This window comes from Mus musculus, chromosome 9 (assembly GCF_000001635.26).
Source record: "Mus musculus strain C57BL/6J chromosome 9, GRCm38.p6 C57BL/6J".
In the NCBI taxonomy this organism is placed as follows: domain Eukaryota; kingdom Metazoa; phylum Chordata; class Mammalia; order Rodentia; family Muridae; genus Mus; species Mus musculus.
The window spans coordinates 110,789,078-110,927,063 of record NC_000075.6 but is presented as its reverse complement, the minus strand read 5'-3'; the positions used below and the strand labels follow the sequence as shown (position 1 = coordinate 110,927,063).

Below are 137,986 nucleotides of genomic sequence, written 5' to 3'. Positions count from 1 at the left end.
CAATTCCCAGCACTCACGGGGCAGCTCCCAACTGCCTGTAACTCCAGTTCCAGGGGATCCAACAGACACACATGTAGGCAAAACACTAATGTATGTGAAATAAAAATTGCTTATTTTTTAAAAAAGAGTTTGAGACTAGCCTGGTCTACATGGTGATTCCGAGCCAGCCATGACAGCATATGTGGTCACACACTGACAGAGAGACGCCGAAATTCCAGACAACAAACGTCTCTTCACACTCACTTAGAGATACGTCTCAGTGGCTTCTCATAGACTGGTGTCAGAGCTGGCCCTCACTGTCCATCACGCTGAAGTAAGCTTCTCAGAAGGCAGAATGTGACAGAATGTGGCAGAATGTGACAGAATGTGACAGAATGTGACAGCGCCATCTGGGATGGGGTTAAGGCAGATTGTCATTCAGATTTGGGTCTTGAAACATCAGTGCAGGTGTACCAACTCCTGAGTGGCAGGAATGCCACCAGCCCAAGGGACAAAGGGCAGAGGCACAAGGTGGGTTCCATAGCAGTAAATGGTCTTCCATACTACAATGAGCAAACCTGGCACAATGAACAAAAGTGAAAATTTTAACTTAAAACATTTCCTGTTGTTTATTTTCTTTCATTCCACCTATTTTATTATTTTACTTTATTTTAGAGAGACAGGGTCTCTCCGTGTGTAGCTCTGCCTACCCTAGAACCTGCTGCAAGTCTCCTGCCTCAGCCTTTCTGGTACTGGGATTGCTCTATTTTGTTTGTTTGTTTGTTTGGTTGGTTTGGTTTGGTTTTTGTTTTTTTCGAGACAGGGTTTCTCTGTATAGCCCTGGCTGTCCTGGAACTCACTTTGTAGACCAGGCTGGCCTCGAACTCAGAAATCTGCCTGCCTCTGCCTCCCGAGTGCTGGGATTAAAGGCATGCGCCACCACAGCCTGGCTTTTGTTGTTGTTTTTATATTAGCACACAGTAAGACACTTGGTTGTGTATGCTCATTTCTATGAATTTTACTCTACATATGTGTAGTGTATCTCAACGCCCCCCCCCCCACTCCCAATCAGGATACTGTTGTAGCTTGTCAAAAGACCCTCACTCACACAAAGACCACAGAGACTGTCATCGTTGCAAAATGTATAAGTATTTTACTCATCCAACATGTTGGGGAACCCTCTCTCAGCACGCAGGACGGGGGGGGGGGGGAGATCCAGAACAAAGAAAGAACACACTTTTTATACCTTTATAAGGGTCGGATATAGGCACCAGGGTAGTTTGGCTTATTTTAATTGGTGTAGCCAATAACCTTTTTAGACATTGGTTGATTTGTATAGGGTGACTCTCATTTTGTCTGTCCTTGAGGTTTTTAGTGAGAGGCAGGGCAGGGGAATTGCTAATCTTGTTTTGGAAGCTTAGTAATTTTGACCGTTAAAACTATGTTTTTATATTTGTTTAGTCAGCCAGCTTTTTAAAAATCTGACTCTATAATTGGCCTGCTAGTACAGTTTGGAAAGTCCTTTTGAAGGGGGAAGGTACTGGGTTGTCTTGAATTTATTTTGGATATTACAATACAAGATAACATTGTTCCTCCATACCTCTAACCCCAGCACTCAGGAGACAGAGGCAGGCAGAGCTCTGTGAGTTTGAGGCCAGCTTGGTCTACATAGTGAGACCCGGAAGCCAGGGCTACATAAACCCTGTCTCAAAAAAAAAAAAATTCTTTATATAGATGAAAGGTTTTTGTCGGGTGTTCAATTTGCAAATATTTTCTCCATTTCTAGCACGCCCTTTCCTTCTCTTAGTGTCCGTTACACAGCGAAAGGTTTTCACTTTGGTGAGCAGTTTTTTTTTTTTTTTTTCTTTTGTGGGTGGTATTTTTGGTGTTATGTCTCAGATCCCTGTCAAAACCCAAACTATGAGGGGGGGAAAAAAAGAGAGAAAAAAACCCTTCCCTATATTTTTGTCTTAAAAGTTATATTTCAATAGATAATCTGCTTCAGGTTAATTTGGGGGCAGGATAGGATTTATATTGAGGTCTATTTTTCTTCTTATATTGATGTTTGATTTTTTTTAAAGATTTATTTTATTAGTTATATGAGTACACTGTCACTGTCTTCAGACACTCCAGAAGAGAGCATCAGATCCCATTACAGATGGTTGTGAACCACCATGTGGTTGCTGGGATTTGAACTCAGGACCTCTGGAAGAGCAGTTGGTACTCTTAACCACTGAGCTATCTCTCCAGCCTGATGTTTGATTTTTTGTTTGCTTGTTTTTGTTTTTGTTTTTGTTTTTGTTTTTGTTTTTCAAGACAGGGTTTCTCTGTGTAGTCCTGGCTGTCCTGGAACTCACTTTGTAGACCAGGTTGGCCTTGAACTCAGAAATCCAAGTGCTGGAATTAGAGACATGCACCACCACTGCCATGCCCGATGTTTGATTTTTTTTTAAAAGATTCATTTATTTTATTTATATGAGTACCTTGTCACTGTCTTCAGACCCAGCATGATGTCAGATCCCATTACAGATGGTTGTGAGCCACCATGTGGTTGCTGGGAATCAAACTCAGGACCTCTGGAAGAGCAGTCGGTACTCTTAACCGCTGAGCCATCTCTCTAGCTCCAATGTTTGATTATTCTAATACTACTTATTGAGACATAATCCTTTCCCTGTTGGGTGGCTGGCTGCTGTCGGGCGGCTGCAGGCCCACTTTGTGCCCTGTCTTAGAACATTAGTTATCAGTGCCACCTGTCCCCACCATGTAGCTTGAGAGTAAGTCAGGTGTTCCTCCAACTTCATTCTTCCTTCCCAAAAGTTCTCTGGTTGCCCTGGCTCCTTTACCTTTGGCAGATAAATTCAGTATCAGCTCATCTCTATCTGTTTTTAAAATCTACCCTGGATCTTTATTTGACGTCATAGTACGTGTATACATTTGTTTGGGAAGACTGACATATTTACTATATTGAGTCACAAACCTTGTATAGCTCTCATTCTGAAGAAGGTTTCTAGTATCCCACTCATCAGCCTTTAGCAAACATACATGTGTTCTATTGGATATCTCAGTGTTTTATGCGGGGAGGGGGGATATATTGCTAATGCTATTGAGATTTGAACTTTAGTTTCAGATTGTTCATTGTTAGCATGGGTTGGTTTGGAATCATTTATATGCCCTACATCCTTGCTAAATTCATTGACTAGTTCTGGGAATTTATAAATTACGTTTAATTAATTAATTTACTGGGGAAGACGGTCATGTCATAGTGTACATTGTAACAACTTCCGGAAGTCAGTTCTGTTCTCCCACCACGTGGAACCCCTGCACTCAGCTCTTTAGGCTTGAAAGAGCCACCTGCCCCCCTGCCACTACCCCCTCTGTTAAAGGCAAAGTGTCTTGTAGCTTAGGCTAGCTCTGAGCTTGTTATGTAGTTGAAGATGGCCTTGAACTTCTGATCTCCTGAGTGCTGGAATTACAGCATGGACCAAGGTACCCAGCCTTATTCCTTGCTGAGAATTGAGCCTAGAGGTCCCAGAACGCTAGGCAGGCATCCCACCCACTAGGCTACAATTCCTGGCCCCTCCAGGAAACATTTGAGTGGTTTAATCTATATATACTTGAAAAGCTTCGATCTAGCCAGGTGACACTCACATTTTTTTATATCCATGATTTCCTCTGGACGCTCGCTACGGGTTTCTTTTTTATCCAGAGAGGAGAAAAGTCATTATCACACCCAGGTGTGTCTGTTTTCTTGCCCAGCTCTGCCAGGGTTTGTCCATGTGTACTGAAGAGTCAGCTGCTTTCAGCACTCTGGCCTTTTCCACGCTGAGCACCGGGTCTGGATATGGGTTCCTTTGGATTCAATTTCTTGAAGCTAAAGATTGAGGATTTATGGAGGGTTTTTGTTTTGTTTTTGTTTGTCCAACTTGGGAGAGTTTAGCTTTTATTTGTTCAAATATATTTTCCTGGGCTTCACTCTTTAACCCCTCTAATTCTTTAGCTCTAATTCTCAGAATTCCCCCTTTCCAGTCCCTTAGTCTAAAATCTGAGCCTGACATGAGTTTTACTGGGACCATCAGGAGAAAAAACTGGCCAGAAGAGTCAGCTCCGCCCTGCTAGGCTGCAGCGCCCCCTACTGGAGATCAGGTGTTTCGATGTCAAAGCCTCGGAAGCCTTGAGCTCAGTTTCTAGGTTTCAGAGTCTTGAGTCTAAACCAAGGACTGCAGAAAACAAAGAGTTTAACAGTGTTAGTAATCTTGCAATTCTAGTCTTTACCCGAAAGCCTCATCCGGCTATGTGCAGTTCAGACTGTCACACGGCAGTTCATGGTTTGTGTCCACTTTTTATCAGCATGCTTCTTTGGAGAAGAGTGGGGTTTCTGTCCTCCGTTTTTGTCAGAGACAGGAACCTGTCTACTCAGTACAAGCCACGACTATAAAGAAAAATCCGAGGGATGAAAAGATGGTGCAGACATCTTGTTGCTCAAGTATGAGAATTGGATTTCCACTTCCAACACTGATATATAAAGACCAGTGTGATTCCATGCACTGTAACGGAAACTGGAGCTTGCTGACTGACAGCGTAGTCAAAACATGAGCTCCTGGTACAGGGAGGGAACCTGCTCCAAACCAACAAGTTGGACTCTACACTTTCTGGCCTTTGTAAGTATGGATGCATCACATATACACAGACACACACACCACACACACACAGACACACACCACACACACAGACACACCACACATAGACACAGACAAAAACACACCACACACTTACACACAGACACACACCACACATATACACACACACAGACACACACCACACATATACACACACACAGACACCATACATATACACACACATACCACACATACATGCACACACACACCACACAGACACACCATACGTAGACACAGACACATACTTACACCAAACATATACACACAGACACCACACACAGCACACACATATACACACAGCATACACTTATATACACACACAAGAACACCACACACACACACCACACACACCCACATACATAGACACAGACACACACACAGACAGACACACACCCACACATATATGCACAGATATCACACATAGCATACACACAGACACAGGCACACACACATCACACACATACATAGACATACACAAACACACAGATACCACACACACATACATACATACACAGACACCACACACATACCTGTATACACCACACACACACAGACAGACACAATACATACAGAGACACACATACATACCTGTACACACCACACACACATATACAGACACAATACACACAAATACACCACACATGCACACACTGATACACAGTGCAAGAAGGAAGATGAGGAGGTTAAGAGCACTTTCTGCAGGACCTGGGTTCAATCCCCAGCACCTGCACTGGGTGACTTACAACTGCCTGAAACTCCAATTCCAGGATATCTACCCTCTCTTCTGGCCTCCTTGAGCTTTATGTGGTGTACATACAAATATGCAGGTAAACACTCACACACACAAAATAAAATAAATCTTTACAAAATAATAATAGTAATAACAATGAGAATCTGGAGAGTGGCTAAACATTTTTAGAAAATTGAAAAGTAATCTTGTTAAAAAGTTGCTCTTAGGAGAAACTGGCCATGCAGGAAGCTCGCTCTTGGTACACATGGTCCACTGTGTTAACAATGAGGCACTCCAGCCAAGAGTCATAAGAATGACCAGTACAAGCCAAAACTCTTAAAAAACAAAAAAACAAAAAAACCCTCTCAGATTCCTACATTTGGTCTTAATGCTCTAGGTAATATGAGACTTGAGGGACTGAGCTGTTGGCATGGCATCGGACTCACAGGGGACAAACGTTCTCTTCTTTCATTTGACTCCCAGAGCATGTGTCGGCTCCTCATTCAGAATGGATGCCTCACAGATGTGATCGGTTCAAGTTTTGTGTAACTGAATTCATGCTATGGTTTAAGCATTGATTAATCCGGGGGAGTGGCGCCATGGTGACTGGGAGCCAGCCGGAGAGTGAGCAGAATTGATGGCGGGCACAGTCTGGCCCGTGGTGTCCTCGGCGAACAGACACAGGGGGATCATTTATTTCTCTAGAACAGTCCCTGGTGCTCCCAAAGAGCCTTCCGATTAATTCAAGACTCCACCTCACCCTTCTGCAAAGAGAAACGGTTGGTCTCTTTGTAAAATCGAGGAAACTAAAACACAAACACAGGAAACACATGCCTGTGTGACAGAATGCACTGAGATGCTAACCCCGGAGCACCCCTCCCATCCCTGTGGGTGAAGGCAGTGGGGCAGGAGTGAGTCTCTACACCAAAGACATAAGAAACATTTCTCCACCTTTATAGAGCCTTAACTTGAGTGTAATAAAATCCATCCACTTTAGTATACAGGTTGATAAATCTTAACAATTACATTCGGCTACCCCACCAAAATTATAAACAAGGACACAGCACATTCTCACAACACTACAAAGCAGCCAAGACCAACCAGCAAACTCCATCCCGCTTCTGTAGATGCGGCTGTGGCTCAGCAGAGACTCTGAGGAGACCACTTCCCTTCCAGGTTATTTCTGCCTGTCAGCCAATACACATGCCCCACTCCCAGAAGCACCTACAAGCCCTCGGACCAGATGAGGACCCACTTTGTCTAAACTCCCATCCCAACAGCTGACACAAGAGGTGTCTATGTCTGTGATAAGAATCCCCTGCCCACTCCGCTAGAGCCCAAGTCAGTGCAGGATGGGGACCCTGTGTCATCCCAGCACAGCTGTTGGGATGAGGCAGATGGGAGTATTAGATATTTTCACTTGTCTTTGCTCTCGTTTTCATATTGTGCTGAAAGTGTGTTTCTAAAGTTGTAATTGATTCTTTTTCTTTTCTTAAAAAATGTATTTATTTTACTTATTATGAATGTTTTGCTGGCATGTTTGTTCGCCACATGTGTGCCCGGTGCCTCTGAGGTCAGAAGAGAGCATCAGACCCTCTGGAACTGGAGTTCCCAATGGTTGTGAGCCACCCTGTTGGTGCTGGGAACTGAGCTCAGGTCCTCTGCAAGAGCAGCCACTGCTCTGAGAGGTGGAGCCATCTCTCCCACCCACCCCTGGTTTTCTTGAAGCTTCAAAGTTACCGACAGCAACTGCTCTAGTTGTGGGCCTAGTGACACTGACAACGAAAACAGATTAAGGAGTTGAGGGAGATGAAAATAGAGTGCACTAGTAAAAATGATTTTCAGGGGTGTGGCACACACCCCAGCATGACCCTGAAAGCAGAAGACAACAGGCAGGAGGGAGTCAGTTCTCCCTTTCTGCCATGCTGGGCTAAGGAATCCAACTCAGGACTGGTGGCAAGTGCTTTATACTCTGAGCCATCCCACTGCCTGGGGTTTTTCTATTTCTTCATACACATATGGAATACCTCTGGGTATGTGACAGCCTTTCAAGGACAGAGGGACGAAAGGGCTTCCCTGATGCTCCTCTGGGTGTAGGCTGTTGGGTGACATTGCTTAACCTAGAAACAGTGGTTGCCCTGCCACCAAAGCATTACATGGCGGTGAGCAGACCAGGCATAATGAGAGTCAGTCACAGACCCAGGAAACCAGACAGCACTGTGTACAAACAAAGAAAATGGACTCTATCCTGAGATGTCAGTTATATTCCCCCAGCTTTGATGATCCCCCACCAGAGAACAGTCAGAAAGTCTGAGGTCTGAGGCTATCTCTCGTCCTAACCCTAGGAATGCTGAGTGGGTCCAGAAGTTCGAGACTAGCCAAGGCAATATAGTAAGATGTTTATCACAAAACAAAACAAAACAAAACAAAACAAAACAAAACAAACCCAAGTCAGGATTGCAGTGCATATCTGTAATCCTAATACCCAAGAGGTAGGAAGGAGAGAATCAGAAGTTCAAGGTTACTCTCAGCTATGTAGGGAGTTCCAGCTTAGCCTGGGCCATAGACTCTGTCTTTTAAAATAATTTTTTTTCAGCTCTTACTCCTGCTTCTTCCCCTTGCCTCTTGCCCCCTTGCTCCCTCCCTCTCTCTCCATTCCTCCACTCCCACCCCACGTAGTCACAGCCAGCCTCTACTTCTCTATTCTCTCCTTTTCTCTGCCTTTCTCTGCCCCTGCTACTCCCCTCCCCACCCTAAATAAACTGTATTCTATACTAAAAAAAATAAATAAATAAAAATCAAACTTTGGATCTTTTTGAGTGCTGACACACTGCCACAGTGGAAGATCCCACATCGTGAAGCTGTTTCATGCATGAAATTCTCTAAAAACGATGTCTAAAACTGCATCCCTGCCATGTGTGTGGGGCGTGCACCAAACACAAATGAGTTTCATGTTTAAAGTGGGGAAAACATTCTATTATGCGTATGTAAGTATTTAAAAAAATCTTTAACTATTTCTGGTCTCAAGCATGTTGGATAAGATATTCAGCTTGTAAATGTATTCAAAACTTTGTTTGTTTGTTTGTTTGTTTGTTTTCTGAGACAGGTTTTCTTTGTATAGCCCTGGCTATCCTGGAACTGACTTTGTAGACCAGGCTGGTCTCAAACTCAGAAATCCCCCTGCCTCTGCCTCCCAAGTGCTGGGATTAAAGGTGTGCAACAACCACCTGCTGGCAAGATTTTTTTAAAGTTTTTAATTGGTGTCTGTGGGAGGGAATGTTTGTGTGCACTTGAGTGCGGATGTATTTGGGGACCAGAAGAGGATGGAGCTGGAGTTACAGGCAGTTGTGAGCTGCCCAGCATGCGTGCTGGGAAATGGGATGGGATCCTCTGGAAGAACAGTTCTTGACAACTGAGCCATTTTTTCAGCCCTCAGAGAATTGTTCTAACAAGCCGGGGACATGGGCTCAGTGAAGACAGAGGTCTGGAAAGAACGTCTGTTTTCAAGCTCTCCTTAGACCCCACCCAACTCTCATGGCCACTGACCATGACAGAATTATGGGCCAGATTTTTAGGAGTCCTGGTGGCCCTTCAACACTCCCTGCTGTGACATCAGCACTCAGTTGTCACACCCTCATCTCCATCAGTACTGCTGGCCTTGCTCTCCAGGTTCTCCCCTCTGGCTTTCCCCAGGGGTACACAGGCCCAAGGCACAGCAGGGGGGTCTTCATTGATACCCCTGGGGCTGACCACTCTCTGGATCATTTGAGAATCAGTGCACACTGCAGCATCCGTCCGTCCATCCATCCATCCATCCGTCCATCCGTCCGTCTCTCCTACTCTGGCCACAGTAGATCCCAGGCTACCTTAGGCAGCTTGGTCGCCACTCCCCCAGACCCACTCTCACCTGTAGTCTACGCCCCAGCATGCCTTGCAGAGATGGTCTGGGCATCATTGATTTCATTCACACACATATGGGCAGACCTTCTTACGTCCCTTGAGCCACGACTTTCCCTCCAGATTGGCGTCTCCTGTGCACGCCTCTTTGGAGCAGGTGCTGACCTTTCTTAGTTCAGATAGGGTCTTTTCATGCAGCCCTAACTGGACTGGTACTCTTCATGTAACCCAGACTAGCTTTGAACACACTCCCCATTCTCTCTCTCTCTCTGTCTCTCTCTGTCTCTCTCTCATCTCTCTTTCTCTCCCCCCTAGCATTGCAGAGACAAAATTGAGTGGATCTTTATGAATTTGAGGACAGCATGAGCTACACAGTAAATTCCAGGCCACCCAGAGCCACACAGTGAGACCCTGTCTCTCTCTCTTTTTTTAATATTTATTTATTTACCATATGTAAGTATACTGTAGCTGTCTTAGACACACCAGAAGAGGGCGTCAGATCTCATTACAGATGGTTGTGAGCCACCATGTGGTTGCTGGGATTTGAACTCAGGACCTTTGGAAGAGCAGTCGGTGCTCTTAACCCCTGAGCCATCTCACCAGCCCAGAGACCCTGTCTCTTTCTCTCTTTTTTTTCCTTAAAGTGAAAATGAGGGCCATCTAGCATGAATGGGGTGCCCATGTGTGTGCATACAGACCGAAAACAGCTAGGTGTTTGTTGTATCAAACCCTGTGATCACTCCGTGTCACACATCCCTTGAGCAGAAGGCTCAAACCTTTCAGAAGTTCGGAGCTTGTCAGGTTATCATTTGAGATGATACAAGTGGTTTCTGTCACCGCTCAGTGAGTCACTGCCTAGTTCACGTGGGTGTCCCAAACCCACAGTGCACACACCTGAGCTTACTGCTAAGGAGTGGTTCCCCTTCCAGTAAAGGAGAATGACAGAATTTTCCTCCAGGCGGGTGTTCACGGCACTCCTGTCCAGGTTCACTCCACTCTCCATGCTTGAACCATCTGTCTTCAGTTCTTACCATGTGTTGACAAGGGATGTTCTCAGGAGGCCAGGTGCCTCCGGCTTTGTGGCTGGCCAGGGTCATAAGAAAACTGTATTCAAATGGATCCTGTATCCTGCAGAATCCAAGGCTCACGCTTGCAAGGGCTTCAATGTCTCCTTGTCTTTTCAGGGGATGAACAATCAGTATGTCCGTCGAGAGGTCTTCTGCAGGAACAGCTGCCATGAGCTCAAGCGGTTCTGGGAGAGGGAGATCGGGAAGCAGGCGTGCTACAGAGAGTCCGAGGAGCACCGCCTAGGAAGGAGCGCCCTGAGAAAGTACGCAGCACATGTCTGTCTTAACACATTTCAAAAAGGTTTATGTTTCTTGTGATGTCTTGCCTGTATGCCTGTATGCCTGTGCAGCATGTGCGTGCAGAGTCCTGGGGGCCAGGAGAAGGTATTGGAGCCTCTGAACTGGAATTACAGACTGTTGTTAGCTGCCATGTGGATGTTCACAACTGTAACTCTGGCTCCAGGGATCCAACACCTCTGGTGTCTTTGAGTATCTGCATTTACACACACACACACACACACACACACACGCGCGCGCGCGCGCGTCCTCGTGCACAGGAATGATGTACACAGATTATTTGAAATAATAAAAATAAGTCTTAAGCAGGGCATGCCTTTAATCCCAGCACTTGGGAGGCAGAGGCAGGGGGATTTCTGAGTTCAAGGCCAGCCTGGTCTACAGAGTGAGTTCCAGGACAGCCAGGGCTACACAGAGAAACCCTGTCTCGAAAAACAAAACAAAACAAAAAAAAAAAAAAAAAAAAAAAAAAAAGTCTTAAGCTGTACAATGGATGCACTGGAGATGGCTCAGAGGCAAGTCTGGGTAACATTAAACTGTTTAAAAAAAGGAAAGAGGGAAGGAAAGGAAGAAGGTGGGAGGGGAGGAGGGAGATAGGAAGGAAGGAAGAAGGAAAAAGGCGGCTACAAAACGGACGTAGGAGGAAATGGCTCACTTTTGGTAACTGGTGAAGTGGTAAACCATTTGCCACTCGGGCTGGAGGGGGTGGGGGGAGCGGAGCAAGAGGGAGAAAGGGAAGGAGGAAGAAAAAAAAATTCACGTACAGCAGTGCCGGCCCACAGCCCCTGTGCTGGGGAGGAAGGCAGGCAGGAAGATCACTAGAATCTTCTGGTTAGCCAGTCTCACTGAATTGGCCAACTCCAGTTTAGTGAAAGATCCTTGTATCAAGAAATAAAGTAGGGGCTGGAAAGCCGGCTCTGAAAGAGAGGGATCTTCTGGGGGGCTCAATTCCCAGCACCCACATGTGGCTCACAACTGTCTGTAGTTCTGGTTCCAGGGGATCCAATTCCCTCTTTTGGTCTCTGAGACACCAGGCATGCACGTGGGACACGGACATGCATGCAGACAAAATATTCATACATATTTTTTAAATTTAAAAATAAGGTAAGGTACTAGAAAGTAAGACACCCGACATTGATTTCTGGCCTCCGAGTGCACCTGCGCACGCAAGACCCCCGACCCCAAACACACATGCATACATATATATTTACACACGGAAAACCTCAGTCAGAAAGTGACTCTCTGGTAAATAAACATGCATATAACATTTGATTTGCAAGTCCTCCGTGTACCCTCCTAAAACCGGAACACTGAATGGTTTCAGGGAGGACGCTTCCCAGAGCCTCAGCTGTAGCGACGAGGGCCCCATCTGTGTGCGTTTCTATTTCCAGACTCAGAGAAGAATGGAAACAGAGGCTGGAGACAAAGCTGAGGCTGCGGAACAACCCAGACGAGGCTGAGAAGCGAGCAAATGTCAGCTCAGAGCTTCCCGCATCCGCAACCGACCGAGGCGCAGAGGTCACTCCATTAGAAGCCAGTTAAACCCCAAGTCCCTCTGCTTGCACATCCTTCCCCAGTGCCCCGCCCCGTGGCAGCTACTTCCTCTCTGCAAGGAAGCCAGGCTAAGATTCCCAACGCCTCTGAACCGTGAGCTTGTATCAAGGCCTCAGACACCGTGTTTGTTTTCATATCATTTCCCTCTCGTTTTAAAATCTTTTAAAGTCTGTGCATATCAGAAGGGATTCCCATCTTCTTGGTCTTACTTTAAGCACTGCATAGTATTTCTGCTCCACCATTTCAACCAAGAAAAGTAACTACGTGAAGTGAAATCTCTTCCTTTAATGAGAAGAGCAATGAGCCCGTCTACAGAAACAGCAGCACCAGTAGTCCATACATAAGGCTTGCAAAGAACCGGTCTCTCTGTGTATTATTATTAATTATTATTATTATCATTATTTATTGAATTGAATCGGCCTTCAGAAACCATGTCTATCAATAAAATATGGAGATAATTTTAATAAATTCAGTCGTTTGCTAGTCCATGAGCACTCTCTTTCTTGCACGGATTCAGCTGGATCTCCAGTTTGCACTGGTTAACTTCCAGTCTGTTAGCTCAACCAAGCTGATGTCAGGCCACACCAGCACACAGATGCTGGGCTTAGCAATGACACTGTCACTCTAACGCTTAGGTCTCTGTCATTGAGAATGCAATGGTAACAGGGTCTGGGAATTATTTTTGTTTTGTTTTTGCACAAAGGAAGAGAGCAGAGAGATTCATGATTGTTGTACATGACACCCATAAGTCTTTAAACACAAGGGTAATTCAGTTGGTGAACAGAAAAGCAATTCCCCTGGCCACATATGCATGCATGCATCATCATCATTATTATTATTTTTATTATCACTTACTACACTTTAAAATATATTTACTTTCATTTAAAAGTGTGTGTACCTGTGTGGGAGTGGTTGGTGTGTGTATGTTATCTGTAAGGGGTGTGCATGTCTATCTGGCAGGGGGTGTGACATGCATGTGTATCTGTTGGGGGGAGTGTGAGTGTGTATTTATGTGGGCTCTGCATGTGTGGCTGTGTAGGTTGTACATTTACGTCTGTGGGTGTGTGTATGCATGTGTACCTGTGGGATATGCATGTGTGTCTGCGGGGGTATGTGTATGTGGTATGTGTATCTGTGTGGGAGTGCATGTGGATCTGTGTGTGGGTGAAAGTGTGTCTGTAGGGTGTGTATATGTGTCTGTGTGTGGGAGTGTGCATGTGTGTCTGCATGGGGGTGTTCATGTGTGTCTGTGTGAGGGTGTGCATGTGTGTCTGTGGGGCTGTGCATGTGTGTCTGTGTGGGTTTATGCATGTGTGTCTGTGTGTGGGTGTGTGCATGTGTGTCTGTGTGTGGGGGTGTGCATGTGTGTCTTTGGGTGTGTGTGAATGTGTGTCTGTGTGGGGGTGTGCATGTGAATACAGGGGCCTTGATGGCTGTCAAATCTTTGGGAGCTGGAGTTACAGGTGGATGTGAGCATCCCTCTGTGGATGCTGGGAACTAAACGCAGGTCCTCAGCAAGAGCAGTATGTACTCTTAATCACTGAGCCATCTCTCCAGTCCCAACTATTACATCTTTTATTTATTTATTTATTTATTTATTTATTTATTTATTTATTTATTGAGTCAGGGTTTCTCTGAATAGCCCTGACTGGCCTGGAACTCACTCTGTAGACCAGGCTGGCCTTGAACTCAGAAATCCACCTGCCTCTGTCTCCCAAGTGCTGGGATTAAAGGCGTGTACCACCACTGCCCAGCCTATTACATTTTCTTATGAACAAGAAAACAGAAGCTCAGAAACATGACACAGGTGTAAAACTGACTTGTGAAAGAGTCAAGATTCAGTATCCGTTCTAACTTCGAAGCAAATCCTCACTTCAAAGCATGGTACTAGTTAATTAATGCCCAAGTGTTCCTATTTTCAATGATTTGTGCTCGGTGGTAATGTATTTTAATTAAACACTAAGATTCATGTATCAGGTGAGTGTGTAGATTCGAAAAATCCATTAATTAAAACATCTTCAGTGGAGTCTGAACTGAAGAGTTCCCGTGTGGGGGTTGCATGTGAACAGTTTCGCATGTCGGGAATCTGCGCCAGCTCCCTAGAAAATGCCGTTAGGTCTTGTTAGGGCCTGAAAGGGAAACTTCCCCGTGGGCTCGTGTTTGAAGCACCTGGTCCTCTGCTTCAAGGCCTCTTTGGGGAGGGTTTGGAACCTTGGGCTAGTGGCATAGCGGTCAAAGCGGGCTATTTGGGAATGGTGCTGGAAAGAGTTTATGCCTCATTCCAGCCTGAGGGTTGACCTCCCTCACAGCCCAGATGTGAACAGCCATGCCACAGGTTCCCCCCACTACAGACTAAGCCGCTCCCAACACCTTCTGTGAGAGACTTATCCTCTAGACCATGAGCCGAAAAGAACCTTCCCTCCCAGAAGCTGCATCTGTCAGGAGTTTTGCCTCAGCACACAGAAAAGAAAAAGTATGATGTTAGTTAGGAATGTCAGCAGGGGTTGGGGGTTGGGGGTCGAGGGTTGGGGGCCAGGTGCCAGGGGGCCGGGGGGTCTGGGGGGCCGGGGGGCCGGGGGGTCAGGCAACAGCGAGTTCAACTGCTGTTCCAAATCAAGGAATCCCATCTCCCTGTTTGATGCCATGTGTCCCTCTGACTCATTTTCCATGTTCTCGTTTACACTGGATTAATTTAAAAGAAAGGCACATCAGTGGTGTGCACAGTGTTGAACATAACTGAATAGGTTAACAAGCTTCCAATGACGGCAATTTGAGGACTTATAAGAGGATAGCAAACTTATTCCTACACTTGGAATAACCGTGGGATATCTTTGTGTTTGTCCCTCTCTTTCTCCAAAAAGGTTTTTCCAGAAGTCTTTCCACTCCCAGTCTCAACTCCCAGTGACCTGGTCACCATCTCCTTATCTCCATAAACAATGCTTTACTCACCCAGTTACTCAGGCTAAAATCTAGGTACCCCACTCTTTTCTCTCTTCCATATACTTATCCTGTCTAGGCCACTCAAGGTCCTGTGAGTCAGCTTTGGGCTAGCAACATGGCTGGGTGAGAGAAGGTACTAGCTGTGAGTTCCTGATGACCTGAGCTCAATCCTGGAACCCACAGAGGAAAGAAAGAACTAGCTCCTGAAACTTGTCCTCTGACAGCCACACATGTGCCATGGCAACACACCTGCCCTATACACATCACACACACACACACACACACACACACACACACACACACACACTACCCACATACATGAATGGGTTTCAGATGTCAGCTTTACTTCTTAAGACTGTAAGGTTTAGACTCTAAGCTACTATCCCTTGATTCAAATGCTTCCAAAAGTTTAACACATTTAAATTTATCGTCTTCAGCAAGGCTTCATGGTACATGCCTGTAATCCCAGAATGCAGGAGACGAGGACAACAGAGTCAGTCATTAAGGACATGCTGACTACATAAAAAGCTGGAGATCAGCCTGGGATACATGAATAATTCTGTTTCAATTTTTTATAAAATTGAAAATTTAATAAAAGTTCCTCATCTTTAGTCTAAATACTGCTAAAGTTATAAGAAAATTCAGTTGCCCATACTCATAGTCTTACTCATGGGAAGGCAGATTGGTCCACATGATTATGAAAATTCCTTTTTAAAAAACAACCCTAAAAAAACAGAATTACCATACAAACAACTCAATTATACTACTCCAGGGTATAGACCTGAAGGATTCTAAGTCATCACACCACAGAGATACCTGGACGTGCATTCATTACAAGACTATTCCCCATACCCAAGTCACGGAAGCAAACTAGTGTTCCATTAACCTATGCATGGATGAAGAACATATGTTATAGATACACAGTGGAATTTTATGTAGCCACAAAGACAAAATTATGCTGTTTGCAACAAACTGTTTGGGAAGCTGGAGAGATGGCTGAGCAGCTTGGAGCACTTGCTGTCCTTGCAGAGGACCCTGGTTCACAGACATGGTGACTCACAACCATTTGTAACTCTAGTTCCAGGGTACCCAAGACCCTCTTCTGACATCTGTGGGCACCAGGCATGCACAGGGTACACAGACATCCAGGCGAAAGACTCATACACATGAACTTAAGTAATAATTATTTTAAACTTATGTTGTTATTTGCAAGAAATATGGATACAACCAGAGACCGTTACATTACTGGAGGGGAGGGGGGGGTAGACAGACTGAAAAAGAGAAATATATATGCTTTCTCTCACATGTAGACTTTAGTTTGCAAATAAACTCCATCTTTGTAGCTCTCTTTGTCATTTCTGTCTCTGTGTCTCTACTTTTGTCTCTCACTATATCTCTCTGTGTCTCTGTGTCTCTCCCTGTCTTTGTGTCTCTCCCTGTATTTGTCTATTCTCTCTCTCTCTCTTTCTCTCCATCTCTCTCTCTCTGTGCCTCTCCTTCTGTGTGTGTCCCTCTCTATCTCTTTCTTTCTCTGTTTCTCTGCCTCTTTCTCTGTCTCTCTCTGTCTGTCTCTGCCTCTCTCTGACTCTCTGTTTCTCTGTCTCTTTGTCTTTCTCTGTCTCTCTGTCTCTGTCTCTGTCTCTCTCTCTTTCTCTCTGTTTGTGTACCTAACACATAAATGGTTCATTTAAGCTGTAAATAGAGCCCTGGTGGGTAAATTAGCCTCCATGTCAATCCTGGCCCATCAATGTGCTATCCTCACAGGGATCTCAACAGTCCTAGCTGTTGCTGCTGGAAAACTTGATACCCTGGAGACGAGCCGTAGATGCTTCCTTCTGTTTCCTGTGTGCAAAAGTAATTGAATTAATATGCCTAGTGGACGTGATAGCCAGCTTCTGGAGACATTGAGCAATACAATTCTGGAAGGGACATGAAGGGAAGGTTGCAGCTACCTGGTCTTTGTATGGAAAGAGACAAATTGAGAAGACCAGGGACATGAGAAGCCTATCACATAGGGTTTTGAGACTGAATGTGGGCCACACAGCATCTGGAACAGCCCCTAGGGATGGGAACAGCATTCACGTGATGAGACACAAGGCCGATCTGTTAGGCAAATGAGTGGAAGGTTTGCATACAGCACAGCACTATGTTTTATGAGAGCTGCCTCCATAATACCCTCATTCAGATCAGGCTGAGTTGCTGAATGACATACCACGTGTTTCCTCTCTCTTAGCAGAGAGCCAGCTTAGCACCGAGTTAGTCAACATGAAGCAGGCTGCAGTTCGTGGCTAAACTTTAGAAGGTCCTTTTGTAAGGTCCCTTCCTGACCAGGAAGCTTTCCTAATTCTCCAAACATTTCCATAGAATGGGGGAGGTCATAGGGTGTGGGGCTTCTAGAACTTTCCCACGGTGAGTCCATGCCAGCAGTGCCCACCTGAACCCAGAGTCACATGTGCCCATGCTCCAAGTTCTTGAAAACTGGCTCCATGCAGATTCTCCAGGAGCCCACAGGCTGCCTTGAGGGCAGCTGTCAAATTGAGGCTGATTTACCAAGTGGTTGGAGTAGCTGAGCTGCAAAATGGTAGGTGTGTTGTGGGGTAACCCACAGTATCAACAGCATGGTAAGCGCTAGCAGGAAGGATGAGGGGTGAGTTGTGGGGTAAGAACTGGAGTCGTAGAGAAAGAATTGTTCTAGTAAGATGCGGTGAGGAAGCAGTGTCCAGTGGGGCTGGAAATGGAAGAGATGCACTTCCCAAGATAATCTGCAACTTTTGAAGTTACTGATCATATCGGTCATAGTGATCACCTGGAATAAGGGCAGTCAGAGCCTCTACTCAAAATAGATACATAAACTGAAGGCCAATGGAAAACAGCCTCCCTACAGTTCCTACCCCTTGCTTCTTCACTGTTCTAGTTTGGGTTTCTATTGCTGTAGAGAGACACCATCACCACTGCAACTCTTATAAAAGAAAACAGGTATTTGAGACTGGCTTACAATCTCAGAAGTCAAGTCCATTATCATCACGGCGAGAAGCACAGTGACAGACAGGCAGACATGGTACTAGGGAAGGAGCTAAGAGTTTGACATCTTGATCTGCAGACAGCGTAAGCCACTGTGAGCCACACTGGGTTTAGCATGAGCATCTGAGAAGGGTATTAAAGATCTTTGACAGAATGAAACAGCAGCTCCTGACATCTAAGGCATCTCTTTCATCCCTTGGTAGCTCTCTTATCTCCTTCCCTCCAACCCTGTCCTTAGAAGATCACAGCAGTTTTGTAGTCAGGAAGACCTTGTCCTAGAAGGCAGGCCTGGGAGCAACAGGCCAAGGATCTGGGACAGAGACAGGACTGCTGTCTTCCCACCAGTGGTCCTTGCTCCCACAGAGACCTGAACTCAGGGCTACACACATCCAGCGCTTTCTCCAGACCAGGTATCCAACCCCAACTCTGCTGCCCTGTGGCCTCGGGGGATACAGGTGCAGAGAACAACCAGATCCTAGAGATAAAGGAAATGCCCCTTGCTCCTGTGAAGATGAGATCCTTTTGTGATGACAGAGCAAGGGAAAATGTCACCACCTCAGTGAATAGATAGGACAAGATCCGTCCATCCCCATCACCAGCAACTTCCCCCAGGATCACTACAGGCTTGACTATCTCTATCTCCATACCACCTGGGAGTGTCTATCCACACCACCTGTTGTTTCAAACCTGGGAGCTGAGGGAGGCAGCTGGCCTCACACAGCCTTGTCGCTCAGTTCCCCTTTGTTCAGACTTTGTGATTTCTCTTCTCTCTGGGAGAAGCTACACCTTGCACCTATGCCTGGCTTGCTTCTGCCCTGCTTCCTTCCATCTAACCCTGGGTTGAGGGATCTCTCTCTCAGAAAACCCAGGCATTAGTGTGAGGAAAGAAATGGCAGGCCAGACTCCTCCTGTCCTCTTGAACAGCAGGGCAAAACAAATCTGAATATTATTTCTAGTCTCCTCTGCTTTGCCCACCCCTCACCTCTCCTCAGTGTCATGGAAACCAGATCTGATTTCCAGTGAAATTCCACTGGGAGATGGTTTAGAATCCTTGTCATTCCCTGCCCTCTCTCGTTGACTGTGAACTGTTGGAAGCGACCTTGTTTGAATGTTAACAGCCTTGTCAGCCATAAGTGCTTACTGGTACAGAGTCTTGGCCTCAGTGGAAAAGTACTAGCCCAGTTGAGAACAAACAGCTATAGATCTTGTGGTTAGGCACCTAGCAACCCATTCTGCTCTGTTCTTCCTCTGAACATTTTACCCAACCAACATCCTTTTCTTGAGAACAGGTGCATTCCCCAGAAACAAAGCGACCCTACTCCATCCCCCATATCCTGCTTCTATGAGTATATAACCTGCATGGGGACAATAAAAATTTGTCAGCTTGATCAGACTTCCTGACTTGCTGTCTGTTCTTTGTGTCTCTTGCCCTCCCCCCATTCTCTTCCAGGTGGTTTCCCAGTCCCCGTTGACCATCCTATAGGTCAGGACAACTGGCGCCCAACGTAGGTCCCCCGGAGGCTCACAGAGGAGAGAATGCCACTCATCATTGGAGGGTAGGCCTACCCGCTCATCTCCAGAAGCGCCCAAGAGCAGTTTTGGTTTGGCATAATGCCATGGTCCAGCCGCCGTGAGACAGTCTGGGAGATCATAGCATGGCACAGATCTTAAGAAAAGACATGTGACAAACATTTTATAAACAGTCACTCTTTGTGTCAGGTCTTAAAGAGTTCCTCAAGACATGAGGTACTAGGGTTAAGAAAAAGGATTTGAAGAAATTTTTAGATTTTGTGGGAGATATTTGTTCATGGTTCCCCCAAGAGGGAACAATTGATGAAAAAAGGTGGCCTCAAGTTGGCGATTGTTTCAAAGATTATTATGAAGCATTTGGATCTACAAAAATACCTGTTATGGCCGTTAGCTACTGGTCCCTCATTAATGACATTCTTAGAACCACCCCTGAATGGCCAGATCCCCAACACTTGGTGTCAGAGGGAGAGCGGTCTTGTAAAGAATCCATCTCCCGTCCTCCTTCCGCTAACCTAGCGACTTATACACAATCTTTGTCCCCTTTGAGAGAGGGACCCTTGTCTGCTCCACCTTCTGTGGCTGATAGTGTCTCAGATCTCCCCCCTTTACCACCCATTATGGACCTTTCTTTGACCCCACCTAGGGAAGAAATCAAGACAGCAAAACCTTATCCTTCCCTCATTGATCTTGATAACAACCTGCCACCTGCTGATGAGGTGACCCTCGAGGAGGAGCCAACTCGATATGAATTGGAGTACTATTGTGGTCCGCCCAAAGCAGCCACAATTGCCCCTCCACTGAGAGGTGCTGCCACACTCCCATCTTTCTTTCCCCCACCACCCCATGGAACTTTAGATGCAGTTTTTGATCCATCTGTCATGTCCAGAGCCTACCACCAGTTAACTGCTGATGTGACATCCATGTACAACATGGTAGAGACCTGGAAGGAATAAGTACAACTGCTTAGAGCCCTCCAACAATTAGAGGCCAAATTGCTTGATCTAACACCTTAACCCCAGCAACTGCCTCAGGTCTTTGTTAAAACTAAAAAAGATCATAAAAAGAGGGTCCTAGTGTCCCCCCCCTCCCTAAGGAGTGGAACCACAGTCCCTAGAGATTCCCTGTCCCAAAACTGACTTGGAGGAAAGCCAGAGAGCAAGTGAAGAAGAGGGAGAAACAGATGATGAGCTTCAGCCCAACTCACAGGAGACCGAGGATGGCCCTGCGGCACCCCTGGTTGAGCCTGATGATGCCCCGCCCTGCTAGCATTATCAACCACTAGATTTTAAGATTCTAGAAAAACTCAAAGCAGCAATGTCTGATTATGGCTCTACTGCCCCCTTCACCTTGGCACTCCTCGAATCCTCTATGGAGGAATGGCTCATGCCTAAATAATTTTCGCAGCTCACTCGAGCTGCACTCACTGGAGGCGACTTTCTGTTATGGAAATCAGAAGTGGAAGACATGGCAAAAGAAATCGAAAGTAAAAACGGTGCATGACCAGACACTAAGTCGTGGACTGTGAGGAAGATTTTGGGTGAACCACTTTATAACACCTTGGAGGCCCAAATGCTCTTTTCCCCTGGCCTCCTGGCTCAGGGCCATCAGGTGTGCTTGGCTGCCTAGAAAAAACTGCCCCCTAAATTGGGCTCCTCTGCTGCCCTCACTAAAGTGCTACAGGGAGCAGATGAACCTTACAATTCTTTCATTAGCTGCCTCATGGAGACTGCTGAGCACTTGTTTGGGGTCCAAGAGCCTGAAAATCCCTTTGTTAAACAGCTTGCTTTTGAAAATGCCAACCCTACTTGCCAAGATATTCTTCAACACCACCGTTCTAAATCACTGGCAGAATATGTCCACCTTTGCGCAGGGGCCGGGTCAAGCCACGCCATGGGCTTGGCGATTGGCACCGCCCTTCAAAGAGCAGGCTTAAATAACTCTCAAAAGACTTGCATTAATTGCAAATATCCCTGCCATTTTCTGTGGGAGTGTCCCCATCCCCATCAGAGTCGGAGACCTCCCGTCGAGGGCCAGGGAGATGCCCCTCCTGCATGGGCACTACTGACTACCCTGTGTCCCCACTGCCATAGGGGCCGACATTGAGCCAATGAGTGTAGATCCAAAACAGACAGCCAGGGATGTCCCTTACTGCCACAGCATTCAGGAAACTTCCTGAGAGGCAGCCTCTGGCCCCCACCTCCAGGACAGCCCCGGGGCAATAGGGTTTGTCCCCCAACAGATTTCTCATCACACACCCAGTCAGTTGCCCAACTCTGGAGAGCTACAGAAAACAGCCCAGGATTGGACCTCTGTGTCACCTCCAGCACAATACTGACCCCTGAGGAGGGCATTCAGGCCATGCCTAGAGGCATACATGGCCCCCTACCCCCAAATACCTTTGGCATAGTCCTGGGAAGAGCCTCACTTTCCTTAAAGGAACTCCAGATCACTCCTGGGGTTATAGACCCAGACCACCAGGGAGAATTCCAGATTCTTGCAAATACTACAGGTGGTCCTGTGTTTATACCAGCACAACAGACCATTGCCTAACTATTGCTCTTTCACAGGGTCTCTACTACAAATCCCTACCATAAAGACACCAGGGCACCAGGCAAGAGGGGAATAGCAGAGGCCTTTTGGGCCCAAAATATTACTTCCACTTGTCCCATGCTTACCTTGAGTTTAAATGGAAAAACATTTCAAGGACTCTTAGATTAGGGCACTGACACCACTGTCATTTCTGACAGGTTTTGGCAGGCTACCTGGCCACTGACCGACTCGGCCACCCATTTACAGGGGATTGGGCATTCCAAAAACCCTCAAGTTAGCACTCAGACCCTTAGGTGGACTTACCAAGAAGGAAATTTGGGCACCGTAGTCCCCTATGTGATCCCTGATTTACCAGTCTATCTCTGGGGGAGAGATATTCTCTACCAAATGAATGTTTCCATGTGCAGTCCCAATGAAGTGGTGACAAAACAAATGCTGGCCCAGGGACTCCTGCCAGGACAAGGATTAGGAAAACAAGCACAAGGCATAAAAGAACTTTTGACTCTGACACAGAGATTTGACCGGCGAGATTTGGGATCCCAGCCTCAGCCTTTTCTCTAACGCCTGCTGTCATACTGCTTCCCAGACTCACGCAGACTTCCTGACTTGCTGTCCATTCTTTGCATCTCTTGTTCCCCCCATTCTCTTCCAGGTGATCCCCCAGCCCCCGGTGACCATTCCACGAGTCAGGACAGTAAACCACTCTAAGGTAGGAGCAAGGTTCTTGAAGACTCAGCCTGCCCTTTGCTGGGGAGGACAGGGGAGGATCTTGGCTGTCTTAGTCACTACCTCATCTCAGGAGATTTGATCCACATTTTGCACTAACTCCATCCAATGAAAACCTGAAGCCACAGCTCCCAGGCTCTCCCATGTCCCTCCTTCTGCCTCCTTCCTTCTTTAAGAAGATCCATAGCAACAATGTTCAAAGCACCAAGAACCGAGTAATGTGGTTCTTGTCTGGGACTAAAGGGAGGGATTCTGTGTGACTCCGGGAGGGCCTCAAACAGTCAAGGGCAGGAAATTGAGATGCATCAGTAAAGAGAAAACACACACACACTTGACAGGATGCAGTCAAGGGAAGGGACAGGGGCAGTGGAGTCTAGGGGAACAGGTTCTTGCAGGAAACACTGTGGAATCAGGAAAGCTGCAGGACACACAGGAGACTGTTCTGGGAAGAGCAAGGGTTGGGGGTAGAGAAAGGGCAACAGGGACTCTAGAACTACTAAATATAGGTGGCAAGTTGTCTTGGTTTGGGTTTCCATTACTGTGAAGAGGCACCATGACCAAGACAACACTTATAAAGGAAAACATTTAATTGAGGCTATTTACAGTTTTAGAGGTTTTAGTCCATTATCATGGTGGGAACACTGCAGCACGCAGGTGGATATGGTGCTGGAGAAGGAGTGGAGAGCTCTACATTCTTTTAATTCCAGCACTTGGCAGGGAGGCAGAGGCAGGTGGATTTCTGAGTTCGAGGCCAGCCTGGTCTACAGAGTGAGTTCCAGGACAGCCAGAGCTACACAGAGAAACCCTTTCTCAGGGGAAAAAATGAGAGAGAGAGACAGAGACAGAGACAGAGAAAGAGAGAGAGAGAGAGAGAGAGAGAGCTCTACGTCCTAATCTGCAGGTAGCAGAAGCACACTGTGTCTCACACTGGGCAGAGATTGAGCATCTATGTGACTTCAAAGCCCATCTCCACACTGACACACTTCATCCAAGAAGACCACACCTCCTAACAGTGCCACTCTCTCTGGCCAAGCTTTCAAACATGAGACTACGGAGGTCAAACCACCACATTCCACTCCCTGGCCCCCATAGGCTTATAGCCATAACAAAACACAAAAAATGTATTCAGTCCAACTCCAAAATTCCCCATAGTCTACAACAGTTTCAAACTTGTTTTTAAAAAATCCAGCCGGGCGTGGTGGCACACGTCTTTAATCCCAGCTCTCGGGAGGCAGAGGCAGGTGGATTTCTGAGTTCGAGGCCAGCCTGGTCTACAGAGTGAGTTCCAGGACAGCCAGGACTAGACAGAGAAACCCTGTCTCAAAAAAACCAAAAAAAAAAAAAATCCAAAATTCAAAGTCTCTGAGATTCAAGCAATCGCTTAACTATAATTCCCTATAAAATCAAAATAAATAAACAGGTCATGTACTTCCAACATATAATGGCACAGGATATATGTTACAGTTCCAAAATGGAGGGAAGTCAGGATAATGAGGAAATACTGGAGCAAAACAAGACAGAAAACCAGCTGGGTGAATTCCAAACCCTGCATCTCCATGTCTTATGTCAAAATGCTTTTCAAATCTCCAACTTCTTTCAGCTTTGTTGACAGCAGCACGCTTCTGTTGGACTAGTTCTGCTCCCTGTCAGCAGCTTTCCTTGGCAGAGATCCCATGGCTCTGCCATCTCTAATCTCTTGGGATCTTCAAGGCAATCCAGGCTTCACCTTCATAGCTTCACACAATGGCTTCTCTGGGCTTCCACGTAGGGATGCCCCTGCCACGTGCCTGGCCTCAGCGACTGTCCTTACTCACAGAGGGAGATTCCATAACCCCCTTCTTCTATCCTTGACTCTAAAGCCAGAACCACATGGCTGAAGCTGCCGAGTTCTGCTGCTAGCTGGGGCTGGAACATGGTCCCTTGTTCAATTACATCTTCGCCAGCTTTCTGTTTTCAATGGTTTCCTTCACTGCCTAAGCTTGGCTGCTCTGGAACTTGTTCTGTAGACCAGGTTGGCCTTGAGCACAGAGATCTGCATGTCTCTGTCTCCTTAGTGCTGGGATTAAAGGCATGTACCACCAAGCCTTGACCTAAGCTTTTCTTTGGTTCCTTTTCTTTTTTTTTTTTTTAAGATTTATTTCTTTATTATATGTAAGTACACTGTAGCTGTCTTCAGACATTCCAGAAGAGGGCGTCAGATCTTGTTACAGATGGTTTTGAGCCACCATGTGGTTGCTGGGATTTGAACTCCGGATCTTTGGAAGAGCAATCGGGTACTCTTACCCACTGAGCCATCTCACCAGCCCTGGTTCCTTTTCATTATAGATCCTTATAAACATGGCTACTATGCCTCAAGATCTGCATTAAAGGACACACACACACACACACACACACACACACACACACACACCTACATCATTGGTACAGTATCCCAGGCTAAGGTCTGGACAGCCCCTTAGGATCCTTGCAAAAACCTTCCCTGAGGAAGCCTGGGCCTGACCTGATTCACAGATACGCTAATTAAAAGGCCAATCAGGACTGTAGTCACAAACCAAAACTATACCAAGAAAACTCTGCCTTACGAGCAGAGGTGCAGACAGCAACGCTTGCCCTGGAAATGATCCTTCCCGACACAACACAGCATGTTCACTCCACTAAGGAACAGCCAGCTCCCAATGGGGTGGCAGTGTGGGCTGGCACCTGTCATTGGAAGCCAGATGATCCAGGCCTAAACCGCACAAAGACAAACACACTAGGGATGTGGATGGCAAAAGTCCATTCTCTGCTCATGACACACAGGGACACTGCAGAAAAGGGGCCTTTGGCAATGTGTATCAGCGGAAGCATCAAGATGCATGCCCAGGTGAGGACCATAGCACCCTAATACACTGTCACTGTCACATGGGCCCACAGACTGGCAAATGTGCCCAGAGACCAGATACACAGTTGAGTGATAAAGGGACACTAGATGCCCAGCTTAACCCTACCCAGTCCTGGCAAACAGCCTTTGCAGACCCTTCGACCTCTCTGGAGTGTCCCTGGGCATGGCACACAGCCCGTACCCTTTATAGGAATGGCAGAGTTCCCACTTACAGAGAGCAAGCTCCATATTCTCAATATGACTGCTTTTGAACAGGGGTCTGGCCCCTCTTGTAGCTGAGAGTTCCACCAGTGGGCAGCTATCCAGGCATGTATGACCATCACATGCTCCGAGTCACCCACAGGCAGATGCCACAGAGAGACAAAATGGGGTGCGGGGACTTCAAGATGGTTCAACAGTGAAGCACTTGTGTAAGCTCGAGGACCTGACTTCTACTCCCAGGACCCACTTTAAATAGCTAGGCATAGAGCTGCGCAGCTGCAGCCTCAGACCTGAGGAGGTAGAGAATCCCTTTGGCTTGCTGGGGAGCCAGTCGAGGCAAATCAGTGAGCTCCAAGTTCAAGGACAGACTCCTTCAAAAAAGTAAGGTAGAGAACGGTCGAGAACAACACCTGAGGTTGGCTATTGCCTTTGTATGTGCAAACACACACATGCCAACACACACATGAACACACATGCACACAAATAAAGATGAAAATGGGTTTATTAAAAATCCTGAATAAATAAGTAGACTGTAATTGTGGCCATCACCCAGAAAAGTAGGGAGGGGAAAAACATATTATGAGGCAGGAGGGGGAATGAAAAGGCCTGGCGATCGAGACTAGCTGCGTCTCATCTCTCACTCTTGCCTCCTGAGTCCAGGAGTTATATCCAGCCTGATCTGATGAATCATATTCTCATTCTCTCTCTCTCTCCCCCCCCTCTTTTCTAAAGATTTATTTATTATTATACATAGGTACACTGTAGGTTACTTCAGACACACCAGAAGAGGGCATCAGATCTCATTACTGGTAGTTGTGAGCCACCGTGTGGTTGCTGGGAATTGAACTCAGGACCATCTGGAAGGGCAGTCAGTGCTCTTATCCACTGAGCCATCTCTCCAGCCCCTGATGATTCTCTTATTTCTTGGCTATACCTGCTGGATCTAGGCAGTTAGGGTATTGATGGTAACAACCATGAACTCCTCAGACTGCCCTCTTGCATGTCTCTAGGTCATAAACCAGGAGATGTTCCAGGCTGTAGTTACCACCCACAGAAGAATCCATTCAGGAGAGGCCGTTGTCACTGAGATGGCCGTGCACTGACTGCAGGTGAACCCATCCCCACTGGTCTCCCGAAGCACCGAGTGCAGATGGCTGCCTGCCACTCACTTCCCTCCTGCATGCCCCTCACGTGTTAGATTTGCCTGTAGGCTGTGCTACAGCCCTGGCTGCTCCTGGAACCCACCAGGGCGTTGTGGGAACCCCAGGACTCACAAAGACCGGAGGCCCGAGTTCAGTTAATGCTGGGGGCAGGAGGGTGGGTGGCAGGTTTTTGTCACAGCTGAACTGTGTCACAGGCACTTAGGGCTGTCTTTGAGAGAGGAGCCTCCGTCAGTTTAACCCTTCCAAGGATCTTCCTAGGGACACAAGTTCCTGGTAGAACTCCAGCCCGGGTCCTCTGTTTGTGATGAGATATTTGGTGGACCCAGCCAGAGAAAGCCTCTTTGCATTCTCCTGGGTTTCACAGTGCAGGAGAACCACCAGCTCTCTTCACACAGGGCTCCACATTTTCTGAGAGGCTCTGAAGGTGTCCCTCTCTGAGGCTCCCAAGAGCTTCAGCCACGGCCTTAGGCATTACCTTTTTCAGCATCTCCTTCTGCCCTTCCCACACAGGCTGAATTGGTGGGAAGTATACCGGGGGCCAGGAACAGTGACCCAGAACTCAGCGCTGTGACCAGACTTATTCATGGTCCTGAGCCAGAGATGTTCGTCTGTCAGGGCACTAGTAAGCCTTGGATATCCCGGTTGTCTCTCCCACAGAGAGGTCAGAAAGTGTCTCAGGTACGTCTGCTGGCAAGCCAGGCCAGATAATGATTGCTGGTGTTTATATCACATGCCTTTGCAAAGGGCAGGGCCTGTCAGAGGCAACGAGGCAGCTGAGCATGGACCTGCGGTTTTCCTGTCCCAGGTGCTACTGAGAGGCCAGCTCAACACTGAATCCCAGCTGAGGAGGAGGAAACAGGTTCCCTCACGGGAAAGAGAACTGAGCAGACCGAGCCTTTTGCAGTTTGGGACCCTCTGGACAGGGGGAGAGAAAAATAAATGAGATGAACGCTGACATGAGAATGTCCATTTAGGTCCAAAGAACGGAACGGAGCCAGATCTTGGGAAGGGCTGCCGTGAACTGAACGGGAAGAATGATGGAGACCACCATGCAGCAGGCAGCCCTGAGACTGATGGTTCAGAGTAAGGGCTGAGGCCACGTGTAGCCAGGGCTCCTCACCCGAGATGGTGCTAATTTCTGAGGAAAGGGTTATCAGAGCCCAGACCAGAGGCCAAAGGATAGCCATGAGCTCTGGGGTCACACTGCAGCACTTGGTGTGGCCCTGTAGGAAGCAAAACACCGTCTCCTTTGAGAACCATCTCTACAGCCTGCCTCGATCCAGGCAGTGGGGAGCAGGTTGTCAGTGCTTGCTTCACAGAAGTCCACGGCAGGCACTTGGTCCAGAGTGGCCGTGTCACCAGAGTTCTCTAGCGTCCCAGTGCCCGGGCAGATGGTGCAGCCTCATGTCTTCCTTCTGGATGTGCTCATAACAGGACTGGGGAGAGAGACACAAGGTTGGCGCTAGCTGGTAGATCTGCTCCCAAAAGCATGCATGGCTCCAGGCTCTGAAAGCCACTGCATCACCTCCCTGTGTACACACGGCCCCGGTTAGGAACAGCTGTCAGCCATGTTCTGCAGGCAAACAGCCTTCCCTCTGCACACTGCTTGGAGCTGCAGCTTGGAGGGCTGTGAGGCTCACCTGCCCTGTGACAAGCGCCAGCCCTGTGAGGACCCTTCCCATGGGCTCGGAGCTCTGGTCCCTCACCTCTAAAGCTGTCAGCAGGAAGTCATGGAGGCCACCTGTGTGGACGGGATCCATCATGTCACGGATCAGGTGGATCTCAGCTCCCAGATGCTGAATTCTAGAAAAAATGCCATGGCAACAAAGGAGAGAAGAGGAGGGAGGTCAGGGACAGACACCCCACAGCTGGGGGAGCAGCCCCCGCCTAGAGAGCTAGACAGCTCTGAAATGGCCCCAGATCTCATGAGACTGGCTCCTTTCTGGGCTTCAACTCCCCCGTCCTGTGTTTTGGTGTAGACAGCGGGGGGGAGGGGATTCCTGGTCCTCACTCACCGAGCTCGGGACACCACATAGATAAGCAGTGGCAATAGGTCATCCATGGGCAGTTTGTATTTGCAGCCCAGCACCCGTGACACCGTGGCCTCAATTTCCCCATAGGTCTTCTCAAGTACCTCCAGCTTCTCCCGAGGGTGCACTGTGGTGCTGTAAGCAGGGTGCAACTCCTGGTCAGGCCTCAGGACTCAGTCTTGGGAGGAGGAAGAGGAGAGACAGCACCCCACCCCACCCCCATGCCCTTCCACGCGCTCCCACTAAGGCAGACACTCACATGATCTTCTGCAGACACTCAGTGGCCGTCAGGAAACACTTGTCCCGGACCAGAGAATATCTCTAAAGATGGGGAGCAAACAGGGGTCTAGCTTGATGTGCTCGGGTCCTAGGGTCCCTTGCCACCCACACCTACACCGCCCTGACTTAGTTACATCTCTGCCCTGGTGGCTAAGAGACCCAGGGCGGAAATCCCACAGCTCCACTGTGAGCTTCATGGAGGAACTAGGTTCCAAGGGGCTGAGAGGACCAAGATGGACAGATCATTTGATGACACTCAATTCCAAAGCTGACATCAATGGTCTCCAGACCCAAGAGCTTGTTGAAACCCAGGTTCCTGAGTTGGCTTCTTGCTATGATATGGTAAGACTGTGGATGGGTTAGGGTTAGGGCTAATGGGCTCAGTGGTGGAATTTTTTTGCCTAGCATTGCAAAAGCGGTGGAGGCCAAGAATCTGTCTCCCTAGGAGGATCCAGATGCTCCCGAGACAGTGGGTGGACTCATGTGCCCTTGATCATGGCTGTCTGGTATGGCTCTTTTTACACAGGAGAAAATTGAGACTCAGAGCTCAGGTACACAACCCACTGCCACAGCCAGGAGAAGAATAGAGCCTGCTGCGGGAGCCTGGTCACGTGGGAGTCACCTGTGACAGGAAGGAAGCCTGGGTCTCTCCTTCCTCTCTGGTCTCTCCCTAGGCAGTCAAGACTTCGATGCTCCAAGACCACACACCCCTCCTCCCAGTACCACAGGACCCTCCTCCTCCTAGGACCACAGGCCCCTCCTTCTAGGACCACAGGCCCCTCCTCCTTCCCGAACCACAGGCCCCTCCTCCTTCCAGGACCACAGGCCCCTCCTCCCAGGCAAGCGGAACACAGCCCTCTCACCTGATTGCTTGTCAGCTTGAGGTCCTTGAGGGGCCACAGATGCCTGAAATTGGAGACACGAGGTGGAATGCTTTGCTAGTCTGAGCTCAGAGGACCTGTTTTTGTGTCCCCCAGGAAGGGCTAAGCATAAGCAAGGGCAAGGGAATGGGGTCACTGTGGCATTCTCGGGGGTGTATACACACAGTCCGAGGCCAGGGAAGCCACTGGGTCCTGGAGGAAGAGATCTTCCGCTGCTGTGTGACAAAGGAATCCTAGGCTCCGGAGGAGAATGGGACCTCAGAATGCTGCGATCCCAGCAGGGACAATTAAGCACTTGGGACATGCATGCGTCAGAGGGGCTCTAAGGAAAACGGGTGTATTAGAGGCAGTGGGGGTGGGGAGGGGAGGGGTAAACACCTGTCTTAGCTGCTTCCAGAGCAGCCATCAGTTTCCTCTTCAAGACCCCTCCTCCCCCACTCTCAGTCCAAGTCCAATGGTGGATCTGGAGGCAGGCCCAGTCAGTGCTGGCCGACAGGGAGCACTATGGGAACTAAGGGATCACTGAGCACTGTGGGAACTAAGGGATAGGAAAGGCGGGCTCTCTCTGGGGGTCAGTGGAAGAACTGAGCCACAGGGCAATAAATCTGGAGTGGCTGGCACGGAGCTCTGGCAAAATCAGCGCAGGGGGGTGGGGGTGGGGGGACAAAGGTGTTTTCCGTTGTGGGATGGTTGAGCACCCAGCCACATCCCTAGGGCTCTGCGGTGTTTGTCGCCTCCCCCAGAGCCCCTGGCTGGGCTGCCAGAGGCAAGCTTACTTCTGCACATCCAGGAACTCCAGCAGCTTGGTGTCAGGGAAGAGGCTGAGGTTGGTGATGCCCCGGCTGTACAGTCCATCCTCTCTCTCATGGAGAAGCAGGTACAGTGTGAAGAGCTCTGAGTAGAAGCTGGGCAGGATGAGGGGCAAGAGCAACCCGTGCACCTGCAGGTCCCTGAGAGGCCACAAGGGGTGGGAGACGCTGATGTCAAGGGTCGGTGCTGCACCAGCAGAATTAACTCCTGCTCTGTGTGACTTAGGTTCATGCCCTCCACACCTCAGTCTCAAGGTGCACAGGAAGGAGGAGGCCTCTGGCAACTGCTTCCCCCTCTGCACAACTCAAGCAGAAAGATGTATCTAGTGCACGGTGCCCCACCTCCCGCTCCTGGGTGGCTCCCAGGACCAAGGTCATATGTCACCATGTTGCATACATGGTCAACACACCATGCTTGGTGGATAGTGTATGCAACCAGTGCTTTCCTAAGAAGCATTGTTACCCAGAGGGAGGCCCCAGGCACAAAGGCCTTGCCAGGTACCTGGTCTCCATGTTCTCCTCCTCCAGGGTCTGGCCCTGGCGCTGCAAGGCAACCTTCAGTAGACCCCTGCAAGACGATGAGAGGGGCGTGATGTGGCTGCTGCCCACTGAAACAGGACCCCATCCTCCCAGCTTCCAAAAGTGAGGGCAGGTGGTCCCATCTCCCAAAACTGGCTGGCTAGATCTGCATTGAATGCTTGCAGAGTCTAGCTTCTCCTGCCACTGGGGGGTCCAAGGCTGGAGCTATGGTTGAGTGTTGGGTGGTCCTGGCACTCTGGTGGCAGCTGAAGCTCCTATCTGTAATATTTATGGGATCTAACTTCTACCTGGGAAAGGATAGACGGAGCTTGAAATTGAGGGTCACACTCAGCCCAAAGCAAAGGTAGGGTTTCTATAGGGTCAGGAGTGTGCCAGGGACCAAACAGGGGTTGGCCCCTGGCCAGGAGCTATCGGAAGCTCTTGCTGTCATCTCTGATACCTCTGGCCACCGTTGGCACACTGACCAAGCTCTGATCCTGTACCAAACAAGACTTGAGTCAGAGGCATCGGACAGAGCCAAGCCTTGGAAAGGGCTATCCTGGGCCAGTCCCTAGGCTGTGGTCATCAGCCTGTGACATCACAGGCTCACCTGTAGGCAGCCCAAAGCTCCCGGGCATGCTGCTTCACCTCCTCCTGGGCCATCTCCTGCAGGTGTTTGTTGGCCCCGATGCCTGAATATGTGGCCTGGAAGGTCAGCATCAGGGTGCGGAGCAGCTGCCCCAGGGGGTGTCGGGAATTGCTCAGAGCCTGGACCCATGAGAGACAAACAGGGATGCTTAGAGCCAGGGTCTGGAGCACAAGAAGCCCAGACCAGCCTCCTCCCGGACAGGTACCGGGAGGCCCTCTGAGAACCAGGAGCTCCAAAGGGAGTTTGCACCATGCTGTGAGATGCAGGAGGCCTCCCAAGCCTGGGCCCTCACCTTCCTGAGGTACTGCTGCAGGGCCTTGGGCTTGCGGTGCTGCAGCAGCTCCTTCAGGGTATCTTCCATGCTGCCCACACAGTCCTCGGGGTGGCTCCTGGAGCACCATGCACAGTGTCCCTCGCCCACCCCTGAGTCAGTAGCCATCCCCCACGCCCCCACCCCTCAGCCCCCCAGGAGAGCTTCCCTAACCCTCTCTGACCAGCAGGGATATCTAGAGGGCCAGGCTCACCTCTCACAACACAGGCACTCCTGGGACTTGCGTAGCTCCCTGGAGCTCTGCGTGTGGAAGCCCAGGAGGGCTTCCTGCTGTTCCCCAGGACAGCCTAAACGCAAGAAGTCCCGGAAGGGGCTGTAGACTCCCTGCCAGCGGCTCTCCACAGGGAAGGTGCCCAGTCCCAGCTGTCTGTGATTGGGAACAGTGAGAGATGCGGAAGATGGAGCCAGAGCTGGCAAACCCTCACTCGCTCGGCGCAGCACTAAGAGGGTTGGTGCGACCAGCCCGGCCCCAGGAATGGGGCAGGATGGAGGATGCAGACAGCTGACCTCCAAGGCGAGTAGAGAAGAAGACAAGACAGAGAGAGGGGCATTATGTTCTGAGATGGAGAAGATGCAGGTACATAGTTCTGCAAAGGGCCTGGAACACTGGAGGCCAAATCCAGATGGTCGGTCTTGCAACAAGACAGACCAGGGCCCGGAAGTGTAGGGTTCCTGTTTTTCCCTGCCCTGCCCTCTCCCGTGGCCTCCCTGGGGTGGATCCTGCCTTGCGAACAGGCTGAGTGAGACCTGACGGTACGTCTCACAAAGAAAACCATATCCCGCTGTCACCGCACAGGGGTCCCACACCTGCACCCCGCCAGGCTGGAGCACACCCCTCCAGGACCACTCTCCTCTCCTAGCTCCTGCTGTCAGAGAGAAGCAGTATGCAGGGACAGCAGGCGGGTAAGTCCTCTGTACCCCTCTCCAACCTCTGAAATGCTACCGGGGACAATTTTCTGTAATCCCCCCTTAGGCACACCTAGAGTCTCAACACGTATGGCAAGAGTTATTCACCTGAGCTGAGTTTTCAAAAGGGGATGTTCTGTTCCTATAGCAAAATAATCTGTCCCATAAACTACTTCTTGAAGTCATGTGATTTTACTTACCAAGTTTCTTTTCTTCTTCTTGGCTACCAGGGAGCTCAGAGCCAGACCAAGGGGTGCTATAACTCTATCTATAACTATGTGCCTATCTTTCTCTTTTAAGATCAACTCACAATCTTTCTAGAAATAAAAGAAAACCTAAAACCAGGGTCAAAGTGAGACTCACAATTCTATTTTTCTTCCAGTGTACGTAAGGCAGCCTATTCACCTAGCCCTAGACTTCAATAGCCTCTGGCTGGAACTTTGGTAATAAGGCCTTCTCTGAGCCCCGAGGCCTTGGGTGGGAAGAGACACAACACACACTGCCAATTAGAATGGGCTCTCACCTCTTGCGTGTGCTGCTTGGGTCAGGTGGGAGGGCAGCCGTGTCCAGCACTCCCTGTGTGTACAGTCCTTTATCTGTCCCACTGCTGAAAGAACCATCCAAGGTAAAACCATTGGGGAAGGTGACCTTGCCCTGAGGACAGAGAGAGGGAGAGAAGAGATGTCTGTGTGCCCAAGCCAGCTGTCCAGGCAAGTGTGCCAATGCTGGGCCTGCTTGGGTGGGTCAGATGGGAACGTCTGACCTAGTGTTCCATCTGTCCATTCAAGGTGCTAGAATATTCTAGAAGTCTCACCCACCTCTGCTGTGAGGCTAAGTAGCTTGGTCCAGGGATCTAGAGGGGGCAATTCCTTGCTGTGGGGAGTTGCTAAATTCATAGCACTCTTAAGCACTCATAATGCACCAGACCCACCTGTCTTCCTTTTTTTTTTTTTTAAGATTTATATTTTAATGTATACGAGTACACTGTAGCTGTCTTCAGAAGCTACCAGAAGAGGGCATTGAATCCCATTCCAGATGGTTGCGAGCCACCGTGTGGTTGCTGGGATTTGAACTCAGGACCTCTGGAAGAGCAGTCAGTGCTCTTAACCGCTGAGCCATCTCTCCAGCCCCTGCCTGTCCTTCTGCATCCAAAATTATCCCCAGATTTCCAAAGGCCCAGCACAAACACAACTATATTTTGCTATGCCAACTCCAGCAGGGACACTGAAAGAATGGTGACCCTAGGGACAGCTAGCTGCCCAAGACTCGGGTGGGGACGGCTCTACCGGAGCACAGCGCAGACACAACCAGACAACCCTCTGGGCAGGAGTCAAATCCTCCAGTCCCTTGTCACCTGGCTCTGTCAAGTCAGTACTGCACGCTGCATGGCAAGGACATGGAGCCCCTGAGACACCACGGAGGTGGGAGGGGCATCCCCTCCAGCTGCCCATCCTCCACCGTCAGCCTTGGCTCTGAACCCTGGACTTAGGAGGTGGGGAGAGAAGTGGACACTCACCTTCCCTAGGAGCGTCAGGTCCCTGGTAAAAGTACCTTCGTACAGAGAGTCGTCCTCGCAGAGCAGGATGCCTGGGCCCTGGGAAGGAAGAGAACAGAGGAGAGGGAGGTGAGACTGGACAGAAAACCAAGGTGGGTGGACACTGACCCACAGGGCCAAGAACCCCCGAGTCCTGGCCCTGCCCTCCCTAGGGCAGAGTTAGATCCCGTGGACCCCACCCCTTGTTTTCTTTAGTTAGCCCTCAGACTTGGTCAGTCCTCCTCAGCAGCCTCTCCAGGAAGCCCCTGAATACTCAGGAAATGCTGGCTTCCTTCCAGCTGTCCCTGTCTCCCTGCTACTGCCCTGGGTCCTCAGGGCCAATCAAGTTCCCTTATGACCTCCGTACGGCACCTGCCAGGAAGCTCCCTCACAAGTTCACGGTCAACTTGTCCCTGAGTCTGTGCTGTGGGCCCAGCCTTGTCTTTCCTTCCCCTTTTCTTTCAGGTCTCCTTTGGTTCTTTCCAGAACAAGGTGGAATCTAAACAAACAAGCTGTAAAACCAGGTACAGCTGCTGCCCAGAGCCCCACTACACATCAAGGCCCTGTCTAGTGGAGAGGCGGGAGGCAAGAGGTGGAGGCCCAGGCTGGGGGGGGCAGGGGCTTGGGTTTGAGCTTAGCCTCAGCCGGATGTGACTGTGATGTTGGGCAGGTCCTCTGATGTGTGCCATCAATAAACGGGTGTCATTCATATGCTAAGGACAATGACATCAATCGCTGGAGTCACTCGAGGACTCCAGAAGATGGTGATGGTTCAGCCAGGGCCAGCGCAGGGTCCATGAGGCCACTGGCTGTCCTGTGGCACACTTGGCTCTTGCGAGCTCATGTGTGTCCCATCAGCATCATTGACTTGAGTTGCAAAAGGGGGAAGGGAGACTAGAAGAAGCCTGGCTTGCGCCAAAGTCAGAGTAGATGGTGGCAGAGCTGGACATCCCTTGTCACCCACCCAGCTTGGCTTTAATTCACCTACAGAGAGTGCCCAGGGCAGGGACTACCACTCACAGCCATCTTGTCCCCTTGGAATGTGCCCTGATAGCAGACGCCTGCCTGGGTGACCACGACCCCAGGGCCATGACGCTGGTCAGCCTGCCACATGCCAATGTAGCGCTCGCCCCTAAGAGAAGAGGGAGTGTGAGAGAGGAGGGTCAGAATGGTTCCCTTGCGCCTTCTGGATGCTCTGCTGGCAGGGGGGTGTGGGGGAGACAGATGGTGCTAGAAAACAAACCCCAAAGAAAACAGAAGATGGCAGAGAAGGGGCAGGCATGCTGGGTGGAGCCCCCTAGAGGTAGCAGGAAGCATTGACGGAGGGAGGTGCCATGGAGACAGGTGTCCAGGACAGAACAAGATAAAAAAGCTGAAGGGGCGCACAGAGGTCAGAGAGGGACTGCAGCTTGAGCCAGCTGGACTTCTGGCTTCTCTGTACCAGCACTCACCTGTCCCTGTCCTCCTCGATGCCGTAGCCACTCCTCTGGCCTCTCTCCCAGTGGCCCGTGTACCTGAAGGGCTGGGGAGCCTGTGGGGCACTCTCGAGGATGCCAAACCCGTGCCGCAGACCGGCCTGAAAATAGCCCTTGTACACCTCGTCAGTGCCATACCTGCAAAGACGCGCCTCCTGGAGCTAAGTCCAGAGGCCACTCCCCAGCCCCGCCCCCGGCCCCGGCCCCGCCCCCGGCCGCCACCCACCTTCCCCCTGCAGGCCAAAGGTCACTTACTCACAGATGCCGTACTCACACATCCTGCCTTCCCGCCAGTGGCACTTGTAACAGTCAAACTTGTCCTCAGAGGCCTGGGGCACCAGGCAGATGCCAAAGCTGACCATGTGGTTGGGTGGGGTTGGAAGTGAATATCCAGGCCACTTGCCTGATCAGGTGCCCCTGTCACGTCCCTCCATTCTACCCAGTTGTCCTTGTCTCCAAGGAGTCCCCCAGTAGATCTCAGAGTCCCCTGTTCCCTTACAAAGGTCCTCGGGACACCCCTCCCACCATGGGAAGGAAGGTTCCCCTTCTGCGTCTATGTGGTGAGAGGACTGGGCCATCTGACCACTCCTGTGCAAGGCTTGGGAATTTGGGGCAGCCACTGGCTGCCTCACATGCCCGTACCCACACCCGCCCAGGCAGCCTTACCCATGCTCCAAGCCCTGGTAAAAAGTCCCCACGTGGTTCCGCCCATCTGGCCACTTCAGGGTTCCCCTGGAACACAGGAGGCACACAGCATCAGGCCACTGGACCCCAGCCCCAGACAGCTACATGCCCAGAGCCCACAAAGTCCCTCCCTTCCTCTACTCTAACTTCTTCCAACTAGACTTTCTGTTCACCCAGTCCTCACATGCTGCTGAGATACCTCACAGAAAGTAGCCCCATCTCCTGGCACAGCTGTCCAAGCAGTCTTGTGGGGCGCTGGGGTACCCCTGACAACTTCCATGGGGAGAGCCCTGGCAGTACTGACATTCTCCTTTCCCCTCGAACCACGGGAGTTGCAGAAGGCAACACCAAGCTTTAGGAGACTGACTCCCAGTCAATGGGATTTCTAGCGAGCTCCTTCTTTCTGACGATGCACGTGCCGGAAGTGCTCAGCCCGCAGCAATGGTGACTCACTTGCCATGGGGCTTAGCTCGACACCACTCGCCATCATAGGTAGCCTGGCAGAGCCGCCCCTCTCGGCGGAAGGTATAGGCCACACAGCGACATTCAGGAGGCACAGACGTCTCCCGGCCTGATCCCAGCACAGGGAAGTCCTTCTTGCCACAGAGGGCCTGGCACACAGCCTGGGTCACCTTCCACTGCCAGACAACCTGGCGGGGACGGGAAGGCAGGGGACATGTCATCGCTGCTGCAGGTATGCCCTAAAGAGGCCTCCCAGGGCACCGAGTCCCATCTCCTCAATGCTGTCCTCAGGCACACTACCCTCCTAAGATACGGCAGCAGACCTGAGATCCTTTGAGCAGCCCAGGGACTACACTCCAGAGGCCTGTGCAAGGGTGGGAGCCGGCCTCCACTCCAATCTAATGATGGAAAAATTCCCACTCCTCCAACATTGGGCTGATACCCAAGCCAGGCACGCCCCCAATCCATTTCTGGGCCTGTAGGGTCGGCACTCTGCCCTCCCCTGGCTTCTGGCTTGGCCTCCATCATTCATACACTCACCTGGCCCTGGGGGTCTCTGGTGCAGAAGGAGATCTCTTCTTCAGGAGTGAGGATATGAAGCACACACCTAGGCAGACAGACGTGACAGATTCGTGAGCCCCATTTCTGTCCGGGGTTGGAAGTGGGGCTCCCGTGGGAGCCTGGCGATGTGGGCGGGTTTCATGGGGCCCAAGGAGAGAGATCCAGAGCACCTGCAGCTCCCGGAGTCACTCACTTGTCTTGGCCGGGTTTTACCCACACCAACTTCAGGTCAAACGTGTGGGTATTGTGGCCCTGGAAGAAGATGGAGACGGGTTGTCCAGAGCAGCATTTGCAGAGTCACTGATACCGATGCCCCTCAGGCCTGGAGCACGGTCCTTCCACGGCGGCCTGTTCCCCTTTAGCTGCAGCTCCTCCTTTTCTCACCCTAGGATTTGGACAAGCCTCCCCCACCCCGTGGGGGTTGCCAGTGTTTTCTAGAAACATAGTTGGCCCCCCCGACAGCCTCTGCTGCAAACCTCTAAGGCTCCTCTTGCCTGGGGACCGAGGCCCACCAACCACAGAGGCTGACACATGCAGTTCCTGCACCTGCCTCCACAGTCTCTGTGCTCTGAGCATCTGCTGCTCAGCCACGCCCTCCTGAGCTTGCCCTAAGCATCCTTCACCTTTGCTCATGTTTCTCCTTCTACCAGAGAAGCTACCCTGCTCTGAGCCTGATGGGAAGTTCCTTTCTCTGGAATGTCATCATTTCCCATGTGGCCCAAGCAGGCTGCTCACTTGACCCGGAAGTGGAAGGGGCTCAAGGCCAAGCCAGAGAATGGAGGAGCTTACAGGTCATAGCAGAGAATCAAGCAAGTCCCACAGAAACAAGGTAAAGCCCAGGCTAAAACAAACCCTTCCTCCCTTTCCCTCCCTCCCTCCCTCCCTCCCTCCCTCCCTCCCTCCCTCCCCCTTCTTCCCTCTCCCCCTCTCTCCTCCCTCCCTCTTCTCCCCCCTCCCCCCTCTCTCTCAAGTTGTTGTTTTGTCAGGCATTTTGTAGCAGCCACAAGAAAAGGAACTTAGACAAGCAGGGAAGGGCTAGAAACATCTCTAGTAGACAAACTGCAACCGAGGGAGAGGAAGTTACAGACACAATCAGAACAAACCCCAAGCCAGGCTGCCATGCTGAGGAAGGGGAGACAATGCTGTCACCACAGGTGAGTTTGGCCAAGGTTACTGGCTCTGGGACAAACCCTGAAGCCTCGTATGGCTTCCTCTTGACCCACAATCCCTGGCCTCAGCCTCAACTCTGTTCCTTTCCTGTTCAGTTTCCAATCTGACCCCAGAACCCCCACCTCACGCTCCCCCTCCCCGCCCCCCAACCTGCAACAGGACAAGCGAGTCATCAAAGAGCAGCACGCGCTCAGCCCGCAGTGGAGTGACCACCACGGGGATGTCCTGGCTGTCCTGCAAGAGTCGGTGAGCAGGGCTGCAGAGCACATCCTGGTGGGATAAAGAGGGAGACAAGAAGGTCAGGCGCTGGAGGCTGCAGGTCAACGCTGCACCTCTCTCCTGCACCCCAGACATCTCCTAGAGACCATCTCAGCCAGTATCACCCAGGTCTCTCTCTCTCTCTCTCTCTCTGTGTGTCTCTCAGAGACACACAGACACACAGACACACACACACACACACACACAGACACACATACACACACACACACAGACACACACACACACACACACACACACACACACACACACACAGAGATACACACATACACACACATACACTCAAGCGATGATGCTCCAAGGTGCAGGGAGCAGGGAGTGGGAGGGGTCGCCCCTGACCCAGCCCAGAACACCAGCTTGGTTTCTTTCTCTGTCCTTTCCTGGGTGGTCTCCATTCTGCCCCATCACAGCCAGCAGGTTCCTGATACCCTCACCCGGTATGCTATACCCTCTGTCACCCACGGTTATTCTGGCCTGCTCTACTCCTGGCCCAAGCCTGACAAGTCTTCTGTCCTTCCTGCAGGGCATTATATACTGTGCTAGACGGTGACAGGCACGTGTAATTGGTGGCACCACCAGAAAAGTCAGTTCTGCTGCCCGAGCCGATGGCTAAGTGTGACTGACAGCCATCAGGTTACCAGATGGGGAAACTGAGTCACAGAGCTGCTCAGACTACCCAGCACAGCCTCACATCCAATATGGGACAACCCCCTTTCCTTCCTTGACTGTCCCAAAGCCCCACACTCACCCTCAGCCGGCTGCTGAGGCTGTGCCACAGGGCCTGTGTGGCCACAGCTTGGTCCAAGGCCTGTCCCATGAAGGACTGCAGGTTTCCAAACAGGGTGATAGCATGCATCACCAGCTCCTGGGCCGGGTGGCTCTGTGGGAGGACAGGAAAGGAGGGGAGGATCTGATGGACTTGGAACCAGCCCCCACTCCGGTGATGGTCATGAGGGTCTCAGCCCAGCCTCATCCGGTCAGGCCTAAACATAAGCCGCAGCTCAGCTTGCTCTCTTCTCCCTGACAACCCTTCTGGGGACGGGAAGGGAGCATGAAGGTGCCTCCAGATGGATATTTCAATGACAGCATGGTGTGGCCCTGGGTCTTATGTCCTCCCACTGAGTAGAGAATTCTATGCCTATTCTTTGGGTGTCCCATCAAGGGAGGGCCATGCGCTCAAGATTCCCTAGTGCAGACTCATGCCTCCAGAGCCCTTCCCTAGGAGCGGGCTATGTTCTCTCGGGGCCCCTCCCTATGGCTTATCTCGGTCCCCTGAGCCTTCGCCCTGTTTTTCCTCTTCCCAACACTTCCATCCTTAGATTGCTTCTGGTACCCACCTCATCAAGGGTGTCCCTGAGGCTCAGCAGGAGAAGCAAGTATTTCTGCACGTGCTGGGAGAGTGGCTGGCGGAGGGCCTGGCACATCGTGGTGCCCACAGAGCCCTCAGAGTTCCCAGAGGACAGTAGCTGCCTCAGCGCCTTGCGCTGGCTCCTCCAGAACTCACTGCATTTAGGAAGGGCCACATACTGCCTCCACGTCCCCATTCCAAGCCCACATCCACCTGCACCTCCCCTCACCCACTGTGGTAACCACTTCCCCAGCTCCCAGACCCAGGGCACCAACCCTGTACCCCATTAGCCCAGCAAAACCCTGAGCTCTCTTCCTAGGGGCTTTGCACCCTCACCTCAGAGGAGATAGAGGCAGTAACTGCAGACACTCAAGTGGTGGGTGGGCAAAGTACCCACTCTGCTGCTTTGGGGTGGTCTTCCCCAACTCCCCCTCCTCAGACACTCACAGCCACATAGGGGCTACTGTGTCAGCCCCAAGCTCACCTCCTCTTCTTTGAGACCTTCTGAAAAGCTTGCGCCACCACGCAATCAGTGTAGGACTTGATGTATCTATGAGCAACCCAGGATCACCTTGAAAGCCCAGCTCCCAATGCACACTCAGACTCTGCCCTCTTGGGGGGTCCCAGATACCACCCACTGAGCAGCCAGAATCCTGATGGTCTAGGCAGTTGCCCTCAAGCCATGACCCAACAGTTGTATCTCATAGGTCTGGTCCAGGCCTGAGCCTATATGCCTGCTACCAAGCCAATACCCTAGACCATAGGAGACCCACCCCAGCTGACCCTTAGGATCAAATAGCAGAGATGGCACTCTGGCACTGTGGCCAAGCAACAAACTGTCCAAAGGCAGGGGTGAGAGCAGGGCGTCTTACTCCATGTGGGCTTGTAGGACATGGTCAGCATTGCTCAGTAACAGCACGGCCTCTAGACCCTTGGAAGGTGGGTGGTATAGCCTCTGCCGCAGCGAAAGCAGGCTTTGCTCTGTCACATACCACAACCGCTGGGCACTCTCATGCAGCTGCTGCAGAAGCCGAAGGCACTCTTTGCCACAGGGATCTGAGGGCTCCGGGTCTGTGGAAAGCAGAGCCACCCTGAGCTGGCGTTGATGGGTAGTCCTGTAGCTCTAGGAGGCTCAGGACTGTATTAGTACCCCATAGAGCTCCTCAGGGGCAGGGCATGCTAGGGTAAAGGGCTGAACCCTGAGTAATGAGGCTTGTATGTGTGCCTCCTGCTTAACAGGACAACCCTAATCATTTTGGGGAACCAAGATTTCTAGCTCCCCTGAGTCTCTGCCTCTTCTCTTTAGACCCAGATGCAGAACGTGGAGTCTTCAGGGTCACTCCCAACCACCTTAGAGATACACAGACAGGTTGTGAGAGAGGAAAACACCTGCCCAAGGTCAAATTCCAAGGGTGACCCCCAGGTGAAAGCCTTATGTGTCCTGCCTTCTAATCAAGGCTTTCCAAAGCATCCCGGGGAGCCCCGTGTGGGAACAGGGAGTGAGGCAAGCGGTACACATAGGCCTGTGGTCCTCAGAAGCCATTTGGGAAGGCAACAGCCAGGACCTGGTGGCCAAGGCCTCACTCAGTTCCATCAAAAGATACCAGCACTTCCACTTGAGTTTGAGAAGGCTATCTCAGAATGTCTAACAAGGGAGAAATCGTATCCCTGGGGGGCCCTCCTGTGCCCCCTTCCCCACTGAGGCCTACACTCGCCAGCTAAGAGCAGAGGCTGCATCTTACCGCTGGGAGCCCTCCTGTGCCCCCCTTCCCCACTGAGGCCTACACTCACCAGCTAAGAGCAGAGGCTGCAGGATGAGACTGATGGTTCGAGCAAGAGTCGTTGAGAAGACCTCCTCCAGCCGGAGCAGGTCTGCCTCCTCAGAGCTAGACATAGCCAGGGTGCGGCGAGGCACTCGGCCTACTGGGTAGGAAGGACACAGGTCAGAGAACATGGCAGGGGCGCAAATATCCTCCCCAGTTCCCAGAGGTAAGGCCCATAATCACCTACATCAGAGTCAATCAGTGAGTCCAGCTTCTCACAGAGAGGAGGTCTCTCCTGGCCACTGACCCTGCCCTGCTCCCTGCCCCAGAGGGAATAAAAGCTGAAAACTACCAAGGGAAGCATCGCTTCCCGCCCGAAAGCATGTGTTCTTTCAGCCTAGTTTCGGCCTGCTCAGACACTCCATGAACCCAGGCACCCAGGGGGATAACTACCTCATCGTTCTTTGTCCTGGATATCTTTCCACTGAAAGGCCCCACTCAGGGACTCTGTGATCTTTGGGGCAAGGGGCACAGATGCTATCAGCTATCAGATAGGTTGAGCTATATCTGATATGCTATCAGATATCAGCTCAACAATATGCTGATATCCAGACTCAGGGTCCTTGTCACTAAATAGAGCTCAGTAAGCCAGGGGAGATCTGATACAACAGCAGTCTGGAGGCCTCCTGATGAAGCCACCGGGGAGACAAGAGGACAGCAGAGTGTAGTGGGGCACACCCAGCACTGGGGAGGCAGAGGCAGCAGGATTTTGCTATGGACTCCAGGGCAGTAACCTAAGATATGACCTTATCAGAAAGGAAGGGGGAAAGAGAAGGACTGAGGAGAGGAAAGGAGGGAGAGAGGGAGGGAGGGAAGGAGGGAGGGAGAGAGAAAAAGGAACAGGAAGAAGACAGCTTAGTAGCAAGGAAAAGTAAAAGTTCGGGGCTGGAGAGATGGCTCAGCAGTTAAGAGCACTAACTGCTCTTCCAAAGGTCCTGAGTTCAAATCCCAGCAACTACATGATGGCTCACAATCATCCATAATGAAATCTGATGCCCTTTTCTGGGGTGTGCAGGGTTGGAGCGAGCAGGGTCAGAGCAAGCAGGGGCTGGAGCGAGAGCTAGAAAGTTGGCTCAGCGGTTAAGAACACTGACTGCTCTTCCAAAGGTCCTGAGTTCAAATCCCAGCAACCACATGGTGACTCACAACCCTCTGTAATGAGATGGTATGCCCTCTTCTGGTGTGTCTGAAAACAGCTACAGTGTACTTACATATAATAAATAAATACATCTTAAAAAGAAAGAAAGAAAGGTTCATTGAAATGTCTGCCCAGCCTGTGAGGATGGCCCACCTTCATTGGCCGGCAGACAAGCCTCACTTTGCCTCAGTCAACCCTGAAGATCATGCAGAGCTTCAGAACGAGGGAACAGGAGATCACACATCAGACTCAGCAAGACAAACCTGGTGACAGGTGACAGAAGGGCAATGAGAAAACTCAGCACGGACAGGAGCCCAGCCCCTGTAAGTCCACCTCCCCCAACCAGACTGAGCAGGATAAGTGGGTCCCACTCAGGAACAGGGTCACTGAGGTAGGCAGGCAGATCAGCTGCCCTAACTGAGCGATCTTAAGCAAGCTGCAATACAGCATCCTGACTCGAGGCACAGGTAGTGAGGAAGCATGTCTGAACCTAGTCCACAGCTGGGCTGTCTGTGGCCCTGCTCAGGCAAAGCCTCCCAAAGCCAGCCCTCACTGTCTTCACTTGGCAAGGATGTTCATCTGCCCAAGTGGCCTGACCCGGAGGGACGCCTCGGGGTGGGGTTAAAGCGTTTTCACTCTGCCTTGTCCTGACACTCTGAAAACGTTTGAAATGAGCAGACTGGGGTGAGTCAGATGTCATCGGGGTGGCCAATGATGGGCAGGTAGGCAGGCACCCCAAATGTCATGAGAGCATCACAGGTCCCTGGCAGAACCTAGGGCTCAGGAGAACTGGCTGCAGAACAGAGCAGGGCGGGGACCTCAGAACTCTGGCCCAGACATTCCTGCCCCACCTTTCCTGCTGCAGTTTGGCTGCATGGGGAGGAGGAGAGACAGGAAAAGGAAGCCGCTAGACACCCAACAGGAGCCATCTTTGCTGGCAGTAAACATAGTGCCTCCCCCCAAACACAGACAAGCAGAGGGTGAGGAGGACAGACTCGGGATCCTCTGGTTCGGCATCTGGTTTCCACTGGCCATGAGAGCCCAGCTGAGGGACTGAGGTGGGCCAAGTGACCTGGGCCTCCCTGACCCTCAACCATGTTTCCAGACATTGATAGACTGGAACGTCTATCCCTATAACCTTGAACTACCCTGGTACCCTGCCCACATTTAGCCGGCTGTCCACAAGAGATCCATCTCAGCCTGATATGTCATAGCTTACCCATCCCTGGTCCTCTCTGAAAAGGAGATCTAACTAGACCAGGACATTTCAGACTCCTGTGGTTGCCCCTCAAAAGAATAAACTGTAGAGAGACGCTTCTCTTGGCATGGATAGACTGGACCTGGGTAGATACGACAGACCCAGATTAGCAGCCACTAACTCTATAGTAGTACCTTTTAGGTCTGTGGTCCCAGAAGGATTTCCACCCCCAGGAAATCACATCACCAGAGGAAAGGGCAGACATTAAACATGGATGGTAAAGGTGGCCCAGGAAGGCTACATCTGGAGTCTGATATAGAAGTCTCCCAGCTAGGAGCTAGAAGCGGTGTCGTGAGTAAAAGGCCAGACACGAGTGTTTGAGAGTATGAGCCAGCAAGAATATTCTCTCTAGCCCTGGGCCCAGCACCCATCCCATAGCCCTCTGGTCAACAACACGGCTTCCTCATACTCTCCCTCCTGCCAACTCTGGGGTCCTGAGTGGCAGGCTGTGCAAACGGTGAATTTGAGGCATGGAAAGTCCAGGAGGGTGTAGAGATACTATCTGTAGATCAGGTGCAGAGCTCAGACCCAGGCCCCTCACTCCCAGCCCTAACAGGCTCACGAGAACTAAGTGGCTCAGAGGTGCTGGGTGACTCACTGAGGTACACCCAGCATTCCTAGTAGGGCCCAGCCTCCCTTCTCACCCCGGGTAGACTTGGTTCAAAAGCTGCAGGGTGAGGCCAAAAAAGTTAAGCTGGGTGCACAGGTGACTCAGCTATTGTCCTTGTGGCCATCTAAACAGTAGCTAGACCTTTCCCTTGCATTCTTGGCCTCTGTCCACACCAGATCGCTCCCAAGCAGGGTCACTGGGGCCTTCCCTGCCCTCACCCAGTTCTGGCCCCTCAGGCCCCTTAAGCCGCACCCTAGCATGGCACTCACTCTGGTATTTCCTGATCTGGAGTGGCATGGACCTTATTTCTGCTTTTCCTGGACTATGCTAGAGGCCCATTAATCAACCTACATGCCCGGTGGGCAGTGGAGAAAGTGCTCCAGGCAAGTGCACAAAACTGTCACACGGGCCCTCCAGTCTTCAGCCCCTTCTCTGCCTCTCTTGCCCTACATGCCTCCCAGTCTCCGCATTAGCTTTTCCCGACTGCATTAGTCAGTTCCAAACTACTCTGCTCCAACATTCGGACATCCGTCTAGGCTCCTCCCAGGCAGGCAACACCACCTTTTCGGCTTCTCTGTCAGCCCTTCCGCCCTGACCAGCCAGGTCACCTGCTCCTGGCAGCCTCTCTCCCTCTGGGTGATAAACTCGCACCTGGGTTCTGGCCTGGACGCAGGGCACGGTGCTCGCGCTCCGCACTGCTGCTAGGGGTTGGACCCCGCGCTGCGTTTAAACCGGAGCCGGGCGGCCACGGGACCGGGAGGAGGAAGCTGAGACCGAAGATGGAGGGCTCGTGACCATGGCAGCGGGAGGAGGAGAGAGCCCCCACCCGCAGCTGAGCTCGTGGGGCAGCGGACCCCGCCCACCGACGCGCGCTCTTACCTGCGCTTTGCGCCGCGGTGCCCCGAGTGGCCGCGCAGCTCCGCGCCGGGCCGCCCTTCCTCTCCGCGCCCCGCCCCGAGGTGTTGTTCGCGCGGGGGCGTCTCCGAGGAGGCGGGGCTCGGCCTCGGAATGTCCCCAAGCCAACAACTCTCTCCCAGAGCCTCTCCCGCCAGACTGCGAAAGCTCCCCTTCGGTCGGTCCGCGAGCTCCCCAGGATCGCACCCTGGCTGTCTTTCGCCTTTTACCTCCCTCTCCAGATCCGAGGACGGCAGGCAGTGCCTGGGGCCACCCCGATTTCCTTACCCACCAACTCTGCCCAGGCTGTAGCTCTGAAATCTTGCCGACCCCCTTTGGGTCACTGGGCACCCCCCCCCCCTCACCCTCACACACCCGCGAAGGAGCCCTGGGTAGATTCGGGAAACTTGTTGCTTAGAGCAGTTGGCCATGATGATCCGAAGACCCTGAACTGGGCATGCTTTGGTAGCAGCTACTGCTGTGTGTAACCTTGAAGGAGGCCCCCTGCATTCATTCCGGGTACAGCCTGAAGCTGGCCAGTTTCCTGTGCCAAAGCCTTCGACCTTGGAAAGAGCAGCGCAGTTCCAAACCAAAGTCTTGGAAGGAGGAGGGACCATGGTTCAAACCTGTAACAAAGAGGCCTGCTGTCCAGCTGCCGGGCTCCCTTTTGGCCAGCAAGCAAGTCACCCCTCCACCTGCAGTGGCACCCGGCCTCTAGGAGCTGCTGACTAGCCTGGCTGAGTTGCTTCTAAGCCTTCCAAGCCTGAGTACAGAGAGAAGCCTGGGGAGGAGACAGCTGTGAAAGAGCAAGGATAGTCCACCTGCCCCCTACCCAAGTTTTGGACAGCCTCCATGCATTCTGCCAGAGAGAAAAGAGACTTCTAAGAGTTTCTCAGAAGGGGCCTGCCAACTTCAGCATCCCTGGCTCCCTTGGGGTGCTTTCTGGTGAGCATTTAAGTTCTGCCAATCTGCCCTACAGTGGCAGGCTCCAAGTTTGTTGCCCAAGAACCCTACCGCGGTTGCTGCTCTTGTTCACTTCCCTGCTCCAATCTTGGTCTCTCCATCGTCAAGAACCCTCCCGAGCCTCTTCTTCCCTCTCCACTCGGCCAAAACATCTCCTTCCTTCCAGCCTTTTCTTTCTTTCTTGTAAATACTTTTTTAAAAGATAAATGTATTACAGGTTCTTTTTTTTTTTTTTCATGTATGATGTGTATGTATATCCATGCAGGAGTGTGTGAGTGTGTGAGTGTGTGTGTGTGTGTGTGTGTGTGTGATGTTTGGCTGTGTCTCCTCTGGTGCTTTTTTTTTTTTTTGAGACAGCCTCTCATAGGCCTTCACCTAACCACATAGACTAGACTGAGTGCCCAGTGAGTACCTGACTGTCCCTGCCTCCCTGTAATGGGATTACAATTGTCTGCCACCACACCTTGCTTTTTCACATGGGTTTTGGGGATCATGCCTACATGCAAGTACTGAACTGAGGTGACACCTCAACCCCAGCTTTGCTGCTTTCAATACTCTCCTGTGTACCCCGCTCCCACCTCCCCTACCCCCGAGGATGCACCATCCCCCAGATACCTACTTCTCTAACCCCTGCCCTCTGCCTGCCTGGGAGGAAGAAAGGGGCATCCCAGCTTCCTTCATGAGATGCGACGACTTTCTCATCCACTCAGCCTTCTCACATGCATCCCCACTCCTTGTTCTGTTATCTGCCTCGAGGCAAGGCCTACCTGGTATCTCTTCCAGTTAGTCCTTGACAGAGGGCCGGATTCTGCCCCACTCCCCCGGTAGTACCCAAAGTTTGAGATCTACTGAATCCCCTGCCCTTCCCCACCTCATCACAGGGCTCCTGTTTCAGCTCCTCACAGATTTGCACATGGCATGTGCATGTATACAGTTCCCCATGGGAGGCATGTGGCCACATATGTACTCAGCTGGGCCACACATCTCCATGGTAGCAGCCCCATTCGTGGGCACTTGTGCATCCGTGTCCAAGGACATAGACTGACACACAGACATAGAGCCACATGCAGAATGCAAGGCCCTTCCCTACGCACGCACCAGTGTCTTACCACATTAGCTCAGGTTCATGCACATACAGGCTGGGCTCAGCCCTGAGCTATTCTGGGTCGGGCTTAGGGCCAACAAGTTCAGGAACAGCCAGCTCCCAGCACTCCCAGCTGCTGTGTCACTGGCCCAGGCTATCTAACTCCCACCCCCACCTCAGGCTAAGTCCATGGTGGCCTGGATCCTAGCCTGGCTCTGTGACTGGGTTGTCCATTCACTACCCCTCAGCTTCTCCAAAGCTAGGCCTTGAGTTCCATTATATCAACTCCATGAAAGGAGTGTCCACGGGGTCTCCTGGCCATTGCCCAGTTCCCTACCCATGGCTTCCAATGCAGAAGCCCTGGAGGCTGACTTTGGTCCCCACAGGAAACCCATCAGACATAAAAATAGTACTACAGGGACAAGTAGTATTTGTCATGCCAGTACACATGCCACCACACAGGAAGGAATGCCCTCTTCCAGGGAGCCAGAACTCCCCCACCCCAGCTTTGATGTGCCCAGCTGGTGGGGGTGCAGGGGCATGTTGAGGGGACCTGGTAAGAAGCCATACAATACCAGAGGTTGTCAGAGGCCTGAATCAGAGGCAGGAGACTGAGTTGAGTGTTGCAATTTCTGAGGTCTAAGGCCAAACAGAGCTCCTCCCTGCGACTCCTCCCTCACTAGAGAACAGGGTAGATCTGGCAAGATGGCTCAGCCAGAAAGTGCAAGCAGGCAAGTACTGGACACCCTGGCAACCTGAGATCAGTCTAGAGAACCCATAGAAAACTACCAAGGGGAAAGCTACTCCACAAAGTTGGTCTCTGATCCCTACATGGCATGCACTCGGTACACACACACACACACACACACACACACACACTAATAAATTAAGGGCTGTAGGGCATGGTGGCACAGGGCTTTGACCTAGCACTCTGGAAGCCAAGGCCAGTAGACCTCTTTGAGTTCAAGACCAGCCTGGTCCACATAGCAAGCTCCAGGCCAGTCAGTGTCACATAGTTTTTCCTCAAAGGAAAAAAAGAAAAACAAAACAGAAAATGGAGGAGACATAGAGTCACTGCAAAGGCCAGCATCCTGACCACGGTGTATGCAAGTTTCATTTTCACTGGAAAACTGGAAACACCCTAAACGTCTAACAATAGAACACTGATGGCCTGAGATCTATGGATTTGCTTTCCTTCCATAGAGCCTTCCACAATGACAGTAAAGACTGGCATTTAGCATGGCTTCACATGGACCTGCTTAGCAGACAAGGACTGATGGTTAGGTAACCAGCTGTGGGCCAGAGTTCACAGCCATCCGCATCAGTAAGGTGCTTTGCTTTGTCGCTTCATTTGGTTTGGTTTGTTGTTTAGTTTGGTTTGGTGTGGTTTGGTTTGGTTTGGTTTTGAGACAGGTCTCATGGTGTCCAGGCTGGGTTTGAACTCCTGATCCTCTAGCCACTTCCCAAGTGCTGAGTTTAAGCTTTAATGACTACAGATGTTATATTTTTAAAAATGCAACAAATTTATAAGAGGTATAATTTGAAAACTTAATTATTTAAATTCTCTTACATTCACTATGTTTTGTGAATTTTGAATAACATCCCTGTTGGCCAACTTCTTCAACTTCAGAGGGGGAAAAACAAGAAATTTAAATAAGTAAGCGTTCAAATGCTATTTCTTCTGTCTTACTATGTAGCCCTGACTGGCCCAGAACTCACTATGTAGACCAGGCTGACCTCAAACCCACAGTGATCCTCCTGCCTCTGACTCCTAAGTGCTGGGGTTATAGATGTATGGCATTTACCTTCAATTATCAAATGGTATGTCTTATAAGTTCATAGCTTTTATACTTATTTGGTTATTAGCACTTAAAACTACTACACTAAGACTTTTCAGACACCCTGTTATTCTAAGTCAATTGAATTTTGAAGCCTATAAGATAGTATGACAGTATCATGTGCCTGTGTGTGTGTGTGTGTGTCACACACACACACACACACACACACACACAGAGAGAGAGAGAGAGAGAGAGAGAGAGAGAGAGAGAGAGAGAGAGAGAGACCTGGAAGAGATGTAGCATGCTTCTGTCTCTGTCTCTGTCTCTCTCTCTCCTCCCTCTCCTTCCATTTGTTTTTATTTATTTTTTCAGTGCTGGTGACTGAACACAGGCAAGTGCTCTGCCATGAAGCCACAAGTCCAGCTGGCCTTACTTTTTGGCAGACAAACAAGACAATGCACTTTAATTCTTAAGATGAACTTATTCTTTTTTTTTTTTTCTGTGTATGAATGTTTTGCCTGTATGTACACCATGTGCCTGCCGAGTTCAGGAGAAAATGTCAAATCCTTCTGGGACTGGAGTTACTGATAGTTGAGAGCCACCCCGAGGATGCTGGAAATCAAACTTGGGACCTCTGCAAGAGCAACAAATGCTCCTAACCACTGAGCCTCTTCCAAGAGAATGAACTTTGAACATCAGTACCTTCCTGGGCTGAGCAGCAAGGGAAGTCCTGTGAGCAGCAGACCAATGTGTCCTGCTAAGGTGAGCCGGCTTTCAAAGCCAACAGTCACTGCACCCTCCCCTTCCCCCACCATTAGCCCTCTGATAGCCTCTGGATCCTCATTTCTCCAGGCTAGAGCGCAGAAGCAGAGAGGACCTATGGTCTTCCCAGTGCCACAACCCAGTTGCCTGGTTCACTTGGACAAAGTTCAGCCCTGCCTCTCTAAGCACGCGCCCTGAGGGTGATTATCCCCCGCCCCCCTCCCCCCCCCCCGCCTCCCCCACCTGCTGCCACCCACAGTGATCAATGTGGCTGTCAGTAGCCTAGCCCAGGCCTAGCCTGTGGCTGAGGCAGAGACCTGCTGCTGCTGCTGCAGTTGAAGAAGCATTCCTGGGGGCAGCGGGGAAGGGTTTATCCTGTAGTGTTGTTTTAGGATTTTATTCTGTTTCTTGCTTGCTTTGGATGAAGCGACCCCTAGGTTTTGCCAGCTACTGTTGAGCCTGACTTTGATGGGCCCCCTGGGCCTACAGTCCTTTTCAGACAGCAGCCGTTTTCCTGGCTGCCTTGTCATCTGGGGTCCCTGAAGGGCAACTGGCCTTCTGCTCCCTGTTGAGGCCTCCATCCTTATCCATCAATGGCACATCTAGAATAGAGCCCTATGAGACCCAGTTGGAAAGGCCTTGCTGAGGAGTCCCCACCCCCACCCCACCCCACCCCCACCCCCCTCACACAGCCGGGCCTGGCCTCCACAGCTGTTCTTGGTGAGAGAGAGATGCTGGGCCTGCTTCTGCTAGCACTCAGCGAGCAGGTGATAGTGGGGAAGGAAAATGGGAGAGTGAGATGGACTGTGCATAGCTTAGTTCCATTTCCCAGCTCCTACTTGGCTCTAAGACCACAGCCCCTCCCTTGGGTCTCCACAGCTGCTCAGAAACTCCATCCCTGGGCAGTCAATGTTCCCACAGGGAACCAACTTTAAGGACTTGCTAGAGTCAAGACCCAGGCTATATTGCAGGATATTCAGCAGGGTCAGAAAATGATCCTCCAGGGATAGCTGACCTTGTTCTGTGGAGCAGAGGCGCCTTCCACAACACCAACATATGGCCAGCTCAAACTATAGTATTTCTGCTTCTCCACATCCTCCCCTCCCTCTGCTTTGGTGTCCAGGGTGACCAGAGCTGCCTCTGGGCAGGAAGCCAGCCTAGAAAGTCCAGGATATCCCTCAGTGCCTGTCAGTCACCATGGCAACATGCCCGCTCTGCCCCCTCCCAAGTCCAGTACCATTTTTTCCCCAAACTCAGGACGTCAGAATGGGAAGGGCCTCCTAGATCAGTCAATTCCAGCCCCTCCTCTGTCCCAAGTGGAGAAACTGAGGCCCAAGGGAGAAGGATCGGGGGTGGAGGTGGGGTGGAGGTGGGGGGTGGGAGGTATATGTTGGTCAAGGACCTACCCCTAATTGTTTCCCTTCCTCCCGCCCTGCTCCCTCTACCTCAGTGTTCTTGAGTGGAATGGGAGGTCTAAAGGTCTGATAGCTTAGGCGGGGTGCCACCCACACCTACCCTCACCCCAGCAGTGATGGCGCAGGTGGCGTCCCGGGAACCTGACACCCAAGATGAATAAATGATGCGGACTCAACCTCCCGCAGCCAGAACTCTCCGCGGCCGCTGCCACCACCACCGTCTCCGCCTGCTGGTGGCCAGGGACAGTCACCTGGTAGCTCTGTGCATCAGCCCCCTGGACTCTCAGGACCTGCACCGGAGCGCGCGGCAAACGAGAGAACATGGCCGGGAGGCAGCATGGCTCGGGGCGGCTCTGGGCGCTGGGCGGCGCCGCGCTGGGGGCTTGCCTGGCGGGTGTCGCCACGCAGCTGGTAGAGGTGAGGCACGGCGTCATGGAGGGCTCGGGATGCTGGCACCGTCGAGGCAGGGGCCGGCGGGTGCGTGGAGCTGTCTCTATCCCTTCATCTTGCTTGGTGGGGTGACATGGCCCCTTGCCCTTCACGCTTAGAGGCACTGGTCTGACGGCGGAGCACAGCCTCTGACTTCAGGGACACAAGGAGTTTGTGTCCATGTGTGGAGGAGGGATACAGCTTTGCCATCTGGGCTTTGTTTTCCTAGAGGATGGGGAAAGGGGACTTTTAGGTCTTAGTTTTCTTGAATTCTAGTCTCATAGAGGATATTCGGACCCTGGGTTTAGGGTATGCTAGGGGAACTGGCCTTTCTCTACACACGTCTCCCTACCTTAGGCCAGACCCGGGAAAATCCACCTAGGATCTAGTGATTACTGGAACTGTGGAAGGTTTCTCAACAATTCTTCTTTGGAAGAGAATGACGAGAAAAGGTCACAGAATGGATGGGCTGAGAGGATTCAGCCCAGAGAGGTGAAGAAGATGGGTGGGCGGAGGAAGTTGGTCAGTAGCCTGACTGGGGCCACCTGCAACCTTTCCAATAGGAGGTAGCAGAACTGACTTAGAAGTCAGGAGGCAAAAGGGCAGGAGGACAGAGTGGAGGCCTGGGAGGCAGCTGCTAAGGGACAGACAGGGTGGGATGGAAGACAGAGTCAGCCACACTCAGGGTTCTGAGGGGGCAGAGCTTTGAACTGGTGAGTCTGAGGGCAACACCCCGTGATACAGATACCTGTACCCCTGTGTAGTGTGTCCCTTCTGCAACTGACCAGTGCTGTGGAAGAGGCTGCTTGAGTCACGTATCGGTCCCCTGTAAGGGGAGCCAGGCTGGCTTGGGCCCCAAGGGGCAGGCTCGGGCCTCTCACCAACTGCCCTGAGGCCCCTGCACAGAGCAAAGGCTGCAGCCACAGGCTAGTCAGTTCTGAGGCAGGGAGTCTCCCCGCTCGGAGGAGTTCATCTTCTCCCCGGCATAGGAGAGGAAATCGCATTTGGAGGCCATCTGCCTACCACTCATGCAAGGCCTTTCTTCTAGGAAGCATGGAAGTACAGGCAGGGCTGGGATCCGTGTCTCCTCTCCGTCCTGCTCTGCAGGGTGGGTACCTCTCTACCAGGCTGTGCCTCTGAAGGACACAGGACCTCCAAGTTTCAGAATTTCTACCTTTATGAGGCCTACCTTAAGATGCCTGGTTGCCCGTCACCCTCCACCAAGAGCCTGGTCAGGATCTTCCAGTTAGTCAGTCAGTCAGTCAGTCAGGCCAAAACACCAGGCCTGTGAGACGGGGAGCAGCCACTGCCAGGCTCCCAACTCTGATGCTGCAATCAGGAACCTAACCACATATACATTGCTCCAACCACACATATGCCCTCTGCCCATATATGTGTGCCCACAGGGCCACACATGCCATGTATCCACCCACTTCTCTGCCCTCTCGGGGGTTTCCCAATCCACCAAGAGATAATGCTGATTTAGTCATACATTATCGCCAGTTTTGCTGTCAGATTGGAGGGTCCCCAGAAGCAGCTGGCACTACCCTACTCCAATTACAGGAAGAAAAACTGAGGTTCAAGCCGGGCGCGGTGGTACACGCCTTTAATCCCAGCACTCGGGAAGCAGAGGCAGGCAGATTTCTGAGTTCGAGGCCAGCCTGGTCTTACAGAGTGAGTTCCAGGACAGCCAGGGCTACACAGAGAAACCCTGTCTCGGGAAAAACAAAACAAAACAAAACAAAACAAAACAAAAAACCTGAGGTTCAGAGTAAAGAAGAGAGGTTCCCACACTAGTCCCTCTTAGTGAACAGAAAAGAGCTTAGACGTCACATACCGGTCTATGTCTCAGTGAGTCTGGGTTGCCTGGCATAGGTCGCCCTCCCTATGGGTGGTGGTTGTTAGATGAGGAGGTACCTGGCTTCTGGAAGGTGCCTATCTATGTATATAGACTGCAGTGGGGCTGTGGGAACGGGAGAGAGGTTGAGAAACAGGTGGCTTTGCTTTCTCAGATAGCCACAAGGGACGCTTCCAGCCCATCCTTACTGATCATTTAGGAGATGACATATTATTGCACAAATGCCCGGTCTCACCCTTTTTCTTGTCCCTTAGCCAAACTTTCTGACAGAGACAGGATTATATCTATTTCTAGTCAGAACTAGCCTCTCTCATATTCTCCCATAAGGCACGGCCACATTCCCATAGACACCCAGGACAGAGTCACATAACCTTGAAACACTCAGGACTGGCTGAGAATGAAACTAAGTTGGTAGAGTGTTTGCCCAGCACACACAAAACCCCAGGTTCAATCCCCAGCGCAGCATCTATAAAAAACAAACACACCCAGGGAAAAGCCACAGCTCAAAACCACCCAGGTCAGTGATGTATTTATTCCCTTTGCTTTCTAGAAACGCAAGGCAGGTTGCTATCTTTTAATACCCTGTCCCCTTAGACCTGATGCTTCGTTGTGCCTCCTAAAAGCACACAGAGCTTGTCTCTTTTAGCCGCAGTTACATGGTATAGCCACCTGGTGGCGCTACATTACTATTTTTCTCGGCTTATCCTGGCAGGCCTAGGTGGCATGATGAGTGAATGAGGCAGGAGCCAGTGTGTGGACACCTGCATGAGGAGAGTCTTACCCATGTAGTCCAGGCGTAGGGCTCTATTGGGAGACGAGAGCAAAACCAGTCTACCAGGCAGCACACCTGGCTCATGAAACAGGCCTTGCCTTGTCTCTGGCCTTGGTCCTGAGACCCCATCCGCGCTGACTAGGACAGACTGTCCACACTTGCTTCTTTGAGCCTTGTTTCCCCAAGCATCAACCACCCTTCGAGTCCAAGTCCCTGGTGACACGGTCTGGGACTCTGATCAGTGCTCTTATTCTGAATCTTGGATTTTTTTTTGAGGTCTAGGGTGTTGGTTGTGAATGTCTGAAACCTTTTGGGGATTCTAAAATGTGTGGGCTGAGTCTTTGCTGACCCCATCCCAGCCTGCTAGCCTGGGCCTGGCTCACTCTGTTCTCTCTTGACCCACAGCCCAGCACCGCACCGCCAAAGCCCAAGCCGCCCCCACTGACCAAGGAGACTGTGGTGTTCTGGGACATGCGCCTGTGGCACGTGGTGGGCATCTTTTCGCTCTTCGTGTTGTCCATCAGTGAGTAGCTGTGCCCTGCCCTCTCCACCCCACCACAGGAGGAACACAGCCCTTCTAGCATCCCTGGCCCCTACCGTATGCCTTGGGTTCAGAGCTGCAATTCTGGGCAGTTCAAATAGGCTAAGCACGCACAAGAGGCCCACCGTGGTCTCTGGCACCTCCTCAGTCACACAAAGTCCCTGTGGAGGGCTGACGGGCCAGCGGTGACCCAAAGATTTCTGCTGGGCCCAGGGAAGCAGCCACATGGCAATTATGTTAATTATAGGGGACTCCAACTGAATCCAGGACATGTCATCTTTCCTATGGCTGGCTTCCTGATGCTTTTCTTGCACTTTGGCCAATTCAGGGAGCCCACACCCAGGGGCCCCAGCAAGGCCAGCCTCCACCAGAGGCTCCCCAGACGCCGAGCAGAGGCGGCTTCCAGACCCTGAGCCCTACCTCTTCAACTGCCATTTTCCAGAAATGATTCATACCTACTTTTCAAAGCAGGGGTCCATTTCTCTCCTCCAGTCTGGACTCTTACTGATGTAATGGGATTGGTATGGATCCCTCGCCCCTCTCCCATTGTGGAGTTGGTCAGTGACGACAAATTGAATGAAAAGCAGACCAGGTGGGATACCAGGGCACAGAGCAAGAGCAAGGAGGGGGAGCAAAGAGAAAAGATAGCCATCCACTTACAACAGACCATAGAGGAGTGGTCTTCTGAGCTGTGGACCAGAGGGAGGCTGGCTGGGAAGTGTCTCCAGAGGGGACAGTTATGGGCAGAAGCTAGGCGGAAGTTGGCCTCTATGCCAGGTCTCAGATAAAACCTATGGGACATCACCAAAATGTACCCAAAATGGAGGCTAAAGTGACATTTGAGTTCTGGTGGCAGTTTTCCCAAGAGATGGCCTAGACTGCTGAATGGTCACAGAGAAGCCATCCAGATGTGAGAGGCTCTCAAGACGTCTGATTCGTACAGGCGTCTCCTGGCACCCGAAGTGTTCTCTAGAGAGAATACTCACTCCTCCCACATCTGGGGAACTAGCTGGTTGCATCCCCAGCTAAGACCTAGAGAGGAGGCAGCTCAGTGATTGCCCCCCAAAAAGGTGTGCCTGTAGCCAGAGCCATGGTATCCTGAGGGAGACCACTCTTGTTATCAAGAGGCAGAGTTGAGGGACAGTTGCCCTAAGGAGCCCCAGAGCAGTGAAGGGAACACGTCTGGGGTACCCCCACCCCCCAGAGTAACAGCTAGGAACCTGAAGCCTCTCCCAGGCCCTGCTCTCAGAGACTGGTGGAGGGGCCTGGGGCCACACCAGAAACTCGCAGAGTCAAACGTGGAGGTCATTCCTCCACCCCTAACTGCATTCCCTAGAGTGGGACAGGCCAGGGATGCAGGTCAGCCGTGGCACCTTCCATAGCATAGCTTCTGGGGGTGATGGCGGGGGAGCTATCTTCTCTGCTTCCCAGGCTGCCTGGACTCAGGCAGGTGTTAGTGGAGCATTGCCCCACCCCCAGTTCCCTCAGGGATGAGGACTAGGGGTGAGTCAAGTTCCCCTGGGGGTCGCCATAATTCCCAGCTCTGTCCTGGGCCTCAGAACTTGATCCCAAATATTTATTCATTTTCTTTGAAGAGAAGCAAGCAGGGCAGGTTTGGATGGGCAGGCAGTACGTGATCCTGGTTTTGGCCGCCAACAGCTGCCTGAACAGCTTCTTCTGAGCTCTGGGCTCCCAGGACCTGGCACCAGCTACATGGAGCCTTAGCAGGGTCCTCAGGGTAACATTGGAATAACTAACAAAGATGACCCAAGCCAGTAGGATTGGAGCATGAGAAAAACCTTGAGTCCAAAGCATCCACACAGGGGTCTGGGTAAGACTGAAGCAGAGCACTCTGGGTAATAAGAGACCATTGTGGGCTCAGGTCTAATCCCAGAGAGCCATACACCGGGGCCCTAGTGTAGCCAGCCTCTTCCTACCCCAGCATATTCCTGGATGCTTATGGTTCCCAAAGGAACCCAATTCAGTTCCCAGCAGTGGAGGCTTTTGGACAATATCTCATCCATCTGTCTGTCCGTCTGTCCATCCATCCATTCCCATTACGTCTCCCATTCTAAAGTCTGGGCAAGACAAATGGGAGCAAAATATTTGGCTCAAGGTCCACAGCGTTGGTTGAATAAGATGACCCTAGACTCCCTGGTCTGATCCATTTCCTCAAAATAGACCTGGCTTGTCATGCCTGGGCCCCTCTACACCTCAGTAGCCTGCCGGGAAGTTCTGTCTGGTCACATTATTTATAATAGGAACCAGCCCCACCCCCTCCCTAGGGGCTGGGGCCACAGTGGTCAGATTGTGGGAGCCTTAGAAAAATAAACTCTGCCCAGCCAGCCAGGTCCTGGCAGCCCTGCCCTGCCCATCACTAGACAGGCCAGCTCCATGTTCTACCCAGTTGACGTGGCATTGCTGCCTTTAACCAGAAAAACATCCCGGGGATAACTCCCTCAGAAGTAAATGCCTGGGACAGGGTCTGGGCGGCCTCACTGGTTTCTTCCCCAGCCAGCGTCCAGGCTTGTCCTTAGGGAAGCTGAAGAGGATGCAGTCACACCTTTGGGTGTTTAAGGCACCTCTGTCTGTGACAAGGAGGCTGGAGAAGGAAACCTGGGGTATCTTAGGAGCACCCAGAGTGCTCCAGGTCAGAGGCACAGGGTGATTCTAGGTAGCCTTAGCCATACCTAAGCCCTTCACTTTACTCTCCTCTAGTACCCGGTGTGATCAGAGACTATCACACCAAGACTGCCTATAGAATTTGTGGGCTACTACAAATGAAAATCTCAGGCTTCATGTCCAAGTTGTTAAAGAACTTGACAGTAAAGCATTACATTAAGTATGGGGCCACGTGCATCTGTGTAAAGTCAGATTTTGCCTGGGAGGTCACCTTAGGCTTTTGCAGAAATCTCCTGTGAGACAAGCTTAAGCAGATGGAGTCAGGACTAGTTGGGTACCACTCAACCTGGCCGAGACCTTATACCAGCCAAACCTGTTCTGACATCTATACAGTCATCACGCTATGCTGTGTCTTCAACTGCCGGGTGCCACGGACGCGGAAGGAGATCGAGGCTCGGTATCTACAGCGAAAGGCGGCCAAGATGTACACAGACAAGCTGGAGACTGTGCCTCCCCTTAATGAACTCACAGAAATCCCTGGAGGTAAGTAGGTTTCAGTCCAACTGCAGCCTGCCCTGGACCCTGCAGCCAGCCACTTCCTCACTCCCACTGTTCCAATTGAACCTGTGTCTGCCCTCTCGCTGCAGCTGGTTCAGAGAAGGGGCTGGGCAGGAGAGCAGAGTGCAGAAACTAGTCAGAGCCAGGCAATTAAAACAAGGAGCCTGTTTTCTAGCAGAAGAATTGTGGAGGGGCTGGGGAGGCGATTCATTCGGTAAGGTCTTTGCTGTACAAGCGTAAGGACCCGACTTTGGTGCTTCAACACCCACATTAAAGGCAGACAGCTATAGAAGACATCCAACATCAATCTCTGGTCTCTACACCCATGCTCATGCATGTTTGCACTCATAGGCATACACACACACACACACATCCCAAATAAAAAAGATCTGAGGAGCAAGGGCAGGAGAGGAGGGGTTCTGCGGCCGTTTCCTGTCTCACCACGGTGATTTGGCCTCTTCCCCGCTCCCCTCAGAGGACAAGAAGAAAAAGAAGAAGGACAGTGTGGACACAGTGGCTATCAAGGTAGAGGAGGACGAGAAGAATGAGGCCAAGAAGAAAGGAGAGAAATGAGGGCGGCTTCCTGAGGTGGCAGCCGGGGCTGGCAGGCCCTGAAGCACAAGTTCAGGCCGGATCCGGGCATCAGGACTTCGTGTTCATACATGGACTGCAGAGGCGGTGGTCCAAGGGGAAGCCAAGGCCATGGTCCGTTACCTCATGGCCCAAAAGATGTAGGGACAAGACTTCACTAGTGTCCATCCTGGGCTCTGTTCCTGTCACATCATCCATCTGGCACTTCTCATTGGCCACTGTCCTTCCATAGTTATAGAGTGGCCTCAAACTCCTCTCCCCGTCCAGACAAGCTTCCATCCCACCTTTCTTGCTAGGGGCAGAAGTGGCTGTGAAGGAGTCAGGGACTGGTCGTTTAGGATGGCAAGACTGAACAGGTTGTCCAAAAACAGGGAGGGAGGGCTGGAGGGGGGCTTGTGATGTGAGAGATTCTCTGACATAGCTAGATAGCCGCCTCAAATAGCAAGGAGATTGCCCCAAGTTGGCTGCTAGGGTGGCCCCATTAGCAGGAGAGTCCCTGACCTGGCAGATACAAAGCTTTGAAAACAAGGTAACAGTGTGACAGACCTGAGGCCACTGAGGGGCTGGCAGGAGGCCCAGGGCCTGGCTCAGGGGTGGGGTCTAAAACACAGAGGACTGAAGTGAGTGAGCCTGGACCTCCTCATGGGAATCAAGAAATACTTAAGTCGCAGGGCACCAGCGCGGACTACTACAGTTGCCTTTTCTATGGCCAGGACTCTCTGATGATGGCAGCAGTCAGCCATCTGCCTGCTGAACATAGTGGTGTGTGGGTCCACTTCTGCCATGTCCCTTACTAAAACAAAAAAAACAAAAAAAACAAAAAAAAAATCTCTGCCAAGAAGAAAATTGAAACGCTGGCTCTAGAGAGGAGAGATCTACAAGGCGCTTCCAGCATCAAAATGAGGAGCTCTGACCAGAGCTGGGGACTGAGACCCTGGGAAGACTTTCCAGGTGGAAAGCCTGCTAAAAAGGTATCCGGAGGAAATTTGTAAATAAAGCTGGGTGCCTTCTCAGGCCTAGACATAGAAAACTTCATCCTGAGATGGAATTCCACCCCGGCCCCATGCTTTGTCAGGCCCTTGGGGACTCCTGTAGAAGTGACACAACAATACATAATAAAAGGCGCCTCAGACAAGCCTGACGTTCTCTCCCTGACCCCTGTCCCAGACTAATAAAAAAAAAAAGCCCAGTGACAGGAGCAGTTACATCCGTCCCACCGCACCAAGAGAACAGGGAGGGAAACTGAGGTGCTAAGCAAGGCTCTCCTCTACGCTACCGTGCTCTCAACAGGCCTCTGTCGGTTTGAGCCTGGTGCTGGGGCTCACAGGAATCACCCCTCCTCATCCTACAAGGAGAAGCATGCCAGGCTAGCTTGAGGAAGGAGTATGGTGGGGTTGGAGGGAATCACAGAAGGCTCTATTATGGGAGTCCAGTACCCTGACTGGGTAGACACAGTTAGCTGACCTTTAACCTTCAGGGTCCAGTCTATGGACTTCTCTCAAGACACACCAGAACCGCTCTGTGTGGCAAGGCAGTGGAAACCCAGGGGCGGCTGAAGCCACTCGAGGGCACGCAAGAACCGCTCTGTGTGGCAAGGCAGTGGAAACCCAGGGGCGGCTGAAGCCACTCGAGGGCAGGCAAGAACCGCTCTGTGTGGCAAGGCAGTGGAAACCCAGAGGCGGCGGAAGCCACTCGAGGGCAGGCAAGAACCGCTCTGTGTGGCAAGGCAGTGGAAACCCAGGGGCGGCGGAAGCCACTCGAGGGCACGCAAGAACCGCTCTGTGTGGCAAGGCAGTGGAAACCCAGAGGCGGCGGAAGCCACTCGAGGGCACGCAGAGCAGCAGCTGGTGCAGCCTGTGAGGAGTCTATCTGTTCCACTGTGTCCTTTGTGTACCCGAACCTCCGGCCTGGAGGCAGGACATAGGACTCTATGGAGCTTTGGTAATAATACTATGGAGAGTTCTAGGTATTGGCCATAAGGCAGTCAAGACCAGGGAGAGTCCAATTCCCACTCAAGTCTCACAGAAGGGACATGTCACTCTCCATCTAGGGGTCTGGGAGGGAGGACCCACAGCCCCAGTGTCAGCCTGACACCCTGCTTTCTGCAGGAGCCACCCCAAACCTGTAGAGGCCCCCACCCTCTTCAGTATAAGTGCCCATCCCATTGTGTTTTCCTGCTTCCCACTGGAGCAGGCTCAGAAAGGAGGAGACATGGGGAAAAGAAGTGTTTAATCTCTGCTAGCTCCTCCCCGCCTCCGGCAGGCTGAGCGCCACCCCCACAGCAGCACTTAGGAGGAGGGGAAGGAAGGAGAGACATGGCAGTGTCACAGTGTGCCCAGAAGGATGAGGAGCAGAAGGAAAGCCAGGAGCAAGGTCCTGGATGGGGCTGGAAGGGCCAGGGGCTCCCCACTGAGCCGGTCCCAGATCCAGGGCCTGTAGTAGGAGACCTGCAGAAAGATGGGTGGGGCCTCGCTCTTCTTGCAGCCTGGGCCCCAGCTCATCATTCCCACCAGGTACCATGTGCCATCTGAAGAGCAGACCAGGGGCTCGCCAGTTATCTCCTGTAAGGAGGGAAGAAGTTAAAAAGATCAAGGAGGTGAAGCCACGTCTGAGGGGGGCGTGACCCGACACAGGGACCCCACCCAGGATGCTCCCAACCAGGTTCTTTCCATACCCCACCCTCCCAGTATGAACAAAGATGACAGTTCCTCCCCATCATCAATCGTAGCTCCACACCCAACTCCCTCCCAGGCTCATCCCCATCCTAACCAGCCCACCCCCTTTCTGGTCCCTACATCCCGCCCTCCCCTCCCCTCCATCCTCTCCCACCCCCACCCCTGCTTATGCTTCTCATCCTTCCTCCCTCCCCTCTCTATAGCCCTCAGCTCTGCCTCCTGGATCCGGCCACTGCTTGAGCTAAGTGAGCAAGGGACAGCGGTCCTTACATAGCAGAACTCCTCCCTGTTGTTGTCCGAGGCACAGATCATCTGAGGGTTGATGATCCGAACCAGAGAGGAGATTCTGGAGAACTTGTGGTAGAAATGATCACATTTCTTGCTGTTCAGGATAGAGACTTCCTTCTCCTGGAGGGACTGGAACTGGGGCCAGATGCCTGTGGGACAGGTCCCCAGTCAGGATTAGCCACTAACTGTGACCCACAGACACCGGCTCTGTCTCCTTTGCATAGCGGCCATATATCTGGACTATTTTCCCTCTGGCCAGCAGGTCCCAAGTAGGTGCTGGAACATAGTCCACACCTACTGGCCTCTTGGCTCTGCTAGTCCTCTTCCAATCGCCTGCCAGGATTCTCAGGGCCAAAACCCTGGGGCCTCTTTCTCACTAAGCTTCCCCAGACTGACCCCACAACCCTACCCGGATCCCCTATCTCACCCCCACATCACCACTATCTTCCATCCCACCCAAAAGGTGCCTGAACTCCTGGGAGTCAGGAAACTTCCGATTATTCCCAGATAGGCCACAGCATGGCTGTTTGGGGGGAGGGGGGGAATCGGATCCCTAAGGATACAGAGAAGGGCATGTCTCTTGTGCATTGACTCCATAAAGGGAGTGGATAGTCCCAGAACCCATCAGAAAAACAATCCTGTGGCCGGGTATGAGAGCCTGGCTCCTACAATGGAATGACAAGGGATGCGGGGCAGGGCATTGGAGGGAAGGAGGATGTGAGTGGACCTTGTGAGACTCTCAGCTCTTAACCCCTGAGCCATTTCTCCAGCCCTAAACAGAACTTTCTTGAGAGTAGGGAGGTCTCAGAATGAGAGCTTGTCACCCGCACACAACCATAGGGTATCGGTAGGTAGAGAGTACAAGAGACTGGTTCTCGGGATTGCTAGATGCTTCCCAGAAAAGATGTTTTTTGTGTCTGAAAAGCTGAGAGTCTCACAAGGTCCACTCACTGACTACTCTTCCAAAGGTCCTGAGTTCAAATCCCAGCAACCACACTGTGGCTCACAACTGATGCCCTCTTTGGGGTGTGTCTGAAATACAGTGTACTTAGATATAATAATAAAATTTTAAAAAATCTTTAAAGAAAAAAGAAAGTTCTGTTTACGTCAGCAGTCGTGACTCTGAGAGGCCTGACTGTTTTATGTTCACTGACAAGACACCCCAAGAGGCAGGAGACTTGAGAGATGAGACGCCAAAAAGAAAGTTCTTGGATAGGTCAGCTCCTTAAAAAAAGGCACCCCAGAAATGTTCGTCCATGGGGCACCCCAGCCACACCCAAGTCCTCTCTCCCACCCATGCACCCTAGGATGGGGGTTGGGGACTCTGACTCACCGTTAGCCCTGGGATATCCCCAGCCTGTCACAGTGCAGAGAGAACTGTCCTCCACCACGTAATCCAGGCCAGGCAGGCAGATGGGCCACACGTATTTACTGTACTTGAGCCCCCACTTGAGCTTGAGAAGGCCGATGTCATGGGCCCGGCCAACCCATGACCAGTACCGTCTGGGTTGGTAGCCATGGTTTATGATGACTCGATGGACCGGCACATCTGAGCTGGTTCCTGCCGTCTGATTAATCCACGGGCTCCCCGCCCTCACTATGTAGTTAACATGGTTCCTATGGGAATGGGGTGGGGGTGTATTCCATCAGCTCCAGGCTCCTGCCTCAGCAGCCCCCAATCCTGCCTTCCATACCACTGTGGCCCTTTAAGCAAATCCAGGCAGGCCACCTTCTGCTTCAAGCCCCCCATTCCTTATGATAGAGTCCTGCACACACGGTGCGGTACTCTTCATTGTGTGGAGGAGAAAAATGGAGATTCAGAGAAATGCCATGGCCCGCTCAGGGATGTACGTATAGGAAGTGGTCTTGGGATATGGTCTCTGTTTCCTCAAGTCAGAATCTGAGCTTTTCTCCTCCGTTTCACCTCGGTCGGTAACGGAGTCCCTATGTAATGGCCATGGCCTGAATCTCAAGCCACCTTCCATAGGAACATGCTTTCACTGGTCAGTCCTCATGGGAAATACAGATGCTGCTCTCAGGCACTCCCAGGCCCCAGAACATTGGCACACCCACCTCTTTTTCTCTACACAATGCATGCCTATCTTCTTGTCTCTAACTCACCTGAGAGGTTCTGAGTCGGGGGCCTCTCTCAGAAGAGAAGAGAGGGTTAATTGGAATGAAAGACCTAGGGCCTTCAGAGCCTCTGAGCCTCACCTACAGAGTGACTTCACAGGACTGAAGGGGGAGGCGAAAGGGCAAAGGGTGGGTACATGCCAAAACTGAACCCAAGGAAGGAACCTGTGAGATTCAACCCTCCCTCGCTCAGGGTGTGGGTGAGGCTGGCTCTGTGCGCTCCACACAGGACATAGTTGCTACTTGATGGGTCACCTGGTAGAGTGACCGTGACTCCGCCATTCCAAATGTCTTTCCACCCACCCACCTGGGCCCCAACTCACTGGCTCAAGCAATGGGCCACGGTCAGCACCCACTGGGAAGCGATAAGGATGCCAGCACAGATGTGTGAGCCATTAGCCTGCACGCTGACCATCCAGGGCCACCGCCGAGTCATGGCTTCTGGGTCCCTGAGAGTAGGGTCTGGCTCGTGGGAGGAGCCACAGACTAAAGAGGAAGAAGAGAGTCTGATGAGGAATGAGCTCATCTATCCACATCCTGAGGCTCTGTCCGCATTCTCCCTTCCCGCAGCCTCTCTAGCCTCTCCAGTCTCTCCAGCCACTCACCTGTAGCTACCCAACCTTTTCTATGTGTTGCTATGGAATGACAGCATCCACCTCTGGACAGCCTCAGCTTCAGAAAAGCCTGAGCAGTGTTCCTGAGCCTATTCCCTTGTTCCTACAGCTTGGGCCCCAGAGCACTCTAATAACAAACTTCAGCCAGACCCTTCACAAATGCACCTGTATTTCTATCTGGTTGCAGACTGCTCCCCCGACTTGACCCTGTGTGGATCCCTGCCCCTTCTCTGGGAATCCCCTCTTGTGATTCATGGAGATAAAGATAGATAACCCAACAATAAAACAGGCTGTATGAGGGAGCAGGCACACCCCATAGAGGAAACGTAGCAAAAGTCATGGAAGCTTGCCTGGCCTTGGGATATCCAGCCTTAAACTATATCACACACCTACCTGTCAAAAGCTTAGTGTTTGTGATATCAAATGCTGGTGCGGATTCTAGGTCATGATGTACTCGCCTGCAGAGGGGAGTGCCAACTGCTAAGGGTGCTACGGAAAAAGTTGTGAAGACTCAAGAAGGGGGCTAGAGAGATGGTTCAGTCTGGCTGCACTGGGTAAGGGGATCAGAGACCACCTTTCATCCCAGCACTTGGGAGACAGAGGTAGGTGGATCTCTTGAGTTTAAAGCCAGCTTGGTCTACAGAGTGAGTTCCAGGACAGCCAGGGCTAAGCAGAGAAACCCTGTTTCAAAAGAAAGAAAGAAAGAAAGAAAGAAAGAAAGAAAGAAAGAAAGAAAGGAAGGAAGGAAGGAAGGAAGGAAGGAAGGAAGGAAGAAAGAAAGAAAGAAAGAAAGAAAGAAAGAAAGAAAGAAAGAAAGAAAGAAAAGAAAAGAAAAGAAAAGAAAAGAGAGAGAAAAGAAAAGAGAAAAAAGAGAGAGGAGAGAAGAGAAGAGAAGAGAAGAGAAGAGAAGAGAAGAGAAGAGAAGGAAGAGAGGAGAGGAAAAGAGAGGAGAGGAGAGGAGAGGAGAGGAGAGGAGAGGAGAGGAGAGGAGAGGAGAGGAGAGGAGAGGAGCAGAGCAGAGCACTAGGTGCTCTCCCAAGCAGAAGCAGAGGAGTTGGGTTCCCAGCATGCACCTGGTGGCTCACAACCATACATAGCTCCATTTGAGGGAATATGGTATCCTCTTCTGGCTTGTAGAGGTACCAGTCACATAGGTAGTACAGATACATGCATGCAAAGTACTATATGCATAAAAATAAAAGAAATTGAAGATAACCATATCTAGCTGCCCAGTTATTTCCACTTAAGTATGTTCTAAACAAATCAGTGGATTGTGAAACCAAGTAAATGGGCCATGGCTGGCATGTTTATGTAATTTTTATGTATTTATCTGTTCATTTGTAGTGCTGGATGGGATTAGAGCCTGGTGCTATTCATGTGTGGATGGGTTTACACACACTCCTGTGTGCAAGTGGAGGCCAGAGGAGGATTTCCAGTGTCCTCGTTGTTCTGTTAGTCTCTTGATAAAGCATCTCTCACTGAACCAGAAGCTAGACAGGCAGCTTTCTCAGCAGGGTGCTGGGGTCCCTGCAATCTAATGTCTCTGCTCCCCATTCCCCTATGCCTGTTCCCAAAATGCTGAGTTACTGGAGCATGGGACCACACCCACTCATAGGCCTTAAACTCAGGCCCTCCTGTTTGCATGGTAAGAGCTCTCTTACCCACTGAGTGATTATCTCCCCCAGCCCACCACAGCATTTAAAAAGATACTCAGCCAAGGGACTATCAGCATGTGCCACACACAGTACCTTGATGCACCCTGCTATACTTTCTGAGGCAGTTAAAGCGGCTGCCTTGAATGCTAGGATAATAACTATCTCTTATGTGGGTCTCAACCACAGACAATTGTTTATGTGAAAGTATACTGGTTAAGTTTAATTGCCAGCTTGACACATGGGAAAGAAAAGCCTACACTGATAAATTGTCTAAATGAGATTGGCCTATGGGTAATTCGTTGGGGGCGGGGTGAGGGTTGTCTTGATTATTAATTATGCTGGATGGCACAGCCCTCTGTGGAGTGGCACTATCCCTAGGCAGGTGGGCCTGGGCTATATGAGAAATCAAGCTAAGCACGGTCCCGTGAGTGAGTGTGACAGCAAGCAGCCCTCCTCCATAGTTTCTGCTCCAGGTTCTCACCCTGGCTTTCCTCAGTGATGGACTGTGACCTGGAAACTTAAGGAAAATAAAGTCCCCACCCCCAAGTGGCTCTATCACACCAAACAGCAAGAAAATTAAAACACCAGGTGTGCTCTGCAGACCCCACAAGAAGTCTCACACAGGCCTCTTGGAGTTACACTGTGGGTTCCCGGATGGAAACCTGAGACAGGGGCAAGCTAGATCAAAGGAGGACCTGCAGTGGCCAGAGAGGCATCTGGCCAGCAGCCAGCTCTGAGTACCCCGACAGCACCCCCAAACTCAGCATTTCCAGCACGAGCTTTGACTTTCCTCAGCCTGCCCCCATCACCAGGATGGAAGGCCCATAAGCAAAGGACCCTGAAGGCAGGCCCAAGGCCTGGCCCACCCCACATGCTCAATAAACACTTGTACAGGGACGTTCCCTTCTGCTTTTCCTTCTATCTACTCTTCCTTTGGGTCCTTGATACCTCGACCCTTTGACCCTAGAGATCAAAAAATCCGTCAGAATTCCCTGACCTCCCCTGCCCAGTACTCACAGGGGAGGTTGCTGGAATGAACCGTCTTAAGAACGGACCCAGTAGTGTCCATCATGCCGAGAGTCCCCACCGTTTTCAGTGGAGCCATGGTCTGTGAGTTCGGTGGAGCCGTCGTGGTCTGGTTAGTCTGGGCTTGCCGAGGAAGGCGAAGCCTGCCTGAGGGACAGATGCCTCTGGAGCCACAGGAGACCCCGGGTCCGGTCGGGACGGTGGTGGACAGCGTCCCCGGGGATGCTCCTGCGGCCAAGTAGCCTGTGGAAGGTCTCCAGCGAGTCAGAGGTGGCCGCGGGTGGGCGTGCCGGGGAGGGCGTCGGGGGCGGATGCGCTCACCTGCCGGCCGCCGAGGCAGGAGCAGCAGCAGCAGCAGCAACAGCAGGAGAAGGGCGCGGGAGCGGGAGCGGGAAGCCCCAGGCACACGGGGACCCTGAGGGCCCTGCCCACGGACCTCTGCCCCGCACCAGGGCTCCATTGCGCCGCTAGGTTCCTCCACAATGGCGCCCTCCATCGGGCGCCTCATGGTGCGCTGGTGCCCAGCCTGCGTGGCGCCCCCTAGATGCCATTCGCTGGGGCGCTCCCGCTAAAGGCGCGCAAGGAGTGTCTGCCTTGTGTCTTTCCTCAGACTCCTGGGCCCTTTCTCTGGGTCCCTATGCCTCGCCTCAGCTAATTTCTAAGCTTCCGTGCTTTCTCCACCAGCAGCCGCAGCAGCGAGAGGAAGGCCATCCCCGACGTGTCGATACCCCTACCCTCCTCTGCCGGCATCCATGCCTTCCTCCTTGAATGCTAACAGCGCAGGCCGTTGTCTCAGGGCACTGATGAAGCAAAGTAATGTGTTCGTTAGGCTGGTCTCGAACTCACAGCAATTCTACCTTGGCCTCCCAAGTGCTGGGAAATAGGTATGAGTCGCCAAGCTTGGCTTCAATGACAATTTTTAAAGGCTGAAATATTTGAAGCAATGTGCTCTCTAGAGCCACTTACTCGCAGTGGGAGCCATAAGGGAGAAGTGCAGTGTCCATCGGTCAACGGTGAGAATAGGAGTTCACTATGTTTGGGCTTTTGAGGAACATGTTAATGACTCAGCAACATAGTTAATAACATTTAAAAAGTAATGTACTCAACTCCTGGGAGCCTTGGTGCAAGGAATTGTATATTTTTAGCTTAAGAGACAAAGTCTGTTCTTATCAAGGTCTTGGTTCTTGGGAGAGACACCTGAGCAGACGATTTCATGTTCCTATCTGGGAGAACAAAAGCAATCACTGCTGCCACATTTCTGCTTCCTGGTGGAGGAAGGGGAACTGTCGCTCTTAGCCAGCAGACCCGAGGTCACTGATGGAGTCACTGAAGCACACCAGGAGGCCCGGATACAGTCACTTCACAATCTCCAAGCAGGGACCTACATCACTCACCCCTGCCAGCAACAGAGGAGGAACTGGCTGGGATCAGGAACCCCCCCCCCCCTCAGGGGAAAGTTAGGGGTTGGCAGAGACATGAAGGCAGCAGAACACAGATGGTAGAGTCAAGTCTCTCATCTGACCTTAGGAAGTCTCCTAGAAGGAAGTTAGTTCTTACAGGAAGACACAGGGAGGGGGCCTTGGGAATATGGGAGCCACTGAACTGCTAGGTTCACAGAGCAGGGACTTCAAGTCCCAGTCAGCAAGAGTGAAAGCTACAGGCTGGATAGCTGTACCAGTGGTTAAAAGTGTGTGCTGCTCTTTCAGAAGACCTGAGTTTGATTCCCAGGAGCCACACCTGATGGCCCATAACCACTTGCTACTCCAGCTCTAGGGGAAATCTGCCACTCTTGCCCCCATGCACGCACATAAATGTAATTTTTAAAAAAAAAAAAAAAAAGAGGAAATTCTAAGGGAAACAAGGGAACAACCTCCAGGATCGCACAACGCACCTCTGACAGACGTGGAGTAAGAATATCAGAGAAGGCACAGCTTGAGAAACAGTCAAGTTTTATGAGGGAGGTGCTCTAAAGGGTTTTGGTCAAAGTCAAGAACATGGTAACTTCAGATGGCTCAAAAAGGTTCAAGAGCATCTTCATTGAACAACTGGGGAACAAAACCCACAGTGGGTCAAGGACCCTTCCCCAAGTCCCTCTGTCCTGAAGTCCTGTTCAGCCTCCGGTGTCCACGTCTTCTGAGGGCGGAGCAGAGAGGAGGGAAAAGTAGCCTCTGGGAGTGGCTGTTATAGAAACACAGCTCACAAGAGCCACAGGGAGCCCAAGGATACCAGCAGAATGTAGCCAGTGAGGATGAATGGGCTCAGGAAGGAGGGGACAGCCATGCTGGTAAACTTCAGGTCGCCAATCTGTCTCTTGATCCACTGGGTGAAGTGGGAGGTGCTGGTGTAGACGCTTGGGAATTGGCGACGGCCACAGTCAAAGTTCCAGCTCACCACGCCCATCTGGACCCAGGTCTTGTTCATCTGGCAAACCAGAGAGCTTCCGGAGGTGTCCTGCAGTGGGGGTGGGGTGGGGACAGGAGGCGTCAAGTAGCAGCAATATTTGCTAGATTAGGTCTTTGTTGTCCTCAAGGATGAGACCTGAGAATATACCTATTCTGTGACACAGAAATTCTGTACTAAGGTCAGGGCTTGGGACCACACCGGCCTCTTCATCGGTCAGCTAGTTCTCTGACCACTGAGCCATCCTGAAGCCCTGGAGGGTCTCCAAAGTACAATTGTTGCTCTTCCCACAGCCTTGCTTAGAGAGGGAGATCTTAGAAGCTCTGCCCATCTCCTCTGCTTGTTTGCACAGGCAGGCATATCCAGAAGAATAACCTGACAGTGTCATACATCAAAAGGTAACAGTAGGTCCCTTACTATTAGAGAAAATTCTTTTTATGGGCTTCTTGCTGCCCAGTGATAGGCATTCACCTAGGGTGCATGCGATTCTGAGTTCTATCTGCAGCATAAGAAAAAGGGGGTACAGGGAGCCTATATCATTTGAAACTTTTTTCCTTCTTTTTTATGAACCAGAAAAGAGTATGCACATATATAATATAATATAATATAATATAATATAATATAATATAATATAATACATATGTATATATATGCATGTGTGTGTGTGTGTCATTGAATGTTGGGCTCAAAATACTTGAAGTGAGATTTGTAAGGATAATTCAAGTATTTGAAAGGAAAGAAGTCGTTACCTTGTGGAATGAAGCTGGGGGCGGGGGTGAGGTGGAGGTACAAGTACCCTGTGGTTTGAATGAAAATAGAGAAGAGAACCTCTACCCAAAGAAGCCCAGAACCTTAAGAATGTTTACTTCTATTTTATTTTGTGGATTTAAATTCTGGTTGAGGCAAATGATTTCTATGGAAATGCAAATTATTTAAACTAATTCAAAAAGGGATAGAGGGCCAGTGGGGTAAAGGAACTTGCAACCAAGCCCGGTGACCTGAGTTCAATCCCACAAGTGGAGGAAGAGAACCAACTCTCTCAAGTTGCTCTCTGTGCATAGATAGCATCCATGCATACCCTGATGCCCCAACGTACACATACATAAATAAATAAATGTAATTAAAAACGCTAGTGTTAAAGACTGACAGGTAATCTGATTAACCCAATAACTATGTATAGAACAACCTAAATAGTGTCTCAGAACCTCTGTAGAAAACATATTTATGTCCTTGTGACACTTCAACCCAACCTTCAAAGAGGTAATTTCTGTTACTTCAAATGTTCCAAAAACATGAACAAATTATTTCCCATGTGTAGTTCTCATGGCAAAACTTAACAAAGGGAGTGACTTTCTCTAAACACCTTTAAAAAAATTAATTTATTTTCTTTTATGTGCATGAGTGTTTCGCTTGCACATTTATGTCTGTGCAGTGTGTGTGTGCCCAGAGTCCCCAGAGGTCCTAAGAGGGTGCCTGCCATATCCCTTAGAAGTGGAATTATGGATGGCTATCAGCCACCAGTGGGAGCTGGTGGTCAAACTGGGGTTGTCTGCAAGAACAACTGTGTCGAGGTTTGATCTTTTGATATGATATGTATTGTAATGATAAATACTGGCCCTCAAGGCCTGGTTGCTTGCAGGAATGAGAGAATTTGACTGTACAACGTGACCTTGCTCCCTAGTCTAAAACTAATGGTTAAATAAAGATGCTGACAGCTAATAGCTGGGCAGAAGAGGCATAGGTGGGGTTGGGGGTTTCCGGGCTTGGAGTCTGAGGAGACCATGAGGAAGGAGAGGAAGGTGGAGAGAGGAGAAGATGCTATGGGGTAAAAATCTTAAAATCATGGCCATGAAGGCTGGCCAATTGGAGTTAAGAGCGGCCCAGATGGAACAGTAATAACTTGGGGTTACAGTTAGAAAAGTAGATTCCAATAGCATAGAGGGTAGGTTTCAGATTTAGTGCTGATTAAGACTTATTATAAAGGTTGTGTGTCTTTTTTTGGTTTTCCGAGACAGGGTTTCTCTGTATAGCCCTGGCTGTCCTGGAACTCACTTTGTAGACCAGGCTGGCCTCGAATTCATAAATTTGCCTGCCTCTGCCTCTCGAGTGCTGGGATTGAAGGCGTGCGCCACCACTGCCCGGCTAAAACTACTTTTGAATTTACATACTTTTGAGCATATAAACCTTTGGTCCAAGAGATACTTATCCTTTTACTTGTAAACAAAGTGTGTTTCCACATGTAGAACTCATCTTCTAAAGGAGATCTGTCTTTTAAATTCAGGAGATTCGGGACTTAAGAGAAAAACTAAACCATGTTCTCAAGAAAACATGGAGATGGGGACCAGGGAGATGGGGACTGGGGAGATGGGGACTGGGGAGATGGCTCAGAAGTTAAGAGCACTTGTTGCTCTTGCAGAGGATCCAAATTCAGTTCCCAGTGCCCACGCCATCTGTAACACCACTTCCAGGGGATCTAATGCCCTCTTCTGGGCTTTGCAAGCACCAGGCACGCACACAGTACACAGAAAATATGAAGGCGCAACACCTATACACATAAAATAAAGTATTTTAAATAACAAAAAGAAATATGCATCTCAAAAACATTGTTGACTAGAGGATGCGGTGGCTGAAGCTTATAGAATATAATACTGCTACATCCACTCCAGTAGTGACATGCATGATAGGCCAAAAGCCTTGATGCAGTTCTGAGGCAAAGAGTTTCACGGAAACTTAGTCTCCTGGAACTGTGGCATTCCATAGCACGTATGCTCCAATTTTGTCCTTGCGAATGGATCTGTGTGCTTCCTTTCAGTATTGTTTTGTTATAGGTGCCTCCAAGCAATGACTTGTGAAATACCTAAGCAAAATTGAACTTTCCTTCCTGGCCTTCACCAATGCCCTAGGAAGTCCTTGAGCCGGACCCTGGGCTTGGAATTCAGTAAGAATGATGCCTATTCAGTGACATTCAGAATTGCCTCTAGTATTGTAAGAGAGATAGTGAAAGAAATCAGGCATTACTATCTACTACATAGAGTTAGAAATCTCAGGGCAAGCTTAGCAAAGTAAGTTTAGAATTCTTATTATTGTTATGTATGGCAGACTACATTACTTATTAGTAGAAAGTCCCCCCACACTATCACTTAGAATAAAAGCCAAGTCACTCCCATACACAGGAATTTACAATGGTTTAGGAAGTAGATCGGGCTTTGGTTTTAGAGTATTGCATTATTCATGAGATGGTTAGCTAGAGCGGAACTCCCTAATTAGAACCATGACTTGGGTGTGAAAGCCCTTGCCCTAGGAGTGTAAAGTCCTCACACCTGGCTTCTAAGACTATAGCTGACCTTAGATAGAGCTGACTATGTCTCAGTTGTTTTATTGCCCATTTCCTGCCAGTCTTTGTGTTTACATTCCTCTGTTTTGTGTAAGAGTCATTAAGCATCCGGTAACCTCTTTTGTACCTTGCCGTTGTGTCACCTAACTTCCCTATTTTCTTCTGTATAAAAAGTTTGATGCTCAATTTGAAAAATTACATTCAGATTCTACACAATCTCTTGTGTTGATTCTGTCTGTCATTCACTCGCCAACTCCTTGTCCACCTGCAGCCAGAGACCCGTTCTACGCAGACAGGGACCAAAAGGGTCTGCGGCATAATACTATGTCTGCAGACCTGTTTACCAGGGCCTGACCCAGACCTGCAGGCATGTGGCTAATATTCAGGAGCATTTAAAATGGCTACAGAACTGGGTGTGGTAGTGCAAGACTTTAACCCCACCACTTCAGCATGCAGAGGCAGGTAGATCTTTGAGTTCAAGGCAAGTCTGCCTGGTCTAAATGGTGAGGTCCAGGACTACACAGTGAGATCCTCTCTAAATAACAAAAATAAAAAATAAACAAGGGACTGTTTATGATCAGGGGCAAAAAAAGTAAAACAAAAAACAAAACAAAAACAATCACCCCTGTAATGATTTGAATGCGAATGGCCCCCATAAGTTTATGTTTGAATCCTTCCTTTGGGAGGACTGGAGGTGTGGGCTTGCTGGAGGAAGTGTTACAGGGGTAGGCATCGAGGCTCCAAAAGTCTCCAGCCATCTCCAGAGTGTTCTCTGCTTCCTGTGTGTGATTCCAGATGTGAATGCTCACTGCCTGACTACTGCCATTTTCCCTGTTGTGATGGTGATGGACGATTGTCTTTCTAGAACCATAAACCCCAAATAAACACTTCTTCTATAAATTGCCCTGTCATGGTGTTTAAGCACAGTCATAGATAACTAGCTAATACAACACCTCCCCCCCCCCCCCACCATGGCCCCCTATACTGGAAAATCAAAGCCCAGACTTTTGTATTGGGTCTCTGATGGTCACATGCAAAAGAAAGTTAAGCCAAGACCTGAGAATGTTGCACACATTTAACCCCAGCCCTTGGAAGGCAGAGGCAGGTAGATCTCTGTGGGTTTGTGACTAACCTCATCCACATAGTGAATTCCAGCATAGCCAGGGCTATGCAGAGAGACCTTGACTCAGTATGACCCCCATGCTGCCTGCCCCACCACCCATCTACACAGTTCACACCTGACAAGTGTCCAGGCCCCATTCTGAGCTTGTACACAACATGTCGTTCCCAATGAACTTTTTCTGGTTCTTCAGCAGGAGGAACTGGTACCGATGATTGCAGATTTCATTGTTCACAATCCTGACAGCCAAACCTTGGACACTATAGGGAGTCTTTGGGTGCCCTATGGAGAGAAAGATCTAGTCATGACTTCAACTTTGGAACCTGTTTCCAACTCAGAGTCAAATACATTTGTGCCTGCCGTCATGTCCTGAGCTGTTCATTCATAAAAGCTGCCTAGCTTTCAAAACTGTTCCCACTCATTGAGAAAATTAAGAACCAAGGGTGGTACACAACTTTAATCCCAGTACGTGGAAGGCAGAGGCAGGTGGATATCTGAGTTTGAGGCCAGCTTGGTCTACATAGTGAGTTCCAGGATAGCTAAGGCTATGTAGACAGACCTTTGCCTCAAAAAACAAACAAACAAACAAACAAAACAACAACAACAAACTAAACTAAAACAAAACAAGTGAAGCAAAAGTCTCCCAGGGGGTTAGGGTGATAATCAAGTATCAAGTGAGAACAAGGAGATATTTTCCCAACAATTCTGGGTCTGTGAGAATAAGCATTGCTTCACTGCTCCTAGGAAAGGCAGCAAGACCCTAGACAGCTAGATATGGCACCTGCTACCTGCTGAAAGGTTGCCAGGACTCCAATAACACCAATAGGGCTGCATCTCTGAGGATTATGGGTACACACTGACTAGAGAGGCCACCTCCATGCCTCATTGTATCTGCCAATCCCTATGAGCAGCCAAAGATGTAACTTCCTACTAGGTGGCAGGCTAAGGACTTGGTGTAGGATCTGACGTAACTGGGCTTTGGGGGTTGGTGAGATGGCTTAGCAAGTACATCAAGTCTGATGAACTGAGCTTGGTCCGAGGGCCCATGGTGGTAGAAAGAATCAACTCCTTGAACGTTGTCCTCTGACCTTCAAGTACACACTGTGGCGTGTGTACATTAGCACAGGTGTACACACACACACACACACACACACACTTTAACTTTGGAAGCTGAGGTCCTCGCAAGTCACTTGTCTCTCTTATCCTTGAATGCTGAGTGTATCTTTGGGCTCAGGAAATGCTTGCAGATGACAGAGTGAATGAAGAGATGAGTGAGTGACCCCATGACCGTGTTCTGCAAAGACAGGTGTCTTGAGACCTCTGCTCTACTGCACTCACCTTCGGCCTTTTCAAGTCCCCACCCGACGACCCAGCACATGGTTCCAATGCTTGGCTTTAAATTGAATGAGGGGAGACAGATTGGCTGGACGAGGGGGGACCAAGTGACAGGATACTTGAGCTTCAGGATGGCGATGTCGTCAGACATGCGATTGATGAAGTTCTCGTGAATTACAATTCTAGTGACCAGGAGCTCAGAGGTGCTGTTGTCTGGGAGGGTCTGGACTCCCACCTTCACAGTGTATTTAGCCGGGTTCTTGGATCTGCAGGCCCAGAGAAGATTCAGATCACTAGTAGTAAGGGCATGAGTGACAATAAGGTTCTGAGTGATAGGCTCCCTCCGGTAATGTCCTCCACTCCCAAATGCCCAGATTCACCAAGACCCATCCACACTCCCCACCCCCCACCAAGGCCTGAAAGCCAAGCCCTCAAATGCGGATGCCCCAGAGCTGACCTTTGTAAGCAGTGTGCAGCGGTGAGGATCCAGTGGTGGTGGATGAGGGAGCCGCTGCAGATGTACATTCCCAGGAAAAGAATGCTTACCTGCCACGGCCACTTGCCTACTTCCACCGCCTTCCCATTTACCACCTTGCAGGTTATGTTGGTCTGACCACAGGACCAGATCCAGGGACCTGAGGGGAGAGTGGAGAGAGGGATGCAAAGGGTAGCCCTCATCCCATGGGCCATGGCAGACCACCAACACATCATTTAGCTGTGTCCCAAGCAGTCACTGCCACTGGCGTATGTCGGGGGAGGGACTGAAGCTACCACCTCAAAACTGGGAACCACTGACTCAGAAGCAGCCGGAGGCCCCAGTTATAAAGAAACTCCCTTAAACAGTAGTCCAGACAACTGTCTGACACTTGTTATGGTTATGAGCAATCACCCCAGGACTCATTCTTGCCCGTGGTATGGATGACTGGGGGGGGGGGGGAGAATCACCAGAGGGTGAGATCATCAACTCTGAGCGAGTGTCGGGCCTCGTGCCCAGGACTCCTGTTGGTTGCATCTAAAAATACATGGACAGGTTTGTTTTTTGTTTTGTTTTGTTTTGTTTTGTTTTGTTTGTTTGTTTGTTTGTTTGTTTGAGACTGGGCTTTTCTGTGTAACCCTGGCTGTCCTGGAACTCTGTAGACCAGGCTGGCCTCAAACTCACAGAGATCTACCTGCCTTTGGTAAAGGTGTATGCAACCACTGCCCGGCTGGCTGGCTTTCTTTTCTTCCTTCCTTCCTTCCTTCCTTCCTTCCTTCCTTCCTTCCTTCCTTCCTTCCTTCCTTCTTTCCTTCCTTCCCTCCTTCCCTCCTTTCTTTCTCTTTCTTTCTTTCTCTCTTTCTCTCTTTCTTTCTTTCTTTCTTTCTTTCTTTCTTTCTTTCTTTCTTTCCCTCTTTCTTGCTTTCTCTCTCTTTCTCTCCCTCTCTCTCTTCCTTCTTTTTTTCTTTATTTTTTTTTTTTTGCATGATGTTTTATTGCACAACTATAGCCCTAGCTCATACATACCCAGGAAATAAAGAGGCTTGCCTGTCTCTCCCTGGCCTCAAGAACAGGGACAGGAGGATAGGAGCTTGCATTGAACTGGAGATAAGGTTGAGATTTTAGTCTTTGTACTAAACTAGTTAGTTTTGCCTTTTTATTATTTGATTCTATTTTTATGTGCATGGTGTTTTGCTTGTATATACTTCTGCACATCATGTGTGTGCCATACACAGAGAGGATATCAGATTCCCTGGAACTGGGGTTACAAATGGTTGTGAGCTGCTTGACCTGGGTGCTGTCAATCAAACCTGGTTCTTCTGGAAAAACAGTATTCTTAACTGATTAGCCATCTTTCCAGCCCCTTCTTTTTTTTCTTTCTTTCTTTCTTTCTTTCTTTCTTTCTTTCTTTCTTTCTTTCTTTCTCTCTCTCTCTCTCTCTCTCTCTCTCTCTCTCTCTCTCTCTCTTTCTTTCTTTCTTTCTTTCTCTTTCCTCCTCCTCCTTCTTCTTTTCTCCTTCTTTCCTTTTCCTTCTCCTTCTTTCTTCTTCCTTCTCCTTCTCCTTCCTTCTCCTTCTTCTCCTTCTCCTCCTCCTCCTCCTCCTCCTCCTCCTCCTTCTCCTCCTCCTCCTCCTCCTTCTTCTTAAATTCAGGGTCTATGTAGCTCAGGCTAGCCAGTCAAAGTATGGTGTAATCCTGATTTTCCTTTATCTCCCACGTTCTAGGATTACAGATGTGTGGCGCCATACACAGTGGGAGTGAGGTTTGATCTATCTTTGATGGGGGAGGGGAGCTTTTGTTGTTGTCTTTGTTTGTTTGTTTGTTTGTTTGTTTTTAGACAGGGTTTCTCTGTGTAGCCCTGGATGTACTGAAACTCACTCTGTAGACCAGGCTGGCCTCGAACTCAGAAATCCGCCTGCCTCTGTCTCCCAAGTGGTGGGATTAAAGGCGTGGGCCACCACTGCCCGGCTGTCTTGTTTGTTTTAAATGGGACATTTCATCACATGTAGTCACTGAGCTCCTCAAACAGGTGGAACTGAACTATGTCACACTAGCAGACGCTGCCATGACACAGAGCACAGAGTCTGCTTCCCTCAGCTGTACACCATGCAACGTAGAACAGTGTTGGGGCTCAACGGCTACAGTCTGGGGTGGGGGTGGGGGCTGGGATGGTTAAGGGACGATGGATAACTCTAATACCCAGGATAAACTACCTATTAGCAGTTAACATCAGACAGGTCCTAGCTTGTTGAAACCACTATGGCGTGGATGTAATTTGTGTGTTCCTTTGAAGGTCCATATATAGAGTTGGTCCTCAGGAAGTGATATAGAGGGTTTAGACCTTTAAGAGGTATGGTTTATGGTTGGAGAGATGGTAAGGTCTTGTGCAATCGTGATTCCCAGGCAGATGTGGCAGTGGACACACCTGTAACCCCAGTGCTTGTGGGCCAACACAAGTAGATCCTAGGCGCTCTCCTGGCAGCCAGTATGACTGAAATGGTGAATTCCAGGTTCAGGGAAAGACCTTGTCTCAAAAAATATGGTGGAAAAGTGATTTAGAGGAACATCTTGATGTCAACCCCCAGCCTACACATGTGCCTACATAGGTGCACATGCTCACACGGAGGTGGGATCTGGTGAGGGGCTTTAACATCAGTAGAGACATGTCCTCAAAGGAGTCTAGGACTCACCAAGCCTCTCTCTGCTTCCTGACTTTATATAAAGGACAGGCAGTTCTACCTTCATTAGGAGGTTCTTCTCCCATCCCCAACCTCCACCTCGTGTGACAAATCTTTAAACTCCCCAGCTCCTGCTATCAGAGGTAACTGTTCCCTTGTCATAGACCCCTGTGGGCAGAATGTTCTTTCAACTACTGGCCTTCCACAGGGGTTACAGGCACCGTGCAGACCCCTAAGTCTCCACACAGTACTGCCTTCTTCTCTGGATGCTCAGCTCATGCCTGCATCCCATCTCCATGCCTGTCTCCTCTCTCCTTTATCCCCACCCCTACCACAGAGAGCCACATTCCTGGACTTTCTCATACACAATGGTAAGCTCACGGCCATCCATTGTTGCTGCTATTGTTTCTTCTTTATGGACACTGGTGGTTTTTAATGAGTATGCTCCCCCCCCCAATAGGCTCATATATTTGAATGCTTTTCCATAGTAACTGTTTGAGAAGGATTAGGAGGTGTGGCCTTGTTGGAGGAAGTGTGTCACTGGGGGTGAGCTTTGAGGTTTCAAAAGCCCACACCAGGCCCAGTCTCTGCCTGCAACTCAAGGATCAAATGTGAGTCTCAGGTACTGCTCCAGCACTATGGCGGCCTTCCTGTGGCCGTGTGTCCCTCCATGATGATCATAGTCTAACCCTCTGAAACTGTAAGCAAGCCCTCAATCAAACGCTTCCTCTGATAACTTGTCTTGGGCATGGTGTTTCATCACAGCAATAGGACAGTGACTAAGACCTTTCTGTTTCTGATTTCAGTCTATCTTAACCAAGACTGTTCAGTGTTGATAGTCAGGGGACAGTTTAAGAAGTTTGCCCTTTCCTCCCCCTCCCCCCCATAAAACAACAACCCCAGAGAGAGCCAAAGTTCTGGGGAAAAAAACTTCACCAGTCCCACAGTGACAACGCTGGGGTTAAGGTTGGCCCTTTCTTCAGTGTTCCTCACCCTCTGTAAGATCATTGGGCCTCAAAGAACAGATCTTCCAAGATCTTGTGTCCAAGACAGGACTGACCCCAACCTTCCTCTAAACCTTACATAGGACTCATGGCATTCAGTCTGGAGATGCTAACAGCAGTTATCTGCTCCAAGGAGGGAGCATGATGGGTTGATTTTAATAGTTGTATTATTTTTTAACTCTGTGTATGTGTGTTATGGCAATGTCTTTGCGTGTGCATGTGAATGCAGGTGGATTCTTTGGAGCTAGAGTTACAGGCAGTTGTGAGCTGCCTCAGATGTGGCTGCTGGGAACCAAACCTAGGTCCTCTGGAAGAACAGCACACTCTCTTAACCACGGAGCCATCCCCGCAGCCATGATGGGTTCTTTGTACCCTTCGTGTGCAGTGTGTTGCAGATCAACCTTGTTCCAAAGTCACTCTTCTGTCTGTAGCAGGCACTCAGGGGTTCAAATGGATTCCTCCTCAGACCTTGATACTCTGTCTGGACGTTCTAGAAGCTGGGCCCCACCACTTACAAACAAACAGGATCCTGGTGCTTTGTTTGTTTGTTTGTTTCTTTGTTTGTTTTGCATTCATAGGTGGACACCCCAAAGATTATTGGCTTTGTGGACTCTGTTTCTGTAAGGTCATAGCTGACTCCCACCCTCACCTAAGGCACAGCACTTAGTTCCCATGCTGGTGCCTAAAGCTGCACATAACCTAACCGCCCGAAAACATCACTACTGCCTGACAGTATAGTGAAGTTCAGGGTTCAGTCACTCATTCAACAGTGCACTAGTCCAGGAGAGAGGTGTCACACCATGATGGAAGAGGACGGTATCCAAGCTGGGGAATATGCACTCCATTCCCAGTTACCACCCCAGCTAGCGCCTGTCCAGCACAAAATGTATAGCCAGCAGGTGACTCAAGGTAGGGCTCCTACCACACAAACTACCTTTCTCAGGAAGGGAAGCTGGATGTCCTCTGCCACTCAAATACTTCAATCCCAAAGCCTCTATTAAGCTGTTTCTGTGTTTTGGGGTTTTGTTGTTGCGTGTTTTTGTTTTGTTTTTGGAGTCCCGGTTCTACCACACACAAAGCACTAAAGCTGGACCCAGGTTTCCTGGGTGAAACAGAGGCCCCAGCATCCACCACTGAGGTCAACCATCTCATCTGAGAATTGGTATAGGGTGAGGGGACACTCAGACAGCCCAGTCATTGTCACAAGACCTAAGACTCCCAGGCAAGCTCATCCATACCATGGATGTTAGTTTGTTCCCTGTTTTTCTTCCCTCATCTGTTTGTGGTCACCCTGAAAACCGATGCTGGTGCCACTCTGTATGGGACACGTGGGTCATGAGAGGTCACAGCTCACACCCATCCCACCAGCCTCCTGAGGATGTACCGGTCCCAGTACTGACAGTTGGAGGCCCTGAAGGTATGAGGACAACCAATGTAGACACCAGGCTCTCAGATCCCTCCTCGGTCCTACCTTCCATATAGGGCAGACTATTAAGTCTGGCAGAAGCAAGTGGAGAGGAGAGAAGACCGTGAGGATCCACTGATCCACACGCCATGGCACAGAGTCCAGCCCTTACTGCTCCTCAGAACAAGATGGAGTGTCTCCGTGGTGCAAGGATTCTAGAACTCTGTTGTTTACTTACGATCAAAGAGGGTAGGCCTCTGCCCGAGGGCAAGGGCTCACCCTGCTGATGCAGCCTTAAGGGGATGGTTGCCACAGCCGTGGAGGGAGGCTGTCGGACGCCACCCTGGAATGGTGCTTTGGGGGTTCAGTGCTGAGCCTGTGACCAATCCGACCATGCCTGGTCCATTACAATGTCTGCCGAGCCCAGCTCTCAGCAAAGGCCTTCATGCCTATCTCTGAGCCTGTGACCTTGTCCCTTGTTGCTTTGATAGCACCAGGGGTGAGGTTTGTGACAGTGTTTTATGGTTAGCCCATGGAGCTGCCCTGAATTCATGCCAGTCTCCACTGATGAGCCCCTAGAGATACGGAAACTGAGACACAACTCCTTTTCCACAATGTACAACTGCTCTATAACTGGAGACTTCCATTTTTCCTTTGGGACTGTATTTTCAAAAGAGAGCAGGTCCTGGGGAGGGTAAGGGTGGGGTGCTGGCTGTGGGACTGCTAGGGAAGTCTTTCGGGCTTGAGTCTTTATCCTTCAACAGAATAAACAGTGTCTGGACACCTCCCCACCTGAGACATCTTCTTCCCCTAAGGATCCGTGTTCCTCACAGTGTCCATGACTGCACCCCAATTCTGCTGCCCCCTGCCACCCGTGGTGGCACACACTTACAGCTGCTGAGGGGGATGGAGTGACATGATCACTGTAGGGGACCATCTAGTGAATCAGATGTGCAGAGTACACAAGCTTCACCCTAGGGACAGTTATAGAGGCGGCGGGCAAAGGGCAGACTTCACAGGGGGGCTGTGGGGAAGCCTCATGGAAAGGCCCTCCCTGCTGCCTCAGAGAATGGATGCCTAGTGGCTCCCCAGCACTGAGTGTGGCTGCATGTGGCTCTGTGGAAAATCTCATAATGCAGTTGAAAAAGGCCTCCGAAATGGAATCGCACTTGCTGTGCGATGTTCAAAAACAAGCAAATCAAACGTTTCCCCTTAGGGACTGGTGGTAGAAAATGGTAGTTCTATAGTCTATATGCTCTGGACACAGCAGAAAGGACACAGAAAGGGGAGAGGAAGTGGAAAGAGAACTTAAAAGAGAGACACTCTCTGTGTCTGCGAAAAATAATACTTTCTTTTAAAAATATTTATTTTACTTTATGTGTGTTTGCCTGTAAATATATATATATATATATATATATATATATATATATATGTGTGTGTGTGTGTGTGTGTGTGTGTACATATATATATATATACATGTATATATATGTGTATATATATATATATATATATTCATAGGCACCACATGTGTTCAGTACCCACAGAGGCCAGAAGAGGGTGAGTAACCCCCACCCCCAGAACCCAAGTTACAGACAGTTGTGAGCCACTGCATGTTGCAGGGAGGGAAACCTGGGGTCTCTGCAACAGCAGTCAGTGCTCTGAACTGCTGAGCCATCTCTCCAGCCCCATCTTTCAAAAGACTTTCTTTTGAGAAGAAAGAGGGCATTTGATCAATAAGACAAAGATAATAAAATAAAAACCAAGCACATTTGCAATCAAGTGACAAAAATGTATACAATTCTATTTTATAAAAAAGTATTATGCAGCTGGGCAGTGGTGGCGCATGCCTTTAATCCCAGCACTTGGGAGGCAGAGGCAGGCGGATTTCTGAATTCGAGGCCAGCCTGGTCTACAGAGTGAGTTCCAGGACAGCCAGGGCTACACAGAGAAACTCTGTCTCGAAAAAAAAACAAAAAAACAAAAAAAAAAAAAAAGCATTATGCATGTATGGGTAGTTTTGTCAGCATGTATGTCTGTGTTCCTGGTACCCATGAGGCCAGAGAGGGCACCAGATCCCCTGGAGCAGGAACTGCAGGTGGTTGTTAGCTGCTGCGCAGATGCAGGATTTGATAGCGATATCTCTATCTGTTGCTATTTGTTCTTTTACTTGGAAACTTCATGGGGTGGAGGGGAGACTCTGCTCTGCCTGGGACTCTCTACAGGAAATCCAGTTGACTCAGCAGCATTTCCCAGTCAATTTCTGCTGGGTGTTCTTAACACTGGATTCAATGGTGTTTATCTATCTATCTATCTATCTATCTATCAAATATCTTTCTATCATCTATTCATATCAGCTACCATCTATTATTTATCTTTCATCTATCAATACTCTTATCATTTATCTATCATCTATCTATATCTATCATTTATTTATCTATCATCTATTTATCATCTATCATCTATCAACCTATTATCCAACCATCTACCTAACACTATTTATTAGTTTAGTTTTGTTCCTTTTTTAAATATTTATTTAGTTAGTTCATGCTATTTCATATATGTGGGTACACTGTTGCTATCTTCAGACACACCAGAAGAGGGCATCAGATCTCATTACAGATGGCTGTGAGCACCATATGGTTGCTGGGAATTGTACTCAGGACCTCTGGGATAGCAGTCAGTGCTCTTAACCGCTGAGCCATCTCTCCAGCCCTTAGTATGTTTATTATACACTCAATAAACTGACTCATTCAAATCCCAAAGTATGGCTGTCGTAGATCCTTCTCCAAACCATATAAAACAGAACTCTAAGATGAATAGCCAAATCCTTTTTGTGTGGTAAGGCTCTCAGAAACCCACAGACTGTACAGGTGTAGAGTGTAGGAGGTACTGACAAGATTCCAAGGACACAATGGGCAAGCAATCAGCTGTAGGACAAACTTTGTTAACAAGTGTTTCCAATTCAGATGCACGAAGCACTCAGATTGGGCAATCAGACCTCTGATGTGTTTTGTAACTCTCTACAGTGGGAGGATCACAATTTTCACAATCAGTTTAGGAAGAAAGAGAAAGGAAGAAGGGGTAATGAAGGGAGGGAGGAAGGAAGGAAGCCAGCTAGACAGCGGAGTCTAGAGTTCTGGCTGTGGATTACTGCCACTGTTGACCCACAAGGCATATTTCATCTGCCTCCTGGCATTGGGAACCACTATACAAATCAGGAAGCTGAGCCCACAAGCACAGAGGCCCTTATTCCTATGCCCCAGTGCTAGAAACACAGCAGAAACCATGAGCCCCAAAACTAGGGGCTCCTCCCATCTGCTTGAACTTCCAGAGTCACCCCCCAAAACCGGGGTGGGGGAGGGGAGAAAAAAAGAGAAGAGAGACAGCTCATGCTAACACAAATTTAATCTCTGCTCTTGGTCTTAAATTCCAAAATGCTGCTCCTGAGCAATCCCCCACTTCTCCTGGTCAGTCAAGCGAGGCCCAGTAACCCACCACAGCCCTCCCTGCCAGGATGACAAAGCAGGACCCAAGTTCTCCAGGGACCATTCCGTTGCCACCCTGACTGTGGGATATGGACAGGCCACCATGCAAAACAGGAAGAGGAAGAGGGGATGGGAAGTCATAGGCTCACTGGGAGCTGCAGCAGCCAGGGCAGGAGAAGAAGCCAGGAGGTCCTGCAGGGCCCCAGCTGCGCCCCATGGCTCACTTGGTCCTTGATCCATATGGTATATTTGGTGATACGGGTGTATACACTTAGATTCGGTACTGTGGCGCAGGCCTTCTCCCATGAGAATACCCCAGCCAGAATCCATCTGCCATCGATCTCACAAGCCAATGGCCCCCCGGGGTCTCCCTGGAGAAGACAAAGGACTGATAGAGGCTCTGCTGGAACCAAAGGACCTACAATGCCCACCCTCTCCGTTCTGTTCTGCTTGAAAGAATCATTTCTCCCGGAGTGCACCAGCTAGGGGGCCCCTTGGCTTTTCAGTTGGAGACCACACCTATGGATTGCAGCCAGTACAGTCATAAAGGACAGTGAGAGCAAAGTGACAGTAAGGAGGAAAGAGGCCAAGCCCCAGGGAACAGGACCCCATCCCAGGACTCACTCCCCAAAAAGAGAGTTGCCAGAATGCTCCCAGAAACTCACATAGCACAAGTCCTCCCCATAATTGGTGGTACAGATCATGTTCTTCCGGATAAGGGGGACAACTTGGGGATACAAGGTCTTCTTGTGGAAAATGCTGTCACAATTCTTGTTGTCTATAATGAATACCTCAGCTTCCCAAAGCTCTGGAGCCGGTGTCAACTGGGCTGCAGGGAGCACAAGGGATAAGCTGTGACCCCTCACTCTGCTCAGTCTGGCTCTGCCCAGTGTCGTGGACCTTCCTAGCCTGCAGGTCAGCTGGGCTCTACCCTCCCACACCTGTGCATCTTCCTTCCCGTGGTCTTTCTCTGCGGTGCTGGCGGACACAGCAAGCCCCTCCGTAGGCAAGGCCTTGCTTGGTTCAGGAGCCTCTTCCCTAGGAAGGTTTTGTTGCGGAACCCAAAAGGATACAGAGTCCCAGCACAGCCACTTACAACTTGGGACGTTAACCCTGTGATTCCTCTTTCCATGGTGTTTGTTCCCTTCGCCCCATCCGACAGCTACGTCTAGGCATCGGGCCATCTATCTGTTCGGAGCTCAGCTCAGATCCCCTGATCTTTGCCTTGCTTGGTTTGTTGTTTTTAAAACAGGCTCATTTTGGGTTTTTGTTTTGTTTTGGTTTTGTTTGTTTGTTTGTTTGTTTGTTTGTTTGTTTCGAGACAGGGTTTCTCTGTATAGCCCTGGCTGTCCTGGAACTCACTTTGTAGACCAGGCTGGCCTCGAACTCAGAAATCCGCCTGCCTCTGCCTCCCGAGTGCTGGGATTAAAGGCGTGTGCCACCACATGTGGCCTAGGCTGGTATCAAACTTATGTACTTGAAGCTGACTTTGAACCTATCACTTCCTGGTTCCACCTCCCTAATGCTGGATTACAGGTGGCATTCATCCGTATGCCTGGCTTCTGCGACACTTGCCCTGTCAGCCTCTGTACTGCTCATCCCAATGCCTTAGTCTGCAACTTCCTTTCATGCATTCCAATGCCAAGGGCCCAGAGCATGGCAGCTGTTTCAGTTGTGGCTAGGGAGGGACGGAGGGAAGGAGGAAGGGAGGGAGGGGGACTTGGTGAGTCCCTAAGTCTTGCGTTTCTCTAAAAGGCAGATGGTCACGCCTGCCAGCCTAAGCAGAACTAGCCTTACTGCAGTGCCGTGTGAACCCTGACAAGGAGCACCATATGAGGAAAGACCACAGCCATAGCCATCACAAGGGAGAGGACAATAAAGACCCAAAGGGGCGGCGTCCCCAACCCCATCCAACTTACCTGAGGAGTGCTGCTTAACCTGGCCCCAGCCAGTCACCCAGCACTTCGTCCCGACCTTGAAGTTGAAGTTGTGCTCTGGGAGACAGATGGGCTGCACGTACTTGTTGAAAGTGACAGGGGTTTCAAGGCAGAGAAGGGCAATGTCGCTTCTGATGAAGTTCCGGCCCCAGTACTTGGGATGAATAATGATGTCACCCACGGGAATCTTCAGGGTCCAGGAGGAGCCGTTGGGGTGGAGGGTGCTGCTACCCAACATCACTGAGTACTCCTTGTTGCTGCAGGGAGTTCAGGAACCCACCTAGTAGACATCAGTTTCCCCGCACAACTATGCACCTGCCTCCTCTCGGGACCTGTCCTGTCTCTGAAGTCCACTAAATCTGGGTTAATCCAGCCTTGGGTGGTCAAGGTCAAAGACATAACAGCCTTCTCATTCAGAGTCACGTTGAGTCAAGGTGTGTGGGTGTCAGTGCCCATAAATATTCTCCTGGTGTGGGGGTGGTGTCTGGGTTTTCCTGTAGGTTTTCCTGTTGCCCAGTTTAGGATACAGTCTCTATTGCTCAGGGTCCCATCCCAACTTAGTCAGAGGATCTTGTAAGATCTTGAGCCTGGCTCTTCCCACTCTTCAGTGTTCCCTCCTCCTGCATGATTTCCTATTAGTACTGAGGGAGCTGGACTGGGCCCATGGTAGCTCATGGTCTTTAGGTCCTGGGTACACGGGTCACACTCACCCCTGGATGCAGTGAGCCGCAGACACCACCCAGCTTCGATCAATGAGGGCTCCTCCACACACGTGCTTATCTTCTATCTGAAGGCTCGCTTCCCAGGGCCAGTGGTGGCTCTCCTCCAAGTTGTCTGGCCACCAGGGTGTGCCACAAACTGCAAAACAGGCAATGCAAGGTAGTACAGAGTCCACAGAGAGGAAAATCAGAATGACCATGTCACCCTTGGGGTCGAGTTGGAACAAAGAGTGGTCTTCCACAGGAATGCAGAGCCACTTTGAATTCAGCTTAGGCTCCTTCCCATTTCAAAGAGAAGAGACTGTCATGGAGAGGACAGTGGACCTCAAGGGTACTGAACCGAATAAGCAATGACAGTTACAGAGATAAAGAAAGACACAGAGAGACCTTTCAGCCGGAGACTGAGATCCACAGAGGGAGACCTGTGCCCAACCTCAAGACAATGCGGAAACAAAACAGGGATTTCAAGATGAGAAATGCCTTCCTTGCACACAGGATCCTGTTCTTCAAAGCTGTACTGTCCGCTGCATTTCTTTGATGCCCCCCTCCAAAAAAAAAAAAAAAAAAAAAAAAAAAAAAAACCCAACCAACCAAAAAAAAGACCTCCCCTCCTCTCTATGGGAGGTCTTTACCCTAAGCAGTCTGGAGCTCACAGTTATTAGTGGTCTACCATTTGCCAAGATTTATGAACGAATGAATGAATGAATGAACATCAGTGCAGAGATTCTAAATAAAGTACAATGTGCTGAGGGTGTGTGTGGCAAACACCTTTAATCCCAGCGTTCAGGAGGCAGAGGCAAGCGGATCACTGTGAGTTTAAGGCCAGCCTGATCTACACAAGGAGTTCCAAATAGCCAGGGCGATGTAGAGAGATCCTGTCTCCAATAAACAGATAAAATAATAAAAATAAAAACAAAAAATTTAAAGAGAGGAGACAGAAAACCTCAAAACATATTTGCGGGAAGCAGGTGTGCTGCATGGGCCAAGATGGTGCCCTGACCCCTTGCCAGGCCCTGTGAAACCCACATGTTTACTGCCTTGCCCGAACATGCGCAGTGAAACTGCATGCGTAAGCTGCCTGCCAAGTTAGATTATTCCTCGTGATCCGGATCTGTCAGCCTATCTGTGACCGACCTGAGGTTGTGCCTGGAGTGTGTGTGATTCTGATTGGATGAGGTGGTGTGGAGCGAGATGAGGTCAGTTGCCGCTACGGTATAAATATAGCCCTTGCCCTAAGTAAAAAGAGCTGTAAGTAAAAAGCTGCGGAGAAAAAAAGCTGCAAGTAAAGAGGACGTTGCGGAAGCTGTGTGAACCCATCTTGGTGTCCGTGTCGTTCTTGTCTCTGCAGGCAAGGACTGCGGCACATATTTATGAAAAGAAAGGGTGGGTTATGGGCAATAATATAACAAAGCAAAATTACAAACATGTTTGAGAGCGTCCTAACAAAACTGATGGTGTATTAACTTCAAAGGCCAGTGAGGAGCTGGAGAGACTGCTCGGCCGTTAAGGGCACTTGCGGCTCTCCCAGAGACCCAGGTTCGGTTCTCAGCACTAATACATTGACTGATAGACAATCATCTGTAACTCTAGGTCTAGGGGATTCGGCACCCTCTTCTGGCACAAGGCATACACACACACAAACAGTCTTGCACAGAAAAAAAATAACAAAAACTATTTTATGTCCAAGTTTTAAAAAACCAAAACATTCTTAGGGGCTAAAGAGATGGCTCAGTTGGTAAAGAGCTTGGTGTGCAGGCATGAAGACATGAGTTCAACCCCCAGGGCAGGGTGAAGCCGGGCGTGATAGTACACACTTGTAATCCCAGTGCCGGGGGAAGGGACAGGCAGTTTGCTGGAGCTCACTAGCCAGACAGTCTGTCCTAATTAGTAACCTCCCAACCAGGGACAGACTCTGTCTCCAGACACAGAGTGGGCTGCCCATGAGGGACAACACCTGAGTTTGACTTTTGGTCTCCACATGCATTTGACTGTGCGCACACACACAGTCACACGTACGCTCACACTACTCTTTTAAATGAGATTAAATTACAGAGGGAAAATTGAAAGGAGCGAGGCTTGGACAGAAGCAAGAACATAGTAACCCTGCAGTCAGTCATGGACCTTAGTGGAGTCCTGACACCCCAAGGCAAGTCCTATGACCCCAACCATGCACTCTCTGGGTCTAAGGAAAAAGACAGGAAGTCCCGGGATCTGGGCTCTTGAGACAATGACCCAGGAGGCTTGTTATGCAACTGTGGGAAAGGCTCAAAGCCTGAGCTGAATTCAAAGTGGCTCTGCATTCCCTTGGAGGACCCAGGCACTCTTTGTTCCAAACAGTAGGGTTGTGTCCTGGCAGCTACATATGCTGTTCCTACCAAACCAGAAATGCTATTTAGGCAGAGACTTTGAGAACATATTTTTTCCCAAGATCTGAAACTTTCCCTGCTATGAGGCCCCACTGACCCACCTGGTTCGGTGTAGTTCTCATTATAACCTGAGGAGAAAAGGAAGACAGACGTGAGGCAGGGACGTTTACAGGGTAGCAGTAAAGAGGTGCACAGACAAGTGTACAAGCGCCTATCTGGAGACTCATGTTGCCCAGTCCACCATGTGAGATGGGGCAGGGCCTGGGCCAGAGGCATCAGGTGAATCCAGAAGATGTGGCCGGTGGAAGAGACGGCTGAGAGGAGAGAATACCGGGAAATGTCTCAAAGAGGAGAAAAACAAAATAAATATTGATTTAAAAAAATCTCTCCAGGAAGAAACACAATAGTATATTCCAGAGACTCTGGACGAGACACCCGACATCTGTGGTGGAGGAGAAAGATAATGTGTGGAGATGATCGGCTCGGTTTCCCCGAGGTCACTGGTCATCCAGGGAACAAAGAGGGAAGAGGCAAGGGACCAAATAGCACCTTTCAGAAACAGCCTTACATCAGAGATGAGGCTGGGTGGCCTGATATGGGTACTGAGGAGGTGTGTGTGTGTGTGTGTGTGTGTGTGTGTGTGTGTGTGATCCCAGCACTAAGGAGGTGGAGACAGGAGTTTCAGGACATCAAGGCTACCCTAGGGCTCATGAGACCTTAACCCCAACCCCCACGAATGAAAGAAGAAAAATGGGGGAGAGGCTGAGGGAGAAGCCACAGGAAATTAAAAAAAAAAAAAAAAAAAAAAAAAGGATAGAGATGTAAAACAAACAAACAAAACCAGGAACAGTAATGGGAAGAACACAGCAGGAATGGGCTGAGGATTACATGGGAAATAAATAAAGTGCTAATGACTCTTGGGGAAGGCTGGCCCTGAGAGGGAGGGCACATATTGGGATGGTGGTGGAGCAGGACCGATGTAAGCCCCGCCTCTCAGTATGGGTCGGACCCTGCTCCAGCCCCACCCCACTCAGGAAACACTCTCCCTTTGGCAGTCAGATTTGGAGGGATGTCTGGGGGCTGTGGGGCAGAGGAGTCTGCGAAGACAGCACTCAAGGGCTTGGACTCTGCTAGCGATGGGGGAAAAAAAAACCCAACGTTTAGAACATCATCCTTTTGAGAGGATGGACACACGGAAAGCGGGAGGCGCCTGTGCGTGAAGGGAGGCCAGGGATGCTCCGAGCATCTCCGAGCCTGTTGTCTCCAGGAGGCTACAGCACGACACAGCAGTGGCCTGAGGAACCTAGGAGTGGCAGAAGAGAGGCGACAGCGAGGTGGGGATGGCACACAGAAGTTTCAGGTGGCGGAAAGGAAAGGAATAGCCAACCTGAGCAAGACTGGAGGGGAGAGGACACAGAAAGAAAGGACAATGGAGAAGGAGGTGCCTGCCTGACCTAAGTTTGGCCGCGGAGGCAGCAACAGTAGCGCCGCAAAGCAGATTAGGATCCAGCGCCTCAAGGATCCAGGCCCAGCGTCCAGGCCGCGCAATGACGTAGCCATACATGAATATTGTCCCTAAGGGCAGCAGAGATAGCTGCGGCGTGCTGTCACGTGCCCACATCCCAGTACGCGATGGCGTCTTCGACACATGACTGACCTGGCGCCAAGAGCCTGACCGTGCCTCTTCAGGTCCTTTGAGTTCTGGCATCTGGACCCACTCTCGTCCTTAATATGACTTCAGATCCCTTGACTGGGACTGGGTCTTAGATTCCAGATCTATGACAGCACCCCTAGTGCTCTAAGATCCTGGCGGTGCATCTGGAGCCTAACTGGTCAAAGATCCCTGGGCTGGGATTGGCATCTTGATGCCCATCCAGCCTCAGGGTATACCTTGTTCTCAGCCTGTTGCACAAGGAGTTTCACGGTCACTATTAACAAGGACCGGGAAAGCCCAAGAAAGCAAATAACAATATGGTTAGGAAAAACGGTTTTGAGAACGTAATAGCTGAACTGGATCTAAGACTAAATCAAGATAGGAGCAGGGTGCTGAATAAAGAAGGCAGCTGTCCTCTTCCAAGGACCAGCAATATGACAGGATGTTACCACTGACAAATACTGGCTAGTTTTTGTTGTTGTTGTTGGTTTTGTTTGTTTCTTTTTGTTTTGTTTTGTTGCCTGGCTTTGGGCATAAAGAGAGCTTGTCACAAAAGGATGATCTTTGTGGATTTACTGAGCCTAGCAGAGACTGGGAAGCGATCATCAAAATTCCTCTGTTTCCTTTGTTTATTCCAGGTGTCCAACAGAGCTCTGGGGACCCCATCACCCAGCCTGTTCGTTTACATTTTATTTTTATGTGTATGAGTATTTTATCTGTATGACTGTCTGTGCACCACAGTATGTGCCTGATGCCCACAGAAGCCAGAAGGCGGCATCAGATCCAATAGAGTTGGAGTTAGAAGCCACCATGTGGGTTTGTGTGAATCAAATGTGGGCCCTGTAGAAGATCTTAATCCCTGAGCCAACTCTCCAGGCCCCCAGCCTGGCGTTTAAATGAATCTGAATAAGTAAACGGTGCCAATCGCATATCGAGGCAAGCAAGAGAAGGTTGCCTTCTGCCGCTGTGTGGTTCCCAACGTTAGGCCTCCTCCATACAGCTGGACCAGCAACGCCTGGGAACTTGCTAGAAATCTTCATCCTCAGGCCCTGGCCAAGACTTCCAGAGTTGAAGTTGAAAACTCCCTTAGTGAGACCAATGATATGGATTTGTTTGTTTGTTTGTTTGTTTGTTTAATTTTTTATGACAGGGTCTATGGTGGTTTGAATAGATTTGCCTCCCCCCTCACCCCCATAGATTCAGGTGTTTCAATGTTTGACCATGGAGAGTGGCACTTAGGAGGTGTGGCCTTGTTGGAGGAAATGCATCACTGTGTGGGCGGGCTTTGAGGTCTCCTGTGCTCAAGCTCCGCCCAGGGTGGAATCAGAGCATCCTCCTGGCTGCCTGCCAACTAGAGTCTCTTTCAGCTGCCTGTGGATCAAGATGTAGAACTCACCGTTCCTATAGCACCATGCCTGCCTGCCCACTGCCATGCTTCCCGCCTTGGTGGTAACAGACTAAACCTCTGACGCTGTAAGCCAGCCCCAATTAAATGTTTTCCTTTGTAAGAGTTGCCTTGGTCATAGTGTCTCTTCACAGCAATAAAACCGTAAGACAAGGTCCATTTCTGTGTAGTCTTGGCTGGCTTTGAACTTGTGCTAATCCTCCCACCCCTGCCTCCCAAGTGCTAGGATTACAAATGTGTCCCATCACTCCTGGCAGCAATGTGGATTTTAACAAACTCTCAGCGTATGCTCACACAGGTGAAGGGTGGACCATGAGGCTAAGAGTGGGACTATAAAATGGGGGAGAGCTACCTGTCCACATAGAATAACGCGCTACAGTGAGCAAAATTAAAATTGTTAGTCTACGAAGAGCTGGCGGTTTCTGGAGAGTGGAGGTGGTTTGGGTTTTTGTTGTTGTTTTGACACAGCACTTCCTGTATCCCAGGTTAGCCTCAAACTCCATCTGTAGCAAAGGAACAACTGATTGTCCTCGCCTCCATCTTTCAGATGATGGAGATACAGGCAAACACTACCTCAGCAGGTCAATGTCCAGTGATAATTTTTTTAAAAACATCTTTGGTGATGTATGTGTTCATGACAGAGATGCGTCTGACAGCAGGGTGTGGAGGCACACACCTTTAATCCCAGCACTAATTCCAGGACAGCCAGGGACCCCATAATGATATCCCATCTCAAAAAACAAACAAACAAACAAACAAAACTGGGGGTGGAGGATGGGTTCATCCTTCCTTGGGCAACGGTTGGAACTGAATGCCCACAAAAGCCATAGAGGACAGAGGATGAAACAGAGACCCCAGAAAGACGAAAGTGGGAGAGGGAGATTGGAGGAGACCTGTGAGCAAATCAGTATTCAGTCAGGGATACCAAAACCCAGTGTGAGGTAGAAGAGCTGCATACAGTGTAGTGAATCTTTCTTAAAATCCTCCTGACTTTGGGAACACGGCCTTTGAAAATAAAGTCACATTAATAACCAGAAGAAAGACTTTTTCTCATGAATCAGTTTCATCCCTGCGGGCCCTCCCGCCCCCACCCCCACCCCAGTTCCTGCCTCCCCTGAGCTGCTCCTGGCTGGCTGTAAAAGTAGTGAAGCCCAGCAAAAGTTCCTGCCCAGGCACACAGGGAGCAGGACTCAGCTCTTCTGTCTCTAAGAGGAACTGCGAGTACTTCCCTAGGTAAATGGGGTCCAGTTCTCTAAGCCAAACACCCCAGGTGAGCAGAGCTTCACAACACACAGGACGTTCTCCAAACATTTATTCAGTTTACGTTTGAGATCTCCCCTCTCCAGAACCTCAACGCAACTTGGGATGACCCTGGATGTGACCACTGAGGTACTGAGGAAGGGGGCCAGGCAGGACTGCCTTCTTGTGAAGCCTATGAGGCAGAGGCTATGCATTCCCTGGCAGATTCCCAAGTGGGTACAAGATAATTTCTGCCAGCTCCCAAATACTTAAGTGCCAACCTCATACCTCTGTAGGGAGTTGCCAGTGTTCCCTTCCTCCAACCCTCTCGTTCTCCATCTCTCTCTCTTTTCTCTCTTTTTCTTTTCTTTTTTTTTTTTTTTTTTCTTTTTTGAGATAGGGTTTCTCTGTGTAGCCCTGGCTGTCCTGGAGCTCACTTTTTAGATTTTTAGACTGGCCTCAAACTCAGAAATCCGCCTGCCTCTGCCTCCCGAGAGCTGGGATTACAGGTGTGTGCCACCACACCCGGTTGTTCTCCCTCTCTTTCAGTGGTCACTAAGCTGTGTGATGTAAACAGAGCCAGGTGATATTATCTCTTCTTGGCAGATGTCCCCAAGATCATGGAGTCATGGTTCTCCACCTAGCAGGCAAGCTGGCCCTCTAGTCCAGGTTAGTCCACCAAGTGTGGGTGTATCATGAGGCAAGTAACCAGAACACCAGTCAGAGCACTTTGCAGCCCCCAATCTCCCTGCCACAGTCTACTGTGGCAATAGCTGCTAACTGGAATTTGAAGAAAGGGCAGAAAGACAGAAAGGGAAAATGGAGAAAAGGCACAGTGGGAGACTCAAAACTCTCAGGAAGACAGGGCCTAAGGAGGTCACAGAGCTACCAGGAGGGCCAAGGGAAACACCAGAGACAGGTATAGGACCAAGACTCCCATGGGATCCATACGGGAAGCCTGACTTAAGACATAGCTGACCCACTCATTGTACTCAGCGATGTCTGTGTAAACTGAGAGGACAGGGACTCCATTGCAGTTGATGCCCCAGCTCATGATCCCCACCTGGGTCCACGTGTTGTCAGATTCGCAGACAAGGGGGTTCCCAGAATCTCCCTGGAAAACAAGAGGAAGAAACCAATGGCTGGGATGGAAGAGAGAGCAGACTGCATTGCAAGGTGCTGGGACACTTTCTTGGGCACCCAGAGCCTCTCCCAGGCCTAGCTTCTTTTAATGACTGAGATCTAACAGATGAAAATCTCCTATGAAAACATCAACATTCTCTAGGCAACGATACGTGCTCGGTGATGATTAGGCACACAGGCACAAGTGGCGAATCCAATGGAGCCCAGAATAGCAGTTGTATAGTGAAATATACCTTGAGAGTCCCTAATCTACAGGTACCAAACCTGTCTGAGAAACGCCTAAGCCTGTCATAACTCATAACCCAGCCACAGTGGTAGCCCTGGCCTCTAGAGTATGTAGCCTGCAGAGCCCACTCCAACATCAGGCCAGTGTCTAGTTAGGCTGGTCGGTCCTGGGTCTTCAAGAACTTAAACATTTTGAGCATCATCATTGAGTGCCCTTACCACTGCCTTAGATGTTCTCCTGCCCTAACCTCATTGAGGAACTTCCTCCACATGTCAACCGCATTGCCTTCAAGAGCCTGAGACAAGTCTAGCATCCATTTCTAGCACCATTCTGCATGGCTTTGCCCCAACCTAACCCAAGGACCCTCACACACACCTTTCTGCCACCTCAGACTCTGTTAAGACTCCTAGACGAGGAAACAAGCTCAAAAGGCTCCAGTCAGGCATCATACAACAAAGGGACTCACTTATCTAGATGGTAACTGACCACGCACACCAAGCTTCACCTCCCAGTTCTGGCTGGGCCAGTCTAGAAGTGTGATTTAGCCCTCCAGGCTGCATATATTCCAACTTTAACCATGTTTATGGCCACATGTCTTATCCCATCACTCCAAAGACATACAAAACTTTCTTCAGCATAAGACCTCTGAACTCTTAGACATGCCTGTGCTCTGTCACAACAATAGTACCCTTTCCTTTCCAGGAAATTCAAGTTTCTACCCACGAACAGCCCAAAGCCTCCTCCTTCTCAAGAGTGCAGCCTACACAGAGGGAAGAAATGGATCTGGGGAGCCAGGCATGGTGGTGCATGCCTTTAAATCCCAGCACTCGGGAGGCAGAGGCAGGTGGATTTCTGAGTTCGAGGCCAGCCTGGTCTACATAGTGAGTTCCAGGGCTACACAGGGCTAAAAAGGTGGCAGATAACTCAAACCTTTGAGGTGACAACCAAACCATACAGGCTTTAAGGGTCCCATAAACTGACCCAACAAAGACTCTGTCCTGAGTCTTGCAGACCGCAGATCATCCCTTTAATCACTAGGTTTTTCGATGTCCCCAGCTGTCTCTGGAACAGCGTGTTACAGTGCTTCTGGAGGAGAATGCGTTGCTGAACCTCCTGGAGGAGAATGGATGCAAACCCTGCATCTATAGAAAGACAAGTCAGGATCTATTCCAGAAGACGGGCAGGAGAGATCTGCACCCCCTCCAGCTGCCGCGGACTGTGTGAATACACAGTTGATCCCTTAAAGGCAGACAGGCCATGTTCCAGATACCTGTCCCATAGGAAACAGACAAGAAAAAGTCTTGCCAGCTGGAAAATGACAACCAAGCATCTGTCAGAGTCTTTATGGTAGGAGGGTCGTAGTTACTGGGCACCAGTAAAGCACTTTTGCTTTCTATAATGGGACCACAGACCTTTTCAGACAGGTGGGGCCGTAACAGGGTAGGAAGTCTAAGACACCCCTCTCTGACAATGCTGCTCTGGCCCAGCCCAGCAGGCAGGAAGAAGCTCAAGCCTTTGGAGGAAGAACAGCTCAAATTGGTCAGCATTACATTACCTTAGGCCAAATCTAACTCTGACTAAAGGCCATCACTCCTGTCACTCAAAAACCTCCTAGCACAGTTGTGATGTGCTCTCTGTCAGTCTGTTCTCACGCTCCCTTTCCTGTCCCAGCTGGAAGCTCGCCCCTTCCCCTGCAGATCACCAGGCTGTCCCACTTCCGAATCCTGCCAGACAGACTCACCAATTTCGTTCTGTTGGCCCCAGCCAGTCACCCAGCACACTGTCCCGTTTTTCACTCGGAAGGGCTCTTCGGGAAGGCACACGGGCTGGATGAGCGAGGAGTAATTCACGGGGAAGTACAGCAGAGCAAGGGCAATGTCATTCCTCATGGTTTGAATGTCAAAGTTGGAAGGGAAAATGATGTCCTGGACTGGGACCAGGGTCACACTTTCAGATTCAGAATGCAGCATGTCGTCACCCAACATCACCATGTACTCCTCCTGCCTGCAAAGATGGCATGGGACCATTACAGAGCTCCCGAAGGGTTTGCACACCCACGCTACACGTGGTGCATGCTTCTAAGCCTGGCCTCATCTCCCATGCCAGGCAGGCATCAGCCTGCTCCCTCCCTTCAAACAATACCTCTTTCTCCAGGACCCCTGACCATCCATGCCTCCCAGCAAGTGTGGTTCCTAGACCAGTGTAGCCTGGAAACCTGATAAACCAGATGATGCTCAGGTGTCACCTGAGACTGGATAAAAATCCTTGGATCATCACTCCTTTTACAGATAAAAAGGGAAAAACGTTTTTTTCCTTTTTTTCCTTTCTTTTTTCTTTTTTCTTTCTTCTCTTTCCTTCTCCTCCTTTTCTCCTCCTCCTTCTCCTTCTCCTCCTCCTTCTCCTTCTCCTCCTCCTCCTCTTCCTCCTCCTCCTCCTTCTTCTTCTCCTTCTTCTCCTTCTCTTCCTCCTCCTCTTCTTTCTCCTCCTCTTCTTCCTCCTTCTCCTCTTCCTCCTCCTTCTCTCTTTCCTCCTCCTCCTTCTTTTTTTTTTGGATGAAAGACATTAAGAGATGAGGGACAAGACACCCCAAACCAGGTCCCCAAATACTCACTCATATATGCAGTGGGCCGCAGTCAACACCCATCGGTGGCTGATGAGGGAGCCTCCACAAACATGCTCATTTTGACTCTGCAGACTCACCTGCCAAGGCCACTTCCTCCCTGCAGATAAACTTCCAGGATCTACCTCTGTAATTCTATGGCCGCAAGTGTCTAAAGAGAAATTAAAAGTGAAGCCACTTCTCCACACCTCCATCCCATTTCACACATGGTCAAGGTCATCCTCGGGGAGGGACTCTCTCCAGCCCTCCAAGGGCAGGAGCCGACCTCGGCTCCCCAGCCCGACTAGGTGGCCCTTTGACCTCCCAGACAGGCCTGGCACCAGTAGGAGTACCTGTAAAAAACGGTCCTCCTAGAGAGCTCCTCCTGTTTTCCAAGGTAATTTTGGTTGTGGTCCCTGAAGGAGACCCTGATCCTGGAATCTCAGTCCTGTCTACAGACACCGGAACTCCTGAAGGGTGCGAAATACTCAGGGATTTCAAGCGACTCTGCTGTGCCGGGGCCTCTGGGTCACTCCGGGGTCTCCGGGGCCTCTGGGGCCGGTGCATCACTCCGGAATCTTCCCTGGGTTTGTAAGTACCACCTGAGGAAGAAGCCAACAGGAAAAGCTCAGCTTGAGTGCGGGTGCAGCTGCTGGCTCCTGGGCCGACTGCCCCTACGGCACCAGCACTGTCACCAACGCCAACACCATCACCATGGCCACTCTCGCCCAAGCCAAGTTCCATGAAGCCACACCTCCCCCACTGCTCCCACCAGGACCCCTGTCCCCAGCTAAGGCCTCACTGAACAAAGGCTGAAGAAGCTGAAGCCAGACCAGGAGGGCTAGGAAGCCGCCCCTGTCCGCGCCACAGAAGCCACCCATCCCAGCCTTGGATTCAGGCAATCCTTTTTCTGGTAGTCCCCCGCCCCCACCCCGCAGTAGTGTCTCGTGCAGGTGCCTTCCTGTGGGCAGGACGGCTGTGGTCCTGAGTTAAGCCCGAAGATGTTGGATGCCTCAGTCATCCACTCAAAAGCTAACTGGGTAGCACTGTCTTAGAGACTTTGAAGGTATACTAGATCTTATCAATATTAAATGTAAAGGGGGCGGGAGCACTTGCCTCGCTTGCAGATTCAGACCTGGATTCAGTTCCCAGCACCCACATGTTCCTTATTACACTGGTGGCTCAGAGCCACTCATAACTCCAGTTCGGGGGAATCCCATCTCTCTTCTGACCTGCGACTCCAGGCACACACACACACACACACACACACACACACACAGAGAGAGAGAGAGAGAGAGAGAGAGAGAGAGAGAGAGAGAGAACTCTTACACACGAATTAAGAAATAATAATTTTAAAATTTAATAAAAAGCCTACCCTACCCCAGTCCCAGACAACATAACATCATAATAGTCTGGCCATTTCCCCTTTAATCTCCAGCCCCACCACATGGCTCTTCTGTGACTTTAGGAATGGTTTGATGATTTTTGCCTAGAAACAGTAATCCCTTAGAGGGTTGGAAATGGTGATCTCATAATTAGAGCATTTTTCTGTCATTTGACAGCTGGGAATATTTTATCAAGAGTTTGGATATTAATACATATCCAAAAATAAAGCCCATACCCCAAGCGTAAGAAATGCACAGCTTTGGGAATCAGTGTAAAGCGCCAACGCATGTAGCCACAATCGAGGTCAAGACACAGGATTGTGCCAAAGGTTCAGGAGCCCCTCCGTGTGCCTCCCGGGACACAGCAGGAGGCTGTTCTCCAGTGTTCACACATCGTACTTTCATGTAATTCGCCACTCCGTGTTCTGTAGTACCCAGCCCCAGACCTGCTTCCCCAATACTGTGCTTGAGTCTGGCAAGGCTTTTTTTTTTTTTTTTTTTGCACTTCCTGTATCTTTAAGAGATACTCAAGACCGTGCTTCCTCCTTCTGTCCCTCAGACTTCATGAGCAGAAATCTCAGTATTGTTTGAAGTGTGGAGTCACCTGCAGGCTAGACTCTTTGAATCTTACCCTGTCTTAGTCTTCTGGCTTCTCTATTTCCTGCAAGTTCACAGTGAGAACCGGGTCCCAGCCCTTGGTTAACTAGCCACGTGCTACATTCTCTTTGGAGACACACACTATCTCTGTGGTTTCCTTTTTTAATATTTATTTTTTTATTTTGTGGGATGAGTGTTTTGCCTGCATGTATGGCAGTGCACAGGATATGTGCTTGGTGCCCATAGAGGCCAGAAAAGAGCACGAGATTCCCTGGAATGGAAATTATGGATGCCATATGGGTACTGGGATCTGAACCAGGATGGTCTGCAAGAGCAGCCAGCTCTTAACTGCCGAGCCTTCTCTCCAGCCCCGCCACATGGCTCTTCTGTGACTTTAGGAATGGTTTGATGATTTTGCCTAGAAACACTAATCCTGTAGAGGGTTGAAAATAGTGACCTCATAATTAGAGCATTTTTCTTTCACTTGACGGCTGGGAATATTTTATCAAGAGTTTGGATATTAACACATTTTACGGGTTTTAAAGAATTGCAACTATCATCCCTGCTGTGGTGGAATTAGGAAACTCAGCCACAATATTTTGGACCTTTACCCACTAAGAAATGAGATTCATTCATCCAGGAGTGGTAGCTCACGCTGTAATGCCAACAGTTGGGAGTGAGAGGCAGTAAACAGACTACTTAAGGTCCGCCTGGGCTATGTAGTGAGTTCAAGGCTTCCCCGTGCTAAAAAGCAAGGGCTCACCTCAAATAATAAATAGAGTGGTTTCATTCCCCCACCCTTGTCGACCTTGTGACTTGCTTCTAACTTCACCCATTTAGACTGTCCTGAGAGCCTGGTCCCGCTGGTGGGTGAGTGTCTTCTCAAAAACAAAACAAAAACAAAAACAAAAACAAGAAAACCACTCCCTAACACCATCCAGTATACTGTGTTATGCTTTATAAAGACATCATAAGCCTTAATAGACCATTGCTCTTATTGGAATTCTAGGCTTATGCGCCTTGAGTATGCTTACAGTATTCTCAGCCAACAGATCTCCGTTTCTAAGTGTGTTACTCTGTAAACACAGCCCCTCAGATCCACTCTGCTAGTTGACTACACTCAGCCCATGGCACTTCTAACCCAGGAAACCTGCTCTGAGAAAACTCTTCTCCACGATGTACATCATAGCCTTCTTCACTTAGGTATGCCAAGTAGTGGTTCAGATTATTGTTGCGGTTCTTTGAAATTGGTGGAAAAAATTCCAGCAAAACCCACAAATATGTAAGGAAAACGTAGTGGTAAACACTTGTTTAAATGAGAGCTGAAAGAAGCTGAGAAACCATCATGCCAGTCGGCTTTTTCGAGGCGCATGAGTACCAAATGCCCTGCCCCCTGTCCCCTGTGTAAAGGCACATGCGTACCAGATGCTTCATTGCTCTGTTTCCACCAGGAAATGTTGAGCAGGGAAGAGCGCTGCACGACGTGAGGCCGTTAAATTTGCGGTGCTATGCTACCAGCAATGGGCCCCTCAAACTCTTCCCGACACTTGTATTATTCCATTTTTGCCAAGCGTGGGTCCTGGAAGCAGTCTTGAGGGCAATGAGCACGGTGGGTCGGGGGAAGTGCCGTATCATTGGGAGATGCCACCTAAAAGCCAATGAGGCAGGGGGGATCGGAAGTTCAGAAGAGCTGAGCTACAAGTCGCTGTGGGGGAGGAGAGAGGGAGGGAGGGAGGACATGGCATGAAGTGGTAAGGGAACTTTTCTGGGAAGGAGGAATTGGTGAATAGGATCCAGATACACAGAATACGTGTGAAGTTTTCAAGGAATACAAGATTAAAAAAAAAAAAAGAAGTGCAACTAAGTATTACCTCTTTCAAAGTGGCTTCTCAAGATTATAGTGTGAGGGATGGAGAGATGACTCAGTGGCTAAAAACACTTGCTGCCCTTCCAAAGACCCTCATTTGGTTCCCAGCACCCCTGCCTAGCAGCTTACAACTGCCTTTAACTCTGGTTCCAGGAGATCTGACACCCTCCCTGGCTTCTGCAGACACTCATACATGGACATAAATAAAAATAAACCTTTAAAAAAGATTATGTTAATACTTTTACCAACCTTAAAAAGAGGAAAAACAGATAACATAGAATACACACACACACACACACACACACACACACACACACCTTTGCTGCCTAGAAAGGACTGCATTGGTTAATTCTAGCAAACATTTAAGGGGAAAAAACCCCACAATTCCACACTTTCTCACAATAAAGAACAAAGAATATTTTCCAAAACAATTCTATAAAACCAGCATTCCCCTGATTTTTAAAAAAGCATTTTAAGAAAAAAAAAAAAACTTTGAGCTATAGAGATGGCTCAGGAGAGAGAGAGAGAGAGAGAGAGAGAGAGAGAGAGAGAGAGAGAGACTAGTCTTCATGAACCGAAGCATCTGTGTATTAGTGTAAGAGTCAAGGAGGAAGCAAGGGGCACCCTAGTAGGGGAAGAATTACAACCATATATGCAGGAACTGGAGAGATGGCTCAGTGGTTAGGAGCAACTGTAACTCTTCTAGAGGACTCAGCTCAGCACTTCTGTGGTGGCTCATCTCTAACTCCAGTCCCAGGGGATCTGATGGGTCTTCTGGCCTTTGTGAGCACTTGTGGACACATGGTGCACTTACAAGCAAGCAAATTACACATATTAAAAACGTTCTAAAATCTTACATCTAAAAAACTATCTGTAGATGATATCATACTGTACATAGGAAGTCAGAGGAGAGGGGCTGGAGAGACGGTTTGGCAGTTACGAGCACTCACTGCTCTGCCAGAAGACCTGAGTTTGATTTGTAGCACCTTGACCCACAACCCTCTGCAGCTCCAGTTGCAGCGATCTGATGTCTCCTTCCTGCCTCTTCAGGTACAGCATGCAAGCGGTGCACAGACATATATGCGCTCAAACTACCCCAAATGCCTACAATCCCAGAGCTCAGAAAGCCAAGGGAGGAAAGATAGGTGGCACAAGTCTGAGGTCAGTCTGGGATATCCAGGCAGGGCCAGGCCCCTCCGTGAGGACCTCCAACCAGCAGGCTCCGCCCACAGAACCCTCTAACAGCCATATTGCTGGACTCAGTCCCTCTAGACGCAAGCAGCCAAAGTTCTGCCCTATAGAGTAAAAAGCCCAAGGTTAGGCCACAAAAATCTCACCAATCCCAGGCCACCCTGGAAAGCTCTGCCCCTCAGGAAACCCTATAAACACCCTACCTCCTGTTCAATGTTTTACTGCTTCTCTGCTGAGCAGAGGCGGCCACCCTCCTATGTTTTTCCTAATAAACTCTTCTGTGAGGTGTGTTGTGCAGTGTGACTTTATGGTATTCTTTGTCTCCAGACTTCCAGGATACCTTTCCCTGCAGAGCTGGACAACATAGCAAAACTTTGCATTAGAATTCAAATACCGGGCCGGAGAGATGGGCTCAGTGATTAAATGCACTTGCTGGTCTGGTTGTTCTGAACCCACGCTGAGTTCCCAACACTTGACGTGGTAGCTCACAACCATCTGTAGCTCTGATTCTAGTGGATCAAATGTCCTCTTAGGACTTCTACAGGCAACAGGCATACACAGGGTGCCCTGACATACATGCAGACAAAGCATTCGTACCCATAAAATTAATGCTGTAATGGCTGCACATGTATACACCTATATCACAACTTACTGAACATATTAAATGAGCTCAGTTTATTATCTGCTCACCACATGTAAAATAACAAAGCTGCCGAAATGCATTCAATTACTCCATATGAAGATGTTAGGCTATCAGTAATACCAAAGAAAGGAATTACCAGCCTGCGGACCAATAAGCATTAAATAAATGATAGTAACATCTACTTGGCCCCATCCCACAAAGCTTTATGCAACGGTAGTTTTATTAATGAGCTCTGTCTTTATCTTCTCACTGTCCATGTGATAAAGTTGACATGCAAACCCAAGTGAAGCAAACAAACCAGTGGTAATGGATGCACAGCTACAGTGCTTGTGATGCCATCGGGGCATGCCACTCAGTCAGGAAGCTCTCCATGTACCCCCTGCATCACACAGTTCCCTACTGCTCCGATGAAATGTTAATTATAATTGCGCCGTTGCTCCTATGCCTTTCTTTGTGGTTTTAGCTCTCAAACACGTTTCCCTGTGTGCTACCCTCTAGTCTAGTTTTGCATTTGGTATATCTTTAGAACCATGACTGCACCATACCCAGTCCTTTGGATGCCACCTGTGAGAGACTCTGGACTTTGACCTGTGGCCGCCTGCAGCCTGGACTTTGTGAGTTTTGCTCCAGGTTGCTTGTTTGCCTCCCTACGTATCCAGCTGGAGTTACGTTCAGTTCTCTTGTCAACAAGAGAATTGGTGCCATGTTCTGTCCCTGAGAGACATAACGTTAGATGGCCCCCTTTTGTGACAACATGGGCAGTTCACCTAGACACACTGGCTCATTCAGGTTGGCAATGCTGTCTCATAGCTCCTGCTTTCCCTCAGTCATCCGCTGGGAAAGTCGGATCAAGATTTCGGAGAAGAGACTAAGGATGAAGCTCAGAGGCAGAGTCTTTGCCTAGTGCAAGGCTTTGGGTCTGAGCTCCTCTACTTCAGAGAGGGCAAAGAGAGAGCAAGTGGGAAGGAGACGGCAGACAGACAGACAGACAGAGAGGAAAGAAAGAAAGAAAGAAAGAAAGAAAGAAAGAAAGAAAGAAAGAAAGAAAGAAAGAAAGAGTTAGAAGTTAGTTCATTTTAAAGGTGTTAAAACTTTTTCAAATTATCTTTGCTATGGTAGATTAGAAAGCCTGGGCATAACATGTTGCATCTCCACCCATCAAGACATTAAATTAGCCAGGCAAGGGCCTGTAATGGAACCACTCAGGAAGCAGAGACAGGCAGGTCTCTGTGAATACTAGGGGTGAGCTTCAGGCCAGCCAGAGTTATACACAGTGAGATTCTGTCTCTAAAAGAAAGGAAAAAAGATAAAGATAGAAAGAAAGAAAGAAAGAAAGAAAGAAAGAAAGAAAGAAAGAAAGAAAGGAAGGAAGGAAGGAAGAAAGAAAGAGAGAAAGAGAGAGAGAAAGAAAGAAAGAAAGAAGAAAGGAAAGAAAGAAAGAAGGAAGAAAGAAAGAAGAGAAGAGAAGAGAAGAGAAGAGAAGAGAAGAGAAGAAAGAAAGAAAGAAAGAAAGAAAGAAAGAAAGGGAGAGAGAAAGAAATCTAAAAACAGAAAAAAGATCAGATTCATTTCAGTGCTGTCATTAAAATTTGATTTGGCATTAATAATTGGCTTTTTTTTTTTTTTGGCAAAACCTAGTTATCCTCCAGCTTGTCAAGGATAAGCTTGAATTTCTGATTCTCCTATCTCCACTATCCAGGTGCTGAGAGTCCCAGTTTTAGCCTCACACCTGCTAGGCAAACTTCACCAAGGAGGTCCCCCACCCACTCACTGTGACGTACTAGATCAACAGAATGTGGCAGAGGCTAAGCCAGGCTGAGTAACCTCCAAACGCAGGTTCCTCCAGTGCTTCCTTCCATCTGCTCAGAACACTGTTCTGAGGCCATTTACTGCAAGAGGAGAGCCCTGTACAGAGAAACAGACATCCTTCTCTATGCCCTCAGATAACTATTCACCACAGGAAAGACCGTTGGGGGTATCATGGTCCCGGTAGAGCTGCCACACAGAAGTGTCCCAGACATGCACTCCCACTGGAGCAGCAAGAATTGCCCGGTCACCTGTACAGCTGTGAGAAACAACAGCTGAATATTGTCATCCACAGGAGCCATGCCTCGGACCCTCACCATGAGCACTGACCAGTTCACGGCTCCTAGGATAGCTGTGGCAGGCTTAGGTCCCAGTAAGCTTCAGCCGAAAAACACTCTCATCAACCAACCATCATATTCAACAGCCTGTGCTTGTGCCTGTACCTCTCTGTACTACGTGGTTGTGTACACTCGGCTAAATGACTAGGTTCACAGCCAACAGCACTCTAAATACACTGTTCCAATAAATTCTTTTGTCCCTACTAATACCTAACACTTCTTGCACTTAAGAGCCATGGTAGTCCGATTCATCACTACTGTGAACAAATACCTGAGAGACAATTCAAGGTGAGGAGTTACGTTGGTTTACAGTTTCTGAGGGTTTGACCTAAGATGGTGGGAAAGGCATGGTGTAGCAGCTCACACTGGGGTAGTGTACAGCCAACACTGGGAACATAGGCAGGCAGTAGGGAAAAGTGCGGCTCTCATGAACACATCCTCCATGACATAGCTCTTCCAGCGAGGCTCTATCTTTCTCCTCTTCCCAACACCACCATCATATTATGGATAAATTCCTGGCCCTGGTAATCTAATCTTCTCAGGATTTGTTCCTCAGAGACATACCTAAGATTTGCTTCACCAGTCTCTTAGGGATTTATTAATTCAAGTTATCAATCAAAAGGAACCCCACCCCATGCTAAACATTTCAAAACTGTGGTTGGGGCCCTTTAAAACCATAAAGTCATCAGCAAAATCTACCAAAAACATGTAAGAGAAAAAATGTGGCTGTACTGATGGAAGACTCTTGTTTTCTAGAGAACTAAAAGAATCAGAAAGAGCATCATGGTATTCCGTCTCTACTAGGAGCATGGGCACCACATGACCCAAATGTCTCCATTGTTCTTCACACATCTACAGTGAAATGATGAAGACAGAGGATCACTGGTCTACAGGGCCACTGAGTTTGAAGTGTTGGATCACAAACACATTAGATCCCTTGGGTCTGGTGGAAATGGAGCGGCCCCATCTTTTGCTAGACAGAGTACATCCTCTCATCAGCACTGGAGTCTTCCTTGTGATCCCAGGAGTCCTTGTGAGGATGAAAAATATTAGGCTCTCATTAGGCATTTCTTACTTCACACACGTACATTTCAAGCCATTTCTCCAGACTACCTGATTTCATTTTGATGGGCCACAAAATCTGGCCACAGGAAATTGCTGCATCCATTGCTCCTCTTGACCCGGAACTGCATCTCTGAAGTCTAGTAAGTTGAGGAGAGCTGTCTACCACTCACCTTCTCTTCTCTCTGTATCAGCTCTTTTAGTGACAGAGATTGTTTCCAGCCACCATGTTCTGTGACCATGGATCTTCCTCAACACCCCCTCCCAAAAACCCTTCCTACCTATGACCCACATCTTATGTGTAGCCCCATACCAGTGCTTGACTTAGTAAGTGATCCACAGATGTTTGCCAGAAAGAGTAAAAATGTCAGCATTGGCATTTGGTATTCTCTCTCCTCAGGGTGGAAGCTACCTTTTCCTCAAAAATGTTTGAGCTGTGTTCTTATTCACTATACCTAGAAGTCCCTCCCATATCACAGACCAAAGAACACACCCTCTTTGGTTTAGACCCAGAGTTGTGTTCTTCGACACATATACATCCTAGTCTACTCTATCACAGGCTGTTTCCCTCATCAAGGCAACCTGGAAAGGAAAATAGAGACAGGGCAATGGTCTGAGAGAAAGGAGTAGGGCAACATGAATCCATGAACATTCATTCATCCACTTATCCATCCACTCATTCGCCCACCCACCTATCCGCTAGTTCATCAGGTGATTCCTGAACTCAGGAGCCAGAGAAGAGAAAATATATTACAATAGCTAGACAGGCACCCTTGGACCAGAGCAACAGAATGGCAACCCGTGGAAATGGAAAGAAACAGGCACGGAGCCTCTAAAGTCAGGAGAACCCAGAACAAAGCCCACTACATACTGATGGGTTCTGGAATATGTGCAGTGGACTCAAGGGCTCAGACAGCTCACCACACTTAAACAGGACAGGTGGCCTCCTCCGGGGTTTAACAGACTAAATACATGGGGGCCCATTTCATTTAGCCTTAGAGCATGCTATAAGCAGCCAAATATTCCAGAAGGACAAAACTTCAGAACACATGAGACATGTTTATTCAGTCAACATCTAACATCTATCCTCTCCAAAACTGCACCACCACAACTTGCGGTGGCCCTGGAGGTGGCTGTGTGGGAACTGTTGAAGGCGGCACCAGACAGGGTTGCTCCCAGGAGGTTGTGTAGCAAAAGTTTTGTACTCACAGATGGATTCCCACCAGCCTCACACCTCTGCAGGAAATGCCTCCTCTGTCTGTGTGTGGCCACAGATCTCACTGGTATTCTAGAGTCTCTGGTGAGAGTGACTAATAGACAGACCCAGTGCCCACTCAATCCTGATGAAATCAGTTAGACCCGGTGCCCACTCAGTCCTGATGAAGTCTCTCCTCTAGAGATGTTCTTTTTTCCAAGATAACTCACAAGATGAGTTATCTCCCTCCACCTGGCAGGCCAGATAGTCCTCTATCGGGAAGTGGGCCACAATCCTTCACTCCAGGTAAAGCACAGCCTTAGTACAGTGGTATCTGAGGCAGATGACAAAGAGCACCAGGGCGGGACATGCTTACAAGCCCCAAACTCCCTCCAGTGTTCCTGCTCCACTAAGGCAAGCAATCCCAAGTAGAATTTGAAGAAAGCATTGGTGGGGAAATCCGGTCAGGGGAGAAGCTAGTGAAGGCTCAGAAACAAGAGGACCATGGGCTGTGGGGATCATAGGGCCACCACGATGGCCAGGTGAAGCACCAGACACACGCTTAAGACGAGGAAGCCTGATAGCTTCCAACACGAAGCCCGACTCAGTTCTTTAATGATCCAGTCTCTGTAGTAACTCACTTCTGTATAAACTCCAGGGTATCCAATTCGGCCACAGCCAAGACCCCAGCTCACGATCCCTACCTGCACCCACGTTTTATTAAATTCGCAGACCAGGGGGCCCCCAGAATCTCCCTAGAGAAAGAGAAAGAAATGACAGGAGCAAAATTGATTCATGGTACAATAGATTCCACCCCAAGGCTCTGGAGAGATTGGTACAGACCAGACTCCCAGCATCCCCTGGTCCTGGTCCTGGTTCCTATGAGATTTTGGGATTTTTTTTTTTTTTTTAAACAAATGAAAAGTTCTACCTATTCAAAGAAGTTAGCTGAATATAACCCAATGTTATGTTCCTTTTCTGAAGTAATAACTAAACTACCCAAGCACACAGAAGGGCCTGAAAACGTGGAGTTCGTATTATTGCCTCCCCGATTCATCCCATCCCCAGCCACTGTGGACGCCATCAGCTTTCTTCTCCTGGAGGATGCTGTCAGGCTAGCTCAGGAGCTGTGGTGGCTTGACCTGACATTCCATTAGCCTGAACAACAGTAAATGGAGGATCTGGGACACAACCCAGGCCCCAATGTCTGGGACTTAGGGACATCTGACGGGAAGACAGCGGGGCAGAGTGGCAAGGGACCCACGAACTGACCTGGCAGGCATCTCCTCCTTTCTCATTATAGCCACAGACTCCCCCTTCCTGGACCAGGGTAAATATATTCCCCATGATGTCCTTGAGAATCTGGTTACATTTCTCATGACGGATAATATTCAGCTCAATCTCCTGCAGTATTCTCGACGACCTACCTACACAGAGAAAATTTTTGGAGAGAGCAGATCTACATTGAGCAGGCTGGCATGAGTCAGTTGTACGTCCTCTGGCTCTCAATACAGTGCTCACACACAGGAATCCTTAACAGCATCAGCTACCACTCACATCTGACTCTGAGAGAAACCGAGGCCCAACCCCGCCATGAGTATATGACATTGTGAAGTCCAAACCAAAGAAGCAGAAGAAAGAACAGCCTGAGAGAGGGAGCCTTCGAGATGACAGGTATGTGGTTCGCTCTCACCAGTGCTACTGATAATCAGTCAGGCATCCTTCCTTGCACCTCTTGGACAGGTGGTACCCCAAAGTACCAATCTAAACTCTTCCCAGTAATAGAGCAGCACTTCCCAGCCCTCCTAATGCCATGGCCCTTAATACAGTCCCTCACATTGTGGTGACCCCAACCATAAGGCTATTTTCATTGCTACTTCATAACTGTGATTTCACCGTTTGGAATAATCTTAAGTGATCCCCGTGAAAGGGTCATCTGATCTCCAGAGGGGTCAAGACCCAAAGGCTGAGAAACTCTCTGCCTCATAGACTCACTGACTTCCCTGGCTTCTACTTTCATACAAGCAACCCCCTCCCTGCCAAGGTAGGTACTTCTAGCTTCCAGACAGGTCATCACACCCTGAGCTAAAATCCACCCTGGTGAGCATCCACCCTGTTTGGTACTTAAGTCCTCAAACCCATAGAAATTCACCAACAGTTGCTCTCTCTTAATATCTTCCCTCTCCCCCCTCCTTCATCCCCACCCCTCCCTTTAGCCTGTAGACCAATCCCAGACTACTAAGCAGTCTGACCCTTGGTCCATACTTGCTGGAATCTCACTTTAGGCTCACCTTGTTCAAGTACTTTGCCCCATCCGGTCACCCAGCATAGCGTCCCAGGTTGTACCAAGAAAGACTTTTCAGGGATGCACACGGGCTGGATGTTGACGCTGTAATTCACAGGGAAGGCCAGCAGAACAAGGGCGATGTCATGAACAACTGTTCTCATCATGGAGAAATCCTGGTGAACGATGATGTCCTGGACTGGAATCCTGACTGGCCTTTTGGACCACAAGTCAGCATCTCCCATGAACACTGCATAATCCAGATGTCTGCAAAGAGATCCTCAAGGGTCTACACACTTCCCCTGCACAGTGAAGCACTTGCCAGCCCCACCCCAGTTTTCTAACGTGGCTGTCAGCAACCTCCCTCTGTTGAAACCCTGTTCTCTCCGGGACCCCTAACCTCCCTAGCCAGCCACCAGATGGTTCTCCAAGTGGGATATCTGATCACTAACACTTGGGAATGTATTAGAAGTCCAAGTGTTCAGGTGTTAACTGAAACTCATAAAAACAAAACAACAACAAAACACACACACACACACAAAACACCCCAAAACCTGGGAGTGTCATCTTGTGCCCACCCCCATTGGTTTTGACATAGGTTGTCTTTATCTGTGGCCTGGAAACTCACTATGTAGACCAAGCTGGCCTCTAATTTCCCAGCAATCCTTCCAAGTGCTGGGATTTCACTCATGAGCCATCTCTGCAGGATCCCCCACCAGCACCCCTTTTTTTCAAATAGAAAGCAAGAGGGGCAGGCCATAGTGGCTGGTCAGGGGCCCAAGCCCAGATTCCCAGGCACTCACCCATATACACAGTGGGCTGCTGTAATCACCCACCATTTGCTGATGAGGGAGCCACCACAGATGTGCTGCTTGTGGACCTGCAGGCTCACCTGCCACGGCCACTTCCTCGCTGGCGCAGGCCTTCCACCAACTATCCTTGCAGTTCTGTGGCCACAAGCTGGAGCAGGTTAGTGAGGGGAGGGCCTGAAGGTAAGCTGTTGCCGCTCCACCACCCGCCAGATCCTCACAACCTGGAGCACAAAGCTCTGACCCCCCGAAAATCCCAGGGCAGGTGTGAGTGGATCTCAAAGACTCATCAGGGAATGGTGTGTCCTCTCAGCCCCAACCCCCGGGTCCAGGCCAGTTCAATGCGGGGGGGAGGTGGGCGGGGCGGGGCGGGGCGGGGCGGGGCCGGCCCAGAAACTTCACCTGAAGTGGGTGGAACCCATGTTGGAAACGGTTGTCTTGACAGACTCATGGTTGAAAAAGATTGACCTGGAGTAAATGCCATCGAATCAAGGGGCCTCGTGCTGTCCCCAGGCTTGCGGGGCAACGAGGTCTCAGGCATCCCTGTGAGTGGCCTCTCTTGTGGGTTTACACCCGAGTCATCTAGGCCATTCTCTGAGGGGAGAGGAGAAAGAGACGGCGTCCCTGGAACCATACGAGCCTTGCCCAATCGCGTCTGAAGCAGCAAGAGCCAGACCAAAAGGCCGAAGCAGTCACAGCCCTGGAAGGCCATGCCACCGCCAAGGCCTCAACCTGTTGTAGCGCCTCCTCCTCCTCCTCCACGTGGCCGTTGCCTAGGCTACGCACAGTTCTGCAGGAAACGGGTGGTTTCATTTAGCGCATCACCCAGATCCCAGTTCTCCACTCTCTCCACCTGATCCACGACTGACTCCCAGACAGCAGAAGCAATCAAAACTAAAACTCTGCCGGGCAGTGGTGGCGCAAGCCTTTAATCCCAGCACTTGGGAGGCAGAGGCAGGCGGATTTCTGAGTTCGAGGCCAGCCTGGTCTACATAGTGAGTTCCAGGAGAGCCAGGGCTATACAGAGAAACCCTGTCTCGAAAAACCAAAAGAAAAGGAAAAAAAAAAAAAAAAAAAAAAAAAAAGAAAAAAAAGAAAAAAAAAAGAGTAAAACTCCTTAGCAGATATGTTGTACCTGAGGTTCCTAATCACTGCGACAGGGTGCACACTGCTACCTTTTTGAAAAATCGACACCCACAAGGTCTTCAAGACCCATTAGCCATGTCAGTACAATCTAAACTAAAACCACGATGAGACATCGGTATCAGGCTTTCAAAAACAAACCTGTAACAATCTCAGATGCTGGCAGTGGTGCAGAGATAGAAAGACTGCCTGCATACTGCGGTGGGGATGTAAACACAGCCACTCTAAAAAGCAGGCGGGCAGTTTATTATGCAATTACCATACACTCCATTAATTACATTCCTGGATGTTTAGTCCAAAGAAATAAAGATTTATGTTCTATTAACCTGTATAAATGCTTATAGTATTAACATCTTTATTCACCAGCAGCTAAAAATAACGCAGTAGTAAGACTCTTTGCCTCCCTAAAACATACGTGTTCTAATCCCCGGAACTTGTAAGTAAGTATGTTACTGTACTCGGCCAATGGAAGCACAATAGATTAAGTTAAGGCTCTTGATATAAGAAGATTATCTGGGGGCTGGAGAGATGCCTCAGTGGTTAAAGAGACTGACTGCTCTTCCAAAGGTCCTGAGTTCAAATCCCAGCAACCACCTGGTGGCTCACAACCACCTGTAATGAGGTTTGATGCCCTCTTCTGGTGTGTCTGAAGTCAGCTACAGTGTACTTATTTATAATAATAAATCTTTGGGCCAGAGCAAGCAGAGACTGAGTGAGCCGGACCGACCGGAGCGAGCAGAGGTCCTAATTCCATTCCCATGGTTTTAGGATTTCAGACCTCAGAGTTATAAAATATAGGTGGGTTGTTTCAAGCCACTAAACTGGTGGCAAATTATTACTGCTACAAAAAAATCAATACAAATCCAGACATCCTTTCGTGGAAGAATGGTTAAACAGCCTTGCACTCACACTGTTAAACTTGAGAATTTCCAGGAGAAAAGACCAACTCTACAATTGTTTAATTAAAGCAAGCTGGATTTGGGGTGTGTCTGGGACTGGCCAGCCAGCTGTCTCACCCTAAACTGAGATCTAAGGGAGATCTATAGGCAGATAAAGTGTTCCCAGAGGCAAGACACACATTGTTAGGAAGATACAATGGAAGGGAGGGAACAGGGTAAGGATGTTCATCGTGTGTATGTGGTCATATGTTTAGTGTAGGCTGAAAAACATCAAGTCTAAGAAATAGGATTTCATGTGTGGGGGTGGGGTGGGGTGTGTGCAGCCCTGGCTGTCTTAGAACTTGATCTGTAGACCAGGCTGACCTCAGATTCACAGAGATCTGCCTGCCTCTGCCTCCTGAGTACTGAAATTAAAGGTGTGCACCACCACTGCTGCCTGACACAAAAATTTATTCTTTCTTTTTTTCTTTCTTTCTTTTTTTCTTTTTTTCTTTTTTCTTTTTTCTTTTTTTCTTTTTTTGGACAGGGTTTCTCTGTGTAGCCCTGGCTAATCCTCGAACTCTAAAATCTGCCTGCCTCTGCCTCCCAAATGCTGGGATTAAAGGCATGCGCCACCACTGCCTGGCAAGAATTTATTCTTAATTACAAATAGAAATTAATAAATTAATTATTCTTTAAGTACAAACAGAAAACTTCACCTGCAGAAGATACTGTTCCTGCTTTGGTCTCGCAATAACAAAGTATTGCTGACCAACAGGAATGAACTAGTGGGGAGGAGGAGGGAGAGGAGACGGGGATGAGAGGGCAATAGAGATTTAACATAATCACAGCACACTGTATCTGTATATGGAATTAGCTAAAACAAATTTAAAATATGCATTTTAGTTTTACTTCTAGAAGTTTTCATATTGCTATTATTTCTTAATGTTTTATCGACTAGTCTCTCAGTTGTCACAAATTTGCAAATTCAAGGGAAGCCTGGCCTATGTGAGAGTCTGACGATGACGATGGTGATGATGATGATGGTGGTGGTGGTGGTGATGAAGATATAGGATAACACTAACATCTCAGTTTCCTAAAGTTCCCACATTACCACCTTTCTTGTTTAAGGAAACACACAACTCAAAGAATGAGATTAGTCCTGGCATTGACAAATTTCTAACATAATCTAGCCCAAATCAGCACCTTCTTGGCAACTCCTTTCTGTCCCATCTTCCACGCAGTGAGATACAAGGATTTTGAAGGCGACTCTGCACCATAGACATGATAAGAGAATAAATTTGTGTAGGTGGACCCCCAAACGACACTAAGAACATAAATTGTGAGTTTGAGGACAGGAGAGAAAACTGTCTACAACCTAAAATTAGGGGGTCTTGGCTCCTTCTGCTCAACAGTTTGTTTGCTGGGTTGGTTTTTATTTCATCAATTTAGTATAGATACCAGCAGTTCCTCTCCTTCCTCCTCCTCTTTATTCTATTTTTATTTTATTTTATATGTACAGGTATATTTATACTTACATGCAAGCCTCGTGCTCACAGAAGCCAGAAAAAGGTGTAAAATCCCCTGGAGCTGGAGTTACAGATGATTGTGAGTACCATGTGGGTACTAGGAACTGAACCCAGGTTCTCTAGAAGAGCAGCCAGGGCTCTTAATGGCTAAGTCATCTCTCTGGCCCATTTGTCCTTTCTTTGTTGTGTGTGTATGGGGGTGGGTGTGATGAGACAAGGCCTCTTTACATAGCCCCAGCTGTCCTGGAACTTGTAGTGTAGTCCAGGCTGGCTTTGAACTCACAAAGACCCACTTGCCTCTACCTTCCAAGTGCTGAGATTAAAGGTGGGACACCATTCCAGGTTTCCTTTCTTTTTTTCTTTTTTTTTTTTTTTTTTAAGATTTATTTATTTATTATATGTAAGTACACTGTAGCTGTCCTCAGACACTCCAGAAGAGGGCATCAGATCTCATTATGGATGGTTGTGAGCCACCATGTGGTTGCTGTGATTTGAACTCAGGACCTGTGGAAGAGCAGTCTGTGCTCTTACCCACTGAGCCATCTCACCAGCCCTCCTTTTCTTTTTTAAAGATAGCATCTCACTAAAAAGTTCAGGCTGACCTTAACCCCAAACAGCCTGAACTCTCAATCCTCCTGCCTCCACCTCCTGTAAGCAAGAAGGTCTGGAGTTAGAAGCGTGAACTGTCACATACATGTCTTTATTGACTTACTGTTCATTTATAGTAACTCACTATACCTGGCTTCTTAGGATTTTAACAACAAATGAGTTTATTGTTTCTCAGTGGTTGGTAGAATCGCCTTGTCATTAAACTTTGATAGACATTTGGATTTTTCAGATTCTAGGTAATATAAATATGTAAATATTGTAAATGTAAATCTAGCAAAGGAATTGAATGCTGCTGTTGTGACTCATGCCTGCACATGCCATATGGAAAATTACAAACAGGATAAGCGCTGGGAACCAGCCCTGGCAGTTCCTTCTGGTTCTCTCTTGAAGGCAGCGTAGGGGGAAGAGCACCAGCGGGGACAAGACTTGGTCTTACAAGATATTTAGGGTTGCTGTTTAACAACAAAACATTTACCTGTCTAAGTCACTTTGCTGAGGTAACTGGCCTGCCTGCCTGAGTTCCTCTGAGGCCAGAAAACCCCAGTCTCTGGCATTTAGCATCTCATAGTAAAACAGCAAGGGATTAAGTAAAGGATTGGTTGCTAGGGCCTTTCCCTCTTGTCCAGAAGCCTTGCTTCCCGCTTATCAGGCTGGGGAGAGGTTTGGAGCAATAAACTTCTATTGAACCAGGAGAAGAGAGTCATGCTTGCAGAAGGAAAAACTTTTTTTGTTTGTTTTTGGTTTTTGAGACAGGGTTTTTCTGTGTAGCCCTGGCTGTCCTGGAACTCACTTTGTAGATCAGGCTGGCCTCGAACCCAGAAATCTACCTTGCCTCTGTCTCCTGAGTGCTGGGATTAAAGGCGTGCGCCACCACACCCCGCTGAAAGAAAAACTTTTACACAAGCAAATATGGACAAACTCACATAAATTCATATACAGATTCATGCTTACACATTCATTCATCTCCATTCAAACCAGTTAGGACCAACTACATACTTATCTTATAATTACATACTTACACACATATCCACATTTACAGATGCATATGGAGCAAAAGACCAAACACCAGTGGAGAAAAATGAGCTCCAATCTTTATTGAATAAAGAAAAAAAAAAAAAAAAAAAAAAACCTTCTACCCTTTTACTGCTAAGTGAATTCAACCCAAGTCTGTAAGGGGAAAGCTTTGTCCTCTTCTGTAAGACTAAGCCTGCCTTGCTATTAAGAAAAGACCTGCTCTGTCCCATGGTAAGGAGAAGCCTGCCTGCTCCTTCTCTCTCTGCAGCTTCTTCTTTTTTCCTCTTTCCCTCTGCATTCTGCATACTGCTCTCTTAATTTTTTAAGTTGCCTTATAGTTTCTAAGTTATTCCGCTCTGCATTCTCCTTCTAATCTTGCTCTCTCCTCCTGCTCTGATGTAGCAATAGCCTTACTCCCGATGCTCTTACTCCCAATTGCCTTCCTCCCTCACCTTTACTCCCAGTGCCATTCAACATAATCTTTCTTGGTCTTTGGTACCTTTTCTAGGAGAATAGACCACATGTTTTTTTTTTTCCCAAACATCTCTCTTTTTTTTTTTTTTTAACAAAATTTCACTGGAAGTTCAAACATAAATTGAATAAGACGTTTACAACAGAAAATGTTTACATGCATATCCATTAAGAGTAATTATCTGGCTAAACACTCATCATCTGCAACTAATTCAACAGGTTCATTAAAAGTTAAAAAACCTAATTTTGTGACTAAGATATTATTGAAGTTTTGTATAGATCACCCAGTCAGTTTTTAATCGTTTGTCCTTGCACCTATAGTAAATTGTTAGTTCCCTTTTATGACCTTTGGTTAATTATTTTACACCCTCTTGGAATTAGCTCTCAATTGTAGATCCCTTCTTGTTATCTCAGAAGCAATTAACTCTTGACACTTGAAAACTGGCAGAGTTCTCATTGCAATTTTGACATAAGAAAGGACTTAATGACAGTCTTATTATAAAAGATCTTACTAATTCTAATATAATTTTAGGAATTGGGCTGGTGAGATGGCTCAGTGGGTAAGAGCACCCGACTGCTCTTCCGAAGGTCCGGAGTTCAAATCCCAGCAACCACAGTGGTGGCACACACCTTTAATCCCTGCACTTGGGAGGCAGAGGCAGGCAGATTTCTGAATTCAAGGCCAGCCAGGTCTACAGAGTGAGTTCCAGGACAGCAGGACTATACAGAGAAACCCTGTCTTGAAAACAAACAAACAAATAAATGAACAAAAAAGAACAGTTTATCTAAAAACCTCTTAATCCAGGTCTACCTAGTCCTAAATTCACCTGCATTCTCATTCCCCTTCAAGACTGAAGACAGCCAGATTAGAGCAGTTAAGATCTCAGTATATCTATTTTCTTCTTGTATTATCTATAGTTTAAATTTGTGTGTGTGTGTGTGTTTGTGCGAGGGGAGGGGAGAGAGAGAGAGAGAGAGAGAGAGAGAGAGAGAGAGAGATCCCTTTCATGTCAAAGATGCAGAGGCAGAAGGACAACTTACAGGAAGCACTTCTTTCCTCCGACCCTGTGGTCCCAGGCCCACAACTCAGGTCATCAGGCACCTTTACCTGCAGAGCCATCTCGCCAGCTAGTGCTCGTATTTTCTTTTCTTTTTCTTTTTTTAAAATTTATTATATGTAAGTACACTAGCTGTCTTCAGACACTCCAGAAGAGGGAGTCAGATGTCATTATGGATGGTTGTGAGCCACCATGTGGTTGCTGGGATTTGAACTCCGGACCTTCGGAAGAGCAGTCGGGTACTCTTACCAACTGAGCCATCTCACCAGCCCGTATTTTCTACGCCTTATGTAAAAAATCTTTGCTTTGAAGAAAAAAAAATTTCCTTCTGGCTTTCTTCCTTTCTTTCTTTCTTTCTTTCTTTCTTTCTTTCTTTCAAAAGATTTATTTATCATATATGTATGTGAGTATGTTGTCACTGTCTTCAGGAACACCAGAAGAGGGCACTCAATCCAACTACAGATGGTTTTGAGCCACCATGTGGTTGCTGGGAATTGAACTCAGGACCTCTGGAAGGGCAGTCAGTGCTCTTAGCTGCTGAGTCATCTCTCCAGCCCTCCTTCTGACTTTCTACTAGAAGTTTTATATAGATTTGTAGTTTATATTGAGTTCTATGAATTATTTTGAATTGATATAATGAAATAGCTATACATTGCAAGGTGAAGACCAAAGGCTATTTTTCTTTTCTTTTCTTTTCTTTTCTTTTCTTTTCTTTTCTTTTCTTTTCTCTTTTCTGTTCTTTTCTCTCCTCTCCTCTCCTCTCCTCTCCTCTCCTCTCCCCTCCCCTCCCCTCCCCTCCCCTCCCCTCCCCTCCCCTCCCCTCCGCTCTTTTCTTTTCTTTTCTTTTCTTTTCTTTTCTTTTCTTTTCTTTTCTTTTCTCTGTGTAGCCCTGGCTGTTCTGGAACTCTCTCTCTCTCTGTGTAGACCAGGCTGGCTTCGAACTTACAGAGATCTACCTGCCTCTGCTTCCCAAGTGCTGGGATTAAAGGTGTGCGCAACCAACACCAGGCACAAAGGCCACTGTTCTAACACCCTTTGTTTTTGTGGTGCTAGGTATTAAACTAAGGCCCTCATGCACACTAGATAAGAGCTCCTCTATACTGAAGTGCATTCCTAAACCCTCAGCATCATTTACTAAGTAAAAATACTATCTTTTCCCCCATTGGGTTACATTAGTACTCTCATCAAGATCATCTGGCTGAATAGATGTGGACCTATTTCCAGATTCCTTGTTCTGTTCTACTGATCTATATTTCTGCCCCAATGACAACACATCCCTGTATTGACTGGCATATCATTTTAAAGTCTTGAAACCTATATTGTTGGTATTAGTCATTCTGAGTCTTTTCATCTTTCAATATACATTTTTATGTGGGGAGCGGGTGTGGCGGCAGTCCCAAAGGCGCCAGGGACTGCAGCTAAGTCATATGACTTGCACCTGACTTCCTCATATAAGACACAAACATCTTGAGTGCTGCGCAGGTGTACCAGGATACAGGTGAATCCAATTTGGTGGAGATTTGCCCCTGCTGCCCTGATTAGCTGAAGCCTCGTGACTGGCGAGGGGGCGTGGCCTGCGGTGCGTGGATGAGAGAGAGTATAAAAGGAGTGAGAGGCCCAGGGTTCAGGGGAGATATAAACAAGAAGAATCAGGACTGAATAAACTGCTGTTAGAAGGACTGGTGGTCGCGTCGTTCTTGCTGGCCGAGAGCGGGCGCGACATTTTTAAAGATTTATTTTATTTTTATTTATGAGTGTATATGCAAACACATGTGCAGGTGCCCTTAGAGGCCAGATACTCTGGAACTAGAGTTGCAGATGGTTCTGAGCAGCTTGGACACGGGTGCTGGGAACCAAACTCAGGCCCTCTAGGAAAGTAGCAAGCACTCTTAACCACTAAGCCATCACTCCAGCCATTTTATCTGTGTGTTTACATACAAGTGTGTATTCAGGTATGTGCAGGTACATGTGCTCAAGTGTTGAGCACGGAGGCCACACGTCACCCTTGGGTATTGCACCTCCAAAGCTGTTCCCTTTGCGTTTTTGAGACAGAGCCTCTCACTGGGTCTGGATTTGTCTGTTAGGCTGAGCTGGCTGCCTAAGCAGTCCCAGAGGTCTACTGGCTTCTGCCTCTCCAGCCCTTGGGATCATAGGTACCTACCACCATGCCTGGCTTTTTATGTGGGGCTGGGGGTTGAACTCAAGTCATCATGGTTGCAGATGCAGCAAGCACTTTACAAACTGAGCTGTCACTGAAGCCCTCCATACACATTTTAGAATCAACATATAAGTTCCAAGAAGACTGCAGCTTGAAAAATGTGAATAAACCTGTAAGTACAACACTACCGAATCACAAGATCACAAGTCACAATATCTGGGATAGAGCTGTATTGTACTTAAGAATATGTAGATAGATATGTGAAGTGGAAACTTCTAGTTTCTTTGGAAAGTTAAGTTACATCAAATGATGTTTTGCTGGGACACACAGGTGAAGGGATGTCTTGCTAAAACAGACATGTGAAAAGAATGTTTTCCTGAGGCCACACAGGTGAAAGGATGTTTTGATATAGCAAGCACGTGAAAGGACCTGCCATGAAGGAGTATAACTATGACCCCACAGAGCGTGGGAGACAGCACTGAGCCTTGGTCTGATTTTCTCCACCTCGCTATACAGTGACATGCGTGTATTTGTTGGTGTATGGTTTGCCCTACATAGCATTGTTGATCTCAACTAGTGATGCCATTGAGAGAAACTGGCCAAAGAACTGCTCATGAGGTTCCTTAGGCAGCTTGCTGCTTCTGCGGCCTCTCCTCAGGCCAGTTGGTGAGCCTTGGTTTCTTCAGGATTGAATTACAGTTGCTGGTTCATGCCTGGTGTCTGCCTGCCTAGAGGACTGGTCTGCAGCTGCTGAGTCACATTTGGTGTTTGCCATGGGACTGGGCTGCTGCCAAGGAAGACTGAGCTCGCCCCCAAAGAACTCTTGCTGAACAGATCCACTTCCCCCATAGCCTAATAACTGTTCTCTTCCACTACCTCTGCTGGGTGGTGAGCTAGAGGAGAGGTTGAACCCTTATTAAAAGTAGGCTGAAAAAAAGTTATGTCTACAGATATCAAGTCAAGGAACAGGTGCAGAAATATACTGTCAATTAGTGGTTCAAACTGATGTTGAAACAAATGCATGTCAACAAATCAGATTGCAACCATTTAATGAGCATTAAAGGCGTCGAAATACAAACTCTGATCTCTGCCATGTGCCACAAACAAAAATTAACTTGTTAATCACAGACATAAGTGTCAAGGCTAAAACTAGAAACACTTTTTCTTAGGGGAAAAAGAATTACAGAAAATTCTTCACAACCTCCAGTTAAAAGCAAACTAAGATTAGATGTAATACTCTTATCAGAATATATGAAGCATAGCTTTAAAAAATCAGCAATAAAAATTATCTGGACAAAGAACACTTTAAAAAAGAGAATATGCAAATGATGACTAGTGAGGGAAGATGAAAATATTTATGGTGACATGAGAAGAGGAGGAGGAGGAAGAGGAAGATGAGGAGGAAAATGAGGAGGGGGAAGAAGAAGAGGAGGAAGAGAAGGAGAGGAGGAGGAGGAGAGGAGGAGGAGGAAAAGGAGGAGGAGGAAGAGGAGGAGGAGGAGGAAGAGGAGGAGGAGAAGGAGGAGGAAATCCTTGCTCTGGGACATAGATTGTATTTCCTGCTGGCTGAGAGAAAAATGTCCTCAACACAGCTAAAACCAAGAATGCAGAGACAATGTTTGCTTTTCTTAGAGATGTCACAAAGGAGAGTGTTAAAAGCTACAAGTGAGCCGGGCGTGGTGGCGCATGCCTTTAATCCCAGCACTCGGGAGGCAGAGACAGGCGGATTTCTGAGTTCGAGGCCAGCCTGGTCTACAGAGTGAGTTCCAGGACAGCCAGGGCTACACAGAGAAACCCTGTCTTGAAAAAACCAAAAAAAAAAAAAAAAAAAAAAGCTACAAGTGCAGCCAGGTGATGGTGATGCACTCCTTTGGTCCCACCACTCAGAGGCAGAGGCAGGCAGATCTTAGTGAGTTGAAGGACAGCCTGGTCTACATAGTCTGGAAAATGAAAAAAAAAAAAAAAGTTTCAAGCACACCATGCTTGTTCAGGGCCAGAGCATGGGACCTTTGAGTTCAGTGTTCCCAAACGTCCTTCTGCCATTAGGCCTGAACAGGGTAGGGCACTTCATAGACCCACTTAGTTTTATTTATAAAAGGAAATTCTTTAAGCGAAATAAGGAAGTCTGCTCATATAGTTTCTTAGCTATTTTTTCAGTTTCACTTTATCTTTGAACATGGTTGCAAATTACATTCTATATGAAATGTAACTTTACAAAGTCATAGATAAAGATGTATAAAGAAAACAATTATAGTTAGGACACATAAGCGCTCTGTGTGTGTGTGTGTGTGTGTGTGTGTGTGTGTGTGTGTGTGATCACCAAGCTAGATCTAGTGTGACAGTCTGAGGTGAGTTCCCTGAAACCACAGCTATGCCTAGCACTTGCCCCTCCCCTGATGACATCCTTGCTGAGGTCACTGCGATTGACCTGGCAGGCCAGTTTGTCTTCTAACTGGAACTGACTAACCTTCGTTACTGCCAGGCAGAGCACAACTCAGGAGTGCTGTGGCCAAGGATGGTGACCAGAGCACCAGGCAGAACACTTTCAAGTCTCTCAGATCCCCGACATATTTCACTGTGGCTCTCTCTGGGGCAAGGGATTTGAAGAAAGGGCATTGGGAAGGTCAAACAAGAGGGGCTCTAAAGAGGATAGGAATGAGATCACCGTGTCCACAGGATGTCATGAGGTCAGCGAACACAGCAGTAAGACGAGGAAGACCACTGGATGCAAACAATCTGCCTGGTTCACCACGGCAATTAGCCACTTGCTGTAGAAGGCAACGTCTGTATAAACTCCAGGGTATCCTTTGCGACCACAGCTGATGCCCCAGCTCACAACTCCTACCTGCACCCATTTGTTTTCAAATTCACAGGACATCGGGCCTCCAGAATCTCCCTGAAGAAAGAGAAAGAAACAAATATGAAGAATGGAATTGAGCCCCAGTGGGTTTCGCTAATTACACTGGAAGACACTCAGGGGACAGGCTCATAGTTTCCTTGGGCATCCCAAAGGTCCAGCCAGAGCCAAGTGCAGTGGCATATGCCTATAGTATCAGCCCTAGTGAGGGTGAGGCAGAAGGATTTCAGGGAGTTCAAGCCTACCGTACTACGTACTAAGACACTGACTCGGAAAGAGAGAGGGACAGGGAAGCATCCTTGCCACGCCCAAGCTTCTATTAATATACAAATGCTGGAACTGGGTTTATTCCTATGGTCAGTGAAGAGTTAATGGGGAAGTGTTAATCTGCTCTGAGGTTATCTTCGTCATTTCTGGAGTCATGGTGGTGTTAAATTCTGAATTCTACTTCCGAGGGGCAGGAGACATGGCCCTTCTGCAGAGGACGCTGGATTACTTGAGAACACCCACATGGTGACCCACCATCACCTGCCACTCCAGTTCTAAGGGGTCCTACACCCTCTTCTGGCTTCTGCAGGCACTGTATGCACACAGCACACATAAATATATGATAGCAAACCACTCACACACATAAAACGAAGACAAATTTTTTTATCCCATTAAATATCATTGCTATGTAGCAGCTCCTTGCATTTAATGCAATTTCTCCCCTCACCTATACAGCAAGATCCTGGTGGATTATAGAGCCCATTTATGCATATTCTTCTCCCAAACCTACTTCAGAGACCCTAACAATCACTTCAGTGAAAAAAAAAAAAAAACATAGGCTTCCATGGGGCTGGAGAGATGGCTCAACAGTTATGAGCACTGATTACTCTTCCAGAGGTCCTGAGTTCAATTCTCAGCAACCACATGGTGGCTCACAACCATCTGTAATGGGATCTGATGCCCTCTTCTGGTGTGTCTGAAGACAGCTACAGTGTACTCATACACATAAAATAAGCAAACAAACCAACCAACCATAGGCTTTCTCAGTACCCCTTACCACCTCTACCCTCTCATTAGCTGATCATTTTACCTCAGACACCTCAGACATGCTTGCCTCACTGCTTGGTTGCTCTAGACCCTGGTCAGAACTTAACGGCATCTTCTTCATGCTCTGAAGACATTAATTCTGGAATTATACATCCAAGGGAGCCACTGATCTAAAAGGAAAATCTGACCATGTTCACCCGGCTGCACTTCCCATGTTTGCCTGGGCCACTCTAGAAACTTGGCCACCTTCAGCCCAATTTTACTGCTCCAGGTATTTAACACATCTGCATCCTCTACCCTAGTGTGGGGTACAAGCCTAAGGTCTCTTGTTCACTGCTCTTCACTTCCCATCCCTGAAATGGAGACCAGATCTTACTACATATCCAAGACTCACCTCACACTCACTATGTAGGCTGGTCTGACCTTGAGCTTTTGATCTTCCTACTTCAAACTCGTGAGTGCTGGGATTACAAGTGTATACCATACACTAGGACAACATAAGAAGTCCACTCAGACCTCCGATCCCCTACGCATATTCACCCCTATCTCTAAAAACAATATCACAAGAGGATCTTCAGTTCATGTCTTTGGACTTCCACAGCAGTCTGATAGCTATGGTGTTACGTTGTCAGGTTGTGATATGAGTTAACTGAGTGAACATGAGCTCATGTTCCCTTTGTGGTGGGAACTGCCACATAGGGGAACTAGATGCAAAGCATTGTTATATTACCCACCCCCAACTTCAACACATACACAGGAACCCCACACATCCACCTACACAGGTCCTTTAGAGAGGACCAAACCAGCTGGACACAGTGGTGTCTCCCCGTAATCTCAACATGTGGGAGGTTGATGCAAGCCAATCTCAAGTTTAAGGCTATCCTGTGCTACGCAGAAAGATAGGGTGAGGCCAGCTCCTGGAGCCATGGGGTGTTGGGACTCTCCCCATTAATTTTCTTGAGTAAAAGAGTTAGCAAATGACTCAGGCCTTGACATCTGGGGCTAAGAAAGGAGTCTGTGAACGTACCTGGCAGGCGTCCTTTCCTCTTTCTTTATAGCCACAGACCATGCCTCTCTTGACGAGATCCACAGAACTTGAGGTAGCTTTCTTCAGCATCTCATTACATTCCTCATAAAGGATGACATTTTGGTCCACCTCCTGGAGGATTTCTGTCGGAACATCCGGTGCTGATGAAAAAGACCAGCAGCGTCTAAATCTGCTCAGTGGACAGCAAGCATGCAAACACCCAAGAATCCCCCTGGACAAAAGTTAATATTGTCCCCATCTGACACGGAAGAAAGTAAACCTAAAAACGGTGATAGGAAAAACATTGAGTAACAGGCAGGATTGAGCCAGGCATAATGGCCTAAGTCTGTAAGTCCATGGGAGGCCAAGGTGGGAGAATCTCAAGTGCAAGGCCTGCCTGAGCTACAGTGTGAGTGAGTCCAAGGCTCTGCCTCAAAAGAAAAAGTAGAAAGGGCAGGGAATACAGCTTCGTGCTAGAGCTCTTCACTAGCACACTTAAGGCCCTGGGTCCAATTCTCATGCTTCAAGGGGGGGAAACTAAGACAAAAGAAGAGTAGTATTTCTGAAAGGAAGCAAGACCTGAGAGGATGAAGAAATGACAGCCCATCAAACTCATTACTGATGTCAGTGTGGTAGAGAGGAGATAGCCTGTCCATCCTTTATTTGTCAGTGAGATGGGGTCTTTCCATAGCCCTGACTAGTCTCGAACTATCCATAGTTCTGCACGTAACACCACACCCAGCCAATTTTCTTCACTTTCTAGAACACAATCACAGGCTCTCAGGAGATAGAACCCTAAAAGGTATCGCAATTGACTTCTTCTCACGGATAAGATGCATACCAACAGAGACCCGTGGCTCACCCAATTCCCCTAGGCACAAGGAACTCCATAAATACCAAGGCAGGAACTTCCACTGAGAAGCTGGCCAGCAGATCATCCTTTCGTGAGGCAAAATCCACCCAAGGTGCTAGAGAGATGGCTCAGCAGTTAAGAGACCTGGGTTCACCTCCCTCAGCGTGTGGAGACTCACAACTCATATATAACTCCAGTCCCAGGGGGCGGTGACACCCAAGAGCTATCAGTCAGGCATTTGGTACACAGACATGCATGGAGGCAAAACACTTATAACACACCAAATAAAATAAATCAGATCTGGATATCCACACAGGAGAATTCCATCACATTTGGCCTTTGTCCACTGGGAAAGTAGCAATTCCTATAACCATTCAGCATACTGCCCCACAAATCTGCAAAAGGAGATTTGACACATTTCCAGTTCCCAGGAGAGAGGGATACCTTCTGTGGGCTGTCATCAGATGTTTGCGTTGTGACAAAAGATTTCAACACAAGACCAAGGATCACTTAAGCTGACCATGACCTTGATTTCTGCCAAACTGCCTACCCAACAACACACACACACACACACACACACACATACACACACACACAAACACACACACATGCCTGCCAAGGAGTCTGCTTCTCTTCTGTGCCCCTTGGGATCTTTTGTTTCTACCCCAGGAAGAAGGTCTTCTGAGCACCAGTCTTACCGCCTGGCACTAGTTTTCCCCATCCTGTCACCCAACATTTGGTCCCAGCTTTTACAGGAAAACTCTCTGAAGGGATGCAGACAGGGTATATGTTAGTGGTGAAATTCACAGGGTGTTGGAGCTTGAGAAGAGCAATATCATTTTTAACGACGATAGTTGTTGAGAACTTAGGGTGGACAAAGATGGTCTTGATGGGAATCACCAGACTTGTATTCTGTCGGTAGACACTCCGATCGCCCACCTTGACGTTGTACTGGATTCGGCTATGGAAAAAATGTGTTGCCTCGTTAGCCATGACCCCACCAAGCTCTCTTATACCCCTTCCACTCCGTCCCTGCTTCTCAACATGTCCCAAATCTCTATCATCCTGTGTCTGTCACTAAAACTCTTTATTAATCTCTCAACTGTTTTGCCTGTGCCACACCCTAAATATTTCTAGTAACAAGATGGTCATAGCACGGCCACCCCCTTCTTTTGTTCTGGAATGTTTCTGTCAGGCAGGTAGATTAGACAGCAGGGTTTCCCTCCAGATCCCTCCCCAAGACTCCTCACCTGTAAATACAATGGGCGGCAGTCAGCACCCACTGGGAATTGATGAGGGAACCTCCACAGACATGCATGTGCCTGACCCGAACGCTCACCTGCCAAGGCCACTTCCCCTCTTCAGCGTCTACCCCTCCCATGATCTTCATAAAGGGTTGGCCACACACTGAGGGAAGATGAAAAGAACTCATAAGCATTAGGCCCTCTCTTCATGTTAGCATTTCCACAGAAAAAAAACACGTTCCCCCAACGATAGCCAAGAAGTGTTGAACACCACAGGCACTTCATACCCTCAAGGCTTCAACATCATACAGGCAGTCATATCCCCTGAAGCCACCCAGAGGCAAGGCAACCGAACTCTACACAACAGTGGCCTGAGCGACACCCGTGACTCTCAGGGAGTCATTAGCTCTTAGTGTGGACCTTGACCCAGCCCTCCCCTTGCCACAGACAACCCTTACCAAATTACCTAAGGAAAAGTTCATGAAAGGAGAGCGGGTGGTAGCCTTGGACATGCGCACCCGGGTGGGTGGCGGTGGGTTGTCCCTCGGGGCTTCACTAAACCCTGAGGGGAAACCGGAAGTAGAGAGTACAGAGGCGGCTGCCCAGGCCTCGCAGGGCTTTGGCTGAAGGAGCAAGAGGAAGACTATGAGGCCCAGGGAGCCACCTCCGGACGCCATGTCATCACGTAGGCCACCCTCCATCTCCCAGTAAGGTGGCACCCGCTCCCCAGGCTCACGTGGCCGCCCTCCGTTCTGTCAGGAGAAACGGGCTCCGTGGAGGGCTGCAGGGAGGCGCCAGTGAGTCAGAGGCATCACAGCTTCTTGCTTTCAATCAGTTCATAGCACGCTGAGCACACCCCGGCCTGGGACAGAGGGAACAGCCATCCTTGATAGAGACCTCCCAATTCAGGACCCCTTACTTCCTGTGGAGCTTGGCTTAGAACTGATAAGGACAGAACTCTGGGAATGAGAGGGGAAGCCCTAGGTCTCCAAAGAGGCACCTCAAACCGAGATTCATTCACCAGACTTCTACTTGTAGGCTATTCTTCTCTCTGAGCTATGGGACAAGTTGAAAGAAAATTAGCAAATGTCCAGGCCTGGAGAGGTGGCTCAGTGCTTAAGAGTGCACAGTGCTCTTGCAAAGGACTGCTGTTCAATATCCACATGGAAACTCAACACCATTCTTAACTCCAGTTCCAGGGGATGGAGTGCCCTTCTCTGGCCTCTGTGGGCCCTAGGCATGTCCATACATGCAGGCAAAATACTCAGACACAGAAAATAAAAATAAATATATGTTCTTAAGTAAGCCACCAAAGATACTCATAAGTCAATCCATCTCTACTACTCTGTGTCCTTGGTGTCTTCTGTGGTAACTCACGGCTTTCTCTTTGCCGTCCTGATGCTCAGAGCCTTGATCTTAGGCATCATCCCTGTTGACCTGGGAGGATGGAGAGAGACAATAACAGCAACCTGTGACCTTCTGTGCTTCTCGACTTTCCCCAGCTGAAGGAGGAGGGCCAAATCAATTTATGTTTCAATGTCTTGGTGTGGGGGTTTAAGTAAGAATGGCCGCCACAGACTCACGTGTTTGAAAACTTGTCCCATGCGGAGTGGCAGTATTAGGAGGTGTGGCCTTGTTGGAGGAAGTGTGTCATTGCAGGGGCGGGGCTCAGGGGCGGGGCTTTGAGGTCTCCTGTGCTTAAGCTATGCTCAGTGTGGTTTAACAGTCACTTCTGCTGCCTGCAGACCACGATGTTGAACTCTCCTCCTCCGGCATGTCTGCCTGCATGCTGCCATGTTTCCCACCATGATGAAAATGAACTAAACCTTCGAAACCGTAAGCCAGCCCCAGTTAAATGTTTTCCTGTATAGGAGTGGACTGGGGAAAGGGCACATTCTTTAGGGTGCTCTTTCGGTCACAAGAGGGGTGGGAAAGCAGGTCATCCATCCCAATAGTTGCACCCCCACCCATCAGAAACCCTCTGCTTTCAAACTGTTTCTTTTTGAGACTGGGTCTCTCGCGTATGCAGAGAAGCCTCTCGACTCTCTGTGCAGCCAGAAAGGACCTAGAACGTCAGATCCTCCTCCCTGCACCTCCCTGTACTGGAACTACAGGCACCACCACACCAAGCTTATGCAGGGATATTTAAAACAAAAAATGGGCTGGAGAGATGGCTTAGTGGTTAAGAGCACTGACTGCTCTTCTGAAGGTCCTGAGTTCAAATCCCAGCAACCACATGGTGGCTCACAACCATCCGTAATGAGATCTGGCACTCTCTTCTGGTGTGTCTGAAGACAGCTACAGTGTACTTGGATATAAATAAACCTTAAAAAAAAAAAAAAAAAAAAAAAAAAAAAAAAAAAAAACCTGGGTGGTGGTTGCACATCCTTTTAATCGCAGCACTTAGAAGGCAAGAGGATCTCTTTAAGTTCAAGGCCAGCCTGGTCTATGGAGAGAGTTCTAAGACAGTTAGGGCTACACAGAGAAACCCTGTCTCGGGGGAAACAAAACAAAACCATGCAAGGTTCTGTGCATGCTAGGGAGGTCCTCTTACCAACTGAGCTACAAGCCCAGCACAGCAAGGAACTCCTGACATTTTGTGGAAAGCTGGAAGAGTTACCCCACACCTATTTGAACCAACAAACTGAGATTCTGGTAAGCACATTCCCTATCTGGGCTTAAGTCATAGCTACCAATAGTACTCAAAGCCCATGTGAATTCTCTTTGTAGGGGAGTTTTTTGTTGTTTCTCCCGCCCCATACTTTGAGCCTGTTCTAGAATAGAACATGCTGGGATGCTATTCTGCCCATTAGACCCAGACGCAGGGAAAGCTGACTGAAGTGGTACAGGACCCAAAGTGTCGAGTCTTTATAACACATCGTCAAGTAAAGCTCTGACATCTGCAAGCTAAACAAGGTGAGAGCTGTCAAACGAACCGGTGAGGCTGGCTGCTTCTATTATCAAGAGAGGTCCGAGGCTGCTAAGAGGGCAGGAGATTACAAAGTTCCCCAATGTGACCCCATTTAAATTATCCTTGCTTTCCCCAAATCAGTGCCTTAACTCTCATGTCAGAACCTCGTGAAGCTGTTCATTTGTGTTGAAGCTGAAGCCACCTCAAAGATTAAGCAGGACATTTAATGCAATTACATCAAAGTTGCGATTATAAGAAACACGAAAATACTTCAGAACCTTTTAATCATAAGGTTAGAAATTATAGAACCTTTTAATCCAAGAGGGTAAGATCAGAGATTGCCGGTCAGTCAAATCCCTCAGAGGCTGGAGGAGGCACTTGCCATGCAACCCTGACCACCTGAATTGAACCCCCAGAACCCACTAGGAGACACCCAATCTAGACTTTTCCTGAGCCCCACACATACTTCTGTACACACACACACACACACACACACACACACATGCATACATGCTTGGGTTTGGACCTAGTGGGTCATGTGTGCTAGTGCTCTCTACCACTGAGATATATATATATATATATATATATATATATATATATTTACACACTCTGTTTTAGGCCCAATAAATTGTCTTTAGTATGGAGTGTGGCCTACTGTAAGACTTTAGAACTTCTAGGAGCTGCAGATCCAAAGTAAATTTGCACCTTTTCATGGGCCTTTCTTCATAAATTTCCATCAAGTGTTTATGAGAAAGATTAGAGGCAGGGCAAAGGACCAAAGAAAGCCTTGCTTAGAATGTGGTTTAGAGGAGGCATGCAAGAGTGAAATACTGTACAAGAGGAATGAAGCCAGGTTCAGAGCCTGCTACTCTCTTCTCTTCTCACCCCCGGCCCCGCTCCCAAAAGAAAGTCTTATGCTAAGAGGAAGGAGGAAAAAAACCTAACTTCACCTAATGGGTGAAGACAATATGAGATAACCTATGCTAGGAGACCCCACCCATCATTATCTGCCCCAAATATGCACCGGCCTAAGGAGGTGGCCCTTAGAAATAAAGCATACAGACGCGCACTCACACGCACACCCATACATATACACACACAGGCACATGTGCACATGTGCATACACACACATGCACACCCATACATATACACACAGGCACATGTGCACACACACTCATGCATGAACACACAACCATACATATACACACAGGCACACATGCACATGTGCATACACACTCATGCACACTCACACACCCTGCCGAGTGTCCAGGAACAAGTAATAGCAATCTGCTGCTGGCAGAGTGGTTCACAGGAGCGTGGAGAAGCCATCATCTCGGAGGCAAGGAGAGAATGCCAGTAAACTTACAATGGAACAGACACCAAGAAGAACTCGACAGCTCTCCACCCTCTGCACTGGTATAAGCAAATAATAATAATAATAATAATAATAATAATAATAATAATAATAATAATAAGTATTTAAAATCTGTACTTAGGAGAGTATCCATGGCAACCACAAAGTCTTGTTTGATTATCTCAATACTTCCCACTACAGAGAAGACATAGTCAAAGCTGGGAGCACAGCTCAGTTGTGAAGCCTACCATGTGTAAGACCCTGGCATCACAGGGGAGGGAGGGAGGGAGGGAGGGAGGGAGGGAGGGAGGGAGGGAGGGAGGGAGGGAGGGAGAAAAAAGCTAATTGCTTAGGGCTCATCTCATAGTTTTAGAAAAGAACAATGAATGAAGAACTTCATGTCAAGCATAGTGGCGCACACCTTTGATCCCAACACTTGGGAGGAGAGGCTGACAGATCTCTGTGAGTTCAAGGCCACAGAAACCAAGCAACAACAGAAAAACAAAAAAACAAAACAAAGAGGTGATGGATGGGAGAAAGACAAACTATAATGTTTTCTCTTTTAGGCTGAATCTTGATTTAAACAGATAAACAGAAGACATGAAAACCAAAGACTCACTATGGGGGAGGAGGGAGGGGGATCAGCGAGAGGCAGGAAGAAGGGATGGTGGCAAAGGGCAGCGTGCTGATAAGAGCAAAGCCCGGAGATACATATGCATGGAAATATCATAGCAAATGAAATCGATTCTCTTTTATGCTAACTAAAAAATATTTCTTAAAGAAATACAATTCTTCCCTTTTTAATTTTGTTTTGGAGACAGGACCTCACTATGTAGTTCTGGCTATCCTAGAACTCTCTATATAGATGAGGCTGGCCTCGAACTCACAGAGATTTGCCTGCCTCTGTCTCCCGAGGGCTGGGATGAGACCACCATGGCTATCACAACGTTGTCCTGAAATCAGAGCCACTGGTAGAGTGTGTTCTACTCCAAATCCACTAGCACTTGATCTCTCTGTGTGAGATGTTGCCATCCTTGTACCGCCCTCACGTCCACGGTTGCATCGCCCTAACCCTGGACACTCAGCGCTTAGGGCTAGAGGACCATCCTAGCATGGAGCCCATGGGCATCCTATTCCCAAGGAAACACAGGTACTGAGGGACGCTGTGTACTCCTTTGGTGCACAGGCTCTGTGCTCCAAGGTAGTGGACCCACAATGCACCCACCGAATGTGTAAAGAAGCTGCACATCTCTGCTTCTCTGAAGGCTGTGCTGCACCATCACAAACTCCTACCATCTAAACTCTGGTCCCTGCGAGCATTACTGATGTGGATTACAGCTGAAGAAAGCGGAGAGGACCCTTCCACACCTGTCTAGGCTCAAGGCTGGGGCTGCTGCCCAGAGGATTGCTCTCCAGGATCCATCAGCAGGTGGAAGGTTTTTTTCCCTACAAAAGTTGATACAGAAGCCAAAGAATCCAGATGTCCCACCAGGTAGATGTGCAATATCAGTGTAGGGACATTAATTGAGCATGTCACCAAAGGAACACCAAAGTCCCCAATAACTAACCCCAGGAAAAAAGGAGATTTATGAATCACCTTAGAAGGAATTCAAAATAATTATCTTCAAGAAATTCAGCAGAGTGTAGAAAATGCAGACAGACAACTCAGGGTGATCAAGAGAATAATTCATTTAATCAGAGTGAGCTAAGAGGCAGATGTGAAAGTGAACCAAGTCGGGCAGTGGTGCCACACGCCTTTAATCCTAGCACTTGGGAGACAGAGGCAGGTGGATTTCTGAGTTTGAGGCCAGCCTGGTCTTCAGAGTAAGTTCCAGGACATCCAGGGCTATACAGAGAAACACTGTCTCAGAAAAAAAAAAAAGGAAAAGAAAGAAGAGAGAGAGAGAGAGAGAGAGAGAGAGAGAGAACCAATTAGAAATATTGAAAGTGAAAAATTCAACAAATTAAATAACCACAAACTCACAGACGGGGTCGAGTAGAAGAAAAGAATTTCTGAACATGAAGAGAGGCCCTTTGACATAACCCAGAGGGAGTGGGTATGGTGGCACATGCCTGCAATCCCAGCACTCAAAAGGGAGGGGTCAGGGGAAGGACTACAAGCCTGGGCTACAATAATGAGTAACAGGTCAGGCTGGGCTGGACCCCAGCACTGGGGAGGCAGAGACAGACAGATCCCCAGGACTCACTGACCAGTCAGACCTCCTAGCCTGTCTCAACAAATCCAACCCATAATGAATGACACCAAGGTCAACCTGCAGCCTCTACATGCACTTGTGCATACACACACACACACACACACACACACACACACACACACACACACACACGAATTGTTAAAACATCTGAGTATGATGTATGAACAATATGGGAGTTGAGCGGATGAGGATAGAAACAGAACACTTATTTAATAAAATAATAGCTGAAACCTCCCCAGATCCAGACAACCTCTAGATCCAAAGAGCCAGGCATGGTGGCACACGCCTTTAATCCCAGCACTCGGGAGGCAGAGGCAGGTGGATTTCTGAGTTCGAGGCCAGCCTGGTCTACAAAGTGAGTTCTAGGACAGCCAGGGCTATAGAGAAACCCTGTCTCAAAAAACAAAAACAAAAACAAAACAAAACAAAACAACAACAAAAAATCCTCTACAGGATACGTTATAATCAAACTACAAGGTTGCAGGCAAAGAGGCCATTCTACAAGCAGCAACAGCAATATAAGGCAGATACCAGAACTCAGACATGATGGGAGGAGAGTCAGGAGTTCAAGGCTACTTTGGACTACATGAGACCCTATCTCAAAACTCCTTAATAAATGTAAAAATACAGTAGAAAAACAAGTCAGGGGTGTTGCCTCACAATTGTAACCCAGCATTTGGGAGACTGGGATAGGAGGGTTTCCATGAGTTGGAGGCCAGTTTGGGGTAGAGTAAGACCCAAAGCAAGCTCAACCACAGTCAGACTCTTCTTCAAAGCCAAGGGGTGGGGTGGGGGTGGTTGGAGAGATGGCCCAGCGGTTAAGAGCACTGACTGCTCTTCCAGAGGTCCTGAGTTCAAATCCCAGCTACCACATGGTGGCTCACAACCATCTGCATTGGAATCCAAGGCACTCTGCTGGTGTGTGTCTGAAGACAGCTACAGTGTGCTTATATAAATAAAAATAAATCTTAAAGAAAAAAAAAAACAAAAAACAAAACAAAGGATGGATGTCTGGAGAGGCAGCCAGCTGGTAGAGTGCTTGCCTAGGATACAGGAGTCCCTGGGTTTGGTCCCTAGCATGGCACAGAACCAAGATAGTAGAACATGCCTGTAGTCCCAACACTCAGGAGGTAGAAGTTTAAATCATTCTTGTTATACTGAGGTCAAGGCCAGCCTGAGCTACAAGAATTCCTGTCTAAAAACTAACAAAGACCAGACTTTGTTATATTTATAATACAGCACACAAGAGGTGGAGGCAGGAGGACATTGAGTTCCAGGCCAGCCTGGGCTACATAGCAAGACCCTGCCCACTCCCCACAAAAAGAACAATCAATTAATTCGTTACGGAATTAAACAAGCTGTCTCATAGAAGAACAGAGTAATGTATTGCACAGGCTTAGGTGGCTCATGAGGAGACAGAGAAGGGAAGAAGCCAGAAGATCCATAATTATAGTCAGAAAGTATGGAGAAAGAAATTCCAAACTAGGCAAACACAAAGAGACAGAAATAGACAATGCTTGCCAGGAAAGTGACAGGGAAAGGATGGGTGGGTGGGGAGAGTGAGAAACTGGGAGTGATTACTAATGGCCCTTGAGTTTCTTTCTTGGGTGCTGAAAACATTCTAAAATGTGCTGTGGTGATAGTTGCTCAACTCTGGGAACATACAAAAGCCATTGGAATGTACACTTGAAATGAGTGAGTTGTGTGATATGTGAATTATATCCCAATAAAGATACTTAAGAAAACAGAAAAAAGCCCAGCCTTGAAACCACAACTGTGAAGGGCAGAACAAACAGCTCTCAGACGAGTGGGAAGAAGCCAGTTAGACGGTGTGAGCCAAAGACATAAAGAAATACCAGGAAAGGGAGAGGAAGCAGGGCGCCAACACTACAGAAAACAACTGCGGAAACAGCACAGAAAGGCAGAGAGGAAACCAAAATCCTGGGCCGGGAGTAGTGGCTCGCAACCATATTCCCAGCACTTAGGAAGGGGAGAGAGGAGGATCAGGAGTTCAAGACCAGCCTCAGCTACATAACAGCTTCAAGGCCAGCCTGAACCATGTGAAACCCTAGAGAGCGAGAGAGAGAGAGAGAGAGAGAGAGAGAGAGAGAGAGAGAGAGAGAGAGAGAGAGAGAGAATTACGATGTCAAAATTCTCAAACAGAGGAGACATCCCATAAGCCCTGCTAAAATGAGATAGTAAAATTACAAAAATAGTCTTCCTGTCCCAGCCGCCATCGGAGAGCAGCAGCCATAGCCCTGCGCTACCCCATGGCCTTGGGCCTCAACAAAGGCCACAAGGTGACAAAACATCAGCAAGCCGAGACACAGCCGGCACCGCAGACTCCTCACCAAGCACACCAAGTTGGTGCGGGACATGATCTGGGAGGTGTGAGGCTTCTCGCCCTACAAGTGGCGAGCCATGGAGTTGCTCAAAGTGTCCAAGGACAAGAGCGCACTCAATATTCATCAAGAAGAGGGTGGGCACGCACATTTGTCCCAAGAGAAAGCAGGAGGAACTGAGCAACATGCTGGCAGCCATGAGGAAGGTGGCGGCCAAGAAGGATTGATAAACCCTCCCCCAATAAAAGATCGTTCCTACAAAGATAGATAGATAGATAGATAGATAGATAGATAGATAGATAGATAGATAGATAGATAGATAGATGGGAAAAAAGTTTCCATAGTAAAAGAATAAAAGACCCAAGCATCCAACCATTGGACTGAGTGCGGGGGAGGGGAGGGGGGTGTCCTGATGGAGGAGTTGGAGAAGGGACTGAAGGAGCTGAGAGGGTTTGCAGCCCCATGGAGGGAGCCACAGTATCAACAGGCCAGACCTCCCGGAGCTCCCAGGGACTGGGCCACCAACCAAAGAGTACACATGGAGGGACCCATGGCGCTGGTCGCATATGTGGCAGAGGATGGCCTTGTTAAACATCTGTGGAAGGAGAGGCCCTTGGGCCTGATGGTGTTTTATGCCCCAATGTAAGGGAAGGCCTGGGTGGGAAAACGGGAGTGGGTGGGTGGGTGGGGGAGCACCCTCATAGAGGCAGGGGGAGGGGGGATGGGATAGGGTTTTTTTTAAGGGAAGACCAGGAAAGGAAAATCCATTTGAAATGTAAATAAAGAAAATACCCAATTTTTTTTAAAAAAAGGAAAAAAGATCCAAGCGTATGTGAGCATGTTCAGATGTAGTATGTATGCACACATGTGTACACGTGTATATCAGGAGGGCAGGGGACAATCTTGGGTGTCATTCCTTGTCCTTCCTTCCTGGAGCTGACCACCTAGGCTACACTGCCTGACCCCGAGTGCCC

The 137,986-nt window shown here is 49.1% G+C and overlaps 9 protein-coding genes and 1 pseudogene across 38 annotated transcripts; 3 read left to right on the top strand and 7 right to left on the bottom strand.

Moving 5' to 3' along the window:
• The first annotated feature begins 10,165 nt into the window (after nt 1-10,165).
• Nucleotides 10,166-12,688, top strand: Fam240a (family with sequence similarity 240 member A). Its single transcript, NM_001195437.2, has 3 exons — nt 10,166-10,267; nt 10,467-10,612; nt 12,038-12,688. The coding sequence occupies exons 2-3, from the start codon at nt 10,470-10,472 to the stop codon at nt 12,186-12,188; spliced, it is 294 nt and encodes a 97-aa protein (NP_001182366.1). The 5' UTR covers nt 10,166-10,267; nt 10,467-10,469; the 3' UTR covers nt 12,189-12,688.
• A 13,845-nt stretch (nt 12,689-26,533) lies between these two features.
• Nucleotides 26,534-46,944, bottom strand: Als2cl (ALS2 C-terminal like). Of its 18 annotated transcripts, none has more exons than XM_017313354.2 (28): nt 46,835-46,939; nt 46,607-46,722; nt 44,241-44,350; nt 42,918-43,049; nt 41,999-42,197; nt 41,611-41,676; nt 41,116-41,281; nt 40,527-40,658; nt 39,653-39,772; nt 38,526-38,584; nt 38,312-38,378; nt 37,763-37,959; nt 37,292-37,357; nt 36,881-36,979; nt 36,602-36,763; nt 36,171-36,282; nt 35,133-35,210; nt 34,140-34,270; nt 32,904-33,077; nt 32,672-32,768; nt 32,341-32,498; nt 31,714-31,779; nt 31,179-31,352; nt 30,385-30,427; nt 29,502-29,563; nt 29,228-29,377; nt 28,919-29,015; nt 26,534-28,648 (listed from the first exon to the last, which is right to left on the bottom strand). In XM_017313354.2, the coding sequence occupies exons 4-28, from the start codon at nt 43,018-43,020 to the stop codon at nt 28,568-28,570; spliced, it is 2,859 nt and encodes a 952-aa protein (XP_017168843.1). In that variant the 5' UTR covers nt 43,021-43,049; nt 44,241-44,350; nt 46,607-46,722; nt 46,835-46,939; the 3' UTR covers nt 26,534-28,567. The 18 variants fall into 18 exon arrangements, 12 of the variants coding, with proteins under 12 accessions (XP_017168843.1, XP_017168845.1, XP_030100208.1 ...); XM_017313356.1 differs by lacking the exon at nt 46,835-46,939 and adding an exon at nt 43,133-43,209 and having other exon boundaries at nt 46,607-46,828; XM_030244348.1 differs by lacking the exon at nt 46,835-46,939 and adding an exon at nt 43,133-43,209 and having other exon boundaries at nt 42,918-43,046; nt 46,607-46,828.
• Nucleotides 46,945-46,990: 46 nt separating this feature from the next.
• Nucleotides 46,991-61,377, top strand: Tmie (transmembrane inner ear). Of its 5 annotated transcripts, XM_006512007.4 has the most exons (7): nt 47,409-47,794; nt 51,225-51,436; nt 51,527-51,636; nt 52,887-53,268; nt 56,316-56,433; nt 59,467-59,616; nt 60,107-61,357. In XM_006512007.4, the coding sequence occupies exons 4-7, from the start codon at nt 53,173-53,175 to the stop codon at nt 60,202-60,204; spliced, it is 462 nt and encodes a 153-aa protein (XP_006512070.1). In that variant the 5' UTR covers nt 47,409-47,794; nt 51,225-51,436; nt 51,527-51,636; nt 52,887-53,172; the 3' UTR covers nt 60,205-61,357. The 5 variants fall into 5 exon arrangements, with proteins under 5 accessions (NP_666372.1, XP_030100023.1, XP_006512071.1 ...); NM_146260.3 differs by lacking the exon at nt 51,527-51,636 and having other exon boundaries at nt 46,991-47,794; nt 53,038-53,268; nt 60,107-61,377; XM_030244163.1 differs by lacking the exon at nt 51,527-51,636 and having other exon boundaries at nt 46,991-47,794; nt 51,047-51,436; nt 53,038-53,268.
• A 1,057-nt stretch (nt 61,378-62,434) lies between these two features.
• On the bottom strand, nt 62,435-69,100 carry Prss50 (protease, serine 50). Of its 2 annotated transcripts, NM_001379367.1 has the most exons (6): nt 68,935-69,100; nt 68,605-68,856; nt 65,642-65,804; nt 64,519-64,802; nt 63,168-63,334; nt 62,435-62,783 (listed from the first exon to the last, which is right to left on the bottom strand). In NM_001379367.1, the coding sequence occupies exons 1-6, from the start codon at nt 69,071-69,073 to the stop codon at nt 62,547-62,549; spliced, it is 1,242 nt and encodes a 413-aa protein (NP_001366296.1). In that variant the 5' UTR covers nt 69,074-69,100; the 3' UTR covers nt 62,435-62,546. The 2 variants fall into 2 exon arrangements, with proteins under 2 accessions (NP_001366296.1, NP_666339.2); NM_146227.4 differs by having other exon boundaries at nt 62,436-62,783; nt 68,605-69,097.
• Nucleotides 69,101-70,541: 1,441 nt separating this feature from the next.
• Prss46 (protease, serine 46) lies at nt 70,542-82,558 on the bottom strand. The gene is made up of 5 exons (NM_183103.2): nt 82,430-82,558; nt 77,260-77,437; nt 76,806-77,068; nt 75,586-75,749; nt 70,542-71,064 (listed from the first exon to the last, which is right to left on the bottom strand). The coding sequence occupies exons 1-5, from the start codon at nt 82,512-82,514 to the stop codon at nt 70,810-70,812; spliced, it is 945 nt and encodes a 314-aa protein (NP_898926.2). The 5' UTR covers nt 82,515-82,558; the 3' UTR covers nt 70,542-70,809.
• A 3,195-nt stretch (nt 82,559-85,753) lies between these two features.
• Nucleotides 85,754-92,476, bottom strand: Prss45 (protease, serine 45). Its single transcript, NM_153172.1, has 6 exons — nt 92,325-92,476; nt 90,972-90,998; nt 88,496-88,643; nt 87,768-88,042; nt 86,514-86,677; nt 85,754-86,219 (listed from the first exon to the last, which is right to left on the bottom strand). Exons 1-6 carry the CDS (start codon nt 92,428-92,430, stop codon nt 85,986-85,988), a joined length of 954 nt encoding a protein of 317 aa, NP_694812.1. The 5' UTR covers nt 92,431-92,476; the 3' UTR covers nt 85,754-85,985.
• Nucleotides 92,477-95,556: 3,080 nt separating this feature from the next.
• On the bottom strand, nt 95,557-100,374 carry Prss43 (protease, serine 43). The gene is made up of 6 exons (NM_199471.1): nt 99,939-100,374; nt 99,490-99,738; nt 99,149-99,308; nt 98,279-98,541; nt 97,519-97,679; nt 95,557-96,282 (listed from the first exon to the last, which is right to left on the bottom strand). The coding sequence occupies exons 1-6, from the start codon at nt 100,015-100,017 to the stop codon at nt 96,046-96,048; spliced, it is 1,149 nt and encodes a 382-aa protein (NP_955765.1). The 5' UTR covers nt 100,018-100,374; the 3' UTR covers nt 95,557-96,045.
• Nucleotides 100,375-109,064: 8,690 nt separating this feature from the next.
• On the bottom strand, nt 109,065-113,145 carry Prss44 (protease, serine 44). Of its 6 annotated transcripts, none has more exons than XM_006512313.3 (5): nt 112,716-113,145; nt 112,308-112,451; nt 111,512-111,771; nt 110,493-110,647; nt 109,065-109,975 (listed from the first exon to the last, which is right to left on the bottom strand). In XM_006512313.3, the coding sequence occupies exons 1-5, from the start codon at nt 112,733-112,735 to the stop codon at nt 109,739-109,741; spliced, it is 816 nt and encodes a 271-aa protein (XP_006512376.1). In that variant the 5' UTR covers nt 112,736-113,145; the 3' UTR covers nt 109,065-109,738. The 6 variants fall into 6 exon arrangements, with proteins under 6 accessions (XP_006512376.1, NP_683742.2, XP_006512380.1 ...); NM_148940.3 differs by having other exon boundaries at nt 112,308-112,464; nt 112,716-113,070; XM_006512317.1 differs by having other exon boundaries at nt 112,341-112,464; nt 112,716-113,037.
• Nucleotides 113,146-123,319: 10,174 nt separating this feature from the next.
• Prss42 (protease, serine 42) lies at nt 123,320-129,816 on the bottom strand. 3 transcript variants are annotated; one of them, XM_011242964.2, is made up of 8 exons: nt 129,773-129,816; nt 129,567-129,626; nt 128,926-129,051; nt 128,656-128,812; nt 128,196-128,352; nt 127,644-127,906; nt 126,093-126,253; nt 123,320-124,069 (listed from the first exon to the last, which is right to left on the bottom strand). In XM_011242964.2, exons 4-8 carry the CDS (start codon nt 128,699-128,701, stop codon nt 123,854-123,856), a joined length of 843 nt encoding a protein of 280 aa, XP_011241266.1. In that variant the 5' UTR covers nt 128,702-128,812; nt 128,926-129,051; nt 129,567-129,626; nt 129,773-129,816; the 3' UTR covers nt 123,320-123,853. The 3 variants fall into 3 exon arrangements, with proteins under 3 accessions (XP_011241266.1, XP_017168842.1, NP_694739.1); XM_017313353.1 differs by lacking the exons at nt 129,567-129,626; nt 129,773-129,816 and having other exon boundaries at nt 128,926-129,163; NM_153099.1 differs by lacking the exons at nt 128,926-129,051; nt 129,567-129,626; nt 129,773-129,816 and having other exon boundaries at nt 128,656-128,879.
• Nucleotides 129,817-133,476: 3,660 nt separating this feature from the next.
• Gm46141 lies at nt 133,477-137,271 on the top strand (annotated as a pseudogene).
• Nucleotides 137,272-137,986: the final 715 nt, after the last annotated feature.

Excerpts from the sequence above, each read along its gene's own strand:
- Prss42 (NM_153099.1), bottom strand. The coding sequence starts at position 128,866 with ATGGCGTCCGGAGGTGGCTCCCTGGGCCTCATAGTCTTCCTCTTGCTC. Across the intron at positions 127,907-128,195 it reads GCCGCCCATTGTATTTACAG|CCGAATCCAGTACAACGTCA; the intron begins GTGAGGAGTCTT and ends TTTTTTCCATAG. Across the intron at positions 124,070-126,092 it reads GAGGAAAGGACGCCTGCCAG|GGAGATTCTGGAGGCCCGAT; the intron begins GTACGTTCACAG and ends CTCTTTCTTCAG.
- Fam240a (NM_001195437.2), top strand. The coding sequence starts at position 10,470 with ATGAACAATCAGTATGTCCGTCGAGAGGTCTTCTGCAGGAACAGCTGC. Across the intron at positions 10,613-12,037 it reads GGAAGGAGCGCCCTGAGAAA|ACTCAGAGAAGAATGGAAAC; the intron begins GTACGCAGCACA and ends TTCTATTTCCAG.
- Tmie (NM_146260.3), top strand. The coding sequence starts at position 53,173 with ATGGCCGGGAGGCAGCATGGCTCGGGGCGGCTCTGGGCGCTGGGCGGC. Across the intron at positions 56,434-59,466 it reads GCTCTTCGTGTTGTCCATCA|TCATCACGCTATGCTGTGTC; the intron begins GTGAGTAGCTGT and ends ACATCTATACAG. Across the intron at positions 59,617-60,106 it reads ACTCACAGAAATCCCTGGAG|AGGACAAGAAGAAAAAGAAG; the intron begins GTAAGTAGGTTT and ends CGCTCCCCTCAG.
- Prss45 (NM_153172.1), bottom strand. The coding sequence starts at position 92,430 with ATGGCTACGTCATTGCGCGGCCTGGACGCTGGGCCTGGATCCTTGAGG. Across the intron at positions 90,999-92,324 it reads GCCTCCGCGGCCAAACTTAG|GTTATAATGAGAACTACACC; the intron begins GTCAGGCAGGCA and ends TTTTCTCCTCAG. Across the intron at positions 88,644-90,971 it reads TGAGAACTACACCGAACCAG|TTTGTGGCACACCCTGGTGG; the intron begins GTGGGTCAGTGG and ends CCTGTTTTGCAG.
- Prss46 (NM_183103.2), bottom strand. The coding sequence starts at position 82,514 with ATGGCGTGTGGATCAGTGGATCCTCACGGTCTTCTCTCCTCTCCACTT. Across the intron at positions 77,069-77,259 it reads GCTGCACACTGCTTACAAAG|ATCCAAGAACCCGGCTAAAT; the intron begins GTCAGCTCTGGG and ends CTGGGCCTGCAG. Across the intron at positions 75,750-76,805 it reads GGGACTTGAAAAGGCCGAAG|GGCACCCAAAGACTCCCTAT; the intron begins GTGAGTGCAGTA and ends TTCTCTCCATAG.
- Prss43 (NM_199471.1), bottom strand. The coding sequence starts at position 100,017 with ATGGGTGGCTTCTGTGGCGCGGACAGGGGCGGCTTCCTAGCCCTCCTG. Across the intron at positions 99,739-99,938 it reads GCTTCTTCAGCCTTTGTTCA|GTGGTACTTACAAACCCAGG; the intron begins GTGAGGCCTTAG and ends CTTCTTCCTCAG. Across the intron at positions 96,283-97,518 it reads CAGGACAGAGTCTTTGTTGG|GGAGATTCTGGGAACCCCCT; the intron begins GTCAGTTTATGG and ends CTTGTTTTCCAG.
- Prss44 (NM_148940.3), bottom strand. The coding sequence starts at position 113,025 with ATGGCCTTCCAGGGCTGTGACTGCTTCGGCCTTTTGGTCTGGCTCTTG. Across the intron at positions 110,648-111,511 it reads GGGCAAAGTACTTGAACAAG|GTAGGTCGTCGAGAATACTG; the intron begins GTGAGCCTAAAG and ends TTCTCTGTGTAG. Across the intron at positions 109,976-110,492 it reads AAGGAGGAGATGCCTGCCAG|GGAGATTCTGGGGGCCCCCT; the intron begins GTCAGTTCGTGG and ends CTCTTTCTCTAG.
- Als2cl (XM_017313358.2), bottom strand. The coding sequence starts at position 43,020 with ATGTCTAGCTCTGAGGAGGCAGACCTGCTCCGGCTGGAGGAGGTCTTC. Across the intron at positions 38,585-39,652 it reads ACTCGCTTGTCCTGTTGCAG|GGCCACAATACCCACACGTT; the intron begins GTTGGGGGGCGG and ends ATCTTCTTCCAG. Across the intron at positions 35,211-36,170 it reads TCCAAGGGGACAAGATGGCT|GGCCCAGGCATCCTGCTCTG; the intron begins GTGAGTGGTAGT and ends CTTCCTTCCCAG.
- Prss50 (NM_146227.4), bottom strand. The coding sequence starts at position 69,073 with ATGGAGCCCTGGTGCGGGGCAGAGGTCCGTGGGCAGGGCCCTCAGGGT. Across the intron at positions 65,805-68,604 it reads TCATTCCAGCAACCTCCCCT|TCTGTGGCTCCTCCCACGAG; the intron begins GTGAGTACTGGG and ends CTTCCTCTTTAG. Across the intron at positions 64,803-65,641 it reads GTGGCCCATTGCTTGAGCCA|GAACCATGTTAACTACATAG; the intron begins GTGAGTTGGGGC and ends CCATTCCCATAG.